The sequence below is a fragment of the Cervus canadensis genome, chromosome 8 (genome assembly GCF_019320065.1).
Source record: "Cervus canadensis isolate Bull #8, Minnesota chromosome 8, ASM1932006v1, whole genome shotgun sequence".
Lineage (NCBI taxonomy): Eukaryota > Metazoa > Chordata > Mammalia > Artiodactyla > Cervidae > Cervus > Cervus canadensis.
The window spans coordinates 84,375,761-84,519,939 of NC_057393.1; the positions used below are offsets into that span (position 1 = coordinate 84,375,761).

General features: G+C 41.2%; 2 protein-coding genes, 1 non-coding gene and 1 pseudogene across 5 annotated transcripts in view; 1 reads left to right on the top strand and 3 right to left on the bottom strand.

Annotated features, from left to right (window-relative positions):
• Positions 1–11,065: 11,065 nt before the first annotated feature.
• Positions 11,066–12,247, bottom strand: LOC122446759 (annotated as a pseudogene).
• Positions 12,248–19,101: 6,854 nt separating this feature from the next.
• On the top strand, positions 19,102–83,902 carry ERO1B (endoplasmic reticulum oxidoreductase 1 beta). 3 transcript variants are annotated; one of them, XM_043477030.1, is made up of 18 exons: positions 19,102–19,425; positions 31,209–31,328; positions 39,152–39,235; positions 44,891–44,932; positions 46,302–46,384; positions 57,339–57,412; positions 62,423–62,543; positions 62,688–62,734; positions 65,462–65,473; positions 67,119–67,145; positions 70,430–70,522; positions 70,631–70,877; positions 71,656–71,725; positions 74,500–74,586; positions 75,567–75,700; positions 80,887–80,943; positions 82,509–82,577; positions 83,564–83,902. In XM_043477030.1, exons 1-17 carry the CDS (start codon positions 19,324–19,326, stop codon positions 82,549–82,551), a joined length of 1,443 nt encoding a protein of 480 aa, XP_043332965.1. In that variant the 5' UTR covers positions 19,102–19,323; the 3' UTR covers positions 82,552–82,577; positions 83,564–83,902. The 3 variants fall into 3 exon arrangements, with proteins under 3 accessions (XP_043332965.1, XP_043332964.1, XP_043332966.1); XM_043477029.1 differs by having other exon boundaries at positions 82,509–83,902; XM_043477031.1 differs by lacking the exon at positions 82,509–82,577.
• On the bottom strand, positions 78,272–78,407 carry LOC122446928. Its single transcript, XR_006271070.1, has one exon. It is a non-coding gene; the product is annotated as a small nucleolar RNA SNORA51 (small nucleolar RNA).
• A 6,498-nt stretch (positions 83,903–90,400) lies between the features above and the next one.
• Positions 90,401–144,179, bottom strand: part of GPR137B (G protein-coupled receptor 137B) — a 55,490-nt gene continuing 1,711 nt past the window's right edge. Inside the window, 6 exon segments of the mRNA XM_043477032.1 lie at positions 90,401–94,307; positions 95,848–95,972; positions 108,458–108,586; positions 112,053–112,202; positions 115,419–115,641; positions 120,651–120,700. Coding sequence (XP_043332967.1) covers positions 94,193–94,307; positions 95,848–95,972; positions 108,458–108,586; positions 112,053–112,202; positions 115,419–115,641; positions 120,651–120,700 — 792 coding nt within the window. The 3' untranslated portion in view covers positions 90,401–94,192.

The window sequence follows — 144,179 nt, forward strand, 5'->3', positions numbered from 1 at the left end:
AAATTGAAGATTTGTTGTTGTTGTTGTTGTTTTTCAGTTGCTCAGTTGTGTCTGACTCTTTGTGACCCCATGGACTGCAGCACACCAGACTTCTCAGTCCTCCACTTTCTCCCAGAGTTTGCTCAAATTCATGTCCACTGAGTCTGTGATGCCATCCAATCATTTCATCCTCTGTCACCCTCTTCTTCTCCTGCCTTCAATCTTTCTCAGCATCAGGGTCTTTTCCAATGAGCATCTCTTCGCATCAGGTGGCCAGAGTATTGGAGCTTCAGCTTCAGCCTCGGTCCTTCCAATGAATACTCAGGGTTGATTTCCTTTAGGATTGACTGGTTTGATCTCCTTGCAGTCCAAAGGACTCTGAAGAGTCTTCTCCAGCACCGCAATTCAAAAGCATCAATTCTTCAGTGCTCAGCCTTCTTTATGGTCCAACTCTCAGATCTGTACGTGTGAAGGTCTGTGGCAACCCTGCATCCAGCGAGTCTGTCAGTGCCACTTTTTCCAACATTAATTGCTCACTTTATGTTTCTGTGTCAAATTTTGGTAATTCTTGCAATACTTCAAACTTGTTATGCTGATCTGTGATCAATAATCTTTGATGTTACTACTATGACTTGCTCAGATGGCTAGCATTATTTAGCAATATGATATTTTAAAATTAAGTTTTATACATTGTTGTTTTTTAGATATAAAGCTATTGAACACTTAGGAGACTACAGTGTAGTGTAAACATACTCTTTTCTACACTGGGAAACCAAAAAAAAATTGTGTGACTTCCTTTATTGCAATATTCATTTTATTGTGGTCTTCTGAAAATGGACTTATAATATCTCTGGGGTATGCTTACAGTTTGACTCCTCAGAGGTCTAAATCTGTTATTTATTGTTTCTGCTGACTTTTACTAAACTGGTGATTCCTGTGTGCCTGGTTATTTTTTTCAAAACTGTGAGTTTACATTTGACTGTGGTTAACCTGTGGGAATTCATAATGCCTAAACCGGAGTTTTTCCCTTCCAATAGAGGATTTTGACTTTGTTTCTAAAAGGAACAGACAATGGTATCAGCATGAGATCATTTTAGCCTGACTTGAGGGTCTTGGCTACATGGGGAGCCTTAAACTGGACTATTTCATCATGCCAAGGGTTATAGGCTTAATCTAATAATCACAGTAACACTGTCTACAGTTGCCTTGGAGAAAGAACAAATTTCCTTTGTTTTCTGTTCATCAATCAGCTTTCAACTCACTAGTCCTTTTAATATCTTCTTATTCCTTGGTTCCTAGCCTATTTGTTGAAATAACTTCTTTACAGTATAAAGCATAGAACTGCTTCCCCTTCCTCACGGGATAGGACCTTGTTTTGTTTTGATCATATCAGAGCTCTCCAAGCTTGGATTAAGAGAGGCTACTTAATGTTTCCTCTGGAGAAGGGAGGAGGACTCACAAGGAGATGGAGCACTGAGGAAAGATTAATCCAGGCCCTGAAAGTAGATGCACGGAATAGGGTACACAGATAGGAAAACCTCAAAGAGAAATTGATACCAATCGGGGTTCTTGGCCTCCTTAATCAATAGAAATTGATAAGAGTCCAGACAAGAAATTCAGGCAAGGCTTTACTGAGGCTCCTGCTGCAGTAGTGGGGAATAAAAACAAGTAACAGATTCCATTACTCGCTCCCCCATGGGAGTGAGCTGGTTACTTTTATGCAGCGAGGGAAGGGGTGTGTTCAGGGGTTGGGCTGGAGGGGTGGTTTAGGTGGTTTGCTCACCCCTTTGGTGGTGGTGTGTGCAGTGGGGCATGCGCAGTACCCTGCTTTTGCTTCCAGCTCCTTAGATGTGGCAGTGGGGTTTTTGGTATCTTTGTATCTTCTTATCCATAATTTGCCCCACTGTACAGGCAGTTTTTATTCCCTTATAGTTTCTTTTATTTTTGTTGCTTGAGGAGATGTTTGGCCAGGTACAAGCACTGCAGCAAAGGACCCCAGGTCCCAGCCTGCCTCAAAACCTCAAAGTGGAACACTGGTATAATTTGTTGTTGTTGTTCAGTCACTAAGTCATGTCTGACTCTTTGCGACCCCATGGACTGCAGCATGCCAGGCTTCATGTCCCTCACTATCTCCCAGAGTTTGCTCAAACTCATACCTATTGAATCGGTGATGCCATCCAACCATCCCATCCTCTGTCACTCCCTTCTCCTGCCTTCAGTCTTTCCTAGAATCAGGGTCTTTTCCCAATGAGTCTGCTCTTCGCATTAGTTGGCCGGAGTACTGGAGTTTCAGCATCAGTTCTTCCAAAGAGTATTCAAGGTTGATTTCCTTTAGGATTAACTAGTTTGATCTTGCTGTCCAAGGGAGTATAATCACTCCACTGATTATGACTGAATTTCTGGTAAACCTCTTTATAAGCCAAAAAGAAGGTTTGAGAGAAAGATGTAGTGGTGAAGCATTTACAGTGCCCATTCCTGGGAGGAGCTCCTGTCCTCCATAAAGTAAAACCACAGGAGGTTGTTTTTTGTTGCTGTTCTTTGTTTGTTTGTTTTGTTTCTGCCACGCCACATGACTTGCAGTATCTTAGTTCCCCTCCCAGGGATTGAACGCAGGCAACCCAGGCCACAGCAGTGGAAGCACTGAATCCTAACCGCTGGACCACCAGGGAATTTCTGTGTTGATGTTTCTGTTGATGTGCCAAACATGAGAGGGAAATTAAGCCAAGGATAATCACTAATGATATTTGATCTTTTGTTTCAGATGTCTGTTTATTCTGAAAAGCATGCATATAAGAATCAAAATGAAAATCCTATCCCAGACTACAAACACAGCTTGAAAGAATTCGGAGAGATTGACACCCTAGCCATCTCTGGGGATACTGACTCATTGGACATAAGAGACAGCTATTTGACAAGCCTATTTAAAGATTGTTGAAATATACTGGGGCTTATATAATACAGATACTCTTTAGCTATTTATTTATTCTGTTGCAATGATTCCTACTAATGTCAACTCCTCCTAGGTGTTGTCAATTGCTATCTACACAACATGTTTTAGTTCTACAAAGTCAGAAAAACTACAATATCTGTGCCACTTGATACTTTTATTGAGGAACTTGGCTATCCTTTCTCTCTTATAACTCCTTCCCCCCTCCAAGTCAACAGTGTTGAAGAGTTTTGTTGAATCCTGTTTATGAGAGTAACAGCAGACATCAACACAGTCCTTATCCCAGGCTTAATAGGATGAATGGGGATTCAGCAGTGATCAAGTCAAGCACGATCCTTCCTTATTCTCACTGATCTTAAAGTTGTCTCTTCGTTTTTGAAAATCCCACTTTTTTTCTTATTTAACCTCTTTTGTGGTGCTCAAAGTAAAAATGGTTGCCCCAACCTTACCATAAAGTACTCACTGCCTTTGGGAAATCAGACTGAACTTTAACTAAGGAGTGGCAGAACTCCCCGTGCTTCCTTTCCAACTGGGCTTTTTCTGCCTTCACGTATCTGTATGTCCACCAGATGAACCTCTATTCTGAGAGAACCCAAAGAAGTACAGTAGGGAGTCACTAGTCATTTGTTGGATAACAAATGATACAACTTTGGGTTACTTATATTGTGATTCTACATTTTGCCTCTTGACTCTGAACCAACAATAGTGTAGAGAACTTTCCCTCAATGTCTTCTGGTACTTGGAGAACCAGAAAAATCATTCATGGGTTACTTTCACTATTTGTCTTGGTACACCGATTTAGTTGTGCTAAAGAGAAACCTAGACAAACAAGCTATGACAAGCCTAGACAGCGTATGAAAAAGCAGAGACATCACTTGCCAACAAAGTGATGTCTCTGTGACTAAAGTGCCCTATAGTCAAAGCTATGGCTTTTCCAGTAGTCATGTATGGATGTGAGAGTTGGACCATAAAGAAGGCTGAGCACTGAAGAATTGATACTTTCAAATCATGTTGCTGGAGAAGACTCTTGAGAGTCCCTTGACAACAGGGAAATCAAACCAGTCAATCCTAAAGGAAATCAACCCTGAATATTCACTGGAAGGACTGATGCTGAAGCTGAAGTTCCAATACTTTGCCCACCGAAGAACTGACTCATTGCAAAAGACCCTGATGTTGGGAAAGATTGAGTGTAGGAGAAGAAGAGGATGATAGAGGATGTCAATGAACATGAATCTGAGCAAACTCCGGCAGTTGTGAAGGACAGGGAAGCCTGGAGTGCTGCAGTCCATGGGGTCCATGGGGTCGCAAAGAGATACGACTTGGCTAGTGACTGAACAACAACAAAACAGAAAACATAATCTTATCCTTAGCCAGGGCAATTGTATCAATATTACCCTAACTGCTCACAAGGTTTCTTTTGTTAACTGAGGATTGTAGGATTTCTAACTGCATCCTGGATTAGAAAGTATTTGACCACAAGTCTAAACTATTATTCATTCATTCAACAAATGGTTATTGAGTGACTACTCTGGCTGTAGAAGATATAACAGAGGACAAATAAAGCAAATATTCCTACTCCTATGGAACTTACATTTGATCTGAAAAGAAAGGAAAGAAGCAAGATAAGTAAAACACTAATTTAAAGTAATGTTAAGGAGAAAATAAAACAGAGGAAAGAGAGAAACACCAGGGAAAGGGGGATTACAATTCTTGATATGAAAAGCTCACCAAGGAATTGTATTTTGAGTGCAGATCTGGAGAAGGTGAAGGAGTGAGCTATGTAAATATTTGGAGGGGAATATGCCAGGCAGAGAAGAGCAGGTGCAAAGGCCCTTGTGAAAGCTTGCTCACTATGTCTGAAGAACAGCAAGGAGGCAAATCTGGCTGAAGATGAATGAGCCAAGGAGAATGTAAATAGAGGTAAAGTTAGAGAAAAATGGGGCAGATTACATAGGGCCTCATAAGTCACTGTGAAAACTTGGGCTTTTATGAGAAGTGAAAAGGGAGCCACTAACGGTTATAAGGAGGAATGACATGATTGATGTATGCTTTAACATGAGTGCTACTATTTTGTTGAACTAAAATTTAAAGAGGGGCAAGGAGGGACTTCCCTGGTGGTCCAGTGGCTAAGACTTCACACTCTCAATGCAGGGGGCCAGAGTTCAATCCCTGGTCAGGGACCTAGATTCCATATGCTGCAACTAAGAGTTTGAATGCCAACTAACAATCCCAAATGCCAAAAAAAAAAAAAAAAAAACCCATGTGCTGCAGCTAAGACCCAGCACAGTCAAATAAATAATTTTTTTTTTAAAGGAGCAAGGAAAGAAGTAGGAAGAACTGAGGAAGATGTTGCAGTATTCCGTATGAGAAATGATGGTGACTTGAACTCGAGGGGTAGTAGTGGAAATGGTACCAAGTGATCGAATTCTGGATGTATTTTGAAGAGAGAGCCAGTAAGATTTACTTGTTGGATCAGATTGGGGCGAGAGAGAAAGGGAAGACAATAAAACACCAAGGATTTTGGCCTGAGTAACAGGAAGAAAGGAGTTGCCATTTACTGAGATGAGGATGATGGCAAGGACGATAGAGCAGGGATGCTTGTCAGATATCAAAGCAAATGTGCCGAGTAGGCAGGGGAATGTGAGTCTGGAACTGAATGCAGAGGTCTGGGCTGGAGACTGAAATTTGGGAGTCACTGTCATATGATGGCATATAAAGTGACCAGAGGAGGGACTTCCCTGGTGGTTCAGTGGCTAAGATTCCTTGCTTCCAATGCAAAGCATCCAGGTCCAATCCCTGGTCAGGGAACTAGCTCCTGCATGCCACTACGAAAGATCCTACGTGCTGCAATTAAGACCTGGTGCAGCCAAATAAAGTTAATTAATTAATTTTAAAAAGTCTAACCAGGGAGCTGGGAGTTGGTGTTCTGTGTATGACTAAAGAGTCGGACACGACTGAGCAACTGAACTGAACTGAAGCCAATCAAGTTTCCGCAAGGTTCTGAAGATTTAGGATTCTGTGCTGCACAGGAGATGAATGATCCTGCCTGCTGTGATTAAGACTCAGAACAGCCAAATAAATAAATATGTATTTTTAAAAAAATTTTTTAATAAATTTATTAAAAAATAAAGTGACCTCCATGGAAGTGAAAATAAATAAAACAGCATATTCAGAGGTCATGGAGATGAGGAGGAACCAGCAAAGGAGACAGGGGACAAAAACCAGCAGTGTGGTGTTCTGGAAGTGAAGAACGTGTTTCTAGGGGAGAGTGATTAACTGGGCCAAACACTGCTTTAGGTCACGGAAATGAGAACTGAGATGTGACCTCTGGATACAGCAATCTAGAGGCCTGTGGTGAGCTCTGATAAGAGCAGCTGGTGGAAGAGTGAGGACAAAAACTTAATGGGTTCAGGTCAATGAGGAAACAGGATGAGCAAAATTGGACACAGGCGAATGTAGAGAATTAGTTCATGGAGTGTCCTGTAAAAAGAAAGGCATGGCAGAAGCAGGGTCAAGAAAGGGTTCTTAAAGGATGGGTATCAAAAAAAAGGATGGTGCAATGATACTTTGTTCTGTTTTGTTTTGTTTTGTTTTTTTACTGTACCTCTTGGCATGTGGGGTCTTAGTACCCTGAGCAGGGATCAAAACCATGCCCTCTGCAGTGGAAGCATGAAATCTTAACTGCTGGATGACCAAGGTAGTCCCCGACAACATGTCTTTATATATTGATGAATAAGTCTGTAGAGTGGCAAGGTGGCACCAGGAAAGAGAAGAGAGAATTTATTAGAGCAATGCTTTTAAATTGACAAAAGGAATAGGGCTAGTGTGTAAGGGGAGGGGTGGGCAATGAAGAAAGGCAGATGCAGGCCGGGTAGATGTTGCAAGAGACATGACTAATTTGGTTTCTATACACTTTTTACAAATGAAATAAAACTTTTGGTTAATCTACTTATACATAATGATAGTGATGGCTGACATATTCACTTTGGGATGACCAGATTATCTTTGTTTTTTTTTTAAGATTTTTTTTATGTAGACCATTTTTAAAGTCTTTATTGAATTTGTTACAACATTGCTTCTGTTTTATGTTTTAGTTTTTTTGTTGGAGAAGCATGTGTGATCTTAGCTCCCTGACCAGGGATTGAACATATACAGCACCCCCTTCTTCATTGGAAAGTGAAGTCTTAACCTCTGGACCACCAGGGAAACCCCAAGAAGATTATCTTTAAAATTTGAAAAGTATACATGTTGCTAATGCTATTGCCATCAACACTGGGAGCAATGTTACAGTAATATTCCAAGACAGTCTGGTGATCTTCCTCCCAAATTGTTCTTCCTGGATATGCCTCTCTGGTGGTTTTAAAGCGTTTCCTTAATAATCAACTCTACTAAAATAACCCCACAATAATTAGCTCCCTTCATCTAAACACCAGCTATTTTTTAGTTTGGATCTTTGAGTCATAAAGTTTTTCTTTTTTTTTTCCTCAAAGTAGCCTACATTCTTGTTTCCTAAGCTTGATTATAGGTAGTCTAGTCCATTTCAAATATTGGTAAAATACAGCTGCTGACTGCTCCATTCAGTTAATTTTCAATTTATAGCTACTTTCCAGTTCAAACGATTAAAGGTAGGAACATGAGATAATGGGTCATTTACTAGGTTGTTGATACTGATGCTCATACTGAAAATGGGAAGGGATCATTCTAGAATGCTTAAAATATGTAAGAAAAAGACTTTTTGTTGGTTGGTTGATAAAAGGCTTGGCATAGCTCTCTGTTCTTTCGGTGAGATCACAAAAGTCAGGATTGAAAAACCTCTTAAGGATCACCTGGCCCAATCATTCATTTGATGCTTCAACTCCCCTGTAACATCTCTGCTAAGTGTGTCCACACTTTCCTTAGCTCTAATGCCAGGAAAGTGACTACTTTACTCCTCTACATCATAGAAATTTACATACAAGAACACATATGAAGGTTTCTATTTAATGATGATGAATTGTATGAAAGTTTTCAGGACAGTCAAGAGATTTGTCAGTTGCTACACAAAGGATTATAAATCAGAATTCTGGTTTTACATAGATACAAGTGGGGACATGCAGGTGGAAATGCAGGCATAAGTAATTTGTACAGCAGGCTGAGATGCTGAGAGTCCTAAGGTAATTCTGGTCTGAAGCACTAGTCACTTCACAGTTGAGGGCAGAGGATGATGTGGGAAGTCTGAGCTGTAGGCTGATCTCCCAAAGCTATCCTGTGTCTGAATTTTCTTCCTTAAACTTGACAGCATGGCTGACAGCTTTCTTGTCTTTGATTTAGCTCAAGGTACCTGGTTTGCTGCAAGATTTAAAATCCCCCCTTCCTGGTTCATCATTTTGGTCAGAAGATTTAGTTCATAATCATTAATGTTTGATAAGATAACTGGACAAAACTATGCATCCTTTTTCCTCTTAAATACACATAATACAGACAGGGTGAAGTCATTTCAGGTTAATGAAGTTGATGTTTTATTTTTGCTTTAATCAATGTTGTTAGCATTAATTCCAGCTGAAATAATGTTTTCCATTTTTTATATAAACCTCAGGATAGTAAGTTTACTAAAAAATTATTTCACTGGGGAGAGAGGGATGAATAGGTGGAGCACAGAGAATTTTAAGGGCAATGGGACTCTTCTGTGTGTGCGTGCTCAGTTATTTCAGCTGTGTCCAACTCTCTGAGACCCTACGGACTGTAGCTCACCAGGCTCCTCTGTTCACGGGATTCTCCAGGCAAGAATACTGGGATGGGTTGCCATGCCCTCCTCCAGGTGATCCTCCTGACCCAGGTATTGAACCCACGTCTCCTGCATTGCAGGCAGATTCTTTACCGCTGAGCCACCAGGGAAGTCCCGGAACACTTCTGTATGATACGCTAATGATGTCAATGTACACTTATTGAAACTACATTATATATGTAGAACACAAAGAGTGAACCCTAATATAAACTGTGGACTTCGGGCAATAATAATGTGTCTGTATTGGTTCACTGATTGTAACACAGGTACCTCTGTGTTGGGGGATGTTGACAGAAAGGGAGGCTGTCCTTGTAGGGGGCAGGGGTATAAGGTAAGGGGTATTTTCTGCTCAGTTTTGCTGTAAACCCAAAACAGTTTGAAAAATAAATTCTATCAAAAAATGGTTTCACAAAGCCTTCAGGTAGAAACACCAGGTTTTGAAGAAGCACAATTACTCATTTCCAAAATGTTCTTTTGTTGTTAGAAAATTTGGAGTCATTTAAAATAAATTGTTACCAATGGCAATAAAAAACTATAGTGAAAGCATTTACTTCTTTGTTAAATTATTTTGTACAGTGAAGAACCAGTCTTATTTAGTTGTATGATAAACTTAGGGGTGTCTGAAAAAAAGCACCATAGATGAGGAGCATTAGATTTTCAGAATTTTTTTTAAGGCAGAACCTGAATCCTGGGCAGAAAGATTCTCTCAAATAATTGAAAAGTAATCTCTGGGATAACTGGATATTTTCTCTGGGTCTTCTGATGGTTTTATAACCTGGTGGCAACTTCAGACTAGTGAAAATAGGTAGCATTTTCTAAGAAATAGTCAGTTGATTTTATTGTACAGCATGATGGAAAGTGAACCTCTGGAGTCATAGAAGAAAGGAGAGGCATAAATGACCTGTTTCATTCTTGGGAGCTGGGAGAACCCCTGAAATGTAGTTTAGTATGATGCCTCATCCTGCCTCCATGGGTGTCTAAGACAATTGTCGCAAACAATAAGAATTCCACTGGGATTCCAATCCTAAGAGGTATTAGGTGAGGGGCACTTAGAGTGCCTTGTAGAGTATGTGTTATGCTCGTCTTTTTCCCAGAAAAGTGCATGGAGTTTTTTGTTTAATTAAAAAGGAAAAAAAAATTTTTTTCAAATTTTTTGGTCGCGTTGAGTCTTTGCTGCTGTGCATGGGCTTTCTCTAGTTGCGGCAAGCAGGAGCCACTCTCTAGTTGCAGTGCTTGGGCTTCTCATTGTGGTGGCTTCTCGTTGCAGAGCACGTGCTTAGTTGTCCAGCTGCCCCACACCATATGGAATCTTCCAGAAGTAGGGATGGAACTCATCCCCTGCATTGGCAAGTGGACTCCAACTACTAAACCATCAGGGAGTCTTTTTTTTTAAGGCACCAAAATTTTTATTAACCCACTTTCTTGCTCAATTTTATCATTATAAACCAAATGAATCTCTTTTTGACCCAGAGTTGTGACGGGAATTATCAAATTACAATGTGCTTTTAAGTTTCTCTGGCTCCTCTGAGCCTCTGGCTGTCACTTTTCTTGTCCTCTCTCGCTTAACAGTACATTCCAACCCCTGAAAATAGGGACTAAAACTACCAGTCTCTTTGCTCTGAGGTTTAAGAGAATGCCAAGCACTAAGCCAGGCTCTCAGGAGCATTCAAACTCCAACAGTTCCTCCCCACCCTTTGACAAATCCCCTTCTTCCCTGTCATGGGCTGAGGAACCAATGAACTTGTCATCAAGAACATGGGTCTAAAGTCCACAGGCCAAGCGAGGGCCTGGATGGTAAAGTGCATGGGCATGGTGCCTACCACTGCCAACTTCCCGCCTAAGGAAGGACTAACTAAGTGAGCAGTTCAAAAACCCCTGAGCTCAAGGCTCTTTCCCTGTGGGTAACATCTATATACCTCCATCATGACCAGGGCTTGAGGGAGGACTTTTCAATTCCCCCTCCACATTTGGGACAGCATGAGGAATGCAGCAGAGGCCAAAGACTGAGTGACTAGCCCTAGGGAGTTGGGGTGGGGGGGACATTACTGAACCAATTTCAAAGGTGGTGGCATTTTTGCTCTTGGGGAGGAGAGGTAGGGAGCTTCCCAGGTGGCATGTGGTAAAGACTCCACATGCCAATGCAGGAGATGCCAGAGATGTGGGTTTCATCCCTGGGTGGGGAAGATCCCTTGGAAGAGGAAATGGCAATCCACTCCAGTATTCTGGCCTGGAAAATCCTGTGGACAGAGGAGTCTGGAGGGCTACAGCCCACAGGGTCGCAAAGAGTCAGATGGGACTAAGAGACTGAGCTGCTTGCAGGAGAGGTGGGACCCAGGAAAGGACAGCAACTGGCAAGCAAAGGGCAGGCTTGGTTCTTAGTGGTCAGGCTGGAAGGGGCCATCATGGGACATGCCCAGGTACTGGGCCTGCTTCTCAGTCAGCTTGGTCATTTTCACATTCAGCTTGCCCAGGGGGGCTTTAGCCACTGCTTTATCCAGGTTCTTGGGCAGGAAATAGATCTCCACAGGGTGCTTATCTGGGTGGGTCCACAGCTCAATCTTCACCAGCACCTGGTTGGTGAAGGAGTCACTCATCATGAAGCTGGGGTGCGCCATGGTGCAGCTGGCCCTTGGCCAGCCCGATGATCAGTGCCCATTCTTCAAGTCCACCTTGGGCTTGATGTTTGCCTTCTCCACAGCATTCTCATTTAGGCACCTGATATCACTCTCCATGTTAAAGCATCTGATTTACACACAGTGGCATCATCTCTCATCTGTTCAAAGTGTGGATTGATGGACGATGTTGATACAGCCCATAGTGGTGACAAAATGCTGCCCTCCTGATGGGTCTCATCCATGGTGGTCACCTCACACCCCTCCACGGCAGCCTAAAGTGCATTGATGGAGTCCATCTCCCCTATGATGAATCGGGCCCCGAAATCCCTTAGGGCCTAGGCACAGCCCTTGCCCTTGTTGCCACAGCCCACTACCACCGCCATCTTACCTGCATTCCTCACGTCAGGAGTCACTGACATTGACAGCAGGCACCTTCAGGATCCCATTGATCATCCTTTTATACAGGTTGTGGACCCCCGTTGTGGTCTCTTCAGAGATGCCTCAGATGTCAGACCGGAGCTGCAGGTACTTGGTATGGTTGCAGTTGGTGAGGTCAGCACCATTGTCCAGCATCATGTTCAAGGGCACATCCCTGAAGCACAGCGTCTGCTGGATGCACCACAGATACCCCTCATCCATGTCACTCTTCCGGGCATGGTATGCCAGCCTTGGCAATGGCAGCTGTTGCGTGGTCCTGGGTGGAGAAGATATTGCAGCTGGACCACTGCACCTCACCACCCAGACCGACGTGGGTCTCACTGAGGACAGCTGTCTCCACGGTCAGGTGCAGACGGACAGCAACATGGCCCCCTTCAGTGACTTGGAGGCGGAGGACATCTCCTGCATGTGTATCAGGCGTGGCATCTCATTCTCCGTGAGGCCCAGGGCTTTGCGTCCCCAGGCAACCAGGCTGAAGTCAGTGGCTTTGTAAAGCAGCTTGTTGGACAGGCTGGCAGCATTTCTGTTTCTGCAAGAAGTGGTGAATGCCGGCAAAGGGGGCTGGGCCTCAGTCTGGGAATAAGAGCTGGCAGGGCAGCACCGTGCAGGGTGAGAACAGAATTTTTTAGGTAACATTCTAAATGTTGGTCATCTTGCTCAAGTGGTTGTCTTGCTGGTCGTCTTGCTCAAGTGGAAGGGGATACTTGAATGTGTATATATGAGAGAATATAAAAAATAAACAAGCTACAAGGATATATTGTACAGCACAGGGGATATAGCCAATGTCTTATGATAACTTTAAATGGAGTGTAATTTATTTAAAAAATGGAATCACTATGTTTTATACCCAAAACCAATAATCAACTATACATCATTAAAAAAAAAAAAACAAACAAAGAGTTCCCTGGCAGTTCAGTGGTTAGGACTCTGAGTTCATACTGCTAGGGCATAGGTTCAATCCCTGGTTGAGGAACTAAGATCCTATATGCAATGCATGGCGTGACAAAGAAAGCAAACAAACAAACAGAAAAGTTCCTAAATAGAACAAAGGAAATAATACACAATGGAATCCAGCAAGTATGTGATTCTGTTAAGGCCAAATGGAATCTAAATCTGAGTCAGGATGTTGGCCAATAGGTGAGAATGATGGAATTCAGGTTCTTGCTCAACTGAGACTGGACAATCAAAACCAGACTCTACTGGGGGAAGGGGTTGTGGAAGGGAGACAGTAGGGTAGGAAGGCTGGCGAGAGGAAGTGGGAATGTGACCACTGGAGAAGCAGCAGGACAAAGATGAAGCAGCTGACTGAACTCCATATATAATATATGCTTGATTGGACTCAGGTAAAAGCACTGAATTTGAAGAAACTAAACTTCTTGAGGTTCCCTATTACTGGGGGTACAGATTGACAGGAGGAAAGAACTCAGTCATTGCTGACATAGAAACACCTCCAGCAGGCACTGAATGACCACCTGGAACCATCTCTGCTATCCCCTGTCTGCAGTCACTGTCTCCGTGACTTTGGTACCCTATTCTATTCCCTGGGGTGTTCATTTCTACGTTATGCAAGCATTCTTTCGTGGTCGTGTGCCCTGGTCCCTTTGTGGAGTGGATTGGAATAGGAGAGTGGATAGAAGACAGACAGTGTGCAGGAAGTGAGTAAGGACTTTGTGATTATACAGTCTTTTAAATTCTAGAAATTAGAGTGGGGGGGGATAAAATCAGCAGAATCATGACTCTAGTTTTTCTATTTACATTTAATAGGAGTTTCCCTGATCACATAATATATGAACTTCTAGAATAATACCATAAAATGTTTGTTATATAAAAGAAAGTTTTATCCAAACTACGTATATCACTATGTAAACTCCTTTAGAAATGGAAACAATTCTGACTCAAGTTTATCAGCTTTAATGCTGTTAAGTGAAAATACGTAAGTGTCACAGCTGAATAAATATTCAAGAAAAACAATGAATGCTTTAGGTAGGCAACGAATAACAAGCCATGGGCCAGCCAAGTTCTGTTTTTAGTACTTTTCATCTCTATTGTGAATTGAAAAGGGGAAGAAATGCCCTCAGTAAAATTCAGAAATCCTATCATCAAGCAAAAATTCTCTTTATTGCTAAGTTACAGGTAGAAATTCACTTTTAAAAATGCTGTGGCCAGTTGTTAACACAGAATTACCATCTACAAATACAGTTCTTTAAACACAACAGATTGTCATTACTCAGCAGGTTCATTAATCACAATTCAGCTTGCTATCAGGAGTGAAAATTACTGGTGTTATTAAATTTCCACCCCATTACCTTGACTTTTATTTAGAAACATTAATCAGCAATCTCCTCCTTCATTAGAAGTCACAAGTTAACCAAGCCAAAAAAAAAAAAAAAAAGTCATCAAAGAAGCACACCTTGATGATATCTTGGAAATATAAATACTTAATGCAATTTGACTAATTCACAAAGTCTCTTAAGCATTACAGTAATCTACTCTAGACAATTCTCAAGCCTTTGCTTCAACTGTTACCTATGGACATTTCAAAAAGTGCTTGAGAAAAAAACAGAACTCTTGACATAGTAGATTTCTAGTAATTGGTCTCAACCAGTCCTCTGACAATTACTCCTTCAGTTGTCTTTGTTTTTTTGCTAGTCCCCCAATACCCTCTGTTAAAAGAAGTATAATTCACTGCCTTAAAGAAAAGCTGCAGGTTTCATCTTAGTGCCTTCACCAGAAATGTTCTGGTCTAAGGAAGACACTTCCCATCTGTCCACAGGAAAAGTTCTGGGTACCATACCCAGAACTGGTTCTCAGATAGACGTCCTCCAAGATAAATTAAGATCCTAACTGATATTAACCAATCAACAAATGTTTACCAATTACTGCTCATAGGAAGAGATAGCCGTTAAAGAGAACAAAGAAGCTCGAGTCCTCCACAGCTTTACCCTCTAGATGTCTATAGTATATGTATTCACAGGACAAGCTAATACAGAACAGCAGATTGTTGGTGCTAAATGAATGTGCTAGGTAGGAACTATCAGAATGAATGTCTGAATGTCTCACTCCTGACTACAGACATGAGAAAATTTGGTCATCCTCTCAGAGCAGGAGTGAGATATGCAGTGAAAAGTAGGGGAGGGAAATCAAAGGGTCCAGAGAGGCGTATTTGAAAGCAAAGCGAAATCTGCAATAAATATGGGGTTGGCCCAAAATTTCATTTGGGTTTTCCCATAAGAAGCTATGGAAAAGCTTGAACTAACAGTTTGACCAACCCAATATAAATATATTTTTGTGTATGTTGTAAATGTGACAAATTTCAAGTATAAATATTAATCTTGACTTCGCACATTTTGACAGTAATCATTCAAAATGCTGAAGCACACTCAGGTCATCCATGGCTGATTGCTTGGTTACATGAAGAACCATGGGAAACACAGTCATGACTGACCCTAGTAGGATCACCATCGACATGACGATTGTACCTCCAGGTTAACTGCCTCAATAATCTGTCCTAGCCAAATCAATTGTAAATTGCCATTATTTGAAATGAGAGAGTTGTACTGACTGACACTTCTCAGATTAATAGATCTGGGAGGTCTGGAAATATTTTCATTTGAGAAATGTGGTCAATTTTTCTACACCTTCAGTTCAGTTCAGTTCAGTCGATCAGTCATGTCCGACTTTGCGACCCCATTAACTGCAGCACGCCAGGCCTCCCTGTCCATCACCAACTCCCAGAGTTTACCCAAACCCATGTCCATTTAGTTGGTGATGCCATCCAACCATCTCATCCACTGTCATCCCCTTCTCCTCCTGCCCTCAATCTTTCCCAGCATCAGGGTCTTTTCAAATGAGTCAGCTCTTCGCATCAGGTGGCCAAAGTATTGGAGTTTCAGCTTCAACATCAGTCCTTCCAACGAACACCCAGGACTGATCTCCTTTAGGATGGACTGGTTGGATCTCCTGCAGTCCAAGGGACTCTCAAGAGTCTTCAACACCACAGTTCAAAAGCATCAATTCTTTGGCACTCAGCCCTCTTTATAGTCCAACTCTCACATCCATACATGACCACTGGAAAACCATAGCCTTGACCAGACGGACCTTTGTTGGCAAAGTAATGTCTCTGCTTTTTAATATGCTGTCTAGGTTAGTCATGACTTTCCTTCCAAGGAGTAAGCGTCTTTTAACTTCATGGCTGCAATCACCATCTGCAGTGATCTTGGAGCCCTAAAAAAACAAAGTCAGCCACTGTTTCCATTGTTTCTCCATCTATTTGCCATGAAGTGATGGGACTGGATGCCATGATCTGAATGTTGAGCTTTAAGCCAACTTTTTCACTCTCCTCTTTCACTTTCATCAAAAGGCTCTTCAGTTCTTCTTCACTTTCGCTTCAGGTAATTAGGGTCATCTAATCCAGATGGTGTTAATAGATAAAAAATTACAAAAAGTACAGAAGGCATTTGTTGTTATTGCTGGTGTTCAGTCACTAAGTCCTGTCTGACTCTTGGTGACAGAAGGCATATTGTTGCTATTTTGGGGCTACCAGTGTCCTGAGGTGTGTTTTTTTGGTATTCTAAGCTCAGGATGTCGGGGGTAATTTAATGAATGTGTGAATACATGCCGAGGTTTAAGGGAAAAAAAGTATGTGCAAAGGGAGTAGCTGAATAAATCCATGACTTTCTGAAAGGGACAACAGTCGGTTTTGTCTGACCAGCATCTTTTTCCCCTTCCATTAATGATTGAAGGCAGTAACACTTACTCTTCATCTGTGTTATCACCTTGTGCTCATCCCACATAGTACTGTACAGTTATCAATCAAATAGCTTGTTCCCTCTCCCCGAGGTAAACTCTAGAAGAAATCTGAATTTTGCTAGGAGGGACAAAGACTAAAATGACTGGAGTTGCTCAATCCAATGTCAGTGTCCTAGAAAAGACTCTACTTGAAGTCTCTGAATGCTGTCCTGATGGACTTTCCTTTCCTGAGGTATGAGCAGCAAAATCTTTCTGCATACTAAAAACTATTCCACACTTTTAAAATTTGCTGAAATTTAATTTTTTTTTTTAAAGCTAGAGCTGATTTTTGTGACTTACAACCAAAGGGAATTAGTGCATTCACTTTACCTCTGTTACAACTTCCAAGCATATCAAGTAAAAACTATTTTTGCTTTTAAGCCAGGGATGAACTAGACATGTTTGGAGGCAGGAGAAAAAGGTGTTGAAGAAAAGGACAGCAGGGCTGACTTCTGGGCATGTGACCTGTGTGTTAATGTTCTGCTGTCATTGTCTTGAAACTCTTACTATTTTTTTTGAGCCAGGACCTTGCATTGTCATTTTGCATTGCTGCTGCTGCTGCTGCTGCTGCTAAGCCACTTCAGTTGTGTCCGACTCTGTGCGACCCCACAGACAGCAGACCACCAGGCTCCACCGTCCCTGGGATTCTCCAGGCGAGAACACGAGTTGGTTGTCATTTCCTTCTCCAATGCATGAAAGTGAAAAGTGAAAGTGAAGTCGCTCAGTTGTGTCCGACTCTTAGCGACCCCACGGACTGCAGCCCACCAGGCCCCTCCGTCCATGGGATTTTCCAGGCAAGAATACTGGAGTGGGTTGCCATTGCCTTCTCCATCATTTTGCACTAGGCCCAGCCAATTATGAAAGTGCTTCATTTGATATAAAGCACTATGTGAAGGCTGATTAATGCCCCCCCAGAGATGCTCACACCCTAATCCCCAGGTCCTGTTAAGTATGTTATCCTATGCGGCAAAAAGGACTTTGCAAATGTGATTATGTTAAGGATTTTGAGTTGGGAAGATTATTTTGGACTATCTGGTGGGCCCAAAGTAATTGCAAGGGTCCTTTACAAGACAGAGGCATAGAATTAGGGTTAGAGAGGGAAAGCATGTGACAACAGAAACAGAGGGAGTGAAATCCGACTGCGCGATGCATGGTTATGAGCTGAGGAATGTAGGTGGCCTCTTTGGTGTTACTCAGTCACTCAGTCGTGTCCGGTTCCTTGAGACCTGTGGGCTTCAGCATGCCAGGCTTCCCTGTCCTTCACTGTTTCCCGGAGTTTGCTCACTCATGTCCATTGAGTCAATGATACCATCCAACCATCTCGTTCTCTGTCTCCCCCCTTCTTCTCCTGCCCTCAATCTTTCCCAGTATTAGGGTCTTTCCCAGTGAGTTGGCTCTTTGAAAAAGCTGGCCAAAGACTGGAACTTCAGTTTCGGCATCAGTCCTTCCAATGAAAAGGCAAGGTAACATATTTTCCCCTAGAGAAAGCCTCTAGAAAAAATGTAGCCCTGCTGATCTTAATTGAACTCCTGATCTCCAGAACTGTAAGATGATAAATTTGTTCTAAGTCACTAAATCTGTGGTAATTTGTTATAAAAGTGACGGGAAACCTACACACTACAAGATTACTACAAGGTCACCTTAAGGTGATGCCTTACTAGTTTACCAGAAATCAAGACTATTAATAAAACTAATAGCAGCTATTTATTGAACATTTCTTTTGTCCTAGGACCATACTAAGCCCTTTATGTATGAAATCTTATGCAATCCTAGAACAATGTTTGAAGTGAGTATGCGTGTATTTAGAGACAGACAAACGGAGGTTCAGAGAGGTTAAGCACTTGTCTAAAGTCACACAATCAACTAGAATGTTTAGAGGTGGGAGCTGAACCCAGTTATCACTCCCAAATTTTCTGTTCAACCCCATTGCCAGATTTTATATAAACGTGGGTTTGTTCCCATCCTTTAACGTGCATTATGTTTGTATGTGTCAACACAGGGGTCGGCGCTTGACCAGTCAGAGGACGACATCCACATCTGGGGCGTGTAAGATGGAGGAGCCCAAGCCAACTCCGCAAGTCTCAGGGGGCTCATCTAGGCACCGGCGATAGATCGGAGGCTACAGAAAAGTGGATGAGCCAAAGAAAGCGCCAGACACTGAACGTCGAAGAGCCCTTGTTTCTCGTTTGCCTGGATCCTGGGCGAATCCTGTAGCCTCGGGGCGGTGCGGGTATCAGGGGACAACGACTGGGGGAAGGGCCCCCGCCGGGTATCCAGTAGCAACTGCCAGGCGAGGGGGCGCGGGCGGTGTTCCGCGGGAAGAGTGGGCGTTCCTCTCCACCCGTCCGCACCGCCTCTTGTTTTGAAGGCCCGCGTGGTCCCGCGTCATTGGCCGCCGTGGAGCCCAGGCTTCGGGGAGGCGGAGCGGTCCCGCAGCGATAGCTCTCCAGTTACCCCCTCCGCCGGCCCCGCCTTCCGGCCGCCGGCGCCCACCGGGCCGCGCTGGACCACAATTCCCACAAGGCCTCGCGCTCAGAGGGGGCGTGGCCGGGCGCAGGGGAAGCCGGGGGCGGGGCCGCCTGGGGGATGAAGTGGGGGCGCTCGGCTCTTCAACCTCACTCACAGCTGCCGGGCGCCGGGGAGAGCGTCCTCCGCCCCTGGACCGGCGTGCTGACCTCTGACCCTGGAGTCTCTCGGCCGCCGGGAACAGTCCCCTTGGGTCGTCGCCCCGGCCGCCCACCGTTTCCCGGCCCCGAGGGGCCCGGCCGGCCGCGGCGGGGGGAGAGGTCAGCATGAGCCCGGGAGTCCCGCGGGCCGGCGCAGGGCAGGGGGCGGCGGCCGCGGTGCAGCTTCTCGTCACCCTGAGCTTCCTTCCGAGCGTCGTCGAGGCCCAGGTGAGCCGGAGTGATGGCGGCGCGGGGACCCCCGGCCGAACGCCGGCGGTGGAGGCGGCGACCGGGCCGCGATTGAGGCTCAGGCGGGCCGGGGCTGGAGCCCCGAGAGGTTTCTGTCGAGCGGAAAAGCCGGGGGTCTGAAGCCCCGATCATCGAGCCCAGGAAACGCCTGCGAGCCGCTTGCGGTGTGAGGGGTGGCGACACGGGGTGATGGCAGGAAAAAGAGGAAGATGGTGACGGTCCCCTGAGGTGTTTTCGGTTTTATCTTTCTGATGTTTCAGCGGCTCCGAGTGTGGCGGGAGATGGGACGGGGATGAAAATCTCTGCGTCTGTTCTGGGACGAGAGCACACAGAGAAATGGGGACGCTCTCCCCGCGGGGAACTCAGGGGATGGGGGGCAGGTGGGGGGTGGGTGACAGACCCAGCGGCCCTGCAGAAGCCAAGTGGATCGCGAGGGGTACAAGTCTGAACTTCCTTTTCTTTTGGACTAGAGAGTCCCTCGCCTCTCTTACTCAGGACCGTTGTATTTTTACCCAGGCTGTACTCCGTCTGCTGAGTGGCATCGCCAGGTGAGCTCAGGTACGAGAGGGGGGTTCGTGTCTGACCTTGTGGCTCCCTCAGCAGTGAGTGATGACCGATAAATTAGAGTTTGGGGGTTCTTTGTGAGGCGTAGCTTACAGAAGGGTTCTCAATATGCTAGAAACCAGAGTTAGCTTCCCAGGGTCTTTTGCCTTAATAAAAGCTTCTTTTTTAATACAGTAGAATTTGAATAAGCTTCTGCCAGGTGCTGTCTAGTGTGCACCTGCTGCAGAGTGGCAAAACTGCTAAGAGCTAAAAAAAAACAAAAACAAAAACAAGAAAAGGTATCTCAGGTGGCCGGGTGATGACTGGAGACATGGTTTGAAGCAATTATTGCTGATGGTTAAGTCAAATTGAAGGTAACTATGACGGTAACAGAACAAACATGTTTTTCTGACTATATTCAGACACTTTTTTTTCATGACCCTATGGTGTTCTGAACTCCAGAATGCCTGAATACTCAGTTTCTGTCCCTGTATGAATATTTCCTAAATGAGTAATAAAAATAAAAGGGGCAGACTTTTAGTTTGGGAGGGCGCGATGTTAAAAATGCAGATTCTCTGGGCCCACTACCAGCTTTTCTGATTTAGTGGATCTGGATGTGATCCAGGAATCAGCATTTTAAACCAGGCCTGCAAGTAACTAATGTAGTTATCCTTTTAGCTATCTTACAACACCGCTTGGAAACACTTGAAATAGATAATGGCACTCTACCAGACTTACAAAAAGTATGTTTTCTAAATTGTCTTTGATAAAATTACTTTCTAGTTATTACTGGGCTATTTCTTTTTGAATAGAATTTACATTTAGATATTTTTCTAAAATTTGTTTTTTTTTTCTCATTTTCTTTTTAGATAGTATATTTTAATTGGATACTCTCTCACCAATTTAGAAGCTTCATTTTAGGTTCCTGTCACAAATTATGTGTATTAATGTTTTATAATTGCATGTGTACTTTAAATGTTATTATATCCAAATGAATATATATGATTTAAATTTCATTATGTCCAAATGAATATATGTAGTTCAACAGTTAAGGATTTGTGCATATTCAAGGTAGGATGTGCCAAAGAGGCCTCAAAATTGAATACATACGGTTTTTGTTTCCGGTGGTACTTTCTCATATAGTGTTCAATCATATTTTATAATCTGTAACATGTTTAAAAATACATTGTCTCATTTCATTTGACACATCTTTCCCACAGTGAGGTAACTGACATTCAAAGAGCTTACATGATTAATATCGCACATGTTAAGTAAGTGCAGGAGAGTATCTTTCCGGTCTATACCGTTGCATCTCAGTATGCTTGCTTCTTTGTGGTATAGAAATAAAGTAGAGGGAGACCCAGGAAAATAAAAAGGTAGAACTAAGCCAGTTCTTTCTCTTCTCCTTCATTCACTAACTTGGAAGAAAACCAGTAAAAAATAAAGAAAAGAATTAATTTTTTGAAGAATACTTCTGTTCACAAGTAGGCATTTGTACAACATATACCCCATGTTCTTGTAAATGAAATGCAAGTGTGCTTTGTACTGTATTTGAATGAACTTTTTGGCCAACCTTGAGTATGATGAAACACTAGAAACTTAAATAGTAGTGCATACAAATGATGTAACAAGTTAATCTTCCCATAAAGAAGTAACTTCGGATCGATTTTAAATTTTTTCTAAATGCATTTCTGAGCTGGCATGGAATCAAGGAATATATGAAGCCTCCCCCAACCCCCAAAATGGAAAGCCAGAACTTTAAGACTCAGTGCTGCTTCAGTGCCATTACCCTGACGACTTCCCCTGAACTCTGAAGACCTTGAGCTTCTACTCTGACAAACTGCATGGAGTGGTGTAAACAAGAAATAAAACCCGCGTCTGCCCAAACAGAGGGAAGTGAAAGGGGCCCTCACTGTAAGCTTGGACTCCCAAGAGCTAAATCTTAAATATAAGGAGAAGTGAAATCCACCACAAGTAAGGGGAAAATGAACAGACTTGTTAGGGGAAGGGGTGAGGGGGAAGCTGCCTTGATAATTTGTAACCATGAGCTGCCCTTATACAGGTCAAATTCATGCTACCTGTGCTGGGAAAACCTTCAAGTGGAAAATTTAATTTATAGCAATCTCAGGTTGGTGTGCCTGGAAAATCCCATGAATGGAGGAGCCTGGTAGACTGCAGTCCATGGGGTTGCTAAGAGTCGGACACGACTGAGTGACTTCACTTTCACTTTTCACTTTCATGCATTGGAGAAGGAAATGGCAACCCACTCCAGTGTTCTTGCCTGGAGAATCCCAGGGGTAGAGGAGCCTGGTGGGCTGCCGTCTATGGGGTCGCACAAAGTCAGACACAACTGAAGCGACTTAGCAGCCCCAGCAGCAGGTTGGTGTGCTCTGAATTTACAGGTGAAAACAAATATCCATCCTCTCTGGATGGCTTCTCTGGTGGCTCAGTGGTAAAGAATCCGCCTGCCAATACAGGAGATTTAGGAGACATGGGTATGTCATCCCTGGGACAGGAAGATCCCCTGGAGAAGGAAATGGCCACACTCCAGTATTCTGATCTGGGAAATTCCATGAGCGAGGAACCTGGTGGTCTACAGTCCATGGGATTGCAAAAGAGTCAGACATAACTTAGTGAGTAAACTATCACTATCACCATCTCCTCTGGAGAAATTCATTGTCTACCCAAGCCTTAAAGAATTTTGGAAGATAGAGTGTCAAAAAAAATAAGCTAATAGTAAAAATCAGAGAATACACAAAGGCAACATGAATGAGATATTTAGAAATATAGATTATAGAAATAGGTCTATAATAAGTGTAGATTTTTTTCAAATAATCAGGTATTATTTAAAATCACCATGTTTAAATGGGGCTTCCCTGGTGGCTCAGACAGTAAAGAATCTGCCTGTAATGAGGGAGACCTGGGTTCAATCCCTAGGTCAGGAAGATCCCCTGGATAAGGGAACAGTTATCCACTCAAGTATTTTTTCCTAGAGAATTCCATGGACAGAAGAGTGGTGGGCTATAGTCTAGTTCAGTTCAGTCACTCAGTTGTGTCTGACTCTTTGCCACCCCATGGACTGCAGCACACCAGGCTTCCCTGTCCATCACCAACTTCCAGAGTGTGCTTTAACTCTAATCAGTGATGCCATCCAACCTTCTCATCTTCTGTCGTCCCCTTCTCCTATTGCCTTCGATCTTTCCCAGCATCAGGGCCTTTTCCAATGAGTCAGTTCTTTGTATCAGGTAGCCAAAGTATTGGAGTTTCAGCTTTAGCATCAGTTCTTCCAATGAACATTCAGGACTGACTTCCTTTAGAATTGACTGGCTGGATCTCCTTGCAGCCCAAGGGACTCTCAAGAATCTTCTCCAACACCACAGTTGAAAAGCATCAATTCTTCAGCACTCAGCTTTCTTTATAGTCCAACTGTCACATCCATACATGACTACTGGAAAAACCATAGCTTTGACTAGACTTACTTTTGTCAGCAAAGTAATGTGTCGCTTTTTAATATGCTATCTATGTTGGTCATAGCTTTTCTTCCAAGGAGCAAGCGTTTTTTAATTTCATGGCTGCAGTCACCATCTGCAGTGATTTTGGAGCTCAGAAAAATAAAGTCTGTCCCTGTTTGCATTGTTTGCCCATCTATTTGCCATGAAGTGATGGGACCAGATGCCATGATCTTAGTTTTCTGAATGTTGAGTTTTAAGCCAACTTTTTCACTCTCCTCTTTCACTTTCATCAAGAGGCTCTTTTGTTCATCTTCTCACATCGAGTTCTTCTTCACTTTGTGCCATAAAGGTGGTGTCATCTGCATATCTGAAGTTATTGATATTTCTCCCGGCGTTTGTAATTCCAGCTTGTGCTTCATCCAGCTCAGCATTCCATGGGGTCACAAAGAGTCAGACAGGAGTGAGCAACTAACACTTTCACATGTTTAAATATAAAGACTTAAAAGTATGAAAAAGAACAAGAAATTTTAAAGAATGACCCCAAAGTTTAAAACATAATGAAATAGAAGTTTTAGAAATCAAATTAACAACTCGATGGATGAAGTGGTTGATTATATCAGCAGAAAAAAATGATTATTGAATTGAAGAATCATTTTATGTCCTTTTTTTCCTACTTAATCTCCCAATACCTCCTTTTCCATCCTAACTCTTAGCTTCATACTTTTCTAAATTGGAATAATCAGAATAATCCACATCTCTCCACCTACTAGTCTCTGACCCACATATTTTGACTTCTGTAGATTATCATAGATAAACTGTTTGTACTCTTATCAGAGACCAATCCCTCCACTTGGATTTTGGTCCCATTCCTTCTTTCCAATTCAAGGACATGGCTCCAGAAAATTTTCCCTTTCTCTTCTGGTTCATTGATCTTTTTTTTTTTTAACCTTCTCTAATGGACTGTTGTTGTTGCTAAGTCATGTCTGACTCTCTTTGTGATCCCGTGGGCTATAGCCCACCGGGCTCTTCTGTCCATGGGATTTCTCAGGCAAGAATACTGGAGTGGATTGCCGTTTCCTTCTCCAGGGGATCTTCCCAATTCATGTATCAAACCTGAGTCTCCTGTATTGGCAGGTGGATTCTTTACCACTGAGCCTGTTACTGTCATCATAAAACATGCTGTTAATTCTACTATTTTAAAGTTCTCTCTTGACCCACCAATCTATTATGACTCCGCTTAGTTTTTATCTTTCCTATAGAAAAACCCCTCAAAAGAGTTTTCTTTACCTTTCCTATTCTGATCATTCACCGCATTTCAGTCTGACTTTTGCCTCTACCACTTTTCCAAAATGGCTCTTGTCACAATCACTAATGTCTTTCTTGCTGCTAAAGCCAATTTTTTGCTAAAGCTAAGATTTAAAAACTATTTGCAGACTTTTTTCATAGCTCATCACTCACTGTCTTTGACATACTTTTGTTTTGTTTTGTTTTTACTTCCAAGATAGTATATTTTTCTGATTTCTTTCCTTTCTACAGGCCAGTCTTTCTTAGAATTCCTTGCATTTCATCCTCTGCCCCGACTCCTAATTGTTTGAACCTCAAGGTTCAAATCTTATACTCTCTCTTCTCTCCACCTTGGCCATCTCATTTAGTGTCTTGGCTTTAAATACCATCTATATGGTATTTAGTATCTATATCTCAGAATCTCCAGAGTAGGATTCTCAGCTCTAGATCCATACATCTAACTACTTTTTCAGTGTTTCCACTTGGATAGTTAATAGGTATCACAAATTTGACGTATCAAGAACTAAATTCCTGACTTTTTCCCCCTCAAATCTGTTCTTCTCACTGTCTCCTCCCCGTTAAACATATGCTGTAGCTGCACTGACCTTGCTCTCCCTCAAAGCTGGCAGATATGCTCTTGCTTTGAGTCCCTTGGACCTGCAGTTTCCTCTGCATAGCTAACACACTTCTCATGTATTCAGATGATTCACTCGCTCACTTTCTTAGGTTTCTGCTTAAGTGTCACCTTACCTGCCAGTGTCCACTTACCTAAATTGTCACCTTCCATGATCATACAACATGAAAGAGAAACCCTTCATCCTCACCTCGTACTTCTCCATATTCCTTTAGCCTCTGCTTTAAAACTTTTCGGTGGTTTCCTGTGTAACCCAGTGTGGCATAATACAAAAACATGCTTGCTGTTTGTCCCCTGTTGTTGGCACAGAGCTCCTAAAGCCTTGGAATTTCCTGAGAAATAGGAATGCTCCTGTCAGTCATACCTGAGTTTATGCTGTTGAGGTGACTCAGGTGGGAACCCCTAGAGAGCTTAAGGTTCATGATCCTGGTCCAAAAAGGCCAAGTGCTTAGAGGATTAGAACTTTTGTCCCTACCCACTGACCTCTAGGTTTGGGAGAGGATGAGGTAGCTTGAGCTCTGTAAAAACTCTTAAGAGAGTTTTTGATGAGTTTTGATGAGCTCCCAGATTGGTGAACACATAGACTTACTGGGAGGGTAGCTCAGAGGCATGGAAGTTTTGCACGCGCACCCCAATACCTATCCTGTGCATCTCCTCCTTTTGTCTGTTTTTGAGTTGGACCCTTTGCATAAACACAAAGTGTTTTCCTGAGTTCTGTAAGTCATTCTAGCAAATTATCAAACCTGAGAAGGAAGTTGTGGGAACCCCTTTTTATAGCCAGTCAGTACAGGTGACCCAAGGCTTGAAACTGGCATCTATAGTGGGAGCAGTCCTATGTGACTGAACCCTTAGTCTGTGGATTCTACTCCAATTCTAGATAATATCAAAAATTGAATTGGGCACCCAGTTGATGCTGGAGAGTTGGAGAGTTGGCTGGTGTGGGAAAACATTTGACTCAGAAAAGCCAAAGTTTTAATAATAGGTCCCTAATTCTCCTTTTGTTGTGGTTTAGTCGCTAAGTCATGTCCGACTCTTTGCAACTCCATGGACTTCCCAACACAGATATTGAACCTGCGTCTCCTGCTGGGAAGGTGAATTCTTTACCAATGAGCCACCTGGGAAGACCCAATTCTCCTTTTCCCTACTAGATAATCTTCCTTGTTGTTTCCTGTTGTTTTGCGGTGGCATTGGGCCTTACTGCATCAGGGCCTTTGCATTTAGTATTCTCAATGCCTGGAATTCTTTTCACCCTCCCCCTTCAAAAAAAAAAAAAGGCTTGATTTGCTCCTTCCCCACTTTAACTTTTGCTGAAACTTCAGTGAGACCTTCTGTACCTGTCTCTCTTCAAAAATGAGTGGTCCCAATTTTTTTTTTCTAAATACCAAAATTTATTATTTTTTTTTATTTTTTTTCCCAATTTTGTGACATCTGTCTCAATTTTCTAGTTTTCATCCATATTGCTTTATTATCATCCGACAGACTCTATACTTTGCTGATGCATTTTTTCCTCTCCCATGAGAATGTTAACACCTGAAGGAAAGAGATTTTTGTCGTTTTCTTTTCTTTCTTCTAATATTACATCCCCAGTACTTAGGACAGTGCAGGGCTTATGTTAGGCTCTCAATAAATACATTGGGTAAATGAATGGAAAATAAGTGCAAATAAATTATTCAGAATGAAGCTCAGAAAGGTAACAGGATAGTAAATGCTATAGAGAGCTTAAGAAACATGAAGAATAAAATAAGAAGGTCTAGTATGATGAGTTCCAGAGGTTAAAATAGAATAGGGAAAAAGCAATATTGATTACTACATTGAAAAAGACAACCCAGTAGAAAAATGAAAAAAAGATATGAGCAGAAATTTTGCACAAGCAGAAAGACAAGTGTTTTATAAAACATTAGAACTTTGTACCTCATTAGTGCAAAAAAAAAAAAAATCAGATATCCTTTACAATCTGTATTCATGAACTTGGGTTTGTTGTTGTTTTGTTCTGTTTAGACTACACATGAAAGTGAGATCATATGGTATTTATCTTTCTCTGACTTATTTCACTTAGCACAATGTCCTCAAGTTTCATCCATGTTGCAAATGGCCAGATTTTTTTTTCCCATTACTGGGTGTATTGTGTATATATCCCACATCTTCTTTATTCATCCTTCAATTGATACTTAGGTCACTTCCATACTTGGTTATTGTACATAATACTGCAATGAGCATGGGGCTACATATATCTTTAAGTTAGTATATTTGTTTTCTTCAGGTGAATACCAAAAAGTGAAATTGCTGGATTTTGTGGTAGTTCTATTTTAAAGTTTTTCTGTAACCACCATACTCTTCTCCATAGTGGGTGCACCAATTTACAGTCCACCAACAGTGCACAAGGGTTTTCTTTTCTCTACATCCTCACCAACACTTGTTACTCTGGTCTTTTTGATAATAGCCATTCTAACAGGTGTGACATGATATCTCATTATAGATTTGATTTTCACTTCCTTGATGTTGGTGATATTGAGCACCTTTTTGTGTACTTGTTGGCCATTCATATGTCTTATTTGGAAAGATATTTAGATCCTTAAATAAAAATATTTTCCCATTTAAAAATATTTTTATTTATTCATTTATTTTTGGCTGTGCTGAGTCTTCACTGCTGCACAGGCTTTTCTCTAGCTGCAGTGCCTGGGCTTCTCATTGCGGTGACTTTTCTTGCTGAAGGGCTCTAGGGCTTTCGGTTTCGTTCAGTAGTTGTGGTGCAGGGGCCTCGTTGCTCCTTGGCATGTGGGATCTTCCCAGATTGGGGTTGAACCAGTGCCTCCTGCATTGGCAGGTGAATTCTTTACCACTGAGTCACCAGGGAAGCCTCCTCTGCTCATTTTTTAATCAGATTGTTTTTTGCTATTGAGTTGTGTGAGTTCTTTATATATTTTGGATATTAACCCCTTATTAGATATGATTTGCACATATTTTCTTCAATTCCATAGGTTGTCTTATCATTTTGTTAGTGGTTTTGCTTTGCTTTACAGAAGCTTTTTAATTTGACATAGTCCTACTTGTTTATTTTTACTTTTGTTACATTTTAATTTTGATATCAAATCCAGAAAGTCATCACCAAGACTGATGTCAAGGAACTTAAAATCTGTATTTTCTTCCAATAGTTTTATGGTATCAGGTCTTATTATGTTCAAGTCTTTGATCCGTTTGAGTTAATTTCAAATGTGTATGCTGTAAGGCAGTGGTCCAGTTTCATTCATTTGCATGTGGCTGTCTGTCTGGTTTCTTCAAGATTGTTTGTTGAAAAGACTGTCCTTTCCCCATTATATATTCTTGGCTCTGTTGTCAAATATTAATTGACCATATATTCATGGGCTTCTTTCTGGGCTTTTTATTCTGTTTTGTTCTTCTGTGTTTGTTTTTCCGCCAGTATCATACTGTTTTGATGACTATAGGTTTGTAATCTAGTTTGAAATTGGGGCACATGATGCCTCCATCTTTGTTCTTTTTCATGATTGCTTTGACTATTCTAGGTCTTTTATGGTTCCATACAAATCTTTAGGACTGTTCTATTCTGTAAAAATGCTGTTGGAATTTTGACAGGGATGTATTGAGTCTTTATCCTGCTTAGAGTACTAAGGACATTTTAAAAATATTTTTCTAATCCATGAGAATGGAATAGCCTTCCATTTATTCAACATTTTCCATCAATATATTACAGTTCATAGGCATTTCACCACTTGGTTATTTTTTCCCTTTGGTATTATCTTATTCTTTTCAATGTAATTGATTGTAAATGAATTATTTTTTAATTTCTTTGTCTGAAAGTTTGTTATTAGTGTATGGAATATATATGAAAATATATATTTTCATATATTGATTTTGTGTCCTGGAACTTGCTGAATGTTTTAGTTCTAACTGTTTCAGTGAATGAAGTCTTTAGGATTTTCTGTACATATCATCTGCAAATAGTGAGAGTTTTCTTCTTGCTTTCCAGTTTGGATGCCTTTTATTTTTTTTTTTTCCTATCTAATTTTAAAAAACTTGGTTATACACAAAGTTTTTGTCTTAATAGTAGTCTTTAGGGGTTAGAAATAAGTACATGGTAATTTTGTATACCTTACTCCAACCGCTACCACAAATAATATGTTTGTAAATGCTGCAGTTTACTAACTAAAAGTCAACAATTTAAGAAAAATTTGTAAAGTATTTTTAAAGCCTAAAAAGCTTTTTGGTATGTATTTTGTTTCCTTTTTCCCCCTATTATTATTTAGGGGCCTAGAGTGTAAATGGGACACATTTACACTCCCAGGGAAACAGCATGAGACAGAAACAACTAGAAAGTTTCCATTTTTTAAATCATTCTTTGCATATATTACTCCTGTGGATCACATGCATAACCTTTAACAGGCTGAATCCCATTTTTATTTTTAAATTTTAGTTTTAATTGCTATAATTGTTCATGCAATTGTGAGAAATAATACATAAAAATGTCATTTACCCTTTATCCAGTTTTTCCCCGGTGGTAACATTTTGTAAGTGCTTCCCAGGTGGCACAGTGGTAAAGAATCTGCCTGCTGATGCAGGAGATGCAAGATATGTGGGTTTGATCCCTGGGTCAGGAAGATCCCCTGGAGTAGAAAATGGCACCCTACTCCAATATTCTTGTCTAGGAAATCCAAAAAGGAAATCACCAGAGGAGCCTGGTGGGCTATGGTCCATGGGGTCACAAAAAGCCAGACATGACATACACACATTTTGTAAACATATAGTGTAATATTATAAATAGAGCATTGACATTGATGTAATCATGTATGTTCATTTCACTTGTTTCATTTGTATATCTGTGGATTAGTTCTATACATTTATATCACATGGTATGAGTTTGTGTGTCCACCACTGCAGTCAAGATACTGAAAAATGTCATCACTGCATGGATCCTTTCTGCCTCTTTATAGCCACACCTGTCTCCTTGCTTCCCCACTCCAACTCCCATCCCCTACTCCAGTCCCTAAGTGCTGGCAACCAGTTATCTGTTTTTCATTTCTAAAATTTTGTCATTTCAAAAATGTTATATAAATGAAATCTTGTAGTATCTCATCTTTTGGGTTTGTCTTTTTTTTCACTTAGCATAATTCCATAAAGATTCATCCAAGTTGTGCATGTTAATGAGTACCATTTTTAAATTTAGCCAAAGAATGTTTTGTGGAATTTTTCAACTCTGAATTCATTTTGTAAATATCAATTTCTCTTCTTTGATTACTTTGAGTAGTCGTAAAGATCATTTATTTTAAAGTACAATAGACTTGGGACTAAGTCTTATGTCTACTTTGGAAAAAATTATTTTAACCTTGCTAAACCTTAATTTCCTTTTATGTAAAGTGAGAAGAATAGTGCCATTTCATAAGGTATTTAAAGGGTAAATGTGTTAACATATGTAGTGCTCTTAGCATCATGAATGTCATAAAAGGGTTCCATAAATTAGAATCTAAAAGGAAGATAGAGTTACTGCAGCAGTATTACTACAGCCTGTGATTTCCAGGTTAATCTCGGAAGTGGTTGCCTTAGTATTCCAGTGACTGGATTCTGTATATGTTTAGACAAGGGTGAGAGTATTCAATACCATTCTTTTTGACCACTGAACAAGAATGTTTATTTCTTCAGAATGGGTATATATAATCCTTCTGTTGCTTTTTATTTAAGTGACCATTGTAAAAAGTGACAGCTTTAAATGTTATGTATCTTAATCAGCAGATACTAAGTTGAAGGCATAATTTATCTTATTACATAATAGTACAGATTTTCTAAGGTTGAAACATTAATTTACATCTTTTCTATTATATATGTGTTTTTTTCCCTAGGTCACCGGAGTCTTGGATGACTGCTTGTGTGACATTGATAGCATCGATAACTTCAACACCTTCAAAATCTTCCCCAAAATAAAAAAGCTGCAAGAACGAGACTATTTTCGTTATTACAAGGTATGGTATAACTTTTGATTCCATCGGTACTGAAGATTTTTCTATAGCTTTCTACAGATGTGACTTTTATGACTCGGGAAAATCCTTTTCTATTCTTCTCAGCACTCTGTGTATATCCATTATCACTGGACTGTATGAACTCTTGTAGTGAAAGCTTTTTAGTCTTTTTGAACATTACGAATCTGAACTCCCTTCCTGTGTTTGGAGAATTTCTCGTTGGTCAGTTTGGATTTTCAGGCGCAAAGACCCATTCCTCTGTAGACATTGAAAATACCTGAGACTTATTTTGTCAGCCTCCCTTGTGAGTTAGGTTTTGTCATCTAGACACACTTACCCAGGCTTTAAGTTGTGCTGTTGGCAGTGTTGTGTGCTGTCAGTGTTAGAGGTGCAGTTCAGTTCAGTCGCTGAGCCGTGTCCGACTCTTTGCTACCCCATGAACCACAGCACACCAGGCCTCCCTGTCCATCACCAACTCCTGGAGTTTACCCAAACTCATGTCCATTGAGTCGGTGATGCCTTCCAACCATCTCATCCTCTGTCGTCCCCTTCTCCTTCCACCTTCAATCTTTCCCAGCATCAGGGTCTTTTCAAAAGAGTCAGCTCTTCACATCAGGTGGCCAAAGTATTGGCGTTTCAGCTTCAACATCAGTCCTTCGAATAAACACCCAGGACTGATCTCCTTTAGGATGGATTGGTTGGATCTCCTTGCAGTCCAAGGGACTCTCAAGAGTCTTCTCCAGCACCACAGTTCAAAAGCATCAATTCTTCGGCACTCAGCTTTCTTTATAGTTCAACTCTCACGTGCAAAGTCCCAACAAATGTCTTTGTTGGGCAGCTCACTGGAGGAGTGATAGAACAGCTGAGGACATAAGCAGAACAGCACTGTAGTAAGACTGCAGCATTGGTTCTTAAGTCTGAGGGCCCACTCTCGACCTTCACAGAATAACCAGTGGTAGTTTACAGGCAGTAGCAATAACACAGCTTCAAAAGAACAACAGTTTAAAAGCCGCTGTTATACTTTTTTGCCTCTACTCTTGCTCTCAGTATTCATTTGGTTTTATACTTTCTTTGATTTTCATTTTTAGTTTATTTTTAAAATTGAGCATGATTTTTTAAATCCTGTTTCTGTATAGGTTATCTTAGTCTTTTAAATAACTTTGAGGGTTAAAAAATATACTGTGTGTGAAGTTTTAAGTTGTACAGAAAGATACCGAAGTAGAGACCTAAAGATTTGGGAACCCGTCCCCTTTTCCCATCAGCACCAAGAATATACAAAAAAGTGGATATATCTCCTCAATACAAAACCCTTTAAAGATGCAGATCCCATAAACTTATTTCAAAAAGAAATCTATGCCTAAGCAAACTATTCTAATATTTTAGACATTTTTCATACAAACAACACAGGTTAGAATACCTTTTTCTAATTCCTAGTCCAAAATTTATGTCTGTCTGCATTTGTAACTGCTTTCTCTTGCTTCCTTTCTATTACTAGGCTTACCCATATGAAACTGTTGCTTTTAGAAGTTGGAAAGGTTGACTATTGCCTGTTTCATATGGTTCAGTCTGACACAATGAAGGAAGAGTTCCTTCTATCAAAGATCATCCCTTCACGGAATGTCCAGATCACATGTCCATTCAAAATGTCGTGGCCTCATTCTCCCACCCCTCCCTTTTTGGAACTGTTTCTTCTGTTTCTGTATCTTCACCCATCTGGTCAATAATAAGCACTCAAATATTCAAATACATGGATGAATATCTCATTTAATCGTTCGTTACACTGAAATCCTGTTAGGTCAACATCATCCACATTTTCCAAAAAAGAAACAGTGGTTTACATATCCTAAGGTAGCGTACTTTTGTTGGCTTACAAACAAAACAGAAGTTTTATTAAGAAATGTGAGGCAGCTCACAAAATTGAAAGATAAGCTAAAGAAGTATATTTCAGATGAGACAAAAATTATAGCAGGGATTAATGGCCATTCTCTTTGTGATACCAAAATTTTGAATTAAATTAACCATTGCCCTATGTTTTTATATTATACAAGAGTCAGACTTCTGGGAGGAAAGGTCTAAATTGGTCTTGGTAGGGTTACATAGCCTTACCCCTTGACCAAAAGACAATTTGGTTAATAGTCCTATTTGTATTTGCATATTTGCAAATTGTTTCTCAAAGGAAAATTAGATACATGTTACAGAAGGAGGAAAAATGAAAGTCAAGTAGGCAGAAATAACAGTGTGCTTGGATAGCCAACATACAGTTCATCCTTATGCATGGGATTTTAAAAATGTTCCAACCAACATATTGAAATTACTCTGAATGTAACCACAGTGTATTCATACCCTCTCCTAGAGGAGAGTAATGCAATGATCTAGTTAATCCGTTAGCTTCAAGTCTAAGATATTTGGGTGCTATCTACTCTTCGAATTCTGTCAACATATGAATTTAAAAAAAAGAGGAAAGCTAAGAGAAAAGGTTAATTTTAAACACACATACAAAAATAAATAAATAAGTAAAATAAACACACATACATAGTTTTGATTCATCTAGCAAGGAAATACAAGTAGAAGTAAGAGCCTAACCTCTGACAACTGATCAGTTGGCTGCTGTAGCTGGTATTTATATTTTCTGTCTTCTACTGTCCATTCCATTCTTTTATTTACCAAATATTTATCAAATTACTTTGTAGCAAGCAAAGTGTATTCTAGGTGCTGTGGATAAAGTGAATAAAACAAAGCCTCCAAACTTATGAAACTTTTTATTACGATTAGACAGACCTTGAACAAGTAGGAAATAAAATATAATTTCCTGTGATAATGTAAATATTATGGAGGAAAATAAAGCAAAGTAAAAGAAATAATAGGGGTGGGGAAGGTAGATAGCCCAGTTTTACAGAAGGTGGTCAGGAAAGGAAGGTATTTTTGGCTGCACCATTGGAGCAAAGACCTACCTAAGGTGAAAGAGTAAACCATGACAAGATCTGGAGAAAGAAGATTTTGGGGAAGGGGAGTAGAACTACAGGTATAAAGGCGTAGGGTGTTTGAAGACCAGTATAGCTGGAGGAAAGTGAATGAGAGGGAGAATTGGAGAGGTAGTTAGGGGCCTGATTTAAAAAGAAAAAAGTTAGGCAATTCCCTTGGTGGTGCAGTAGTAGAGATTCCGTGCTCTCACTGCCAAGGGCATGGGTTTAATCCCTCATCAGTAACTAAGATCCCACATGCCGCACGGTGTGGCCAAAAAATAAAATAAAACTATGCTTTCATCTAAGCATTTAAATCAAAATTTGAGAATTAAACAATGACTTTTAAAAAACTGGAGGGCCGTATTATCGCATAAAGTGTGATAAGAAGCTATTGGAGGAATTTGTGCAAAAGAGACAATAAGGGTGGGAGACAGGAAATGGAGAAGTGATTTCTGAGGCTATTGCAGTAGTTCAGATGAAAGGTGATGTGGATGTAGAATAAGGTGGTAGAGTTGGAAGAGGTGAAAAATGATCCAGTTGGTGTCATATGTAAAAGGTAACACAGCACTTTTTTGATGGATTGAATGCAAGGTGTGACAGTAACAGTGAAATCAAAGATGATTTCATGTCTAAGTTTTGCATGTGTTACCAAAAAAATATATCATGACCAAGTGGATTTTATTCCAGGAATGTAAAGATGAGACTTTTAGGTCTTCAACAAGATTCAGTACACATTCTGACTTTTAAAAATGATGAAAGACAAGAGGAATGATAGCCAGTGGTTAAGAGGGGCCAGAGAAACATAAAAGCACATTGTAACTTGATGGTTCCCATCATAACTCTGGGTCAAAAAGAGGTTAATTTGGTTTATAATGTTAAAAGAGCAAGAAGGTGGGTTAATAAAAATTTTGGTGCCTAAAAGAAAAAAAAAAAAAGGATAAGGAAGTATCCATAATTCTTTCTGGAGAAGGAAATGGCAACCCACTCCAGTGCTCTTGCCTGGAGGATTCCATGGACAGAGGAGCCTGGAGGGCTACAGTCCATGGGATTGCAAAGAGTTGGACGCGACTGTGCGACTGACTTTCACTTTGACTTTTCATAATTCTTTACCCTGATAATTTCAGTCGTAAATCAGCATTGGCAGCATCTTACTTGTGGGGAGACACTAGAATTCTCCCTTAAATCAGGAACCATGCTGAAAAGGCACCTCCTGTTTCCTTTAATACTGGACCCTGAAATGAAATAGCACGTGTGTGTGTGTGTTGTGCTTAGTTACTCAGCCTTGTCCGACTCTTTGTGACGCCATGGACTGTAGCCCGCCAGGCTCCTCTGTCCATGGGATTCTCCAGGCAAGAATACTGGAGTGGGTTACCATGCCGTATTCCAGTAGATGTTGAAATAGCACCTACTATTTCATTTAATATCGGACCATATTGGCCAATAGGGTTGAACACGAAAAAACAACTAGAGACAAAATTCTTAAAAGGATAAATAAAGCCATGTCCATGTATAAATGACAAAAGTAGACCTAGAAAACTCTAAATAATACATTGCACACAAATAATAAAAAATACATTAAGACAGCAGGTTGTAAATTTAATATTGAAAAATCAATATCTTCATAAATACGAGCAATGTTAGAAGATATAATGGAGAAGAAATCCCCATTTACATTAGCAAAAAAGATAAAATATACAGGAATAAATCAATCAAGAAATGCATTTATTATTTCTAAAAGAAGAAAGCTTCAAAACACTTCTTCAAGACACAGAAGTAGGCTCAAACAAATGGGCAGATGTCTTTTGTAGCATAAAGATGTTACCTCTCCCCTATGTTGTGGTTCAGTCCTTAAATTGTGCCTGACTTTTCACAACCCCATGAACTGTAACCCAGCAGGCTTCTCTGTCTCTGAAGCAACAATACTGGAGTGGATTGCCATTTCCTTCTCCAGGGGATCTTCCTGACCCAGGCATCAATCCTGTGTCTCCTGTGTCTCTTGCATTGGCAGGCAGATTCTTTACCACTGAGCCACTTGGGAAGCCCCAGAGTTAATATATAAATTTAATGTGATCCCCCCAAATAGCAGTAGTTTATTTTTCTGGAGCCGGACAAGTTGTCACAGGTTAAGTTCCTGGGAAGCTGACTCTGAGACTGTGTTTAGCGTCCAGGAGGTTAATTAGGGGCAGCTCTTGGAACCAACAATGTAGAGAAGGAAAAGGAAGGGAGACGTCAGGACTGGGCAAAGGGGGAAATAAAGCTGTGACCTCAGGTGACACTTTGGGGGGAGTTCTTAATTTTTTGAATGTATTTAATTTTGGCTGTGCTGGGTCTTCATTGCTGTGAGGGCTTTTCTCTAGTTGCAGTGAGTGGGGGCTACTCCCCAGTTGCAGTGCTCAGGCTTCTCCTTGTGGTGGCTTCTCTTGTTGCTCTTCTCTGGAGCTTGGGCTTCAGTAGTTGTGGCTTATGGACTCAGTAGTTTCAGCTCCTGAGCTCTAGCGCTCGGGCTTAATAGTTGTGGCACACCAGCCTAGTTGCTCTGAGGCATGTGGGATCTTCCCAGACCAGGGACCAAACTTGTGTCTCCTGCATTAGCAGGTGGGTCCTTGACCACTGAGTCACCAGGGAAGCCCCTAGTGGGGAGTTCTTAAGATAGTACAACCCCCAGAGCTGTCCCCACTTCAGGGGGATGTCTAGCCTTATATTTCCTTACACCAGTCATTGGATGTAGTGACATTGGGCAAAGCGGCTCTCGGTAGCCAAGGTTGGCTGCCTGCGACATTTCCAGGCCTGGGGTAGAGGCCCTTTCTTCCTGAAGGGTACCCTGAGCAGCCTGTTACAGTGTGTGCACAGCCTACGCCTTGCATTTTGTATTAGTTATCTATCACTGTGTAACAGATTAGCCTAAAATGTAGCAACGTAAAACAGCAAACTGAGAAAGTACCATTGGAGCAACCCTCAAGGGAATGAGAAAGCAAGCCTTCTGGCTACCTAAGGAACAAGCGTCAAGGCTCAGGGACCATGGTGTGCTTCATGTATCTGAGGAACAGCAGGAGGAGGCCAGTGCGCAAGGGGCAGGCAGCTAGGGAATCAGCCTGTGGGAGGGGCTCTCAGCCACTGAATTGGACTTGGATTTTGACCTGACCTGATTTTCAGAGGTATCTGTGTGGGGTGAGAGAAGAGTTAGGGTGATCCAGGATTTTGGTCTGAAGAACTAGAATAATGGAGTTGGTATTTACTGAGATGGCAAGAATTACTACAGGGCAGAGCACAGTTTGGGGTGTCTTAGTACATTTGAGATGCCTGTGCCTGTCCTGTGGAGGTGTCAGGGAGGAGCTAGATTTACAAGCCAGCAGCTCAGGGGCACCTGCAGTTTCCAAGGGTGCCAGCTGATCTGGGTATGGCTTACCTCACCTCACATTTATTTTATTGAGGTGTCTATTATGTGTTGTAGATACTGGGGTAAAATAATGAACCAGGTAAAATCCCTGTCCTTACAGTGAGGGGTTCAGACAATAAGTAGATAATTTTCAGGTAGTGATAAATGCTATAATGATACAGTGTGTAGGGTGCATACTGGACACTACTTTAGAGAGTCTGGTCAGAAAGGTCTCTCTGCAGAGGTGATCTTTGAGAGAACCCTGAAGGAGGTGAGGGGATTGAGCCATAAAAGATCTGGAGGAGCCACTGAAAAGGCCCTGAGACAGGGAGGAACTTGGTGTGTTCCCAGCCAGAAGGCCATTGCACCTGGAGGTCTGTGGGAGGAGACAGGTCAGAGAGGTGGTAGGAGGCCAGGCGAATGAGGGCCTGTGGGTTTACTCTAAAGGTGATGGGAAGCTGTGGGACGGTTTTGAGCAGGCCTTGGTATGCTCTGAATTGTGTTTCAAAGAGCTGATTGTAGCTACTGTGTTAGAGACTAGATAGCAGTAGATGCAGGAAGACTTGCAGTAGTCAGGACAGGGCTAGGTGGTGACAGAAGAGATGGTGAAAAGTGAACAATGAATTGTTTTCAGGGGATAAAGAAAAGGGCAGAAATAAGAATAAAGCTTTGAGTTTTGGCTTGAGCAATCCACATGGAGGTCCTATTGAATTAGTGCCTTCCCGTTAAGTTTAGAATATGAAAACCAGAGTTTGTCCCTGCTGACATGTCCTGCATAGTCTTGCCTATCTCTCCCTCATTCCCTGACACTCCCTGCCTTCCCCTCTAAAAGTCAGTGAAACTAAGTCAGCTTCTCAATTCCCAGAACTGTCCCCAGTCCTGTTACCTTTCCATACACACATTTCCACTAACTAAGACACCACCTCCTCAGATGCCTCCAGCCACCAGCCCTGATATTTTCCATCACAGAACTCTGGATTTTCCTTTGTAGTACTTGCCAGAATTTGTAATTAAGTAAACACTCAAATAGGTGATTCCTGGTTCCCCCAGGAGACTATAAGCTGCAGGGAGGGTGTGCTTTTTCTGCCTCTGGAGCCTACACAAGCCTGGTGCAGAGTGGGTGCTCAGTGCACGTCTATTAGGGGAGTGGGTGCCTGGGAGAACCTGGCCAGTGGGTGATGGTAAGGAGATGGGAGACATTATAGAGTGGTCCTATAATGCTTTCCAGGTTCTTCAGATGAGCAGTATGCTTGGACTTCATTCCTTTTTGAAGTGTCAGAGGACTAATAGCATTTATTTATAAAAATTTATATTAGACCTTGGATGTCTGAAAAACTTGAGTGGTTTTACCTTCTGAACTGCACAAATGCCACAGGGTGGGATGCTTTTCCTTCACCACCAGGTCCCTGGTGCCCAGCACAGTGACACTTAGCACTGTAAGACTGTGACACATGTTGGACTGATGCTCATTCATTCTTTCTCTCAAGGTTAACCTGAAGCGACCGTGTCCTTTCTGGGCAGAAGATGGCCATTGTTCAATAAAAGACTGTCATGTGGAGCCTTGCCCTGAGGTAAAATAAATTTTTTAAAAATCAAGAAAAGAAATGCTTTGTCTTGGGCTTTTAGATAAGCATGAACTCTACATTTCAGGCTTATGTCAAAGCGTTTGGACTTGGCATCAGATTCACATGCCCTCAGCTTTCTTCTTTTTAACCAGGTTATGGAAGATTTAGTTTGTACTTGCCACCAAAATGCGTTTGAAGACACTCATGTATCCAGTGATGTTGGTGACTAGATGTAGAACTAGAGTCTGATTCTAAAATGGAGGCCTATTCTAGGACAGGATCTACAGTTGACTGTTATTTCATGCTTTATTAAATCTGCATCTTGTTTCACGGGCAAAGAAAATGCTGCTGCTAAGTCACTTCAGTCGTGTCCAACCCTGTGCGACCCCATAGATGGCAGCGCACCAGGCTCCCCTCTCCCTGGGATTCTCCAGGCAAGAACGCTGGAGTGGGTTGCCACTTCCTTCTCCAATGTGTGAAAGTGAAAAGTGAAAGTGAAGTCGCTCAGTCGTGTCCGACTCTTAGGGACCCCATGGACTGCAGCCTACCAGGCTCCTCCGTCCATGGAATTTTCCAGGCAAGAGTACTGGAGTGGGGTGCCATTGCCTTCTCCAAGAAAATGCTACTGGACCTTAAATTTCAAATTTAGAGTAGGAATTAGAGTGCAAAAAGTTGGGAAATTGAAAGCTTGGAATTAGGTCTTCACTTGGTCTTGTTACACTGGGAGGAAAAAGGGCTGTACTTATTAGTAGGGGAATGCTACAGTTCAGACTTTAATTTTTGACATCTAGCATTATTAATTATATTCCTCTTTGACAGTTTCTTGCTGGGAAAATCCCATGGACAGAGGAGCCTGGTGGGCTACAGTCCATAGGGGTCGCAAATAGTCGGACGCGACTGAGTGACTTCACTCTCACTTTTGACAGTAATTAGTTATAAGCTGTATTTTCATTTTACTTTTTTTGTTCTATTACCTAAAATCAGTTAGTCTAGTTTTTGCCTTACAAACAGGAAGAAACATCTGAACCAATGTCCTTTCTAAAGGGAAAATTTCTTTTAAAAATTATTTACGTTTTCCTTTAAGAATAAAATGTTTTAACTCTTCAGTTTGAAATAATTTCAGACCTACAGAAAAGTTGCAAGAATAGTACAAACAATTCCCATATACTTTTTATCCATATTTCCCCAAATGTTAAATGTTGACCAAGTTTCCTTTCTTCTATCTATATGTATATATTAATATTATTATTTTTTGAACCATTTAGATATGTTACCAACATGATCTTTTATCCTTAAATACTTCAGTGTGTATTTCTTAAAAAACAAGATTATTAACCACAGTGTAATTAACAAAATCAGGAAATTAATATTTATGTAATACTAATGTCTATAGCTGTGATTCACGGGGTCGCAAAGAGTCGGACATGACTGAGCGACTGAACTGAACTGAACTGAACGTCTATAGACTTTAATCACAGATCACCAGCTGACTTAATCATGTGCTTTTACAGAAATAGCAACAATAACAGCTAAGTTTCTGACCCAGAATCATACCTTGCATTTGGATGTCATATCTCTTTAATCTTCTTTAATCTGGAATAGTCCTTCAGTGTTCCTTTCTCTTTTGTTGTCTCTTTAACAAACCCCTTCCCTCCCTCCTTTCCTTTTTCCCTTCCTCCTTTCCTTAAAATACACCAGTTATTTTGAGACTACCTCTTATTTTGGTTTTTTCTGGCCTTTTCTCATGATTGCATTCAGGTCATGCACTTTGGACAGTACAGCATAGAAGGGATGTTGTGTCCTTCTCAGTGTCCTGTTGGGAGGCACATTACATCATCATGATTACGTGATTGGGCTTGTATGCTGTATTTCTTCATGGTAAACTGGGAAACATTTTTTGAAACTATGAAAACATCCAGTTTTTTTATTGTATTTTTACCATCGTGGTTTTAGCATCCACTCATGATTCTTGCCTGAATTATTTATATGATGATTGTCCGATAGTGATTTTTCTGATTCCATTTCTTCTACATTAGTTGACATTCTACTGCATAAAGAACTTTTCCTTTATTTATTGTATGTTTATGTCAATATGAACTTGAATTATTATTTTAATATCATTACTATCATTATGGTTTTTAATAACAGCTTTATTCAGACATAATTCACCTACCGTAGAATTCACTCATTCTAAAGTACACAATTCAGTGAGTTTTAGTATATTACAGAATTGCACAACAGTCATCACTGTCTAGTTGTAATACATTTCACTACCCCAGAAAGAAACCACTATCCATGAGCAGTCATTCCCTGTTTCCTACTCTCTCCTGCTGGAAACCACTAATCCATTCTGTCTCTATGAATTTGCTTATTATGGACACTTCATGTAAATAAAATCATACCGTATGTGATCATTTGTGACTGGTTTCTTTTGCTTAGCATAATGTTTTGAAGGTCCATCCATGCTATAGTGTGTATCAGTACTTCATCCCATTGCTGAGTAATATTCCATTGTATGGGTATACCTCATCTTGTTTATTTATTAGTTGATGGACATTTGGATTGTTTCCACTTTTTGGCTACTATGAATAATGAATAAATATCCAGGCACAGATATTTGTGTGTACATATGTTTTTCAGTTCCCTTAAGTATACTTTGGAGTGAAAGTGCTAGATCATGTAGTAACTTTAACTCTTGAGGAATTGCCAAACTGTTAACGATTATGGCTGCATCATTTTACATGGACTCTAGCAATGTGTGATGGTTCCAGTTTCTATGCATACTTGTCAACACTTATTGCTGTCTTATCTTTTTTTTTTTCGGCATGGGCTTTCTCTAGTTGCGGCAAGTGGGGGCTATTCTTCATTGTGGTGCACGGGCTTGGAAGCCATGACTTCTCTTGTTATGGAGCACAGGCTCTAGGTGTGTGGGCTTCAGTAGTTTCGGCACACAGGCTCAGTAGTTGTGGCCTGTGGACTTAGTTGTTCTGCAGCATGTGGAAGCATGTGGAATCTTCCCAGACCAGGAATTGAACCCATGTCTGCTGCATTGGCAGGCAGATTGCTATCCACTGTGCCACCAGGGAAGTTCTCTGTATTATGTTTTATTTTAGCCGTCCTTACAAATGGCATCTCATTTTGCTTTTGATTTGCATTTCCCTGATATCAGGCAACTTTGCAGTGCTTATTAGCCATTTGTATGTATTCATCAAAAGCATGTCTGTTCAAATATGTTGCCCATTTTTAAATTGAGTTGCTGTTTTATTGCTGAGCTGTAAGAGTTACTTTGCACAGTACATGTTTCTAAGTTGTTTTTATGTTAAAATATCAGTTTCTTTTTGTCTACAGTGGCTTATCCTCTGTAGTCTTAGATTTCTTTTTTTTTTAACTTTTTATTTTGTACTGGGGTATAGCCAATTAACAATGGTGTGATAGTTGCAGGTGAACGGTGAAGAGACTCACCATGCATATACATGTATCCATTCTCTTTCAAACACGCCTTCCATCCAGGCTGCCACGTAACACTGAACAGAGTTCCATGTGCTGTACAGTAGGTCCTTGGTTATCCGTTCTAAATACAGCAGTGTGTACATGTCCAGCCCAAACTCCCTGTCTCTTCCCTCTGCCCTGCCCCCATAAGTTCCTTCTCTTAAGTCTGTGAGTCTATCTATTTTGTAAGTTCATTTGTATCACTTTCTTTAGATTCCACATATAAAGGATGTCATACAGTATTTCTCCTCCTCTGTCTTGTAGTCTTAAATTTCTAACAAAAATAAGTGAAAGTGTTTATTTGCATGTAAATCCCCAACATAAGAAATCTAACACAAGTATTTAAAAATTTGTCTCTTCCCTTCCCAATGCCATCTTCTTTCATTTCTTTCTGGAGATAAAAACTATCCCTTTATGTTGGTTCTTTTAACTAATGTGAGGATGTTTGTATTTCTCTCTCTTTGGGGGAGAATTTAGTAGGCATTTCATATTGAACCCGAACTTGTCATGATATGGAGTTGCAATTTGCATTCTATAATTTGAAGTCTAATTTAATCATGAGGCTCAGTTAATTTTGTAATTTGCCTACTGCTTCATATTGTTAGTGGCAATGGCGAGGTTTATTTCATGTTTGATTTTAGTTATTAGCTTTACATTTGTCATTGCATTCCCTTTTGTGATTTTTATGTTATACATGACTATCATCTGTGGTGCCTATCCCAATATTTCTCAATAGCCTGTATTAAGATTCACTTAAGTCACAAGTTACTGCATTTAGCATCAAACCTTTTAAAAAGCTGCAAGTACACTTTTATTTTAGCATATTATGTGAGTAGAAGACAACAGTGAGAGGGCACTTTTGATAAGTATTTCATACTTTAAATTCAGGGTCTGATAACTGTAACTGTTATATTTGGCTTGAGTTTTATAGTTTTCTCTCTTCTGCCCTCTGTTAGTGGTGCTAGAAGACACTGAAATTATAAAAATGTTGGCAGCAAGTAATGTTTTACTACATGATCTCTTTGTTCATTGGGGAAAAATTTTTTATCATTATTGTTACTTACATTCTTCAGCCTGACAGAAAAATATTTATTCTGAAAATTTGATTAAGTTTTATCTATGAAACATGAAAAAGTTTTAATAGGTAATTTGCTATTAATTTGTTAATCCATAGATTCAGATGTTGGAAATCAGTCCCCTGGTATGATCCGAGGATCAACCCGAGACTGTCTGCTTTCAGATATGATTTTTGTTTAAGATTGTGCTTGATAAACCAGTTGTAATGATTCATAGATTTATTTATGCTTGAAATGAATTATTGGTTTTACAGAAAAGATAGACCTATATACAGTTCTTAACACTGATGCAGTTCTTACATTGGTAAACCTTTAGGTTAATCATGAACCAAAGAGCTTACTCTTTAAAAAAAAATTATTGAAGTGTGGTTGATTTTGTTGTTTAGACATTACATCATGTTCACAATGTTGATAATTTCTGCTGTATAGCAAAGTTACTCAGTTATACATATAATACTTTTTTATATTTTTTCCCATTTTGTTTTTTCACAGGATGCTGAATTTAGTTCCCTATGCTATACAGTAGGGCCTTGTTGTTTATCCATCCTACATACAGTAGTTTTTATCTCCTAACCCCAAACTGCCAATCCTTCCCTCCCCCACACCCTCCCCCTTGCCAACCACAGTTCTGTCAAAGAACTTACTCTTGCTTTTTAGTATTAATTCAAAATTATCTAAACTTTAAATGTCAACTTTGAGCAAAACTTTTAATTGAACATAATAAATTTCAAATAATTTTGAATTTTTAAGAAGTTTCTGTGGAAAGAAAGTTTATGGAAAAAGTGATTTTGCTAGGGTCTTTTTGAACCTAAAAATTATATAAACTATTATTTACTGCGTTGAGAGTTATTAGAGCTGATTATGACAACCTTTGTCTTTCAGTTTTCTGTACTATGATTTACAAGCCTGTACATTGGGGTAGTTCTTTACCTTTCATCTCAAGAGGTAGTATGAAAATAGAATTTGAATGAATGTATATTTTCTCCTTGTGGACTAAAACAGTTTTTGAATTAGGATAATGGCATTCATAATCTGTGAAAAAAATCTCAAGAAATAGAAGGATCATTTTCTAAATTTTTATTGTTGTTCTTTTAAGAGTAAAATTCCAGTTGGAATTAAAGCTGGGAATTCTAATAAGGTAAGTCACTTTTCTTCATTAAATATTTCTGCTTTACATAGTGAAACTTGCCCCCTACTGGTTGATGTGGTTGCAAAAGAGAACCATGATATGGTTAGCTGAGAACAGACACATTTTTGCCTGAAAATCCCAAATCCCTAATTTTGTAGCAAGTCATGAGGTGTAATATATTCTTACAATTAAATTATATAGCATCTTTTGAAATACTTTAGTTCTGTTTTTAGAACTTCTAGAAGAACTATAAAACATAACTACAGTGTCAGTTTACCTAATCAGCAGGTGTTTTATCAGGCATGTGTTTTTACTCTTCTTTTTCAACAAGATAATCATACCCTCTCTCTGCTTCCTAATGCATTTGCTCTCCATTTTGTTCTTATACTCTCTATCATTTGCAGTCTTTTGTGCTCACCCTTTTTTATGTATTTTTGTTTCAGATCTAAAATAAATAGTATAAAGATAATTGAAATCCCTTCTGAACTCTGTCCCAAGTCCCATTATATAATAATATTTCCTCCCTCCTTAGAGCTAGTCACTTTGCTGAAGTTGTCGTGTATCCTTCTGTGATACTTTTTATGATGTATTACACACGTATCTACAAGTAAGATATAGAGCTTTTACTTGAAATTTTTGAAACTTTAAAATAAATTTATATTTTGTGTTTCTTCAAGTTAAAAACATTCTTTACTTAATAGTTTTACTCAGTATTGACTTTTAACATTTTGTCTCTGCTGATATATGTAGATTTTGTTAATTTTAGTAGCTGTAAAATACTCAGTTGTATAGATATTTGTATAATTGTGTGACTAGCCATTCCTCTGTTGATAGACATTTCAATTGTTTTCAGGTTTTTGCTATTACAAACAATGACGCACTGGCATCTTTGTCTTTCGTCGAATTGTGCACATATGTAAGAGTTTCTTTAGGTCTATATTTAGAAGTAAGATTGCTGGGCCAAAGGGTATGCATATCTCAACATTATGAGAGAGTACCAAATAATTTTCTAGAGTGATTCTTGTTTTTAAATGTTGCTCTGGATGTAGATGCAGCTGTAGGACTGCTGGCTCAAGGATTTATTCATATTTGCAGCTCTACATAAATGTTGTTACTTTCCCAAGAGGGTCTTCTCAGTTCACATCATCACCAACATACCAATGCAAACTGCTATATTTTTAATGTCTTTGCTTACTTATTAGGTGGAAATTTGTGACATATTTTCATTTGTATTTCTTCTGTATGTTAGGGATTTTGATGATAAGATGTATCTATATTTAGTATATATTATCATTGACAAATTGACTCTTCTGCCAATGGAAAATGAAATAAAGATAATAATAATCACTAAACTTACTTATTATGAACTTCCTTTCAGTATTCAAAAGTGGCAAATAATACCAAAGAATTAGAAGACTGTGAGCAAGCTAGTAAACTGGGAGCAATTAACAGCACATTAAGGTAAATTTATTTTAGTAGTGTTAAGAAAATATTCTCTTGTTTAATTTATTTGCATTAGAAATCTTTTATTTTTCTTGTGATTTTGATTAAATACTAGTTTCAACTAATTTTTAAAAGGAAGAAGTTACTCTTTATCCTACATTCCATGATAGCTTTCCTTCTTCTTGTTTAATTTGTTCTTAAATTTCTGTCATCAATAATGACTATATTGTCATCAATAATGACAATAATGACTATTAAAAAAGACTATTAAAAAAGGCAGTTTATCAGCTAACAGGGTTTATGGGTCATTCTTTATGATTATTATAGGAAAAGAAACTTGAATATCTAAGTTTTTTTAAAATAGCAATTCATTGCAGGAAGGGGAGGGTGAGATGATTTAAGAGAGTAGCACTGAAACATATGTATTACCATATATAAAATAGATAGACAGTGGGGATTTGCTATATTCCTAAAGCCAGTGCTCTCTGACAACCTGGAGGGTTGGGATGGGGAGGGAGGTCTAGGAGGGAGGGACATACGTATACCTGTGACTGATTCATGTTGATGTGTGGCAGAAATCATCACAATATTATAATTATCCTTCAATTAAAAGTAAAAATGGTAATTCAATCTATATGTTGCATTTTGACTATTAAAGGTTTCTATTAACATAACTGTTACAATTCATAATTTTTTTTTCTGTTGACTTTTCTTTATTTGCTCTAAGTACAAACCTGCTTTTGAAGGCCAACATAAATAATTTGCAAGTGGTCTCAGATAATGCAGTATAAAATGACTGAGCAGTATTATAGAAATTATTTTTCTTGTTTAGATATGTAGTTGTGTACTATAAATGTTAAAGACTTAATAAAGTTAGCAGTTTTATGTATCTGATTTACTGATGAAAATTCTAATGTAGAAAAGTAGAAATGATGGTATAATAAACACCCATATATCCACTACTCCAAATGAATTAAGTGTTAATGTTGTCTACTATGTTTTTGAGAAGAATGTCAAAGACAAATTTGAAATTCCACATGTTTCTTTCTCAGTACCTGTTTTCTTCCCTTTTTTCTCAGAAGTAAATGAATTTGGTGTATATGTAGTCCATATTTTTGTTTTTAGTTTTTAATATAAACTATATGTAGATACATAGATGTAGTTTGTGTAGAAGATTTTATTTTTCCTTTATGTAAATTATGTGTTAAATAACATTCTGAAACTTTCTTTTTACACTGCACATTTTGCTTTCTAGATATATCCATGTTAAAACTCAGAGATTTGCCTCTTTCTCTTAGCTCATGAATGGTTTTCATCATATAAAGTGAAAGTGAAAGTCACTCAGTCATGTCTAACTCTTTGGGACCCCCGGGACTATCTACAGTCCATAGAATTCTCTAGGCCAGGATACTGGAGTGGGTAGCCTATCCCTTCTCCAGTGGATCTTCCTGACCTAGGAATCAAACTGGGGTCCCCTGCATTGCAGGTGGATGCTTTACCAACCGAGGGAAAGCTGTCAGGGAAGCCCAATGTTCATCAGTGGGCAATAGACAAGTAAAATATGGTATTCCCCTACTGATGAACATTTTTTACTTTTACAAATTGTTGCTATTACAAATTTTTTACTTTTACAAATTATGCCACTTTGATCATCCTTGATAATTTTTTTAATATACACCAGAAGTGAAATTGTTGAATCTTAGGACTGCCCTCTTACAACTGCTCTTTTTTTTTTTAAATGTTTCTTGGCATATAGTTGCTTAGCTGTTCTTGATATTGCCTAATGGCTTTCTAAAATACTTATGTGGCTGTGTGTTGCCTCCAACACCAAGAACTTGTTTTGTTGTCCACATCTTTGACAAAAATTGATAATGTTTAACTGTGAAATAGTATCTCATTTCTCATTTTTGTTTAATTTATATTTTTTTGATTACCAGTGAGTTTGGGCATTTTTTCCCTCTGTTTATTGGGCATTTGAGTTTCTTATTCATTCAACAAATGAATGCCAGGCACTATCCTAGGGATATAGCAGTGTACATGAGAAACAGATTCCTGCCCATGTACAGCTTATAACAAGTAAAGTCAATGAGAAGTAAGTCAAATGATGATGAGTGCCAGGGAGAAAATAATGCAGGGAAGACTGAGAGAGGGCTTGGAGTGAAGGTGCTTGGAGTGAAGGTGCTTGCACTGTTTTAAATTGGTGGTCCAGTGGTTAAGAGTCTGCCTTCCAATACAGGGAGCCCACTTTTGATCCCTGGTCAGGAAACTAAGATCCCACATGCCTCGAGGTGCAGCAGTAGATAAATAAATAGTCCAAGAAGACCAGAGTGATAGCAGACAAAGTGCTCTTGAAGGCATGAGTCATGATAATATGGCTGCAGGGGAGGGGGTGGTGGTGTTGGGGTTGGTGGGTGGGGGAGATGAGTACTCCAGGCATGCATAATGGTTAGTAAAAGGCCCTGAGGTTGGAGTGTTCCTTGACTTCTTGAGGAATCACATGGCCAGTGTGGCTAGAGTACAGTGAACAAGAACAAAATAGAAGAAGATAAGATCAAAAGGGGCTGGGGGAGGAGTGGCCAAGGGCAGGGTAGGGTGGAGATCTCATAGAGTCTTGAAGACACTTAACTATGAATATTGATTTCAAACTGAGTGGAATGAAAAATTACTGGAGGATTTTGAGAGAGTGGGTTTGGCGGAGCCAGGTTTTTGGAGGCCTGGTTGTATAGTTATAGTAGTATCCTGCTAAGACATGATGGTGGTTTAGTTTAGACTGGAGTGATAGCAGTAGAATCCCCAGGGAATTTGGAGAGTAGTGGGATTTGATTCAGTTCAGTCAGTTCAGGCGCTCAGTCCATGTCTGACTCTTTGCCACCCCACAGACTGCAGCACAAGACTCCTTGTCCATCACCAACTCCCGGAGTTTACTCAACCTCATGTCCATTGAGCCGGTCATGCCATCCAACCATCTCATCTTCTGTCATCCCCTTCTCCTCCCGCCTTTAATCTTTCCCAGCATCAGGGTCTCTTCAAATGAATCAGTTCTTCGCATCAGGTGGCCAAAGTATTGGAGTTTCAGCTTCAATATCAGTCCTTCAATGAATATCCAGGACTGATTTCCTTTACGATGGACTGGTTGAATCTCCTTGCAGTCCAAGGGACTCTCCAAGAGTCTTCTCCAACACCACAGTTCAAAAACATTAATTCTTCAGCTCTCAGCTTTCTTTATAGTCCAACTCTCACGTCCATATATGACTACTGGAAAAACCATAGCCTTGACTAGATGGACCTTTGTTGGCAAAGTAGTATCTCTGCTTTTTAATATGCTGTCTATGTTGGTCATAACTTTCCTTCCAAGGAGCAAGAGTCGTTTAATTTCATGGCTGCAGTCACCATCTGCAGTGATTTTGGAGTCCCCAAAAATAAAGTCTGCCACTTTTTCTATTGTTTCCCCATCTATTTGCCATGAAGTGATGGGACCAGATGCCATGATCTTTTCTGAATGTTGAGCTTTAAGTCAACTTTTTCACTTTCCTCTTTCACTTTCCTCAAAAGGCTCTTTAGTTCTTTGCTTTCTACCATAAGGGTGGTGTCATCTGCGTATTTGAGGTTATTGATATTTCTCCCAGGATTCTTGATTACAGCTTGTGCTTCATCCAGCCCAGCGTTTCTCATCATGTACTCTGCATATAAGTTAAATAAGCAGGGTGACAATATACAGCCTTGACCTACTCCTTTTCCTATTTGAAACCAGTCTATTGTTCTATGTCCAATTCTAACTGTTGCTTCCTGACCTGCATACTGATTTCTCAGGAGGCAGGTCAGGTGGTCTGGTATTCCTGTCTCTTTCAGAATTGTCCACAGTTTGTTGTGATCCACACAGTCAAAGGCTTTGGCATAGTCAATAAAGCAGAAGTAGATATTTTTCTGGAACTCTCTTGCTTTTTCGATGATCCAGCGGATGTTGGCAATTTGATCTCTGGTTCCTCTGCCTTTCCTAAAACCAGCTTGAACATCTGGAAGTTCACGGTTCACGAACTGTTGAAGCCTGGCTTGGAGAATTTTGAGTATTCCTTTACTAGGTTGTGACATGAGTGCAATTGTGCGGTAGTTTGAGCATTCTTTGGCATTGCCTTTCTTTGGGATTGGAATGAAAACTGATGTTTTCCAGTCCTGTGACTCCTGCTGAGTTTTCCAAATTTGCTGGCATATTGAGTGTAGCAAAGGGATTTGATTACAGAACTTAATACAGGACTGGGGGAACAGACTCTTGGAGGGCACAAACAAAACCTTGTGTGCACCTGAACCCAGGAGAAAGCAGTGGCTCCACCAGAGACTGACCCAGACTTGCCTATGAGTGTCCAGGAGTCTCTGGTGGAGGTGTGGGTTGGTGGGAGCCTGCTACAGGGTCAGGGGCACTGAGTGTGGCACTGCATTCCTGGGACCGCACGCATGGGACCTTTTGAAGGAGGTCACCATTATCCTCATTACCTCCACCATAGTTTGGTCCCAGGTCAAACAAGAGGGAGGGAACACAGCCCCGCCCATCAACAGATAATTGGATTAAAGATTTACTGAGCATGACCCATCAGCAGAAAAAGACCCAGTTTACCCCATAGTCAGTCTCTCCCATCAGGAAGCTTCCATAAGCCTCTTATCCTTATCCATCAGAGGGCAGACAGAATAAAAACCACAAATCACAGAAAACTAATCAAACTGATCACATAGACCATAATCTGTCTAACTCAGTGAAACTATGAGCCATGATGTGTAGGACTACCCAAGAGAGATGGGTCATCATGGAGAGGTCTCACAAAACGTGGTCCACTGGAGAAGGCAGTGGCAAACCACTTCAGTATTCTTGCCTTGAGAACCCCATGAACAGTATGAAAAGGCAAAAAGATATGACACTGAAAGATGAACTCCCCAGGTCGGTAGGTGCCCAGTATACTACTGGAGAAGAGTGGAGAAATAACACCAGGAAGAATGAAGGGATGGAGCCAAAGCGAAAACAATGCCCAGTTGTGGATGTCACAGGTGATGGAAGTCAAGTCCGATGCTGTAAGGAACAATACTGCGTAGGAACCTGGAATGTTAGGTCCATGAATCAAGGTAAATTGAAAGTGGTCAAACAGGAGATGGCAAGAGTGAACATTGACATTTTAGGAATTAGTGAACTAAAATGGACTGGAATGGGTGAATTTAACTCAGATGATCATTATACCTACTTCTGTGGGCAACAATCCCTTAGAAGAAATGGAGTAGCCATCATAGTCAACAAGAGAGTCCAAAGTGCAGTACTTGGGTGCAATCTCAAAAATGACAGAATGATCTCTGTTTGTTTCCAAGGCAAGCCATTCAATATCATAGTAATCCAAGTCTCTGCCTCAACCACTAATGCTGAAGAAGCTGAAGTTGAACAGTTCTATAAAGACTTACAAGACCTTCTAGAACTAACACCCAAAAAAGATGTCCTTTTCATTATAGGGGACTGGAGTGCAAAAGTAGGAAATCAAGAAATACCTGGAGTAACAGGCAAGTTTGACCTTTAAGTACAAAATGAAGCAGGGCAAATGCTAACAGAATTTTGCCAAGAGAACGCACTGGTCATAGCAAACACCCTCTTCCAACAACACAAGAGAAGAGTACACATGGACATCACCAGAGGGTCAATACCGAAATCAGATTGATTATATTCTTCACAGCCAAAGATGGAGAAGCTCTATATAGTCAGCAAAAATGAGACCAGGCATTGACTGTGGCTCAGATCATGAACTTCTTATTGCCAAATTCAGACTGAAATTGAAGAAAGTAGGGAAAACCACTAGACCATTCAGGTATGACTTAAATCAGATCCCTTCCGATTATACAGTGGAAGAGACAAATAGATTCAAGGGATTAGATCTGATAGACAGAGTGCCTGAAGAACTATGGACAGAGGTTCATGACACTGTATCGGAAGCAGGGGTCAAGACCATCCCCAAGAAAAAGAAATGCAAAAAGGCAAAATGGTTGTCTGAGGAGGCCTTACAAATAGCTGAGAAAAGAAGAGAAGCAAAAGGCAAAGGAGGAAAGAAAAGGTATACCCATGTGAAAGCAGAGTTCCAAAGAATAGCGTGAAGAGATAAGAAAGCCTTCCTCAATGATCAGTGCAAAGAGATAGAGGAAAGCAATAGAATGGGAAAGACTAGAGATCTCTTCAAGAAAATTGTGATACCAAGGGAACATTTCATGCAAAGATGGACTCAATAAAGGACAGAAATGGTATGGACCTAACAGAAGCAGAAGATATTAAGAAGAGGTGGCAAGAATACACAGAAGAAGTATTCAAAAAAGATCTTAATGACCCAGATAAGCACAGTGGTGTGATCACTCACCTAGAGCCAGACATCCTGGAATGTGAAGTCAAGTGGGCCTCAGGAAGCATCACTATGAACAAAGCTAGTGGAAGTGATGTAATTCTAGTTGAGCTATTTCAAACCCTAAAAGATGATGCTGTTAAAGTGCTGCACTCAGTATGCCAGCAAGTTTGGAAAACTCAGCAGTGGCCGCAGGACTGGAAAAGGTCAGTTTTCATTCCAATCCCAAAGGAAAGGCGGCAGTGCCAAAGAACGTTCAAACTACCGCACAATTGCACTCATCTCACACGCTAGCAAAGTAATGCTCAAAATTCTACAAGCGAAGCTTCAACAATACATGCACTGAGAACTTCCAGATGTTCAAGCTGGGTTTAGAAAAGGCAGAGGAACCAGGGATCAACTTGCCAACATCCGTTGCATCATCAAAAAAACAAAAGAGTTCCAGGAAAACATATTTCAGCTTTATAGACTACACCAAAGCCTTTGACTGTGTGGATCACAACAAACTCTGGAGAATTCTTCAAGAGATGGGACTACCAGACCACTTGACCTGCCTCCTGAGAAATCTGTTTGCAGGTCAGGAAGCAACAGTTAGAACTGGACATGGAACAACAGACTGGTTCCAAATAGGAAAAGGAGTACGTCAAGGTTGTACATTGTCACCCTGCTTATTTAACTTATATGCAGAGTATATCATGCAAAATGCCAGGCTGGATGAAGCCCAAGCTGGAATCTGATTGCCATGAGAAATATCAATAACCTCAGATATGCAGATGATAGCACCCTTACGGCAGAAAGCGAAGAAGAAGAGCCTCCCGATGAAAGTGAAAGAGGAGAGTGAAAAGTTGGCTTAAAGCTCAACATTCAGAAAAGATCATGGCATCTGGTCCCATCACTTCATGGCAGATAGGTGGGGAAATAATGGAAACAGTGACAGACTTTATTTTTGGGGACTCCAAAATCACTGCAGATGGTGACTGCAGCCATGAAAATAAAAGATGCTTGCTCCTTGGGAAAAAAGATATGACCAACCTAGGCAGCATATTAAAAAGCAGAGACATTACTTTGCCAACAAAGGTCCTTCTAGTGAAAGCTATGGTTTTTCCAGTAGTATGTATAGATGTGAGAGTTGGACTATGGTAACTGCAGCCATGAAATTAAAAGACACTTGCTCCTTGGAGGAAATGCTATGATAAACCTAGACAGCATATTAAAAAGTAGGGGCATTACTTCACCGATGAAAGTCTGTATACTCAAAGCTGTGGTTTTTCCAGTAGTCATGTATGGATGTGAGAGTTGGACTATAAAGAAAGCTGAGCACTGAAGAATTGATGCTTTTGAACTGTGGAGTTGGAGAAGACTCTTGAGAGTCCCTTGGACTACAAAGAGATCCAACCAGTCCATCCTAAAGGAGATCAGTCCTGAATATTCACTGGGGGGACTGATGCTGAAGCTGAAACTCCAATACTCTAGCCACCTAATGTGAAGAACTGACTCATTGGAAAAGACCCTGATGCTGGGAAAGATTGAAGGTGGGAGGAGAAGGGGACAACAGAGGATGAAATGGTTGGATGGCATCACTGACTCTGTGGTCATGAGTTTGAGTAAGCTCTGGGAGTTGGTGATGGACAGGAACCCTGGCATGCTGCAGTCCATGGGGTTGCAAATAGTCTGACACGACTGAGCAAGTGACCTGACCTGATAGCAGTGGAAACATTGAGAGGTGGTCAGATTCAGAGTAGATTTTGAAGGTAGAGCTGATAGTATTTGCTGAAGGATTGAATGTAGTATATGAAAACAGATAGGAGCTGTGAATAATTACAAGATTTGGAACTGAGAAAATGAAGCTGCATTTGCTGCACTGCAGACATCTACAAAGGAAGCAAGTTTGATGGGAAATTTTAGTTCGACCTTGTACTAGTTAAGTTTGAACTGCCTATGGAGATGTCAAGCAGGCAGATATACAAGTCTCAATTTCAGGGGAGAGGTCTGGACTGGAGAGAAAATGTGGGAGTGATTCAGTGACTATGTGATATTTAAAAACCATAAACCTGAGTGAGATTACCAAGGAGAAATTATAAATAGACAAGTGATCCAGGGACTGGGCCTTAAGTAATCATAAGATTTTTGAGGTAAATGACCTGTTCATATTCCTTGCTATTTTTCTCTCCTCTGGGGAAAGGGTACATTTCTAAATTAATTTGTAGACACTCTTCATATAATCTGATAATATTTCTTTGTTGGTTATATGGGATGTTAGGGCTTGTCTTTTGATTTCACTTACAGATTTTTGTTGTTGAACCATAGTTATTAATTTTTTTAACTTTTAAGTTTAGCACACATATAATAAAGTATACAAGCCTAAGTATAAAAGTCAATTTAATTTTACAGAGTGGACCAACTCCATTAGCCACCATCCAGAACAAGATACTTGCACCCAGGAGATCACCTTATGTACTTTCATAGCCATTATCACTTTCCAGAGTTAACCATGATTTTGAGTTATATTAGCAAAGATTAGTTTTGCCAACTTATATAAGTAGAATAATACAGTGTATCTTCTTTTGTATCTGGCTTATTTTATGCAACATTATGTTGAATAATATGCTGGATGTTTTGGCCATTTCACAAAACATTTAGGTAGCTATTTGGTCGTACATTTGTATGCATTCCTGTGGAGAAGTATACCTACAGGAAATTGTTTAGTCACTGAGTCGTGTCCAATCCTTTTGTGACCCCACGGACTATAGCTTGCCAGGCTTCCCTGTCCATGGCATTTCCCAGGCAAGAATACTGGAGTAGATTGCCATTTCCTTCCACAGAGGAATCTTTGAACCTGCATTGCCTGCATTGGCAGGCAGATTTTTTTTTACCACTGAGCCACCAGGGAATTAAGAACTGCCAGGTGGTTTTCCAAAATGACTGTACCAAAATATATTGCTGCTAGTAGTACTGTACAGGAATTCTTCATCCCATAACTTCTTTGACTACCAGTAGTGCTTTATAGAAGTGTAATTGACATACAATACACTATACCTATTCAAAATGTACAATGTGATGTTTTGACAAGTGTACACTCACAAAAATCAGCACAAGCAAGATAATTATACCTACACTCCCCAAAGTCTTCTCATGCCCCTGTGTAATCCCTCCATCCCATCCCTTCCTGCCCATTTCCCACTTTAAAGATGACTACTTTAACTCACAGCAGCATCTTGATACGAAGCCCTAGGTTAAGCCCAAGAAATTCTTCTGTAAGTACTGTGGCATTGATCTTCAAGCTGACTTTTTAGAAAAGCTGGACTAGATGGTCTCTAAATTTCCTTCCAACTCATTTTGAAACCAAACTGGGCCAGCTCTATTAGCATTAGATTAGCATTCCATACCTTTTCTGCTACCATGGCTTTAAGGAAGGGTTAGATGAAACAATTAGCAAACCTCGTCAAATAAAGGTCCTAAAAGTTCCTCTAAGTTAGTCATATTGCTAATAAGAAAATAGGCATTTATATCAAAATTGCTTTGTTCCTTACTATTTTCAGGAGAAGACTTATCTGATTAAACATGACTATAGTTATCATTTTAGTTGTAACTGGAACTTAGGCATTTTTGTTTTATGGCATCATATATTTCAACTGAGTCACTTATGGTATAAATTTTTTTATTAACTTTTATTTAATTATATATTCCCATAGGAGAAAATTCCATGGTAAATTAAATTGGAGATTTTTATTGGTAAGGTGGTTGTAGTGCAGACAGCCTTATATACGTCATACATTGGTTACGCTATGCAGCAGCTTCTCAAATGCAAAATAAATTATTGGCTATGACAGTACCACATTTAGGAATACCTGATTTATACTTAGTACATAATTTTTTTGTCTTTTTTTTTTCTTTTTGTGTAGTGAGTAAAGAAGGGTAATAATACTTCTTTTATATATGCTGCCACTGTGTATTTAAGATAGAGAAGATCTGAATATCTATTAAAGGAAATATAGGCCAGGGTTTATTTTGAGTGTAGTTGTTCCTTTATCAGTTCTCATGGACAGAAATCTTGTCATAGATTTTGTTAAATGTGAGGTAATGTGTAAAATGAATAATACAGTGTGATAAAAGTGACATTGATGTTACTAAGGGGTGTTGGATGGAAGATCCTAGAAATGCATTTTTTTTTCAGTATTTTTGAATATAATATAAGTACAGAAGCAATTTAAATTAAAAGAATCTTGAAAGTTAATTTAATTCCTACTTAGGAAAAAATAATACATGTTTACCTCATTTCTAAGTCAACTGAAAAGACCAGCTTGAGTTTTGTATTTAATTGAATCTTGTATGTATTTGTAAATTAGTTTTCTGGTCTAAGTAATCATCATTGAACTAGGCCTAAAATAGTTTTAATATAGTTAAAAAGTAAAAATCACTCATGGAAATTAATATCTCTGTCTTTTATATCACTTGTTTTAATCATTGCTTCATGTGACCACTAACTGAATTTGTAATGCCATCTAATTAATGAAGAAGTGATCTCAGATTATCTATTTTTAATACACTAGAATACAGTGTCAAACTTCTCAACTCCAAATTTAATCCTTTTTCTCTTTTATTCCTCCTTCCCCTAGTAATCAAAGCAAAGAAGCTTTCATTGACTGGGCAAGATATGATGATTCACAGGATCACTTTTGTGAACTTGATGGTAATAAAATAAACTATTGTAATTACATTATTTTAACTTTATCCCTTTTAAGATACTCAAATCAGTGAAAATACAGTCAAAGTTATAGCTTTAATACACAGGATGTTGTATGTGGATCTTACTATAGTATTTATTAAGAACTGGTATTCCAGGCCTTGTACTAAGTGCCTTAAATTCATCATTTCTTAGCTTTACGACTACACTGATAGGTGTGTATTATTTTATATCTGAGGAAACTGAGTCTCAAAAAGACTAAAACTTGCCCAAGATCACACAGTAGCAAGAGCTGAGTCAGGATTCAATCCTAGATCTCATTCCTACACATGTCTTCTTTCCATTATGACACCCCCATCTCCTATGGACCTTTAATTCAAGCCACTTAGTTGTAGGTCTGCAACCATATTATAGAAATGTTCACAATGAAATTAGTTGGAAGTCTCAACAAACTAACATAAAGACACCTTCCAATATTGGAGAGGACTCTAACTTGATCCCCACAGCCCTGTTTGGAATGGAATAAAGCCAGGCCGTCACGGTTCAATAGTAACTACCATTTCTTTCAGCAGAAGATAATTGATGTGTCTCCAGATCTTTTGTCTACAGGAGAATACTCCCAATAATTGTGTTGCGTAGGCTTAGCACAATTCATTCGGCTTCTCTTTACCTTTTACCTTGGTATTGTTATATTTTTTTCAGTGGAAAAGGATTTGAGGTTCAAGCATGCATAATTAACAGGCAGCAGAAGTTCTTCTGAATTTTTAAAGCATCTAAAGTGGTCCACTTTCTAAACATTTTTAAAAGATTCATATGTAGAATTGTGCTGTTAATACAGTCTGTAATGGGATACTTACAGGGCACTTCTCCAGTATTATAGTAAATTGAGGAGACACTGGGAGAGGAAGTGTTATTACCACAGTTTATATGGTTTCAGCAAGGAAATTGTTAAGAAATCTGAACAGTTTTTTGGATATAGTGATAGTTAAATTCATAAAATATCCCTGTTGTGATATTTAGAATTGGCAAAGGTTTCATCAAAGCAAGTCACTATACCTGGGTAAGCACTCACATGGCTACCTACATAAAATCATCTTTAAAAAATTTTAGGATTACATAATTAAAATAACTGGTAGTTTTTATAGTTTGTGTAGGTCTTAAACATGTGAAACCATGCTACTAGTTGGATTACCACTTCTTCTGGGTAGTAATATTCATGTGTGTCCCAAAGATTTTTTCACCTACAATTAAAAAAAAATACCATCAGAGTAGCTTTGGTGTCATTGTTATTTCAATAATCTAAATCATTAGATTAAAGCAAAAAATCTAAAGAATGTTCACCCCAGTGTATTGGAATATAGCCAAACACCCCTGTTATCTGCTGATTTGTTTCTGGCTTTGTTCTTATTTGAAAGGAAGACGATCCGTATAGATCAAATAGTAGGTTTTTAAATAATTAAGTGGTTTAAGGTAGGCTGCTCTCCCTACCCCTCTCTATTTTTTTATTTTTTTGTTATTGTTTTTATGCGTGAGTTGCTGCTTCCTTTGCCTCAGTCTCTGCTCAGATGTCACTTCTTTAGAGAAGCTGCTGTCATAAAAGAGCAACCACTTTCCCTCTGTCTCTGCATTGCTGCCTGCTCTCAGAGCACTAAGAACTATGTGTGAGACGTTAGTTAACTGTTTATTGTCTGTCTTCAGCTAGACTGTGAGCCACTTGAGGGCAAGGACTTTGTCTTTTTGTTCATAACTGTGTCCCTAGTGTCTAGAACACTGCCTGGCTATGGTTCATTTCCAATAAATATCTGTTGATTGGAGTAGTTGGTTCATATGGTAGTAGTAGTTACTCAATCATGTCCGACTCTTTGTGAACCCACACACTGTAGCTCACCAGGCTCCTCTGTCCATGGGATTCTCCAGGCAAGCATACTGGAGTGAATTGCCATTCCCTTTTCTAGAGGATGTTCCCAACCCAGGGATCAAACCCAGATCTCCTGCATTGCAGGCAGATTCTTTACCTTTTGAACCACAGGGGAGTCCTAGTTGGTTCATAAATAGCCAAAATAATGTGATAGATTTTTACTTTTTTAATTTTCCCCTTTCAACAGATTCATTGATATGTTAAAAATACCGCTTGAAACAGGAGTTTCTAAATCTGGCTGTATATCAAAATTACTTGGGTGCTTTATAAACTATAGTTTCTCCTTGACTGAGGAAATTATGTTTTAATAGTAAATCGCAGTTTGGGGTAGCTTTAGAGATAGAAGATTGTGGGCTCAGTCCTGAGTCTGTAACCTAATATTTTTGATCTGTGCCCATAAGCAAAAAGCCTGCATAATTAAGTTGGCCTGTGCAACCATTACGTTTTAAGAGATACATGGGTCAGGAGGGCTAGAGAATGCAATGTAGCCTCAGAACACTAATACTAAATTAGAGCAGTGAAAGGAAAGTTCAATCGGATAAAAGGTGTACTTGAGGAGGAAGAAGAAATATTAGTTCAAGTTGACAAATTTACAGAATTAGGTATTTTGACTGAACAGAAATTCTTTGAATCCTTAGGTAATTGTTAGAATAGTCAGAAAGAAGGGATAGCTTTGGAGCAGGTTTGTAGAGGGAAGAAGAAGACAAAACTTTCTGAGGGGAGGGTTTATTAGGGATCTAAGAGAACTGTCTGAATGAAAATAGTCGTACAAATGAAAAGAAATTCTAGTTTAGGAACAAATTCATTAACATCATGTCACAGGTGACCCCAGGAGTAAGAATGGGTGTGTTTTGTAGGGGACCTCAACCTGTGTATGCTTTTTCCCACATATGTTCTTCATTCTGGATGTCATGAAATTCTTGTCAGTATAGGTCAGGAGTTGACAAACTTTTTCTTTTGTAAATGGGCAGATAGTAAATATTTTAGATAAACCATAAATATTATATATATTAGATAGACCATAATTTACATGGCCTCGGTTGTAACTGCTCAAGTCTGTCATAATAGTGTGAAAGCAGTACATAGGCAAATGAACAAGACTTGTGTTCCCATAGAACTTTCTTTACAAAAATACTTAGCAGACCAGACTTGTCTTGTGGACCATAGTTTGCTAACCCTTTCTATAGGTTAACAAAACCCACCTTTTTCATGATTTGAAAAAGTATTAAATTTTTTAAAACAACTTTTGGTTGAATTAAAGGAATACACATTAAGAACATGAAGAATGTAAGTTTTACTTAATTTTAAAACCTGTATAATTGATTTTGCTCATGTGACTTTCTACTCCCTTGAAGTATACTTTAAATCCATATACTTTAATATCTGAATCCAAGGATTTTTTTCTTTCCTGTTTAGTTGGTTTAATTGGGTGAAAAGGGTGATATTAATCCAATCTGCACATTCATAGATGATTCTACATAAGTGTAGGCTTATATCTGTGCACACATGTACTTTATACAGATGGAATATATATGAGTATATATTTATGATATTAGTATTTAAGTTCGTATACATAACTCAGTTTTGTAAGGTGAACTAAGAAAGGCTCAAAGAAATTTAAAATAATTAACAGAAATTAGTTATTATAAAGCTTTTAAAATTTTACTATAAAAGTAAAATTCATTAACTTAATTATTTAAATTTTAATTTGTTAATTAAAAATTTAAAATTAATTAAATTAAAATTAAAAATTTAAAATTAGTCTTAAGTCTTGATTAAGAAATGTCCTTAGACAGTTTCTGTTCTTCCATTTACAAATAAACTGTTTTCTATGCCTTAATTTACATAGTGGAGTATCTGTATAATGTTAGTGCTAGAAATAGAACCAGTATTCTTTAAAAATCATGTTTCCATCATCTGTGAGATACCACTCATTTACTAATGGGAAGTTGAAATTATCTTTGTATTCTTCCTACATCATGAAAGTACCAGGTAGTTCTCAGAAGACATGTGTCAGGATGCTCTTTTTTTTCCCTTGAGATTTGTGGATAATCTTAATCTATGGTCATTGAATGGCCAGTGGATATTTTTGACTGACAGGTAATGAAACTAAGAGGGACTATATTTTAATGACCATATTTGGTCTTGTTTCAAGTCAGGTGACTATATATTAATGTCATTGATTAATACCATGACACCAAAAAGTAGGAAGCATATAAATAAAAGAATACATCTGTGCCAACATACATAGCACTTCAGCCTATAAGTATTATCAGAATAGATTTGTGAAGCATAGTCATTATAATTTTTATATAGGTAAGAAAACCTATACTTCCCTTTTCTACCCAAAATATGAACCTCAATAATTAAGATGATTTTTCCTTTTATCTCTCTCAAAATATTGTCCAAATAGTGGAGATCTAGTAAATACTCATTTGGGTTTCAACATGGAAAGTCATTATTTAATTTTAAATGTGCTAATAAGTTCTTGAAGTTGTGCCTACTAACCAATATGTTAACCAGTTAATATGTTAAATAATATATTAACATTGCTAAAAATAAATTTGTAACTTTTTTTTTACTAGAACATGGTGTAACTCTGAATGATCAAATTTGAATCTCAAAGTTATTGTACCATTTACTTTCTAAGTCCAAGCAGAGAGTAACAGAGAGATCTTTTAAAATATAATATGTACTAACATGTCTCAAGTATGTGTTTAGGTGGCTGTATACATGGAGGGGGCAAACACATGAAATATTAAAACAGGTTATGATTTGGTTAGGTCTTTTCAGTCTTGGTGGTTTAAACTTAAGAAGTAATTAATGCCTCTAATTAAGGTAAGGGATGTTATATTACTTAAAAGATCACTGAGCATCCAAAAGAAAGGGAGAAGTTATTTTTTCTCTCTTAAGCTCAAGTTATTATAAATCCTGGGTACAGGACAGTCACAAGCGTGCTAACCACTCTGCCCTGTAACTTGGAGATGACTTGAAAGGGCAGTCTTTCTCTAACTTTCGTGTAGCCCTGCTTGCTTTGTAAGGTAAGCTTTGCATAGGTGATGACATATAGATGGCTTTATGAATTGTTTCTTGTCCAGATGAGCGGTCTCCAGCTGCCCAATATGTAGACCTGCTGCTGAATCCCGAGCGTTACACCGGCTATAAAGGGTCTTCTGCGTGGAGAGTGTGGAACAGCATCTATGAAGAGAACTGTTTCAAGTACCTGGGGGCGGGGGGTGGGGGGTGGGGAGGAGGATTGACTAGAGGGGAGGTGGGAGAAAGGGAATATTTGTTTCCTTTGGAAAAAATTACATCGAAATGTCAAACCACTTTACGTCTGAATTTTGTACTTTTCTTTTTCAGGCCTCGATCTGTTTATCGTCCTTTAAATCCTCTGGCACCCAGCCGAGGTGGGTGTCTCATACATTTTCATGTTTTTGGATATTGTTTACAAAATATCTTTGTAACTATATATTGAGAAAATTTTCAGCTATTTTGTATATTTGCTCATTTGAATGATTAAAAGAGTAAGCTTAGTTCATAGTTGTATCAAGATTTCCACATGTTTTGTATAATTACTATCCTTTATTGACTGCTTGATATGTGCCAGGCCCTAAACTGGGAGTTTTATATAAAATAAATTAGAAATATGAATAATCCATATATATTAGAGGTTCTGGGGAACTCCTGAAAATCTGGATGTCCAGGCCTTATCCCATACCAGTTGTCAGAATCTGTGGAATCAGGATCCAGGTGTTGGTGATTTTAAAGCTTTCTAGATGCTTCTAGTATGCAGCCAGGTTTGAGAACCAGTGGCTCCTCCTGTGCTTTTCAGACTTTAGTGTGCATACAGATCACCTTGGAGCCTTGTGAGATACCAGGTTCTGATTCTGTAGGTCTTGGGTGAGGCTCCCAAGTGATGCCCACGTGCTGATCTGTGCACAGCACTCTGAGTCAGAAGGATGTAGAGAAGTACCAGAAAGTTAGGTTGCCACTTGCCACGTCAGGCTGTTGAGCACAGAAAATGTGCTTCTGTGAAACTAAATTTCCCATTTTATGTAATTTAGTTCATTTAAATTAAAACACTAAAGCAGTATAAAATATTTTTGCCCTTAACCAGAATCTTATTGTTTTGGTAGAACCACTTTAACTCTTGCATCACAAAGCGAATTGTTGATGTACTTAATGCATGTATACCATTTACTTTTCAAAATGTGGATATGAGAAAACATTACATCTTTATTAGAAAAATATTTTAATCACATACATGGCTGGTATTATAGTCCTATGCGGCAGCTTTATCGTACACAGTTGGAGGTTGTTCAATGTAAAATTATTAGACATATCTTCAATCTGTTCTCAGTGAGGACCCAAACCCTGGGAGCAGCCCTGTGATTGATATTCGAATGCTTTCTTTAGACCAGGATTGATTTAGGAACTTGAATTTCCTGGTCTAGATTCATCTTTTTAGGCATTTCTCAAAACCAGAGAGATTTGGGAAGGTGGAATGAATGGACTGCTCTCAGATGTGCCCTCTGTCACAGGGTGGCATATAGTCTTCCCAAATTCATTCTGAAACTGCCTGGACAAGGTAATTGGAGTATGAAGACAATATGGATGGCTTCCTCCCCTTTCTCTCTTTTTACTACTTTTACTTCATAGCTTTTCTATTTTCAACTTAAATGTTTTTATTATGTAAGATTTTATGAAAATTGAAAATACAAAAATAACGTAAAGTAAAAAGAGGACACCCCCCCCATTCCTACCTGCCTCCACACTTTTTCTCTTCCATAGTACAGTTTGGAAGGTATCCTTCCAGACCTTTTCTATAATAACTTACTCTTTAAAAATGTTTATTTATTTATTTATTTTATTTTTGGCTGTGCGGGCTTTTCTGTAGTTGCAGCAAGCAGGGGCTACTCTCTGGCTGTGGTGCTTGGGTCTCTCTTGTGGCAGAGCACAGGCTCTAGGGTGCTGGGGCTCAGTAGTTGTGTTCCGAGGGCTCGGTAGCTGTGGCTCCCGGGCTTTAGAGCACAGGCCCAGCAGTTGTGGCGCACAGGCTTCGTTGCTCCATGGCATGTGGAGTCTCCCCAGATCAGGGATCAAACCCATGTCTCCTGCACTGGCAGGCAGATTTTTTACCACTGAGCCACCAAGGAAGACCATATGATCACTTGTAAAGCAGAAAGTACAATTGTTCATTTAATAAAAGCATCAAATCCTAAGAAACACTTCACTTCCATATTATGATAAACTAAGACTTGAAACTGTAGAAGAGATGAGGAGAGGAAGGGAAGTGCTCAGAAAAGAAGATAGAGGGAGGAAAGAGGAGTAGAAAAGAGAAAACAAGTGTAGAAGAGGGAGACAAAAGATTGGGTAAGGGAGAGAATGGGTTCCAGGTGATGGTGGTACCCTAGGAAGTAATGAAACAGCTCTTGCTAATGCTGTTGATGAGCTTTCTTCACTCAAACTGAATTGTTGATGAACAGCTGTTTAATATTCTTAACTATGTTTCTTCCACGCTATTCCTGAGCTATAACAGCTGGGTTTCTACAACTAGCTTTTGAACAGTTTTTGTGCAACAGAACTTTTTTTCAAAAATAAATCTTATGTCAGAATTCCACATGTAAAGCCAATAAAGGCAGGGCTGCTGTGGAGCCCGATAGTCCATCTTTCTGGCCTCTTCCCCATGTCTGGGCAGTCCCACAGCACCTGCAAGGATGCTTTCATTGACAACAGTTTGGGAAGGGCTTTTATTCAGATGATTGTGTGCTGAGGAGCAGTAATTTAAGAAAGAAAAGTGCTCCAGTCTGAAAACACATGTTCAGAAAGAGTTGTGTGCATAACAATTAAAGGAGTAACTTTGTATATTTGTTAATTATTGAAACTAGTGGTTTTTATGATTACTTGCTCTCTGATATATTTATTGCGTAAAACATATATGAAAATCTTGTGCTGTTTCGCTTTTATTCTTATTAAGTCTTATTTGTAGGATAACTACAAGCCAACCAAAGTTAATGGTATGATTAATAGTTTAACACACAGTAAGTTTTAATCGCATATTAAAATAAATTGGATTGGAATCTGAACTGTGGAAGACATTTTCTGATAGCCTATCTATTTATTTTATCTTTCAGGAGAAGATGATGGTGAGTTAAAACTCTCATTTTATGTTTGCTTCAAGTGTAGAAGAAATGTCTTTAATGATCAAAATTTGATTTTTTCCTGTTTTTAATTCAAAGGTATTTATCCTATTTTTTTTCAGAAAATAACTACCAATCAATGGTGACCCAAAAAATGAGAGGTTTTTTTAGTATATATAATTCAAAGTTACCCTATGTTAAAAACAGTATAACAACCATTCTACTTACATGTTTAGTATAGAAACAGGATCACATTCCAAGTTCCCCTATTTTTTGGTTATTGTGATCTATTTGAATATGTTCTAAAGAAATGGAGGGAAATTAAAATAGTTTTATCAGATATTTGTCTTGTGATTTCTTTATATTCTTGATTTTGTAATTTATAACCTCAGTCATCATTATTACACTTAATCTGATGAATGATAATTTGTCAACAGTAGGTTATTCCAGATTTCTAAATGAAAATCAGTTATAACATGCCCCAAAACAGCCAAAATAATTATTTCATTTACTTAGCTGTGTTCAGGAGCACCATGATGAGCATTGTACACATTGTACAGGATGGAAAGATGTATAAAACATATATTTTCTCTAGGAGCTAAAAATATGTACAGTAGTAATGATAAGCACTATTCATAAGAGAGGATAAAGAATTATTACATACATAGTACAGACAGTAAGTGATGTAGTAGTTTGTTCAGAGGTGGAATAGATCCTATCTCACTTGGAATATTACTGGGAAAGGTGGCATTTGAGATGGACAAATAATGGACCGATTTAAGCTAGTAGAATTGGATAGTATGTTCTACTTGAATGACAGCATGGACCAAGGAGTTGAAAAAGCAAAAACCAAGGCATGTTTTGGGAGACCCTGTTAGCAGTTGGAAAGACTTCACATAGGGTAGTTTAAATTAGAAAGATGAGTAGAGGACAGATTGTTGAGGACCTTGGAAGCTAGACTTTTGCTATTAACTGTTGGGGCTTTCTGAATAAATGAGTGAGATAATGAATGATCCTTTGTAAGGGTATCATCTAAGTAAGAGCATGTTGAATGAATGAATCTCTAGGGAAAATATTTGTGTTGTTGCAAAGGGTGAAGACTCAGGAGACAAAGTAATTCCCCACCATCTTAATTTATCCCCTATACTCCTTGCTCAGCCATCTGTGTGCTGAGTTTTCATCTTCATGCTTTGCTTTTCACAATTGAAATAAGGATAAGTAACTTGGGAAGTATATTAACTATTTTTATCCGTATTGACTGCCATTTTTCTTTTCACTCAGAACAATAGTGGGCTAGGATTAGTTCTTTTAGCATGGTACACATAGTAAGGCCCCTTCATATTCTGGTCATTAACTTTTCTGAAGAATTATCTTGAAAACTAGAGAACTTTTTTTATTATCCCTTGAAACTTGGTATTTTTAGATAATTAAGGAAGTATATGTAGCTTTACTGGTTCAGAAAAAATAGGATAATTAGTAATTTGATTTTTGTATTAATTATAATTCACTTTTTTTCTGGAAGTTTTGAACAGTGCTATGGTTGTTATCATCAAAGGCAAACTTAAGATTGTTTCTCTTCAATCTTATGGATATTTAAGCCTTTAAGTAAATATGTATATATAATTTTGATTGTTTTTGCTTTGTTTTTTAGGAGAATCATTCTACACATGGCTAGAAGGTAACCTAATGTCTACATTTTAAACATATTGGCATCTTACAAAAAGATATATTTAGTATATATTTGTAAGTTTCAAGATTCATTACCTAGACAACTAATCTTGACAGTGTTTGAAAGAAAATAACATGTTTTATGTTATTGTAGTTTAGGATAAAATTATTTGAAAATGTTGAGGATATTGGTCAGCTAAAAACCAGTGTTATGAAAATACACAGGGCAGATATGGTCATCACATTTTCATAACTGGTTTCCAGTCTTATTTCCATTCTGTATGTAATACTCATCCAAACGACTTTTCTAGGAAGCATTATGCAAGTCTGGTTTGTTAAGTAGAGACATTCATTTTGAAAGAAAGTGGATTTTTTTGTATATGAAATTAAGGGAAGATGAATTTGAATTCAGAAGATTTTAAACATGTTTAAACATACAGTCTAAACTGTCTAACTAAAGCATAAAGTAATATAGATCCCAATATACTAGATTCTTATGTGTGTTAGTCATGTTATATTATGAATGGGATTTCTCTTTTTTAAATGAATTATTTTCGATGTGCAAATACTGCTAGGAATTACACTGACAAATGGCCAATGTGGGAAAAGATGCTTAGCTTTGTTTAATTAGCTTTATTCTAAAAGTACAATTGCAAAAAATAGCATTTAGTTCAAAAGAGGTGGGTAATGGAGGATAAGAATGAAATTTATGGGCAGTGTCAAATTCTAGAATATATACTATACACCCCAGAATCTCCTAGTATCCTATTGATGGGAGTCATTGATCCATGGTTCAGTGAGCACTCCCATTTGTAGGCAACTGACTCAGTTTCTCTGAGATTCAGGCTGCTGATCTGGGGCACGAGAGTGGCAGTAGCCATCCAGCTTACCTACACTGTGAGTGTAGGTGATGCCTGTGAAAATTGCTTTGAGAATCACTAAACAATGTACAAATGCCAAATCATAGTACTACAGTAAATCTAGTCCTTTTGTGAGAAAAAAATTATATATTGTTGTCCTATAGTTTGGTTGGTGAAAATGAATTTGAATGAAATTAAGTCCAGAAGAAAAAGAGGAGAACCACTTTCTAAAGTCAGCAGTTGGATTTGCTAGGCATTGGCCTGGCAGCAGACTGCAGGCGGGGGTCAGCTCTCCAGCACTTTCCTGCTAAGAGTATTGTATGTCTTCTTGGTGCATTCACTTGGCACATCTTTTATTGTTAAGATTTTTCTTGAAGTTGCCTAATTTTCAGTTTATGGAAGTTTAGATTTTTCTTCCTTCCTTCCCACTTACCACCCATCCCTGTTTTAGGTAAGGAGCTTTGTGGACTTTGCAAATTTGAATTGCCTCCTAGTTTTTCATGTTCTCATTTTTAGGCATATGAATTTTCATGAGCTTTGCTTTGCTTATTTTCCATTCTCTTATCTTTAGATATTTTACTGCTTAGGTTGAAAGGAAGAAAAAGTGAACCTCAAATCTGATCATTTTGCCTCTTGATAACAGATTTGATTTGAAGTTTTACTACAGGAGAATTTAGTACCTAATGTTTTATCAGTTATTCACATTGTTTATATCCCTTGTTACCATAAACTTGGCCATATGCTTTTTTTTTAAGAGGTAAATGCTGCATTTAATTTTTATTTATTGTGAGGAAACCACAAAATAGAATTTAATTTCTACCTTTATCCATGGGGCTTCCCAGGTGGCGCTAGTGGTAAAGAACTGCATGCCATTGCAGGAGACGTAAGAGACGCAGGTTCGATCCCTAGGTCAGGAAGATCCCCTGCAGGAGGGCATGTCAACCCACTCCAGTATTCTTAGCTGGAGAATCCTGTGGACAGAGGAGCCTGGTGGGTTACAGTCCATAGGGTCGCAAAGAGTTGGACACAACTGAAGTGACTTAGCATGCACACACACTCTATCCATGAGATGAGATGAGAATATTCTAGGAAGAATTCTGAATTAGGGAATGAAATCTCAAAATAATTATTTTTTCCTATTAGAAGCTACTTGCTTCAGAGCCATCTGTTGTAGAACACAAAGGGAAAGTAAGTTGAAGATCTAAAAGATCCTAAAAAGATGCAAAGTAAGCCACATACATACTCTTAATGTCTTAAAAAGCCTTCAGCATATAAATGAGATTATTTCTTAGTTTTCAATGTTGGAGCCCATTTTTCCCCATGGCGGGGGGCGGGGGAAGCAAAAAAGACAAAAACAAACTCTGTTGAGTGGTAGAAAAGGGAAAAAGCTCATTGTTCTGGAGCTGATGGATTCTTAAAGACTAATTTTTGCATTTTTACTTTAAAAATTTTCTATAAAGAATATTTTCTAAAAATATTGTTCCTTTTTTATTGTGGAAAATACAGTATAAAATTTACTTTCTTGGGCATTTCAAATTTTACTTAATAGCATTAAGTACATTCATAATATGTATTACTCTTATAATAAGAGAAAATATTTTTAAATGGAGGCAGGGGTAGGATAGGATGACGAAATCATCTTGACCTCTGTTTTGAGCAAAAGCCTATGGGGCTTAAGAAGGCTACATAAGATAAACTTCCATCACAGTCCTAAACTCCATCTTGATGTGGTTTTATTCACATAGTAAATAGCACACATTTTTTTATTGGCTGGATGTCTGTCTTCTAGGTCTGGGCTCCTGAGAAGCAGAACACATAGTTAAGTAGAGAAATCCAGGACAAAGGATTAATAAGACACAGTAAAGAATCTAGAAGAAGGGGAATTCCCTGGTGGTCCATTGGTTAGGATTCCCCGCTTTCACTGCTGAGGGCCTGGCTTCAATAATAATAATAATAATCTAGAAGAAGGAGAGAATTCAGTTTCAGTCTCTACTTCCTCCACTATCAAGTATGTTCAAATAAGACATCTGTAGGGAAGGGAAAAGGAGAAACAGCTATTGTTAAGCCGAAGCAGTGACTTTATGTCTGCTTTAGTTTAGCCTAAACCACAAAGTATCTGTGCTATTGCCTTCTGGGTAACATGTGGACTTTAACCAAGTGCATCTGCTCGAGTGTTTGGATCTTCAGAAGTCCAGACATTTGTATCTTATTCTGCATTAAGTTATCATATTCAGTTACCTCCATGCTGAAGTCAAAATCTTATTTTATCTGCTAGTGAGAGAATCTCAAACTAATTATTTTATATTGTTCCTTGATTTATTTTTAATGTCCTTGAATATTAACTTTAAAAATAAGCCTGCCTACCGAATCCTCTTGATTCAGTATTTCTGTTATCTAAATGGAATAATTTCTTTTTCAATATTTTTCTGACTAGGTTTGTGTCTGGAGAAAAGAGTCTTCTATAAGCTTATATCGGGACTTCATGCTAGTATTAATTTACATCTGTGTGCAAATTATCTTTTGGAAGGTAATCACATTTTTTCTATTAGTATAAAAATTGTTGGGGAAAAGAATATATTCTCTAGAGAAAAAAAAATCTTATTTATTAAAAGTACATAATATATTTCTTTTTTAGAAACCTGGGGTAAACCTAGCTGGGGACCTAACATGAAAGAATTTAAACGCCGATTCGACCCTGTGGAGACCAAGGGAGAAGGCCCAAGAAGGCTAAAGAATCTGTACTTCCTATATTTAATTGAGCTTCGAGCTTTATCAAAAGTGGCCCCATACTTTGAGCGCTCAATTGTCGACCTTTACACTGGAAATGTGCAAGAAGATGCTGACACAAAAACCCTTCTACTGAATATCTTTCAAGATACAAAGTAAGACTTGAATTATCAGTGATCTGAAACTCTCCACTCTGTAATTGAATGAGGTAGTTCTTGAAATACAACAAAAACTGACTCCTGAAAGCTGGTTAGGAACAGGGAGAATTAGAACCGAGAAAGACAGTGTTCCATTGGATGGCAGCGTTTTAAAATTTTTTTCTCAATATGTTGACCGAAAAGTTTTATTGCATAAACTTTCACACTTGAGAATAGGCTGTATTTTTAAATATTAACTTTAAATTTTATGTAGTGCCAAAATTTAATGTTATTTTAGTGTTCTTTCTACCAGTTTTGTTTTCTTTCAGTTGCTATTTAAATTCATCGTAATATGTGTTAGCATAAGGATAGATTACCTAAGAGAACATTAGCTTTACATTCTACAGTTTAACCTTAAAAAAAATATCCTGGGTCTATGAAATTGCAGTTTACTAATTGTTAAAATGAGCATGGAGGAAAGTTGGGTTAAGAAATGCTTAAGGTAAATTGTGCATTAAATTTTTTGAAATGCTAACAGAATGTTTTACATTTTTCACATAAATTGTTATTAATTTTTTTAGGTTATTTTTGTCATATAATTTCTTCAAAACCTTACAGTCTTACAAATTACAAAGCCCTCTTTTATTGAATAGTTATATGTAAACTGTTGCCACCTTCTCATGTTACCAAACCTTACACATGAGTAAATTATGAATTTTAAATATTTTTAGGGATAGAAAATTCTACCAGAACTTGAATTTTTCATCTGTAACTTATAATATTTTCCTTTCATCAGGTCCTTTCCCATGCACTTTGATGAGAAATCCATGTTTGCAGGTGACAAAAAGGGGGCCAAGTCGTTAAAGGTAAAAAGTTCTTGATTGGTGGACACAGTGGAGAGCAGCTGACTGGTTGTGTTTTAATTTTTTTTCTCTAAACTTCCTTTCCCAGTTCTCAATCTGGTTGGTCTGATTGGATTTTACTGTAAATGATACAAAAAACTCTTCTCAATTCCTTTTTTCTCTCTAGTTTGCCCCCCTGCTTAGTGAATCTTCAGTTGTAACTCTAATGACACCTTTCTAATTGTCTTTTTAAAAGACATTATTTTGAGAGGAAGTTTTCTTTCTTTTCTTTCTTGTTGTTTTGATGCATCTTAAAAGCAGTCACACACTGTTAGCCACTTCGAAGATAGTAATAGCATATTTTCAAAAGTTTATTTTATGAACTATTAGTTTTTCAAACTATTATGTTTTTGTACTTATGGATTAACATATAAGGCAAAAATTATCTGTTGACTTGGTATATCAGAAAGAGACTATATTTTAGGAATATTATGAAACTTCACATTAGGAGCACTTCATTTTCATTTGCTTACAGCAGAGGGCCCCAGTCTCCCAGATCTAATACTTGATGATCTGAGGTGGAGCTGATGAAATAAAGTGCACAATAAATGTAATGTGTTTGAATCATCCTGAAACCATCCCCCCTCCCTGTGCATGGAAAAATTGTCTTCCATGAAATCGGTCCCTAGTGCCTAAAAGGCTAGGGACCACTGGCTTATAGTAACTAAGGAATACATTATACCTTTACAGTTTGATTCCTGGAGAAGGAAATGGCAACCCACTCCAGTATTCTTGCTTGGAAAATCCCATGGATGAAGAAGCCCAGTAAACTACAGTCCATGGGGTCGCAAAGAGTTGGACACGACTGAGCAACTTCACTTTGCAGTTTGATAAAAGTATTTGAAATGGACTGGCAAATAGTCTTCTACTATAGCACTATAATTTTTTATATGCAATTCTGAAATCCAAAAGCTCCAACCACTGGAACATTTTTCTTATGTTTGGTGCAAATTAATTTGTTAGCAAAACCTAACCTGAACTGATGTAAAGATAGTTATAGAAAGTGAAAGTGAAGTCACTCAGTCGTGTCCAACTCTTTGTGACCCCATGGACTGTAGCCTGCCAGGTTCCTCTGTCCATGGAATTTTCCAGGCAAGAATATTGGAGTGGGTTGCCATTTCCTTCTCCAGGAGATCTTCCCAACCCAGGGATTGAACCTGGGTCTCCCGCATTGTAGGCAGATGCTTTACCATCTGAGCCACCAAGGAAGTCTAACCTGAACTGATGTAAAGATAGTTACAGTGTTTTTTAAAAAAATTCTGCTTTGTGTGACTATTATTACATTTTGCTACAAAAACAATCATATACTTGATTATAAGGGGTTGCCATATACTCCATTGGGGTGTTTCATAATAAACAGTGTTGTGTACTTTATTTCTAAAATCTGAAAAATTCTGAATTCTGAAACATACTTGGCCCCAGGATATTTTAGATGTAGACATGCTACAAGAATGAATAAATTAGTCAGAGTTGCTTGGTATTTCTGAAATGAAGTAGTTTAGCCACACTGTATTTTAGTTTTAGAAGGTTGTTTTGATTTATGGTTGTTTTAGAGGTATATTAATATTATGGTATTTAACATAATGTTAATTCATTTTTTAATGCTTCCTACTTTATAAGTGTTTATATAAATTTTATACTTTTGATCAAGACAACTATAATTATGTATCTTTTTTTATAGACGAGGAAGGTAAGATTGAGACCTGACTAAAGTTTCACAACTAGCTTTTAAAGTGTAAAATGCTGGAAATTTGATTTGCTACTTTTCAAAGGTATATAAAGGAGAATTTAAATCCATTTTCCATCTGCTCCAAAGCATGAGAATTCTATGAGAGCACAAAGGAGTTTTTGGAATGTTTCTGTTGTCTTTCTTTTGGCCAAGCTACAGATTCCTCCCAAACACTTTGGGCAGTGGGGCTGGGCTTTTGATGGGCCAGAGTTTTCAGGTGACTCACTCCAGCTCTTTGCAATGAAACGTTTGCCTCAGTACAATAAAATGATGTTTATTTTCTACATTTGCCCAATGAAAAGGATTAGGAAACTTTCTCTTAGTTAGTGTTGTCCTCAGAGAAGCTGAGACTGACCTTAGTGTCACAGAAACCTGTGCACAGATCACAGGCAGAAGAGTTACCTAATTGTGTGGGAAACTAATACAGCACCTTTCAAGGATCCAGTAAGTGAGCATCCCTGCAGAAGCAGCCTTAGCGAATGTGGGGGACTGCGAGACCACACACCGTGGTCATCCATGCTGACAGAGCATGTGCACAAACATGGGGTAGCCCTAAGGAGAGACATGGGAACTGATCATTGTTCCAGGACTAGCTTCTGATTTACACTTACACAAAGCAGTGCATCCAAAATAAATAAAAGATAATGTAGATATGTATTTGCCACTGGTTGTATGCAGATATCAAATGGAAGCAGCAGTTAAGCTCCTTCAAAGTAAAAACCATGCATGATTTACTCTTGTGTCCCCCACAGTGAACATGTTGGTGCCTTGCATGGAGTAGCCTCTCATTAAAAAATTGGTTGAATTAATATGTGGAGTGAATTTTATAAAATGCTATTAATGTTAGCTATTTCATATGCATGCTATGCTGTACAACTACAGATGATTTTCTTCATTGTTGAAAAATACAACTCATTCATTAATTAGCTTCAAAATGTTTTTAGAATTCAGACAAGTGCAGTTTAATTTTTAATGTCTAATTAGAATGAAAATATTTTCTGCACATTAGGAGGAATTCCGGTTACATTTCAAGAATATCTCCCGTATAATGGACTGCGTGGGATGTGACAAATGCAGATTATGGGGGAAGTTACAGGTTTGTGTGTTGTTTTCTGTTCTGAAACTATTACTAACCTTAAATTTCTGCACTGAGAAGTTGACAGCTTTTGTTAAAATGTCTTCGTTGTTCATTGAATTAGAGATCCAAAGTGTGGTTTTGCTATTTTATTTATGAAAAAAATTAGTGTGTCATATGTATGTGTATACGGTTGTTTTTTCTGTTATTCTGGGTTAATGATTTTGGTTTTATTGTATCTGTTTCTGTTGGTACAATATCAGATTTCATTCTGAAGTTGGGTGATTATAAATAGATTGTACTGGTATTTTACATACCTGTTTAGAAGGTAAAATATAATTGTATAAAAAACTTAATTATCAAATTTTAATCACTGACTTGGTATTAGTGATCAGAAGGAGGTCCCCATATCACAAAATAGGGAAGCCTGCACAGCAGGGCCATCTCCCTGTGTATTTCAGTGTGAAAAGGCTTGTGTGATATTTTCTGTCGTCTTTTTACAAAGATGATAGTAAGTCATAGAAAATCAGGAGATGGAATATTTTTTAATGGTGACTACACTGAAATCAGACTTTTCTTTTTCTCTAGTGCTAATAATTGAGAAATTATTAAGTGTAGGTATCACTAAGAACTTATAATGATTTCTAGGTTTTGAATTGCTAGGGGCTAGAAAAAATGCTTTCAAGGTTACATATTGAACACTTCTAATCCTAATGTGATATTTTCTTGGTTAAAAAAATGGCTTTTTAGTAATTTGGAATAGTATGATATGTATCCAAAAGGTGTGAAACTTTTCAGGTTTCCTTAACAGCTTCAATAAATTTATCATATGCATAATCTGTGAGAAGTAGAAACTATGTTTTGCATAGCTGAATATTTTGGTGAAAAGTTCAGTTCATTTGAATTTCCTACCTTCTCATCACAATGACAGAATGTTTCTTTAAACTTTTATAGCAATTATTATGTGAATTTAATTGCAAGTTTATCACTATTTTCTTTAGACTCAGGGTTTAGGAACTGCCCTGAAGATATTATTCTCTGAAAAAGAAATCCAAAAGCTTCCAGAGAACAGCCCATCTAAAGGCTTCCAACTCACTCGACAGGAAATAGTTGCTCTCTTAAATGCTTTTGGAAGGTGAGAACTCTTCTCATCGGCTTCCCTGGTGGCTCAAATGGTAAAGAATCCTCCTGCAATGCAGGAAACCTGCATTCGATCCCTGGGTCAGGGAGATTCCCTGGAGAAGGAAATGGCAATCCACTCCAGTATTCTTGCCTGGAAATTTGATGGACTGTAGCCTGGTAGGCTACAGTCCGTGGGTTGCAAGAGACAGACATGACTTAGTGACTAAACAACAACACCACACGACAACAACTCCATTTATAGTTACTATAAAATGTTGGCTGTATTCCTGTGTGGTACAATGTATCCTTGTAGTTTATTTTATGTATAGTAGTTTGTACCTTTAACTTGTTACCCCTGTATTATCCCTTTCCCTTTCCTCTCCCCCACTGGTCACCACTAGTTCTCTGTAGCTGTGAATCTTCTTCTTTAAATATATTTAAATCTAAATAAAATTAAATTGAGAAAGAACCAGATATCAACTTCCGCAGAATGTCTCTCAATCTCATAAGGAATATTCACAAATGCAGCCCTTCCAGCTTCAGTTCTCTAGCACAGTTCAGTTCAGTCGCTCAGTCGTGTCTGACTCTTTGCGACCCCATGAACTGCAGTAGCCAGGCTTCCCTGTCCATCACCAACTCCCGGAGCTTACTCAAACTCACGTCCATTGAGTCAGTGATGCCATCCAACCATCTCATCCTCTGTCATCCCCTTCTCCTCTCACCTTCAATCCTTCCAGCATCAGGGTCTTTTCCAGTGAGTCAGTTCTTCACATCAGCTGGCCAAAGTATTGGAGTTTCAGCTTCAGCATCAGTCCTTCCAATGAATATTCAGGATTGATCTCCTTTAGGATTGACTGGTTTGATCTCCTTGCAGTCCAAGGGACTCTCAAGAGTCTTCTCCAACACCACGATTCAAAAGCATCAATTCTTTGGCGCTCAGCTTTCTTTATTGTTCAACTCTCACATCCACACATGACTATTGGAAAAGCCATAGCTTTGACTAGAAGGACCTTTATCGACAAAGTAATGTCTCTGGCTTTTTAATGTGCTGTCTAGGTTGGTCATAGCTTTTCTTCCAAGGAGCAAGCGTCTTTTAATTTCCTGGCTCCAGTCACCATCTGCAGGGATTTTGGAGCCCCCCCAAAATAAAGTCTGTCACTGTTTCCATTGTGTCCCTGTCTATTTGCCATGAAGTGATGGGACTGGATGCCATGATCTTTGTTTTCTGAATGTTGAGTTTTAGGCCAGCTTTTTCATTCTCCTCTTTCTCTTTCATCAAGAGGCTCTTTAGTTCTTTTTCACTTTCAGCCATAAAGGTGGTGTCATCTGAGTATCTGAGGTTATTGATATTTCTCCCTACAATCTTGATTCCAGCCTGTGCTTCATCCAGCCCAGCATTTCTTATGAAGTACTCTGCATATAAGTTAAATAAGCAGGGTGACAATATACAGCCTTGACGTACTCCTTTTCCTATTTGGAATCAGCCTGTTGTTCCATGTCCAGTTCTAACTGTTGCTTCTTAACCTGCATACAGGTTTCTCAGGAGGCAGGTTAGGTGGTCTGGTATTCCCATCTCTTTAAGAATTTTCCACAGAGGCTGTTTTACCTTTTATTGTTCTCTACAGAGTACTGGGCTCAGAGTTAGATATTAGCATTCTGGAATCCTGGCCCTGCCATTTACTGGCAGCATGAGCTCAGGTACATCATTCCTTTCTTCCAGTTTGTTTCCTTTCTCTGTACCATGAAGATAAGTAAAAATCTTTCCCATGGAGTTAACATGAAGATAAAATGAGGTTCCATGTGACACTTTTAAAATAATTACAAGATGCTCTCTGAAGTCCATGGCAGTAGGGGTGGTGGTGATGGTGATTTACAAACATCACTGGATGTTCAGTGCTCCAGTATGTTCAGTACTTAAAAGTCTGTCTCATTTTTTTATGACTAGAGTAGATGTGAGAAACCTTTCTTTTCTTAAGGGTTATGATACTCAGGGTGGGATGGTTACACAAATAAGGGACAACCTAATTTAGTCACCCTTATCCTCCCAGGGAAAACAAATCACAGCCATCTGCTTTTTAAAGCTCTTTTAAAATATTAATCTTTCTCTACCCTTAATTATTAAAGAATTCATGGTCATTATATAAAATTTAGAAAAACATGTGAAAGTATAATTTAGTAAATAAATGTAAAAATCATCCATATGCCTACCACTTAGGACTATTTCAACATTTGTTGTATTTTTAATGTGTATTTTCTCACTACTTACACATTTTGTATACTTTCTTATCCTTCTTTACTTGGCATTATGTTGTGATCATTTCCCAATATTATTTTTTCATAAGCATTATTTTTTTCCTTAGGGTATACTTGATATATATAGCATTATATTATCTTCAGGTGTGTAACATAATGATTCGGTATTGGTATATGTTGCTAAATGATCACCACAATAAGCCTACTTAATATCCATCACCATACATAATTACAGAATTTTTTTCTTATGATGAGAACTTCTGAGATTTACTCTTTTAGCAATTTTCAAATACATAAACACTGTTTTTATTTTATTTTTTTTTTCTTTCCTCCATGTCTCCCCATTCACAATACAGACCAGGTAAAGGGCCTGCCTGGGCTGAGGTGTATATGGGGTGGATTTACTCTGCCTCTTCTTTCTATACAGTCAGTGTAAGAACACAGCCTGTGGTAAGCATCGGGAGGCCAACACTGTTTTTAATATAGGCCAATATTCTGTTACATGGACATACCAAAATTTAGCCATTCTTTTTTCTCTTCATCAAGTTTTATTGTTTCCTTCATATGTATTCTATACATTGCTTATTTTTTTCCTTTAAAAATATTATAGTTACTCTTAATAATTGTTAATCAGATCTGTTTATTGTATCTTCCACCTGATTTATCAGTTCATTTATATAGGAAATGATTTTGGCTGCACTAACCACACAATTACTGTGTTATACTTTGGGGAGTTTGTGCACTCGTTCTCAAATGAACTGGGAGTTTTCTTGGTCTAACAACCTGTGTAATACAGTTCTACCTCAGCTAGGGCACCCAGTGCAGCATTGCTCTGTCCATGATGCTAGTGGGCAGAGACATACAGTGAGCGCCGTTTTTGGTTCTGGCCACAGAATGCTGGGAAATGTGTTTTCTTTATCTTGAATACTCTGCAAATGTCTTTCCTACACTAGCAGCCAATTTTTGATAGTGTCAACATTTCTATCAAATGGTTTATTTTCCTGGGTACAAATAGAAAAGGTATTAATAACCTGTTGAGTCTTACAGCACATTTTAGTCTCCCTCTGAAAGTACCAGTGAAGCAGCAGATCGATGCAGCCATGCTGTGTCTGTCTGAGAATAGTAACAGGGAGTGTGGGCGCTCTCTCCCTGTGTCTTAACGTGTGAGCTCCCGGATGCATCTTCACGGAGACTCAGGTCCCACACGGTGCTACTGAGTCTGTACTCTCCTGGTGAAATGTTAGCTTGTATAAAACCTTGAGTTTTCTGATACTCTCCATTTTTTTTTATCTAAAGCAGACTTTGAGCATACTTTTTTCAACTGCTGCTCTTTACCGAGCTCTCTCCCCTTTAGTTAAGGGCCTTGGTCTCTACCGTATCTTCATATGTATTTTGATAGTTTTTTTTTCTTAATGGGTACTTTGAGGTACAGAATATGATTTTACACATTTATTTTGCTTAATAATATTTTCTCCTTATAAACACTTTCACTTCTCTACTATTCTGAAGATTTGAGTAAGAATTCATTTTCTGTTCATCTACAGCTTGTAAGAGTATAAAGAAAATGTTTTTGAGACCATAGAGAACATAGATTTTTTTGAGAGGCCGTATGGTCCTGGGATCTGATGAGCTGGTTAGAATCCTACCCACTAGTTGAGTGACCCTGAGAAAATTACTTGATTTATTTAAGCCTCAGCGTTCCTAAATGGGCGTCCCAGGTGGTAATAGTGGTAAAGAACCTGCCTGCCAATGCAGGAGACCTAAGAGACGCGGGTTCAATCCCTGGGTTGGGAAGATCCCCTGGAGGAGGGCATGGCAACTCACTCCAGTGTTCTTGCCTGGAGAATCCCTTGGACAGAAGAGCCTGGTGGGCTATGATCCATAGGGTCGCAAAGAGTACGACACAATGGAAGCAACTTAGCATGCACAGTGTTCTTAAAATGTAAAATCAGGATAATTTTATCTACTTTGTAGAGATTTTTGTTTTGTTTACAATTAATGAGATTACATGTGTGAAGGGCTCAGAACATTGCCTACCATACCTTAAGCTCTCAATATAAGAAAAGTTATTACTTATTATGTACTTAAAGGCGGTCAAAAATAAATAAAAATAAAGGCTCAGTACTGTTCTATATCATCTTAAGTTACAGAAAGAAAAACGTTAGATTTCTATTGTGTAAACCTGAATTGTACATAAGGATAATTGAGATTATAGAATTTCTTTTTTAATGATTCGCATTTCAGAGTTTTACTTCTGAGTTTGGGCTTAGAAGTATTTTAGTCATTCAGCCAGCCAGCCAGTAATTATTTATTGAGCACTATAAATATGGGTCCCTGGAGAAGGAAATGGCAACCCACTCCAGTATTCTTTGCCTGGGAAATGCCATGGACAGAGGAGCCTGGTGGGCTACAGTTATGGGATCGAAAAGTTGGATACGAATAAGTGACTAACAACAACAAATAAATACGGGTGGCCTGAGGGCATAGGGATTCAACAGTAGACAGATAAATAGAATCTGTACCTTTGTGTTAAAACAGATCAGTGTTTGTGTTAAAACAAATCCATGTTTGGGGAGCAATAAGAAAGAATTGGATATTTACAGAGGAGTGTGCAAAATGAATTTTTAAGGCCAAATGTAAAGGATTTGGGATTCTTTATTATAATGAATTATCATATCACTGTTCCCATCATTGATCTAGAATTTGTTGCTAATAGGAAGTAACTTTGCCCCTTCTAAATCAAAAGTAACAAACTACAGCTCTGTTTTGCCAGTTTTTAATAATTATAGCATATGCTTTAAAAAATGGAAGCTTCATTGTTCAGTGTTGTTTACATTATTTTATTTTCAATTTGATTTCAAATTATAGTCCATATGACAGCATCAATAATATGAAATGTCTACACATCATATTAGCTGTACTAATATGCTTTTTTTTCTCTTGTAGGCTTTCTACAAGTATAAGAGAGTTACAGAATTTCAAAGTTTTATTACAACACAGTAGGTAATAGAGGCTTTTATATGTCTAATTAGAGACATAAAGTGACTGTGTGAAGCCTTTTTAGTCTTGGACATTTCAGCAAAAGAAGACTAATCAGACTTCAAGAATTCTGAGCTCTTAAAGAGAAAATTCAAATGTTCACTTGAATATTTATGCTTCTTAATAGATTATCAACTAGAGATATTTATAAGTGAAGTATATACTTTTAAGACATGTAAGTTATACTAATTCTGTGTTTAATTCCATGTGTTACCATCTGTTGAATATATTCTGAACAGCAGAATATTCACAAAGAATTGGCTTTGTGTTTATTCTGTCCTTTATTTCCAGTAGTCAGACTTAAAAATGTCTATGTCTCCGTCCAAGTAACACTGTTAACGGTCTGTTACAGAAAAGGAGCGCTAGAGAGCACATGATGCTTAGGGCCGGTATCAGTAACAAAAACTTGTCAATGGTTTTTAACTGTATTCAGCCTTGCCTAGCTTGGTATGTCACCATCTATCACATGGGAGTGTCTGAGTGACAAATGACCCTTTCAGTGTATAATTACTGTAGTTACTTAAGAATTCCCAAGACTTCAACTTCAGTTTCACTGGTTTTAAGATTTTTACTTGCTGTCGTTGTTGCTGTTCTGTTTTGGTCTAAAGGTGAATAAATACTTTCAGCAAAGGTGAGTAAGTACTGTCCCCTGTGCTACCCATCCAGACTTCCTGTGCCTGCAGGGGGCTGGCTCAAGAGGGTTCTTTACTGAGAACCTAGAAAACAGTTTCTGTTGGTTTTGTGTCTCTTTGCCCCTACTCCAACTTTAGAAATTTTTGTTTAAGAAAACAAAAATGGCATAAATACTTAAGTTTCCATATTGATAAAATTTGAATGGGATTATATGGATTTATAACACCAGTTGGAAACATATACACAAAACTTACTATTTTAAAGTAAGCATTTTTAAAGGATTTTATTTTTGAATACAGTCTATGCAATCCTCTCTCAACCTGATTTTCTTTGGTATTTAAATAATTAGTTCATACTTCTGTAAGCTTCCTTTTTCTCTACCTTTTTTTAGTTCTTTGTATATAAATGAACTTGCAACTTGTACCAACAGATGACTTTATAAGTCCTAAACTGTCATTTTCTAAACCTGGGATTTAAATATCTTTAATATTTAAAATATTGATTATTGTTGAAGGTGTTACTGTATATATAATGTGATTAATTTGAAAGGTTGCATCTGTGTAGAAGTAATGCGGGTATCAGTCTTTTATGAAGTAAATAAGTGCTCTTAAATCCACATCTTATCCTGCCAAAGTCTGAAATGTCTTCATTGATGGTTTAGTGGCATATTTTAAATTGTACTTAGTTGGTTCATCCCCCCTTTAAAAATATGTAGCTATCCCTTGGAGGGATATGGTTGGGGGGGAGTAAGAGCTCACTAGTTATTTCCTTACCCAATTTCTAACCCTTGTAGACCTGGAGTTTTCATGTTGTTGACGGTGGTGGTGGTATATTTTTGTTGAATAAAACAGACTGATTTGGTTGGAGCCTCCTCCACTTTTTCTTTTCATTTTTAGGGATACAAGTACTGTCTGGTGGGAAAGGGGGACCTTACGGTAAATTCGTCTAAAAAGTTGAATATCTAGGTAATCTTGCTGGTAGATTAATAAGAATTATTCTTAGTGTTTTTCAAAGTCTAGGAAATGTGAATGTTTTGCACTTTGTTTATTATTACTGTAAGTTTAAAAATCTTTTTGGAAAAAAAAAATCTTTTTGGTAGTGTTACTTCACCATTCTCCCAGTTAAAGATAAAGGCTGTTATTTAAGTTCTATTTCCTGGAAAAAATCTTTGGTCATTTCCATTTGTTTTCTTTACTGTGATTTGTTTCAAGCTTAGTTAAAATTGTGTCTTAGAGTGAGTTCTAGGAATTAAAAAATCTAGTTAGGGTAAAAAATTCTTTTAAAGGTTTTAACAAATCTTTCACTATCAAGAAAATAGACAAATGAAGTAGTCTTAAGCTGAAATCTATTTGATTAACTTTACCATAAATGAGACTGTGGGGGGGAACCTACATTTTTGTGTATGTGTGTATTTCTTAAATGAATGTGATAGAAATCTCTGTTTTGTGAGCCTGGTGATGTTTTATGATCCCTGTGATACAAACTCTTTTCCAACTCCTCCTTTTTATTGTGAAGTGATATTAGAGTACTGACTGCATTGTGACATGCTTGGCTGGCAATACCTCTTGGCATTTTGTCTTTATCTCATCACCTAGTTTAAAAATCCAGCACTTGATAATATAACTTGACAGAAATGATTGTACCAGCTGATAAAGTAATGAAAATGAAGAGAAGGAACATATTCCTTCCTTCAATAGCATGAGTTTTTTTTCCCCTTAAGTGACATCTGTGTAAATTAGAAATACTCTGTATTAAAACTGATAAATGTTTCTCTTGTGTTGATTCTTAGATTATGAGGAGGATCAGACAGAATATTAGAATGGTTTTTTACAGTTTTGAAATTTGATAAGTCAAATGTTTTATTTTGACACTTTAACGTTGTGAATTGTTCAATACTTGTAATCTCTGTATGTCTATGAAACACTGTGCCATATTCTCCAACTTTACCTAGGTGCCACTGTATATAAGCAAGGACAGCTATTTTGATCTCCATCAGCATTGCCTTCATCTGGAAATTTGGGAACAGTTCACAGTAAACCTCCTAGCAGTTTTGCAAACTGAAGTACCTGCAGAAACCATAGCTATTCACCAAAATACACAGACTGGGTGCATGGTATCATGGAAATTATTTGGTAAAACAAAAACAACACAGACACATACCAGGTTTATGTGTATTATATTTGAAGTAACATCTACAGGTGCAGCTTTGATTTTGAACAGAATTCCAAATGATTTGCTGTTGTACCCACAAGATTATAGAAAATGTGAATTAAAGTAAATGTTTCTGCAATCTTCTTATCCTGTTTTTTTTAAACCCCTTTTAAATGTTTCCTTTTATGAGATGAAAATTTGGTTATAATTGGTAGCAAAGTAGTCTGTGGTTGTTTCCTTTTTAAAATCATAATTGCAAGCATTGGCAGCCACTGTTGAAGGGCTTTGCGTGGGTTTATCTTCTCAGGAGCCCTAGCAGGTAGGTACAATTACTTCTCTGTTTTTAAATCAGAAAACCGAGGAGAAGAGAGGCTAAGTAATTTGTCTACAGTCACATTCTAGGTTGTGGGACTAGAACTTGAAACTAGAAAGTCTTACTCTGGTGCCTCTGTTCAGAATGTGGTATATTTGTGTTATTTTAGAAACTGGCTTATTACCAATCAACTAAAACTTAGGGCGCTTTTAGTATCTTTTGACTTGTACTGAATCTCATAAAGCTTTTTAAATATATTTTAATTTTTTGAATAACTAATACATTCACATAGTTCAAAACCCCCAAAATATAAAAAGCTATACAGTGGAATGTCTTCTTTCTGTCTTTGGCCCGACTTTCCATACTGCACAGCCTTCCCCCGCCCTTACCACAAGTAACCTCTGTTCTTGGTTTCTTGTATTTCCATCTATACATTTTTAAGGCATATACAAACAAACACAAATGGAAAGTCTCATTTTTTCCCTCACTTTTACCCAAAGAGTGGTGGTATATACATACTGTTTGCTTTTTTTCACTTAGTTTTTCTTGGCAGTCTTCCCATGTCAATAGATAACTTAATCACTCTTCCTTTTTTAAGGTAACTGCTTAGTATTCTATTGTATGAATGTACAAGGCTTCCCTCATAGCTCAGCTGGTAAAGAATCCGCCTGCAATGCAGGAGACCCAGTTGGATTCCTGGGTTGGGAAGATCTGCTGGAGAAGGGATAGGCTACCCACTCCAATATTCTTGGGCTTCCCTTGTGGCTCAGCTGGTAAAGAATCCGCCTGCAATGCGGGAGACCTGGGTTCAATCCCTGGGTTGGGAAGCTCCCATGGAGAAGGGAAAGGCTACCTACCCACTCCAGTATTCTGGCCTGGAGAATTCCATGGACTATATGGTCCATGGGGTCCCAAAGAGTTGGACACGACTGAGCGACTTTCACACTTCACACACTTCACACTTCACAAATGAATGTACAATTGTTTAGTTAGCCAGTCTTCTATTAATGGGTATTTAGATTGTTTCCAGACATTCTATATATGTCATTTTACACATATGTAAATATGTACTTGTAGTCTAAATTCTTGCAAATGGAATTTTTAGGTCAAAGACCATGTGCATTTATAATTGTGAAAGATATTAGTATATGCCCTCCACAGGAGATGGTTACCAGATGACACTCATGCAATTTCAAGTAATGCCTGCTTGCGTACAACCTGACCAACATGAGTATTATTAAAATGTTGGATTTTTGCTATCCTGATAAGATGCAAAATTATGTATCAGTGTGTTTTAGTTTTTTCCTTATCACAGGTAAGGCTTACTACCTTTCATTTGTTTAAGGTTTATTGTTTATCTGTATAATTTCCTTTTGTGTTTGTATCTTTTCCCCATTTTTCTACTGCACTATTGATCTTACCAATTTCTAGAAGTGTTTTATTTGTCAGGGATATTAATCCTCTGGGGGCTTCCCAAGTGGCTCAGTGGTAAAGAATCCACCTGCCAATGCAAGGAGATGTGAGTTTAATCCCTGGGTCAGGGTTAATCTCCATTCCCTGGAGAAGGAAATGGCAACCCATTTCAGTATTCTTTCCTGGGAAATCTCATGGACAGAGGAGTCTGGTGGGCTACAGTCCATGGGGTCGCAAAGAGTTGAACATTACTGAGCATGCCCACCCCTGTTAATCCTCTGTCTACAATAAGCTGTACACTTTTCCCCCCCAATTTTTTGTCTATCTTCTGACTTTGCTTATGGTGGTTTTGTCATGGAATTTTTAAAAATTTTTATGCAGTTTATTTTTTTTTTTTAGTGACTTCTGGACTTTGATAGTTAAGAATGCCTTGTTCACAGCAATAGTTCATCTATATGTTCTTCTAGAACATTCATGGTTTTATTTTTTTTAGATCTAAATTTTGATTCCTTGGAGTGTATCCTAGTATAAAGTGCAAATTAAGTATCCAACCTATTTTTCTCCCAGATGATTACCCAGTTATGCCAGTACCATTCATCTTTTCCTCACTAATTTGAGATGCTATGTGTAATCATATCTAAAATTCTAGGTTCTCTATTCCATTGGTCTGTTATTCCTATACCTGTTCCACACTGTTTTAATTACTCAGGGCCTAGGTTTTAATAGCTATTGCATTCGTCCCCGTCTACCCCCACACCCCTTTAAAATAATTTTTTAAACCTGTTCTTATTCCATTAATGCTTCAAAGAAAAAAAAATCCTTTAACATATGAATGATGCTAAAACTCTGCCCACCTCAAGTGTTTGGAGGGTTGCACTTTTTTTTTTTCTTTTTTATTAGTTGGAGGCTAATTACTTCACAACATTTCAGTGGGTTTTGTCATACATTGATATGAATCAGCCATAGAGTTACACGTATTCCCATCCCGATCCCCCCTCCCACCTCCCTCTCCACCCGATCCCTCTGGGTCTTCCCAGTGCACCAGGCCCAAGCACTTGTCTCATGCATCCCACCTGGGCTGGTGATCTGTTTCACCATAGATAATATACATGCTGTTCTTTCGCAACATCCCACCCTCACCTTCTCCCACAGAGTTCAAAAGTCTGTTCTGTACTTCTGTGTCTCTTTTTCTGTTTTGCATATAGGGTTATCGTTACCATCTTTCTAAATTCCATATATATGTGTTAGTATGCTGTAATGTTCTTTATCTTTCTGGCTTACTTCACTCTGTATAATGGGCTCCAGTTTCATCCATCTCATTAGAACTGATTCAAATGAATTCTTTTAACGGCTGAGTAATATTCCATGGTGTATATGTACCACAGCTTCCTTATCCATTTCATCTGCTGATGGGCATCTAGGTTGCTTCCATGTCCTGGCTATTATAAACAGTGCTGCGATGAACATTGGGGTGCACGTGTCTCTTTCAGATCTGGTTTCCTCAGTGTGTATGCCCAGAAGTGGGATTGCTGGGTCATATGGCAGTTCTATTTCCAGTTTTTAAGAAATCTCCACACTGTTCTCCATAGTGGCTGTACTAGTTTGCATTCCCACCAACAGTGTAAGAGGGTTCCCTTTTCTCCACAGCCTCTCCAGCATTTATTGCTTGTAGACTTTTGGATAGCAGCCATCCTGACTGGTGTGTAATGGTACCTCATTGTGGTTTTGATTTGCATTTCTCTGATAATGAGTGATGTTGAGCATCTTTTCATGTGTTTGTTAGCCATCTGTATGTCTTCTTTGGAGAAATGTCTGTTTAGTTCTTTGGCCCATTTTTTGATTGGGTCATTTATTTTTCTGGAATTGAGCTTCAGGAGTTGCTTATATATTTTTGAGATTAATCCTTTGTCTGTTTCTTCATTTGCTATTATTTTCTCCCAATCTGAGGGCTGTCTTTTCACCTTACTTATAGTTTCCTTTGTAGTGCAAAAGCTTTTAAGTTTCATTAGGTCCCATTTGTTTAGTTTTGCTTTTATTTCCAATATTCTGGGAGGTGGGTCATAGAGGATCTTGCTGTGATTTCTGTCAGAGAGTGTTTTGCCTATGTTCTCCTCTAGGAGTTTTATAGTTTCTGGCCTTACATTTAGATCTTTAATCCATTTTGAGTTTATTTTTGTGTATGGTGTTATAAAGTGTTCTAGTTTCATTCTTTTACAAGTGTTTGACCAGTTTTCCCAGCACCACTTGTTAAAGAGGTTGTCTTTTTTCCACTGTATATCCTTGCCTCCTTTGTCAAAGATAAGGTGTCCATGAGGGTTGCACTTTTAACCACAATATGTCACTGTCCTTTTTATACTTCACTTGATAAAAAATCTATTTTTTACTATGTGCTGTGTTAATCACATCAGTATTCTATTTGTCAGTGCCCAAACAGGTAAGGACAAAGAGACAGAACATGCAGTTGAGACTCAGCTTCTAAGAATGATTTCAGAATGATCTTTGTATACAATCCTTACTTGGTTTTTTATTCCATTATGGATTCTTTGTACAAAAGTTAGATATCTGTCAAAGATTCATGAAAAAACAGGGAGGGGCCCTTAAATGAGTATTAAACTTATAAAATCTATATGCAGTGGATAAAAATGCAAGTGTAAGAAGTCACCTTGAAAAAACCCCAATAACTTGTCAGAATAATAGGATCTGAGTATTCGCTCGCTCTTCTAGGAGCTGGACATATAGCAGTGAACAAAACAAATAGCCCTGCCTTCAGGTAACTTAAGAATACTGTAACCTCACTGGGTTATATCTAATTTATAATAAGAATACACCCAAAGAAAGAATACAGTTGACCCTTGAACAATATGGGTTGGAACTGCATGAGTCCACTTGGAAACACGTGGGTTTTCTTCAATATATACATAGGTGTGGTTGGCTGAATCTACAAATTTGGAACTACAGATACAGAGAGCTGATTATAAAGTTACACATGGATTTGACTCCGTGGGGCTCAGCCCCCACTAACCTTCGTAATGTTCAGTAATCAACTGTATTTTAATAGAAGAGGAATAGGTAACATAGAAACTTGTCTAGTGGAGAAGGTACCCTCCATGCCCAAATCACTGCAGACAGTGACTGCTGCCATGAAATTAAAAGGCTGGCTCCTTGGAAGAAAAGCTATGACAAACAGCATATTAAAAAGCAGAGACATCACTTTGCTGACAGAGGTTTGTATAGACAAAGCTGTGGTTCTTCCAGTAGTCATATATGAATGTGAGACTTGGACCATAAAGATGGCTGAGTGCTGAAGAATTGATGCTTTCTAATTGTGCTAGAGAAGACTCTGGAGAACCCCTTGGACAGCAAGGAGATCAAACCAGTTGTTCCTAAAGGAAATCACCCTTGAATATTCACTGGAAGGACTGATGCTGAAGCTGAAGTTCCAATACTTTGGTCACCTGATGCGAGGAGCAGACTTATTAGAAAAGACCCTGATGCTGGAGGGCAGGAGGAGAAGGGGGCACCAGAGGATGAGATGGTTGGATGGCATTACCGACTCAGTAGACATGAATCTGAGCAAACTCCAGGAGATAGTGAAGGACAGGGAAGCCTGGTGTGCTGCAGTCCATGGGGTCACAAAGAGTCGGACATGATTGAGCGACTGAACAACTGTGTGAATGAATCTTAGTGTCTGCTTGAAAGTGCCATCAATTTGTCACAGATTAATTAAAATCAATTAAAACAATCTACCTACCACCCCTTGGCCAGGGCAGAGTCAGCATTCACCACGCATCATTCTAATATTTAAGTTTTCCATGCTGATTTCCTTCACAGACCATATCTCCAAATGGTTAAGTGTTCTGTTCTTTTTGACAGGTTTTCAGTCTGCAGGCCTGAAGCCCAGACTCTGGGCTAGTGAATGCACCGAGGGATATATAGTGGCATAAACTGAAAGGTGCTGGTAAAGCAGCACCTGTTTATGCTAAATGTACCCCGTATATACTTCAATTAATCCTTTCAAGGGTACTTATGACTGCAAAGAGACAGGACGGACTGTTGTAGCTTAGCAAGGTTCGTGGGAAATAGAGGGTCAGAGTGAAGAAGGGTCAGAGTGACAGGAATCAGTGGAGAAAGAGGCAGATTTTGGAGGTCATACAGGCTAAAAAGAAACAGGTCACAAATCTAGCTGAAAAGATCAGGCCACTCATCTGAAGTCTGGAGTGGGCTTTTAAAGTTCAGAGAGAGAATCTGTTCTACAGATGGAAGAGTCTAATATTCTGCATGGCAGGGCAGCCTCTGACCTGTCAAAAGAACATATCAGAATTGGAGAATAAAGAAGGAACGCTGGCAAGGAAAACAGAGGGGAGATCCAGCCACAGGTCAAGGGACAGAGGGAAGGAACCCAGGTTTAGAGAAACCAGGCAGATAGCATTAGGAGCTCTTGAGTCAATGGGCTTGCAACTAAGGACTCTGGCTGCCAGGTCATCAAGGAGGGGTTTCAGTCTCAGAACCCCACTCGGAATGAGCCCACAGAAGTAGTGCCCAGGCCCTGGGAGGACCTGGGTGACAGGAATGGGGAATGCACACAGTTATCTAGGTTGGGGGCACATGGACGACATTACCTAATGTTAAGGTATTTTGACCCTTTGATGCAAGGGCTCTTATGTGCCTGCTTAGGGGCAAGAGCAGGGTTAATGTAAGGACTATGCTGACTGGACCCATAAATACCAAGCCCAGGGTTTAGCACATAGTAAGTGTCAATTCCACTTCCTTACCCTCACTGTCCCTTAAAAAAATGTTAAATGTTTCCTCACTTTAATCAGTTTGTTTGTAGTCTGAGAATTCCACTATTTAGCTTGATCATTTCCAAAAGTTCCTCCATCTGTACTATGAAAAGTCTTAAGTAATATTACGCACAGTTAACAATGCTTTTAATTAACAAAATTCTCACCTATATGGGATAAAAATTAGAAATACATATTAGATGTGTCTTTGATCAGCCTTATGCTGGTCTATATTTTATCATGCAGTAATCGAAAGCAAAGCAAATTAAAAAAAAAAGTTTCTTGGAAATCTTGACAGCTTCAAATATTTAGACCCATTTAGTTCTAATACAAGTTCATCTTTATTGTCAAAAAGTAAAAGCAATATTTTTGTAATACTTAACTACGTAAATGTAAATGAGAACCTTTTTCTCAGAGTACTTATCATGCACTAGGATTTCCTAATTCTTACTCCTTTCCTCTTAAATAGGGGTTAATTGTTCAAGGCCAACAAAGAGCAGTTCTTTTGGATTTTGGTAGAGAGAAAATTTGGGGATATATTAGCAAGCGTGACTGATGTAAGCAGCTAAACACAATAGCCAGCATAGTTATTAACACTGCCTAACATATTCAAGAAAGAACTGGCATAGCTAAATGTGACTGATGTGTGTATATTGTCAGAATCAAAACTTAGAGTTCACAGTTGTGTGTGAACACACTAGATGTTTTAATCATCAGCTCAATTAAATGGGTTCACTGTAGAAAGGGAAAAAAGCCAATGAAAGATATCTACAGGCAGACCTCATTTTACTGTGCTTCATGTTACTGCCCTGCAGATACTGCATTTTCTACAAATTGAACGTCTGAGGCAACCCTATGTGGCTCAAGTCTTCCGATGCCATTTTTCCAACAGCATTGGTGTCTCTGTCACACTTTGGTAATTCTCACAATATTTCAAATATTTTTCATTATTATTGTCATTGTAACATGTGGTCAGTGATCTTTGTTACTATATCTTGCTGAAGATTCAGATCATGGTTAACATTTTTTAGCAGTAAAATATTTTTTAATTAAGGTATGTGCGTTGTTTTTTATATAATGCTACTGTGCACTTAAAAGTATAAATGTAACTTTAAAAAAAATATAGACCATTGTTATTTATTGAATTTGTTACAATATCGCTTCAGTTTTTTATGTTTTGGTTTTTTGGCTACTCAGCATGTGGAGTCTTATCTCCCCGACCAGGGAATGAACCCTCACCCACTGCAGTGGCAAAGCCCTAACCACTGGACTGCCAAGGAAAATCCCTAATTTTTTATGCACTGGGAAACCAAATTTGTGATTCATTTTTTTGCAGTATTTTGCTTTACTGCAGTGGTTTGGAACCACACCTGCAATCTGCAAGGTCTGTCTGTACACAAACCAGTTGGCATTCTTTAGACAGTTAACTCCATAATTAATCCTATTGTGTATATTTCCAGTGGATGCACAAGAATATTCATATGCAGCCTTTTAGTGTTGAATCAGACTTAGCTAAATGACGGTACAAAATTTTTGGTGATATGGCCTCTACCCCATTCTTAAACTTTCACATTATGGGTGGGGAGGGGATAATTTCATCACATTGCCTTAAAACAAGAGGATGTTTGGGTATTTTAGAACCAATAATCTCCATTTCTTGTCTTCTCATGACCTTTAGTATTTCACCTAGGAGTAGGGCTGTTAGTGTACTTGGCAGCACAAGTAAATAGAAATTTAAGGGAAACTTAATTTTCCTTTCTATACCATACGTGCAACATTTCAGAGTAAAAGTGATCATTTACTATGAGAGAGAGTTTGTTACAATCACAGTTTTTTATATTCTAGATGTGTTTACAATTGTACTTTAGCATTACTTTTGAAAGGGAAGAGAAAAATAGGCACTTAGGACATTTTTATCTTTTCCAATAAAAATAATAGTTCAAATAATACTAGCAGCTTAATCATAAAAACAGACTATCAGTTAATGCTGAGTATTTCAATCTTCCTGCCAATAACAACAGAATAATAAAATATTTGTATGTCATAGGATGAATATAGGACTTGTATGATTTTAGTAATGTTTTAAAAAATATTATCTACCCTTCAATGACCTAATACTGAAGAACTGCACTACTTCTTGAAAGCATGACTTAGAGGATTTTTAAGCGTTTTCTGAGTCTTCATTTAAATTCTAAGTATCATTAACAAAAATAGTATGAGAAGTAGGGTGTTCTTAAAGCTATTTAGAATAACAGCTTATAATATTTTAAGGCAACCTGAATTATCAGTGCAAATTTTGCTTCACTGTAGAGTTTTCCCTGGCAGTAATTATTTTAAATATGTGACCCAAATTCTTCCACATATTGGAAAGCTTTCAAAGAAGTTGTTGTGTGATTATGCAGGGTGAAGGTATCCCATACACAAGAAAAACCCTATTGTGACCCACTGAAAACTCGAAATTCTGATTTTAAATACCATCAGAGTAAGAGAAACAGACTTGATCCCTATGAAGTCAATGCCCAGAGATAAGTTATTTCTGAAGGTCAAACTGGGAAGTAAGATATCAGAAATGGGTTTCTCCATGAGGACGGAACTTACTAAGTTCCTTTTCACCTGCCCCTCCCTCTCCCAAAATATGGTACTTTCTCTTTGGTAATAATACTTCCTCAGTACCTTAACCCCCCGACACAACCATGTACAGCCTTTTATTATAGGCAGTTTTATACCTGCAGGCTATATATATATATATATAGTCTTGGAGATCTTTAGAATGGCACTTATGGTTGGGGAACTATTTTTATGACCTGTGCTTCACTTAGATGACAACTTACAAGTAGTGGTCTGGAACATGCCCTTTTCCATGACTTAAGAGGCAGGCTTCATGCTATAGAATATTGCAATGCTACTATTAATACCTTTTTAAACATGCAGCTTCCAGTAGGCTGCTTTCAGAGCTATTTAAAAAGAAAGGGTATAATTTTAATATGGTTGGAAACTAAAATAAAACTGTTAGAATTCCACATAGACATTCTGGCTCAAAGATGCAGGGATATCTGTTATTCATCCCCTCTTAAGAACTTCTTTGTTCAGTCACAAATGTTCAGTAAGGTGGAAAAGGTGCAGTCTTACATTTTGAGGTAATGGCTATTAGATTCACTGGGCTGACAAACTATGCAAAAATCTCTGAATACAGAAGAGGAGGTTTAATAGTGTAAGTCAATTCTATCCATGTTTTTAACATTATCAACTTATCATTGAAGTGTGTACCTCAGCACCCTGTTGAAAGGATTAAATTTTGGCAAAATTTAGGAGATTCTTTGAGGAACCAACCATCTGTGCTTTTCACACTGTAAGGAACCAACTACCTACTGTGTAGTCTGCTGACATTCTGCTGCATTATAAATTTCAACACTTGAGTTGCAATTGGCTTCCTAGATGTCAACTATACTTAGAGTCTAACAGAATCTTAGTGACCTGACGAGGTAAGGGTCTGAGGAATACTTTAGTCCAAAAGCCTTTAAAAAAAAAAAAAAACAAAACCATCAGACTATATACTGTATACTTTTAAAGTGAATTATGCATAAAAGTCTGTGCAAACTATGACATATATTGCAATAATATTCTCAAAAAATCCTAGAATATTTTAGCATTAAGTTATATAAAATACATCTTTATAAAAGTACAGAATTTTTTAAAGTTTAAATTATACTCACGGAATAGGCAGCCAGGCTCACTTTTTAGTACTAAAATAAGATTTTATCAATCTAAATTATTGCTTAGTCCTATGGAGCCATCAGAAACCTATAACAAATTCAAGTCCTATTTCTTAAGGAATCATGCCCTAAAAATTCAGCTGTCATTAAGTTAGTCCTTCTGAAACATTTCGACTGAGGCATATCTTCCATAAAACTGTTAACTGACGCTACCCATGGCTTGGTTTGTCAGGATCCAGAATTGAGTCTGGTTGTAAAGTTCCTACTTGTGCCAGGAAGCTGTTCGCTGTTTGTTGTCCCCAGTCGTAGTAGTCTGGAGCAAAACTTGAAAAGGAAAAGAGAGATTTCAATGACTTGAAACATTATGCTGACTGTTGATGACAGGCCTATTTTAGGTCGACAGAAGTGGGCTTCTTATAGATAATCCTAAAGCTTTTCAAGGTAGTTTCTTGAAGCTAGTTTTCCCACACCAGTGCTAGCTATGCACAGTGGCTAGAATACCTCCCACAAAAGTCACCTCAACTCTTCAGAGCCTGGAAGAGTAGTGTTACTGATATACATAGTAATACCAATCACTATGTATATCACAATGCTTTAGCCACAAACTGTATCTGAATCCTAATGGAGAGTCTAACTCACTACCAGTGTGTTTTTGGACAAATAACTTCTGTGCCTCAATGTTAATCTCTGTTAGGATGGGAGTAATATTAGGAACTAACTTGTTGGGCTTTTGTGAGTTAAACTTTTAGAACTGTAAAACTTTTAGAACATACAGTATCATAATATACAGTCACCACTCAGTCATGCACATTGAATTATTGGTGTTCTATTACCGTTTTCCCCTATGTAATGGAAAGGTCTGGCAGGTAAGGGGTTAGGGCTGCTCCAGCAGATACAGGGGGACATAAATAGGGAGCCGGCACTGCAAGGGGGTGACTGGATAAGAGGACAGTTTTAGGGAAGAGAGTTAGGACACCTTTGACTTCAGGAAGTCCTTCTAGTTCTCCCTTCCTTATCTGTGTTCTTTAGACCTTCTGACCGGATGGATGGTTCTGCTCTTTTTCCCTAATGCCATCTTTTCCTCTATCTGACCAGGATGTCTGCACTCCCTGATCCACTGAGAGAGCAAGGTATTCTCCCAGCTTTTCCTGAATTCTCCTGTGCCTACAGTAAGGGCTCGTTTCAGACTTCTTATGAGGTTTTCTAAGGATTTTACTGTTGGTAATAAAGAGCAGAAAAGCAAGCATATCCTCTATCATTTTACCCCAGGAGGAAAAGAATTTACCTTAAAATGTTAATGACAGGTCTTTAAATTCACAAAGGATTACATAAGACTGGCTTTCACTGCAAAAAACCCCACTCGGCCTGAAGCTGTCCTTTCATAGGAACAGCCAGCAGAGAGAGGAGAGAGGAGCTTGGCAAGCATGAGGTCAACGCTTTCTGCTCCTCTCTCCCCTGCTGGCCTTAAAGCCCCAGAGTGAAAGAGGGCACAGGAGCACTGGGCCGTGGAGTGTGGCTGAAATGTCCCTGGGCTGGGGCGGGGGAGCAGGAGGGAGAGCAGGGGGCAGAGAAGAGAACCCAGGAGCTACCCCACCTCCTGTTTGCAGACCGTGACCACAACCATGACCTTGGCAGACGGTAAAGCACATGGTCGCTGGAGGGAGGGTCTCGACTCTGGCTGCAGTTAGTCTCACCACTCAGGTGTTTCCCCTCCTTTTTCTGTCTGCCTCACCTCCCAGCTCCAGGGTTTTAAGCAGACATTCTGCGTCACCCCCCACCCACCTCTTAGTCTGAATCTATCTCATTGGCTGGGCCCTCAGCCCCCTAGCCATGCCCCCCCAGTAGGAACTAGGTAGGGTCTTACCTTCCCTGAAGTCCCTGAGGGGCAATGTTCCAGGCAAGGTCATCATCACTGTCATACCTTCGAGGGTTGTCAAAGAAGTAAGATCTGGGGCCAAATCCATGGCTGGGGACCATTCCAGGGTTTGTCTGGAGGGACAGTTTAATTGTTCAGTGTACTTTCAGTCACTGTGCCTTGCACAAGGCAAAGATAAATGACATCGCTTTCTTGCAGGAGACTAAAGATGCTGTATTCAGCTGAGTGCACACACCTGTTCAGCTGGAGTGTTCACTTCAGTTGCTTTTATATTGAAGAGGATTAACTTTTTCTCTTATCGGTATGGACAAAATCTCGCAGAGTTCTGCTTGAAGCAGTGAATTGTTGTTGTGTTACTCACTTGGTCATGTCTGACTCTTTGTGACCCCATGGACTGTAGCCCACCAGGCTCCTCTGTCCATGGGATTTCCCAGGCAAGAATATTAGAGTGGGATGCCATTTCCTTCTCCGTGGGATCTTCCCGACCCAGCGTCGAACCTGGGTCTCCTGCATCACAGGCAGATTCTTTACAGCCTAAGCCATCAGGGAAGCCCCACAGCAAAGAATTATCACTGTGTGTAATCTCTCACAGAAAAACTAGACAATACCCCAATCAGCCAAACTAGACAGTCCCAAATAAGATCTAAATCTGTATAATCATGTGGGCATTCACAGCAATGAATTAAAATAATGAAATGACGAAATTTTAAGAGTTTCTTAGCCAGTTTATACAATGTGCCTCTCCTGTTTCTGTCCCCAAGCTGAGTTTACCGCGTAAGAAAATCACAGTTACCCACAGGGCGCTGGTTCTAGGACCCCACACAGATACCCAAATCCAAGGGTGCTGAGATCCCTTTTATAAAATTATATAGTACAGTCAGCCCTCAGTCTACGCGGCCTCCACATCTGTGGATTCAACCTGGCCTTTGTTTGGCATCTTTGTCCATATCACTAGTGGGCCATTTAAAAGTTAACCAACAGAGTTTGAAAAAAGGTTATTATGGGATGGGTATCTATATGTGAATTTCTGCTTTTCTAAGGCTAATCTAGCCAAACACAGGAAGCAAAGCAGAACTTATACAAGGTGGAACACCTTCAACTTTACTGTTTGTAGCAGTTCAAGAATATCTATACATAGAATGAAGTTGAACGCTTACAGCACACACGCATACAAAAAGTAACTCAAAATGTATCAAAGACCTAAACATAAGAGTAAAAACTATAAAATTCTAAGAAGAAAATATAGGGGCAAATCTTCATGACCTGGCAAAGAATTTTTAGATATGTCACCAAAAACAAGCAACAAACCAAAAAACATAATCTGGATTTCATCAAAATTAAGTGTTTTTGCTTCAAAAGATACCATCAAAAATGTGAAAAGACAGCCACACAGAGAGAAATTATTTGCAAGTGATGTATCTTACAGGAGTATCTAAAATATATAAGAACTCTTACAATTCAATAGTAAAACTACAACACAATAGGAAAAAGTCAACTCAATGCAGGGAGCTCAAATCAGGTGCTCTGTGACAACCTAGAAGGGTGGGAGATGGGAGGGAGTTCAAGAGGGAGGGGACATATGTATACCTATGGCTGATTCATGTTGATGAATAGTAGGAACCAACCCAATATTGTAAAGCAATTATCCTCCAATTTAAAAAAATGTTTAAGTGGGCAAAGGATCTAAACAGCCACTTTTCCAAGGAAGTTATACAAATGGCCAAATAAATACATTAAAAAAAATACTTGACATCTGTAGTCATCAGTGAAATGCAAATTAAAAGACAAAATGAGATACCTATCACGGTGTCCAGAATCAAAAAGCCAGATAACGACAAGCACTGGGGAGGATGTGGAGGAAACTTCACTATTGGGAATAAAAACTCTCTGGCAGTTTTTCAAAAAGTTAAACCTAGAATACCAAATGACCCAAGCAATTGTACTGCTAGATCCATACTGAAGAGACATGAAGACCTATGTTCAAACAGAAACTTGTAATGAATATTTATAGCAGCATTATTCATAACAGTCAAGAGATGGAAACGACCCAAATGTGCATCAGTGGATGGATAAACAAGATGTGGCATATCTGCACAACGAAATACTGGCCATAAAAAGGAATGAGGTACTAATACATACTACGGTGTGGATGGACCTTGAAAACACTCTGCCAAGCGGAAGAACCAGTGACAGAAAGTGGCATGTTATATGATCCCATTCTTATCAAAGTCCAGAATAGGGAAATCTGTAGACACAGAATGGAGATCAGTAGTTGCTTGGGGACAGGGGGATGGGGCATGGTAGATAAAGGGTATGACGTTTCTTTCTGAGGTGATAAAAAATGTTCTAAAAATGGTGGTGATAATTGCACATACCTGAATATATCAAAAACCATTTAATTACACACATGAAATGGGTAAACAGTTTGTTGTATGGAAATTATATCTTAAAGCTGTTTAAAATATGTGTATTTAAAATACGTGTGTATATATATACACACACACATATAAAATGGAGATTCTCAAACTTTACAGTGCATTCAAATCACTTGGGGTGCTTATTAAATTATTTAAAATGTAGATTCCCAGAGCCTACCCTGAGAGATTCTCAACTGAGTCCAGGACATGGCCTAAGCATCAATACTTTGACCAAGCAAGCACCCCTTGGGGTTCTGATGTGGATCCAAAGAACCACACCTCTACTACACTGTTACACTGGCTCCAGTGATGTCAAGTATAGAGGCTTGGTTATACCCATTGTATTCTGGATACAAATGGTAGAGAACATTTTTTAAAAACACCCCACCTGCAGGATGTGCTCTTTTAAAAGTCAATGAGTATTAGTTAAATTACAAGTTTCTCCCCAAAAGAATATCTTACTTTTTTGTCAAATTACAGAAGTTACAGATTGTTATTCAGTTGCTGAGTCATATCCAACTCTTTGTGACCCCATGGACTGCAGCACTCCAGGCTTCCCTGTCCTTCACTATCTCCTGGAGTTTGCTCAAACTCATGTCCATTGACTGAGTGATGCCATCCAACCATCTTATCCTCTATCGCCTCCTTCTCCTCTTGCCCTCGATCTTTCCCAGCATCAGGGTCAAAGTTACAGATAGTAATAGGACTATTACTGAGTCATTAGGAATTTAGTTTCTTCTCCAAACCTTATTATGCTGAGGAAAGCCACAGTGCAGGACAGAATTAAAATCATGGACCTGACTTCCCTTTCAAGATGGTGGCATAGAAGGACCTGTGCGCATCACCTCCTGCGAAAGCACCAAAACTGCAACTAGCTGTTGAACAACCATTGATAGCAGGATGCCAGAATCCACCAATAAAAGATACCCCACATCCAAAGATGACGAAGCCACAGCAAGATGGTAGGAGGGGTGCAATCACAATGAAAAAATCCCATACCCGCCAGGTGGGTGACCCACAGACTGGAGAAGAATAATACCAAAGAAGTTCTCACACTGTTGTGAAGATTCTAAACGCCATATCAGGCTTCCCAGCCTGGGGATCCAACATAGGGACTAGGAATCCCCAGGGAACCTGGCCTTGAGGGTCAGCAGGATTTGATAATAGGACTTCCAGAGGACTGGGGGAAATAGAGACTCCAGTCTTGGAGGGCACAAACAAAACTGCGTGCACCAAGACCCAGAGGAAATGAGCAGCGACCCCACAGGAGACTGGACCAAAATCCCTGCTAGTACTAGAGGGCCTCCTGTGAGGGCATGGGCTGGCAGGGGTGTACCACCGGGATGGGGGGCACTGGACGGTCCCCGTTGGCATAAACCCTCTTGGAGTTTGCCACTAACCACACCATAGAGGTTAGACCCCAGGACTGGGTCGCCTCAGGCCAAACAACTACCAGGGAGGGAGTGCAACCCCACCCATCATCAGATAATTGGATTAAAGCTTTACTGAGCAAGACTTAGTTTTTCCCAGTTCCTCCCATCAAGAAGCTTACACAAGCCTCTTAGCCTCATCCATCAGAGGGCAGACAGAAGAAGCAAGAAGAAACACAGTCCCACAGCAGCTAAAACAAAAACCATAGTACAGAAAGTTAATCATGATGAAAAAGCAGAAAGTTATGTCCCAGATGAAAGGACAAGATAAAACCCCAGAAAAACAACTAAATAAAGTGGAGATAGGCAACCTTCCAGAAAAAAATTCAGGATAATGACAGGGAAGATGATGCAGGATCTCGGGAAAAGAATAGAGGCAAAGATTGAGAAGATATAAGAAATGTTTACCTAAGACCTACAAGAACTAAAGAACTAACAAACAGAGATGAATAATACACTAGAAGGAATCAATAGCAGAATAAATGAGGCAGAAGAACTGATAAATGACCTGGAGGACAGAACACAGCCACAGAACTGAATATAGAAAAAAGAATGAAAAGAAGACAGTCTAAGAGACCTCTGGGACAACATTAAATGCATCAACATTCTCACTATAGGGGTCCCAGAAGAAGGAGAGAGAGAGACAGGACATGAGAAAATATTGGAAGAGATAATAGCTGAAAAATTCCTGAACATGGGAAAGTCCAGGAAGTACAGAGAGTCCCAGGCAGAATAAACCCAAGGAGGAACACACCAAGACACACAGTAATCAAACTGACAAAATTAAAGGCAGAGATAAAATATTAAAAGCAACAAGGGAAAAACAACAAATAACATACAACGGAACTCCCATCAGGCTATCAGCTGATTTCTCAAGAGAAACTCTCCAAGCCAGAAGAGAATGGCACGACATATTTAAAGTGATGAAGGGGAAGAACCAACAACTAAGAATACTCTACCCAGCAAGACTCTCCTTCAGATTTGAAGGAGAAATCAAAAGCTTTCCAGACAAGCAAAAGTTAAGAGAATTCAGCATCACCAAACCAGTTTTACAACAAATGCCAAAGGAACTTCTCTAGGCAAGAAACACAAGAGAAGGTCTTTTACCTACAGAAAATAAACCCAAAACAATTAAGAAAATGGTAGTAGGATCATACATATCGATAATTACCTTAAATGTAAATGGATTAAACGCACCAACCAAAAGACATAGACTGGTTGGGTGGATGAAAACGTGCATGTATGCACTTCCATTTACCACATCACTCTACCTGATGCCCCCAAATTGTACATAATTATTTTATATTTTTAAGTTAGTCATGTTCCCATTATGGCTTGCAATTATAATTATCTTTTATTTTTTGTCTGGCTATTGACTGTGAAAACTGATAAACATCTTTTACTATTGTGATTATGTGACTATTACTCACTTAATACCATTGTATCATGATTGGTCAACAGAAAAATAAAAGAACTCTGTCACCAAAACTAGGATCTAATAGAAAAACCTATAATCATTTTTTAAAATCCAGATGCATATAAGAATTATCTTGAATTTTTTTGAAAAATACAAATGCTCAGTCATTGCTTTTTTTCTCCAGAGCTCCAGATGTGTTTCTAATGAACAGTCATGCTTAAAAACATCTGGACTACATGATGATCTTCTACTTTTATCTAGTTTGTTTCACTTTTTCTATTTCATATTCAGTGCCCCCATTTCATTTAGTTTATGTTCTCCAATTTCTCCATCTCTCTTTTTTTAATATTCTTTCTCAAGCCTTTATCAGGTATAGTAGAAAAGCTTTTGTATACATAAATATAAATATGTATAATATATATATTTTGGAAAACTTATGAATTTTTGCCTAACTTAAAAAACTATGACATTTTGATTCCACTTGTTTGACTTAGTATAAATAGAATGCTAGATTTCTAACTAAAAAAATAGATAAGCAGCAAAGGTTTAATGTATAGCATAGGGAACTATAGTCAATATCTTGTAATAATCTATGATGGAAAATAATTTAAAAAATAACACGTGTACTTGTATAACCGTATCGCCTTGCTGAGCACCTGAAACACTGTAAATCAACTATACTTAATAAACACATATATTAAAAAAAAATCATGGACCTGGGAACCAGGATGCCTCAGTTTGAATTGGCGCTCTGTCCCCTACCAGCCATGACTCTGGGCCTCAGTTTCCTCATCTCAAAATGAGTATTATATTCATCTAGTTTACAGAGCTATTGTGAGAATTAAAGAATTTAGTATATTTAAAATGCTTAGAACGAGGCCTAGCACATATAAGTGCTACACAGTTGTTAGCTATTTTTACCAAATACTGTATGTAATAATGCTTTTAACCCTGGCGGTCTTGCCCAGGGGTATTTTATGAACACCAGGGCTTCACCAAGCCAAACCTGACACTCAGATTTACCTGCTAATGAGAATTACTTCATGACTACAATATAAAAAAATGGGAAGGGCTTCCTATTTATGATTTTACATTGTTCATGCTGAATTCACTCTCGGGATTAATCAGGAGATAATGTCCTTTAGGGAATAAAGAATCATTTTCACTCATTAACACGCTACTGCAGATGAGCCCAACAACTGCTGGAGGTTCCTGGGATGCTTTCAAGGATCAACAAGGTCATACCTATTTGCATAATTAGCATATTAAGAAGCTATTTACCTTTTCTATTGTGTTGACACTGGTACCAGTGATGCAAAAGCTGTAGTTAGCAAAAAAAAAAGCACGTTTCAAAGCAGTGACACCAACTGTTCTAGCAGTTACTGTGCTCCTCACCACCACACAGTCACAGTTTAAAGAACATTCACTTAACAAAGCAGAAAAAACTGGCCACTGTAATTTTATTACCAGAAAAAGAACTTGTACAACTCTGAGCTATATTTATTTTTTTCACGCAACATGACGGCTTCATGACAACCCTGGTTTTTCAGCTGTGGACATTTGGCAGACACCCTCTCAAAAATGAATGAACTGAGCTGTAAATTCAAGGAAAACATGTGACTATTTGTTTTCACTGATCAAATTTCACCTTTTAAGCAAACAAAGCTTTGGAAACCTTGTATTCTCCACCGTGAGGATGACAGGTTCCCAATATTTGATTTTTCTGATGATCAGTGGTGAGATTAATGAATGAGATGTTTTTCTTATATTGTATAATGGAAATATAACTTTTGAAAGATATGCATAACTCAATAAACCAAAATTTTCCAAGTGACCAATACATGACATGACAAAACCATGCATGGGTATAAAGATCCATTCAAAGTGCAAGGTAGACGGGGAGGAGAGAAGATGGCGGAGGAATAGGACAGGGAGATCACTTTCTCCCCCACAAATTCATCAAAAGATCATTTGAACGCTGAGCAAATATCAAAGTGCAGGGTAAACCAACAGATGTTAACATAGAAAACAACATGAAAAGTTCACTGATACAGTTTTAGATTCCAAATTGCAGCTAAGGAATCTTAAGAAACCATACCTCATTGAGTTTGAGTGTATATTAAAAAATACTCACATTTATATTAAAATGTGAGACTTGATTTTCTTCATATACTTCAAAACAGCATTTCACAACAGAAGCAGATAGGAGAATCCAGCTGTCTTCTATTAAGCTAGACATTAAAAAGAGTCACAAAATTTAAACAATGAAGAAGAACTAAAGAACCTCTTGATGAAAGTGAAAGAGGCGAGTGGAAAAGTTGGCTTAAAGCTCAACATTTAGAAAACTGAGATCATGGCATCTGGTCCCATCACTTCATGGGAAATAGATGGGGAAACAGTGGAAATAGTGGCTGACTTTATTTTTTTGGGCTCCAAGATCACTGCAGATATGATTGCAGCCATGAAATTAAAAGATGCTTACTCCTTGGGAGGAAAGTTATGACCAATCTAGACAGCAGATTAAAAAGCAGAGACATTACTTTGCCAACAAAGGTCCGTCTAGTCAAGGCTGTGGTTTTTCCAGTAGTCATGTATGGATGTGAGAGTTGGACTATAAAGAAAGCTGAGCACCAAAGAACTGATGCCTTTGAACTGTGGTGTTGGAGAAGACTCTTGAGAGTCCCTTGGTCTGCAAGGAGATCCAACCAGTCCATCCTAAAGAGATCAGTCCTGGGTGTTCATTGAAAGGACTGATGTTGAAGCTGAAACTCCAACTTTGGCTACCTGATGCAAAGAGCTGACTCATTTGAAAAGACCTGGATGCTGGGAGAGACTGAGGGCAGGAGGAGAGGGGGACAACAGAGGATGAGATGGTTGGAAGGCATCACTGACTCAATGGACATGAGTCTGAGTGAACTCTGGGAGTTGTTGATGGACAGGGAGGCCTGGCGTGCTGTGGTCCATGGGGTCATAGAGTCGGACACAACTGAGTGGCTGAACTGAACTGAACTCTTCTCACTAATTTGTTTTGGAGAATATAGTTCTTTTTCATAAAAAAAATTATGGTAACACATTATGGGTTTATTTATAATTAATTAACAAATATTTTTAAAAATTACACATATACACAGCTCCAAACTAGCTTGTTGGTGTACTCAATAACTTATCGATGCGACCCCAAATAGCCAAAGCAATCTTGAACAAAAGGAACAAAGCTGGAGTAGGCATCATGCCCCCTGATTTCAAACTATTTTACAAAGCTATAGTAATCAAAACAGTATGGTATTGGCATAGAAACAAGACACATAGATCAACAGAACAGTATAGAGAGCCCAGAAAGAAACCTATGAATATACGGTCAACTAATTTACCACAAAGCAGTCAAGAAGAGGCACTAAGGAAAGAACAGTCTCTTCAATGAATGGTGCTGGGAAAACTGGACTATAATCTTACATCATACACAAAAATTAACTCCAAATGGATGGAAGACTTGCATGTAAGACCTGAAGCCATAAAACTAGAAAAAAGGATTGGCAGTAAGTTCCTCGACATTCATCTTGATGATGATTTTGGGGTCTAACTCCAAAAGCAAAGGAAACAAAATAAAAAATAAACAAGTGGGACTACATCAAACTAAACAGGTTCTGCACAGCAAAGGAAAACCATTAACAAAATGAAAAGGCAACCTACCAAATGGGAGACAATATCTGCAAGTCCTAGACCAGATAAGGAGTTGATATACAAAATATGTAAAGAACTCATACAACTCAATAGGAAAAACAAATGGTACCACTGCACTCCTGTCAGAATAGCTACTATCAAAAGGAAAAGTGTTAATGAGGATGCAGAGAAAAGGGAATCATTGTGTATTGTTGGTGAGAATATAAATTAATGCAATCACTATAGAGGTTCCTCAAAAAATTAAAAACAGAACTACCACATAATCCAGCAGTTCCTCTTTTGCATACTTATCTGAAGAAAATGAAAATATTAATTCAAAAGGATATACACATCCCCATGTTCACTGAAGCATTATTTATAACAGCCAAGATATGGAGACAAACCAAATGTCCACCAATGCATGAATGGATAAAGAAACTGATATGCACGCAAACAAAATATTCAGTCATAAAAAGAATGAAACCTCCTGATAAACCACAATGGCAAAGAATATGACAGAGAATACATATATGGATAACTGAGTCACTTCTCTGTACAGCAGAAATTAATACAACACTGGAAATCAACTATACTACAATACATTTTTTTTTAAAGAATGAAATCTCACTATTTGCAAAAATATGGTTGAACCTTGAGGGCACTATGTTAAGTGAAATAAGTCAACTAGAAAAAGGTAAAAGATAAATAGCATATCATCTCACTTATATAGGGAATCTAAAAACAAACACCAAGCTCACAGATACAGAGAACAGATTGGTGGCTGCCTGAGATAGGAAGGAGGTGGGCGAAATGGGTGAAAGGGGTCAAAAGATACAAACTTCCAGTTATAAAAATGAATGAGTCATGAGGATTCACATACAGCATGGTGACGATAGTTAATACTGTACTGCATATTTGAAAGTAGCTGAAAGAGTAGATCTTCGAAGTTCCTATCACATACACAAAAATTTGTAGACTATGTGTGGTAATACATTAGTTGGACCTATTGTGGTGATCATCTTGCAATATATATAAATGTCAAATCATTACACTGTATACCTAGAACTACTAAATCAATTATACCTCAATAAACAAATAACAACTAATAATGTATCAGTGTAAAGTATCCTGAGGCCAAAAAGTTTGGGAACCACTGCTCTAGATAATACCCTAAACAGTAGATATATTCAAACACAAGAGCCAAGTAACCCCATATACACATAGGGTGTATTAAGGCTGCACACGTCCCTGGATAATGCGACCTGAGAGGACAGATGAACTACCCATTTTATTCTGTCTTCATTTAACTCATTATTTACCATGGAATTTTGCAGAAACTAATGCCTGTGGCTGGCGATTTTTATTTTGGCCAGCCAAAAAGTAATTCTGCTATTTCACTAACACTTTGTGGGTTGTTATGTTCAGTGATTGCACCTGTCACACCTGTAAAGTCTCCTCCGGCACCGTGAGCTTCATTTTCCCTTTCCATATCAGAACCAATCACTTAGGCTTTCTGTCTTCTTTTGGGCTAATATTCACAATGTCTGAATCAGAACTGTATTTTGCAGAACTATCATCTTTGGAGACACTAGTATACAGGTCACTCAGATAATCAGAGAAAGGATCTGCATAAAATTCACCAGAAAATTCTTCATTCAAAATTTCGAGATGCATCATTTTGAAAATTTTACAGTAATAAATTTGCATTTATAATATACACAGGGTTGGAACAAAAATCTAATGGAGCAAAATGTGAATGATAATGACAATCATAAGCTATAGAAGGAACCCTTGATTAATTTTAAGCTCTAACAACTTGGCACAGTGATGTCAACTGTACCACTCTCTAAAAACATGTTGTCTCTGGTCAGTAATGTTTGGGTAACAAAAGACATATTAATGCATCTCCAGTCAATAATGTGTTAATAAAATAGTACTTTGAATGACAGTCTTTCACTCCTTAGGACTCAGATGTCCACTCTCTCCTTCAGACTGCCTTGGATTTTGGGAGTATAGTTGCTAAGCCTCTGACATACTAGGAAGTGGTGAGAAGGCTATGGAAAGCCAAGGAGAAGCATAGAGAACAGCGGGATTTTTGTTAAGAGGCTCCTCCCAGAAAACTTCAACTTCTTCAGAAAAGGAAGAAAAATAATGCACTGGACTCTAGCCTAGAGTCCAATGCCCACTCTCCACATGTTTCTCTGCTACCAATGCAAAACAATTTGAGTCTGACTTTACAGAAGCTGTCAGGTGTTTCCAATGTCAGGAAAAGTCAGCGGGGGCATAGAATTGCTGTTCTGAAGCTAAAAATGGCAAAAGGAGAGGAAACTGACCCTCAGATCTGGAAAATGGTGCCCACTGCCACTCTATCTTCAGGGGCTCATGGGTCAGGCTGCAGTTCTCCACCAACCACCCCATTCCAGTCTTTTATTTTATTTTTTTCCTATTCCTGGCTCATCCAGAGATGAATAAGAAATAGAAAACGCAAGTTGGTCATGAAAACCAATGCTTTCCTTGCCACCCACACTGTGCTCACGTTGACCAAAAACCATCACTCTACTTTTCTGTCTGCTTCCCTGGTGGCTCAGACAGTAAAGAATCTGCCTGCAATGCATGAGACCCGGGTTCGATCCCTGGGTTGGAAGATCCCCTGGAGAAGGGAATGGCAACCCACTCCAGTATTCTTGCCTGGAGAATCGGATGGACAGAGGAGCCTGGCGGGCTATAGTCCATTGGGTCGCAAAGAGTCGGACACGACCAAGCGAGTCACACACACACACACATTTTCTGTGGGCTTCACAGATCACTGTTCTACCACTAGTTCCTCTGGGTGGAACAGTTCATGGAGCAAAACTTCCACGGGCTCCCTCACACTACCAGGTTTTGCATTTTCTGCCCCACTCCCATAAGGACATTTATATGAAGCTGGTTGACCAGAAATGTGACTGAGTTCGGGGAGTGATTTAAGCATTCTTCACAATAAAGCTGTATTCCCTACCACCCCCTCCCCTAATCACCATCCAGCTCAACACAGGGGTGAAGAGCTGAATTACCATTCTCTATTTTCCTTGGCTAAAATAAAAGCTTCTATATTTGGTTCATAGCAAGTCAAGGCACAAATACTAGTGAGGCAGCTATTTCATTAGAAAAAAGTTAATCACTATCTCTAGGATTCAAGATGCAATTTTTTTTTTTTTGGTAAAATTAAACTGAAAAACAAATTTCCCTCAAAAGATAATGAATGGAAAAAAGTCTCAATTAAACAAAGGAACTTTTCATATTAGAATAAGATGGAAGAAGATATCAAAAATCTAAGAAAAAATTCCAACTGTAGGCTTTGTCATTAGAATTAGGAGATGTTTTCTGCAAAGAATCCACCTGCAATGCAGGAGATCCCAGTTCAATTCCTGGGTCAGGAAGATCTGCTGGTGAAGGGATAGGCTACCCACTCCAGTATTCTTGAGCTTCTCTTGTGGCTCAGCTGGTGAAGAATCAGGAGACCTGCGTTTGATCCCTACGTTGGGAATATCCTTGGGAGAAGGGAAAGGCTACCCACTCCAGCATTCTGGCCTGGAGAATTCCATGGACTGTATAGTCCATAGCGTCGCAAAGAGTCAGACACAACTGAGCGACTTTCACACTCACTTTCTGCAAATACAAAGTGGTTTACTTACAAGGTCCTTTGTAGAATTTCTGACTCGGAAGAAGTAGACTACTAAGGTGGTAGGTAAGAGTTCCCACACAAAGAGGACCACTCCAAACACTATGTATCCAGCATCTCCCAGCTGATTCTTCAAATCTGCCTATTGAAAAGAGAGGGAAAAAATGGAGAGTCACCAGACTGAGGACAGAATAAGTTTGATTCAGTTCTAGTATGACAGAGACTAAATCTAATACAGTGTAATTTCTTCCCCCTAAAACACGCATGTTGAAATCAGGTACTGTTAATACTACTGTGCCAGACCTTGGTGGTGGGATGAGGGGTGGCGGGGTGGGGGGGGGCAGTTATTTAAACCATAGTGGATAGATAATTTTAAAAATGTTTTATTTAGTTTTTGACTGCTGGGTCTTCATTAATGCATGGGCTTTTCTCTAGCCATGGTGAGTGGGGGCTACTCTCTAGCTATGGCGCTCAGGTTTCTCACTGCAGTGGGTTCTCTTGTAGAGCGGAGGCTCTAGGGCTTGCAGGCTCAGTAGTTGTGGCACACACACTTAGTTGCCCCTTGGCAGGGTGGGTCTTTTGGGACCAGGGATTGAACCCACGTCCCCTGCATTAGCAGGCAGATTCTTAACCACTGGACCACCAGGGAAGTCCCAGGATAGACAATTATCTTCTTCGAAATACTCAAAGACAGTAACTGCCAATCTCTGATGCTTCATTCCTTCACCCTCCAGGAATCTTCCTTACATCCAAATAAAGTCTCTATGCTGACTTTTCTTCAACAACTGAATAATGATAATGTCCTGCTGCCTTCTCCCAATTCGTTTTTAAAATCATTTTTTGGCTGCACTGTGTGTCATGCGGGATCCTAGTTCCCCAGCCAGGAATCAAACCTGTGCCCCTTGCATTAGAAACATGGAATTCTAACTACTAGACCACCAAGGAAGTCCCTCTCCCAATTCTTTTATTAATATTTATTTATTTATTTGGCTGCACCAGGTCTTAGGTGCAGCATGTGAGATCTATCTAGTTCCCTCACCAGGGATCGAACCCAGGCACCCTGCATTGGGAATGCAGTTTTAGCCACTGGACCATGAGGGAAGTCCCCCACCTCCCAGTTCTCAAGAGCAGCATATCACAATAATAAGCCTTAGTCTCATCTTTGGAATAAACGTGTCAGTTTTTAAATTTCTCTTCACATTAACCACATACTATTATTTACATTTTAAAGCCTACAGCAGGTTAGACTGTCTAGAAAAGCCTCCCAGTCCAGGATGCTGGCCTCCTGGACCAGTGAGACAGTTGAGCAGATGGGGTGTAGCAGTGCTCTTCTCTCTGAAGGGCAGAGGGATGGTGTGTGAGGCTACTTCTGGGAAAGTCTATCAGAAAGGCCGGCATTTCAAAGGAAGACAGAAACGTCATCAAACCATAAAGGGGCAATCCCCTAAACGGAATCCTCTTACCTTCTCTACCATATTATGTTTAAAGTATATGCATACACGCTAAGTCGCTTCAGTCTTGTCTGACTCTTTGTGGCCTCATGAACTTGTACCCTGCCAGGCTCCTCTGTCCATGGGATTCTCCAGGCAAGAATATTGGAGTGGGTTTGCCATGCCCTTCTCCAGGGGATCTTCCTGACCCAGAGATGGAACCCAGGTCTCCTGCATTGGCAGGCAGGTTCTTTACCACTAGCACTGCCTGGGAAGCCTTCAAGTACAGTACCCAAAACCAACCTCATTCCTCTTCAGAAAGATGACTCAAACTCTGCACTGAAACTCCACCCACATGTCTCAAAAGTGTGTTGTGTGTGCTTCTACCATTCTACACAAATAACCTGCAACTTGGGGCCATCTGCTTGCTCCTAGATTATTCTGGCTGCAACACATAGATCTAGATATCTATAAACAAACAGCCACCCAAAACAACAGAATTGTGTTGTTTGTGATAAAAATTTGTGATATTTTAAATTCACTGTAATTATAAGCTCTTACTTGAAAGAAGCATTGAAATAAGTATCTTGTTAAAACCAAATCCTTGTCGTTTAACGGGGAGAGAGTCTCAGATTGGGAAGATGAGGATGTTCTGGAGATGGATGGTGGTGATGGTTGCATGACACAGTGAATGTACTTTAATGCCACTGGACTGTGCACTTAGAAATGATTAAAGTAGTCAATTGTACCTACATGTTACCATGATCAAAATCCTCTGTGTATCATGAATAAGTCTCTAATTTATCACTGTTGAATGTTTAGATTTTTATGTATTTATTTCTCACAACAGGGCACAGCTCCACCAGTGCCCTGCCCACCTTCCTGCCATCCTACATTTGTGCTGTTGGTTTGATTGGTAGTGATTATTATTGTTGTGGTTTGACTCCAGTCTAATGCTTTGTACGAGCCTCTTACAGATTTCATCTTGCCCTCAGCTGCTGTTGTTTTTTGGTAGAATATGTCTGTCTGTCTATTTAAGCTGCACCGTGTGGGATTTTAGTTCCCTGATCAGGGATGGAACCCGAGTCCCCTGCACTGGGAGGGTGAAGGCTTAACCACTGAACCAACAGGGAAGTCCCTGCCATCAGTTTTAACTTATCACAGTCATTTTCTTCTTTCCTCCAGAGTGTTAATTCAAGGTTTGACCACTGTTGGGATTTTAGAGGTGGATTTGTCTATCGTTGGATATTCAGTGTTTACCCAGGAAAATCTCAGGAGCATTTGCAATTCAACCCAGTAAACTCCTACTACAGAAGCTTCTATTTCTTTGCCATAATGGCTTCCCTGTGCGGCTCTTTTCTTCAGTGGACATAAACTCCTACATGGAAGGATGGGTCTGTTCATTTTTGTGTCTCTGGCACGTTGTCCAGGGCTGAAGACAAAGAAATGATACTTTTCAAACTAGAGAACACTGATTAATTCTCATTCTTTTTTTTCCTTCTCTTTCTGTTTGGCCGTACCATGCAGCATGTGGAATCTTAATTCCCCAAGCAGGGACTGAACCCATGACCCCTGCAGTGGAAGCACCGAGTCTTAACCACTGAACAGCCTGGGAATTCCCCTCTCAGTCGTTTACATTTTGAGCTTTTGCGAACATGGATGCCATACTATATTTCATTACCTTTGTTCATTTGTTTATGAATTTCTAGAATACATTATAAAAAAAGTAAGAGTTTCATACTGAGATGTAAAATGGGCTCTTTCTAACCCCTTAATATCCTTGGTCACTTTTGTCTACATTTCTTTCGCTTACTGCTCCATTAAAAAAAAAAAAATTCATTGTTTTATGTGTTTTCTAACCTGAATACAATTCATTTTTATCTTTGCAAATTTCACCCTTTAATTACATTTATATAAAAACACTTAAAAATTTTAAGTACTGCTTGACAAAATCCCCAGAATGTAGCAAGGAGAAGTGTGTCTGTTTTCTAATTTTCTCAGAAGATGTGTGAGCTGGAATAAGGCAGGTACTATGATCCCGTTTGACAGGTGAGGATGTAGACACCACCCAGTTAAGTGACTCCCAAGGTCACCCAGCTCTTTAGCAGCAGGAGCAAGGCGCTGACACCTCTCTGCCACAAGGCATGCTGCCAAGGCAAGGATCCAGTGCCCACTGACCTGGTCTGACACATTGTACCAGTCGTAATCAAAGGAATGGACATTCTTGCTCTGAGAGAACGACAGGATGAACAGGTTGTAGCAGGCCCGAGAGGTGTAGAGCAGGATGACAGTCACGCCGATGGCGGTCACCTGGCACACGGAGGAGCCCTGGAAAAGCCGGAACCGTGAACGGGGTCCCCAATCCGGGCCCAAGACCACAGCCCCCTCCCAAGCATGGCCTGTGTTCAGAATGGCTAAACCCTCCCAGCTTCTCTTCCACTCCCAGACTTTCAACCCAACTGCAAGCCTCCCCTCACTACACACCCACCCTAAAACTTCCAATTCTCTTCAGAGAGATGCTTCAAAACCTGAAAACATGAACTATTTGCCTAAGACCTAGGCTTGGAAGAGCAAGACAGTCAGATGACCTATTTGGTTAAATCTCTAAGTGCCGCTGCTCAGCTCCAAGGATGCTCTGAGCTTATGAGCTCAGGGCCTGCCCCCTGGCTTGGAGACAACAAAACCACCTCAGAGGGATGGCAGTCTGGGGACAGTGGAGCTGTGGACAGTGGCTCTGGGTGAGGAGCATGTCTTCAAGACCCAACTATCCTAGGCTGGGAAGGCTGGAGTCCCAGTGTGATTCAGAGCTTGGGAGTGCGTGAAAATTGGTCATCTGTGCCCCCACTAATGAAGCTATCAGTGTCCAAAGTTAGCTAAATGAGCTCTAACTAGAAACAGTTGTTGTCATTTAGTCACTAAGTCATGTCCCGCTCTTCTGCAGCCCCGTGGACTGTAGTCCACCAGGCTCCTCTGTGCTTGGGATTTCTCAGGCACGAATACTGGAGTGGGTTGCTGTTTCCTTCTTCAGAGGATCGTCCTGACCCTGGGATCAAACCTGTGTCTCCCACACTGGCATGTGGATTCTTTACCACTGAGCCACCAGGGAAGCCCTGGTGCTCAAAACAGTTAACCAAAAAACTAAAATTCATTTTTGAGTTTTGCACTTGGAAGTCACTAACTAAATCTAAGCTATTATTTTATTTTGCCAGTGGTAGTCTATCAGATTGTCTGCACAGAGGTGATCTAAATCTGACAATCTAAAATGTGACCTCTCCTATTAAAACCACAGTTCTGTTTTGTTTTGGCCGCACTACAAGGCATGCAGCATCTTAACTCCCTGACCAGGAATCGAACGTGAGCCCTCTGCACTGGAAGCATGGAGTCTTAACCACTGGATCACCAGGGAAGTCCCCATAATTCTGTTTTCAAAAAGCCTTGAATAGACCTTATACAGGAGACAGTGTAAATAATAAAGTTAAGGCAAAGTCAAGTATAAAATTTGTCAACATTTATCAATGAAAAAAGGACCCTGCCACACTAACTTTTCAGATTTTGCAAAAGCTCAGGCAAATCACAGGCTACCTTGATGAAGAAGGCTTTGTAATTCTGAAGTTAGAGGCACAGATTTTAACCTCCTGATGGCTGCTGAAGACCAAGTATCCTAAGACGCAGAGCTGCTCAGGTCTTCAGACCAGCAACATTACAACCACATGGGTTCCCTGGCAAGGGTTAGGGTACCACAGAATTTCAGAAGCAGAGGAGCTATGAAATCACTCAACCACCTTACATGTGAGAAAACCAAGGCTCAGTGGGCAACGTGCTGGTGGGGCCAGGGGCCCATGGCCAAGTGAGAGCCCAGAGCATGCGCTCTCAACTCTACACATCACCAGGCTCCTAATGAGGGGGAACTGGGGACCAGGCTGGTGAGGGGCACTTCAGAACCACCGCACCAGGCAGCACATCTGCCCCTGTCTGTAACTCTGGGGGAAGAAAGGAGAAAACAGGGACTCCAGGGCTGGGGGCACAGCAGTCAAACCAGAGAATGTGAGGGACTGCCCTCTCAGGGTGCGGTCAGGCCACTCAAGGGGACTGTTCTACTGGTCTCTGCACATGCCCTGCCCGACCAGCGCCTGCTTCTCCTACACCCATTCACATGACTGACCTTCCTATGGACTTGTCCCCAGGCCCAGCTGGTGACTGTTCTTATCAAAGTGGTGGCGAGTGTCATGCCCCTCTGCTGTTTTCCCTGGTAACTGACAAGCCCATGCGTGCTCAGTCGCTTCAGTCATGTCTGACTCTTCGTGACCCCATGGACTGCAGCCTGCCAGGCTCCTCTGTCCATAGGATACTCCAGACAAGAATACTGGAGTGGGTTGCCATGCCCTCCTCCAGGGCATCTTCCCAATCCAGGGATCAAACCAGTGTCCCAAGCATCTCCTGCATTGCAGACATATTCTTTACCATTGAGCCACGGATCACACCTGACATCAATTCCCTCTGCAACTGCTCATCCTCCTTCCCCACCCCCAACATTGGCGCAAAGCCCGCCAGCACATCCTGCTGCCGTCCACTGCACATGTGGAATGTTGCTCCATGACACTGCTTCAGACGTGTAAGATCCCCGATCCATTAAGCCATGGCTGACTCCAGGCTCTTTCCTCAGTACTGAAACTGGGCATGACCTGGCCTTGCAGGCCTATGGGGTGCGGCCCAACACACGGTCTGTCCAACTCCATCTCTGAACCGTCACCATGAGAGGCCTGCTGTCCTGAACCCCAGGAGCAGCTCCCCCTGTTAAGGGGGACCCTCTCAGGGGCACAGTCAAGGCAGGGGTGCTCCTGGATCTGAGTGTCTGCACGACGACCTGGTGGTAAAGAGGACAGACCCCAGAGCCTAGAGCCAGGCTGCTGCAGCCACACCATGGCTCTGAATCTCCTGGCTTGTGTAACCGAGGCCGAGCCTCTGACATCCCGTGCCTTCGTTTCCCTAGGTAGGTGGCACCTATTCCCCCTGAATTTTGAAGGTTACAGTCCTAGCTACATGCAGAGTGCTTATAAAAGGGCTAGGAACAAAGGGAATACAAGCTGTGTGTTTCTAACAATATTAGTGGCATAGACAATGCCAGGGGTCCTCTAAACTCTCATCTAAGCCTCTGTATCCAGAAACCAGAGATTTACCTCTCTGCCTGGAACTCCGCACACTCCAGTAAACCTCGAGCCACCACGAGTCAATTCTTCTCACAGAGTTCAATGAACTACACGGCTCTGTGTCTTGGCAACCACACCACAGCTAATCATTTGCAAGAGGTCAGGTGGGAGAGGCATTGGTTGATTTCTGTTTTCTCTTGCAAACCAGGGAACTTCTTTTGGTGGAGGTGAGCCTCACTGCACAGTATGTGGGATCTTAGTTCCCCAACAAAGGATAGAACCTGTGCCCCCTGCATTAGGAGTGCCAAATCATAACCAATGGACTACCAGGGAAATCCCAGAAAACTCTTTTGAGAATAAGTCTAATGGTCGGATCTCAACCACGTGTCCGCCTTACCTTAGACTCCAAGTAAATGTTGGCCAAGGACATCTTGGAGATTTTGTAGAGGCAGATGGACAGGGAGACGGCACACAGCACAAAGAGCGTGTCGTTGATGGCCACGCGCACGGACACGATCACCTTCCTCTCCCAGGTGCCCGTCTTCACCAGCACCGCACAGGTTAAATTCACCAACAGGAAAACAAGGCTGATGAAGAGCGAGGCCAGGTAGAGGGGTAACCTGGGAAGGAAGAGAGAGAGGCTGAAGGCAGCCTTCCCAACAAGCTTCCTGTACATTCTAAATCAATCCCCAAGGAAACTGTGGATTTTTGAGGTTTTTTTGTTTGTTCGGTTTTTGGTTAAATGCTAGAAGCAGAACATGCCAAAGTTAACACTTAAGAGCTCGGAGTTTGGGGTTGGATAGATGCAAACTATTCCATTTAGAATGGATAAACAACAAGGTCCTACTGCATAGCACAGGGAACTCTACCGAAAATCATGTGATAAATCTTAATGGAAAAGAACATAAAAAAAGAACGTATATATGTGTATAACTGAGCCACTCGGCTGTACACTAGAGACTGGCACAACACTGTAAATCAACATTTATGCTGCAATGAAAAAAAGGGTTCGGACTTTGGAGGGTCCCCAGATTTAAACGACAAATCAACTACAAGCAGTGCCCTCGCGGAGGTCCTCTACCTGGGCCCCGCTTCCCCACTCCCCGGAGGCTGTGAGGGTCAGAGGGGCTGTGTGGACGTGGGCTGATGCATGCGCCACTCACAAGGATGGCAGAGCAGGGCCGGGCTCCGAGGCAGGGATGGGATTCGGGGGGAGCACCAGCCATTCTGCATACCGAGAGCCTGGGCAAGGTGGCCCTGGGTGAGCCCTGGTGTCACCATCAGAAAACAGCCCAAATGACGCCGACCTTGCCGGCAGCTTCTGAGGATTAGGCGAGATAACGTTTTAAAAGGGTTTTAGCCCCCAAAATCATCACTTCTGGGCAGCACCCCCTCTGCATGGGAACACTCACTAGTACTAAAACTATCCCCAAGCTTTTGGGCACCAGGGACCAATTTTGTGGAAGACAATTTTTCCATGGACCAGGGTGCGGGATGGTTTCGGGATGATTCAAGCACATTTTATTTATTGTGCACTTTATTTCTTATTATTACATCAGTTCCACCTCAGATCATCAGGCATTATTAGATCCTGGAGGCTGGGACCCCTGCACTAGCCTCGGGGCAGTGGTGGTGGCCATTTTTAACTTGCAGTTTCTCAGAGCTGCATGCTGCCTACGTGACCTGTGCAAGGTCTAGGGAGACACTTCTCACATTTACCAACATGGAAATCAGTTCAAGTTTCTCTCTAGGAATGTCCACATTGTGTTTACTTCAGGTAGGTATCACTCAAGCAGCAAATATTGGTTTGGCTCAAGAACAGACCATTTAGGTACTGATGAACCTATTTGCAGGGCAGGAATAGAGACCAGGCTTGTGGACACAGCAGGGGATGGGAGAGGGTGGGAGGAATTGAGAAAATAGCATTAAATGTATGTATTAACATATGTCAAACAGATAGCCAGTGGGAAGTTGCTACATAGTACAGGGAGCTCACCCAGTGCTCTGTGATAACCGAGAGGTGTGGGATGGGATGGGGAGATGGAGGGAGGTCAAGAGGGAAGGGATGTATGTATACTTATGACTGATTCACATGTTGTATGGCAGAAACCAACACAACATTGTAAAGCAATCATCATTTAAAAATAAAAATATATTTTTTTAAAAAAGTCATATTCTACACTATTTTTTTAAACTTAACAAAACAGACCATTTAAGTTGAATATGTCTGCATCTGCCCAAAGGGTTGCTGAGGCAAGGGGAGAGAATGGACATCGGGCATTAGCACAGCATGTAGCTCATGGTAAATTAGCCACAAAACCTTAAATTATGAAGGTTTTCATTAGCTCTCTACACATTCCCATAGTGATGGAGGGAATCAGGGATGTAGAGAGAGACAGAGGCAGGACCAACTGGGAGTCACCAAAAATCTGCAATCTGCTTCCTCAAAACCCCTATTTCTTATTGTTCTATTATTGTCTGCTGTGCTGTGAAGAATACAATTTGGAAACATCTAGAACCTCTGGAATCAGCCCTCTGTTCTTGACCCCTTGCTGGTGTGGATGCACACGTTCTATCCATGTGACGGCAATGAACCTCCAGAAAGAAGCATAATATGGACATTCAGCTTTTCCAAAGGACTCCTCCTGGGCGTTGTTTTAAATGCTATGCTAAGTCCTGTCCAACCCTTTGTGACCCCGTGGACTGTAGCGTGCCAGGCTCCTCTGACCATGGGATTCGCAGAATACTGGAGTGGGTTGCCATGCCCTCCTGCAGGGTAGCTTCTGGACCCAGGAATTGAACCTGTGTCTCTTACAAGACATCTCCTGCACTGGCAGGTGGGTTCTTTACCACTAGCGCCACCTGGGAAGCCCAAAAGTCTTTACTGAATTTGTTACAATATTGCTTCTGCATTATGTTTGGTTTTTTCAAAACAAGGCTTGTGGGATCTCAGCTCCCTGACCAGGGATTGAACCTGCACCGCCTGAATAGGAAGGTAAAGTCTTAACCACTACGGTGAATATACATTCCTACTCCTCTTTCTTCACTGTGAAAACTCTATGGGACAGTACTGGGAACAGAGAAAGCAAAAGACAACCAGACCCCGCTTACCACCCACACTGCTGCAGTGTGGCCCCCGGCCACCCACTGAGCTTCTGCGCCCCCTCCTCACCTCAACTGCTCTGCTTGCGTCTGCTGGGTGTGACCCTGAGAGCAAGGGCCAGAGATGCGACCCCAGGCAAGTCCTCGGCCACTCAGGGCTGCTGTGCCCTCACATCTGTAACACAGAGCTGACCCTTCCTCTCCTGCCTCCAAGAGCTGCCGTGAGAACTCAAGAGACCCTGTGCTTCTCCTCCGATGTCACCCAGGGAGGAGTGAGGAGTCATCCTCACCCTCAAGAGCAACTTCTAGAAAAAGATGTCACCTCCTGCCTCATTACCTCCTCTGCAGGTACCCCCTGCTGGCCCCGCCTCCTCCCACCATCTTCTCCCTGACCTCAAAGTGTGACCCCTGCTCCATCCTTCCCCCATCTGAGCCTGTCTCTGGAGGCCCCTGTCCCTCTTCCTCCTCTTCGTCCCCCAGAGTGACAGTGTCCGTGTCTCTCTGCCCTGCATCCTCTTCCTCGGGAAATAGATTCCCTCCTCCAGCCTCTGCTACCGCTCTTGTTCAACTAAGTTCCAAAGCTCTTGTCTCGAACCACTGCCTCTGCCCAAATCAACTCACATTCCAAACAGCCTCCTTTGAAGCCCACATCCAAGCTCAATTCTTAATGTTCCCCCTCCTACCTCTCCCCAAGTTTTCCTATCATAACAATCATAACTCGGTATCTGCAAGGGACACCTTTCAGGCCCCCATAGCCAACACTGAAGCCCAGAGATACTCAACTCCCTTACAGAGAATGCTGCAGTTCACGTCATATAAGGCATACCGGGCCCTCCCACCCTCTGTATCCACAGGTGTGGAATCCTCGGATACAGAATCCTTTACAGGACGGACTGTAAAGCATTGTTACTTTAAACTGACCTTCTCAGAATCAACAGTCTGGCAGAAACATGAACTGAACTTCTCAAAATGCACTGAAGGGACAAAGAGGACAGACTGTGGTTGTAAGAGGAAGGGAAGGATTGGGAGTCTGGGATTAGCAGACCCAGCCTAACATATACAGGAAGGATAAACACCAAGGTCCTACTATAGAGCACAGGGAATTATATTCAATATCTTGTGATAAAGCATAGAAAAGGACATGCAAAAGAAGTCATTCTGCCGTATGGCAGAAATTAACACAACGTTATAAATCAGCTATACTTCGCTCATTTTTTTTAAACAGTGAAGGGAGACAGCAAGATCAGATGAAAAACAAAAACACAGCAGACAAGTCTCATCACTTGTGTCTTGGCCTGAGAACACTGTCACCTACCTTCCTGAACTTCAGCTTCCTCGGATACAAGAGGGGGATCAGAATACACACTTTGAGAACTTTAAATAAACAGTCTTTGTGAATTTAAGATGATACCTGTTTAAATGGTGGCTCAGGCAGTAAAGAATCTGCCTGTAATGCAGGAGACTGGGTTCGATCCCTGAGTTGGGAAGATCCCCTGGAGAAGGAAATGGCTACCCACTCCAGTATTCTACCCACTCCAGTATTCTTGCCTAGAGAAGCCCATGGACAGAGGAGCCTGGCAGGCTACAGTCTACGGGGTTGCAAAGAGTCAGACCTGACTGAGTGACTAACCCTTTCCCTTTCAACGTGTTTAAATAAAATATAATAGGAATATAGTTTTACATATTTGTAAAGTAATAAAATAATTAAAATTTCACTTTGACTCAAGAAGGTAAGAGGCCAAAGTCTGCTTCCCAGAAGTGTGCCTGGACAGTCGAGCTCTCCTGGGCAGAGACCTGAGACACCCTGACTAACGTGGCGACTGTCTCATGCCTTCTTGACACCTTGTCTCCCTTCCCCTTCTGGCCGAGGCTGGCCATTCAAGCCACGGGGAAGTCAACAGGTCTCTTTGAAAACCGGGGGCAAGTAACAGATGCTGCCCACAGGAAAATATGCAAGTCCACCTCGTGCAATAAATTCAGCCTATGATTTCAGGCCTCCTCTGGTCCAGATTATGAGCCTCTCTTACTCAGCCCTGCCCAGATCTCAGCGCACCTGCAGCCAGAGGGTGGGGAGGGGGTCGCCTGGCTACACAGACATCTTCAGGGAGCCCCTCTTCCTTCTGCTGAGGCCCGTTCCATCCCAAGTGCCTCCAAAAGGTTTAAACACCATGTGCACGGCTTACTTCCCTTTCTGCTCCCTGGTAGGAAGGAAACCAGACTCTCATTTCTTTTTTTACTTTTGGCAGTTCCACGTGGCATGTTGGATCTTAGTCCCCCAACAGGGATTCAACCCGAGTCTTCCATTGGAAGCGCCAAACCTTAATCACCGGACCACCAGGAAGTCCCTTCTAGACTTTTGTTTCTAATCAAGGCCAATATGCTGCAAGGCCTGTTAAGTGGTGGCCCAGTGACAAGTGAACTTGACCCCTGGCAAGCAGGCATGTCACAGAGGAGTGATGTGTAAAAATCCTGGCTGGAAATACGGTTATCTGCAGCCACAAAGAGAATTGCCTCAGGGGGTACTTACCGGTATTTGAGTAATTCTGGAGAATATTTTGACTTGGCTTTAAAAATCACCTGAAATGACAAAAAGAAAAAAACAAACAATATACTTGTACTGACAAACTAACATCATTGCTTGGAACTTCTCTCTCCCTTCATGCCCAGGTGCCGGGTCACTGTCTCTAAAACGGAAATGTCTATTTTGTAATAAAGTTCGTGAAGCTAAACATTTTCTAGGTTGTGCCTAATTTTTTTAAAAAATTGTAATTAATTTACTTTTATTGAAGGATAATTGCTCTACAATACAGAGTTGGTCTCTGCCAAACATCAACATGAATCGCCTGTAGGTGTACTTATGTCCCCCACTTGCACCTCCCTCCCCCTGCCCTCCCCTTCCCACCCCTCTAGGTTGTTACAGAGCCCAGGGTTGAGTCTCCTGAGCCATACAGCATTTTGTCGCTCACACTGTGATGCACTTGGGATCCTAGTTCCCCTACCAGGGGAATCTGTACCCTCTGCAGTGGAAGCATGGAGTCTTAACCACTGAACCACCAGAGAAGTCCTCAGTCAGTCAGTTCAGTTCAGTCCCTCAGTCGTGTCTGACTCTCTGCAACCCCATGGACTGCAGCACACCAGGCTTCCCTGTCCATCACCAACTCCTGGAGCTTGCTCAAACTCATGTCCATCGAGTTGGTGATGTCACCCAACCATCTCATCCTCTGTCGTCCCCTTCTCCTCCTGCCTTCAGTCTTTCCCAGTAACAGGGTCTTTTCCAATGAGTCAGTTCTTCGCATCAGTGGTCCAAGTATTGGAGTTTCAGCTTCAGCATCAGTCCCTCCAATGAATATTCTGGACTGATCTCCTTTAGGACAGACTGGTTTGATCTCCTTGCTGTCCAAGGGACTCTCAAGAGTCTTCTCCAACACCACAGTTCAAAGGCATCAGTTCTTTGGTGCTCAGCTTTCTTTATAGTCCAACTCTCACATCCATACATGACTACTGGAAAAAACACAGCTTTGACTAGACAGACCTTTGTCAGCAAAGTAATGTCTCTACTTTTTAGCATGCTGTTTAGGTTGGTCATAGCTTTTCTTTCAAGGAGCAAGCACCTTTTAATTTCATGGCTGCCATCACCATCTACAGTGATTTTGGAGCCCAAGAAAATAAAGTCTGTCACTGTTTCCATTGTTTCCCCATCTATTTGCCATGAAGTGATGGGACTGGATGCCATGATCTTAGTTTTTTTAATCTTGCACTGTTAAGAAAGTTCTAGGACTCACAACAGATTTCCCAACCTGGGGATCTGGCAAAGTGACTAGGATCCCCCAGGGAAGTCCTCAAGCTTTGCCTAAATTTTAATTTAAATTAAATTTTAAAAGGAAAAGTATTAAAAAATGGTTAAATTTTTTTTTTTAAAGTATTACTGGTCTACCACTGCCTAGTACCAGCTCTTATTTTAAGATTTGCATTTGAGCCCATACTTCCCCCAGAGACAAACAACTCACTCTCACACTTTATTAGGATTTTCATTGGTACCAAAAGAATGTGGTTTCAATGTATGTGTCCATCGACTCAGGCCTTAAAATTGGCAGCCCACTGGACTATAGGAGTGTCAAACTCAATTGTTATCTATGGATGAAACATTGCTTGTGGGAATTTCTCCAGATTTTCAGAGCCTACACAATTGTTAATGTGCTCCACCCAGGGGGCAGAGGCTGGCCTGGCAGAGCCTGTGGCGGGCGAGAAAGTGAAGGGGAGACAGAATGCAGGTGTCAGCCCAGGCCCCAGCCCCACCAGACACGTGGCTCTGCCCGTGGTGTGCGCGAGGGAGCCTGAGGCGGTCACCGGTCGGGGTCCGGCTGGGGGTGAGGAGGGGCAGCAGGACACCTGCTCACACATTTGCTCTCCTGACCCCTGGTGTTTGGGGGGCGGGGTGGGAGCAGGACAAGAAGAAGGAAAGGAAGGGCATGGGAAAGTGAGGGTATTCGTTCAGAGATGCTCGTGCTGCGGACGGAGGGGACCAGATGGCCTGCCTCCAGGCACCCCCTCTCCACGGAGCTCCTAACACAGGCCCTGGTCCCCACCTTGCCTCGTGCTGGCCCTGAGGGCTGCCGTGACCCTCTGGGAACCCACTGTCCCCCGTTGGGCCCGCCTTCCTGGCCCCACCCCTCCTCACTAATCTGCTGCCACCACATGCAGTCCGGATCCTCAGTCCGCAGGGCCCCTGGTACTTCCCTAGAGATCTGCTCAGTGCCTCCACTTCCAAGCACCTGTATAAGGGGGAGAAATCATACCTGATGGTGAGGAGCGAAGGACAAGAGGAAAACAGGATGGGGAGTGAGGGCATGGTCCTGGCAACAGGGGAGGAGGAGACAGGCAGCTCTAGGATGCAGTGGGGGGTGGGCGGTGGTCACAGGGGTTTGATGCTGTCATCCTTCTGTCTGAGGAGCAAGCAGTGAGAATCAGCTTGCTAGAGGGGTATGTGAACGTAATCTAGGGGAAGACTTCACTGGATCCAAATGCCTGGTGGTGTGTCTGGGGGTGCAGCCAGATGTCACAAGGGGCAGCAAGCCTCCAGGTGACTCTAAGGGCCAATTCCCACAACCCATGTGCAATAGAAGCAGCCAATCCCCTTGGAATCTTTTTAGAGACACTCTTCTGAGGACCGTCAGTAGTAATTCTCCAACTTACATGCATATAGGAACTGCCCAGAAAACTTGCTAAAGATGCACATCCCAGGGCCCCACTTTCAGAGATGCCAAGCCAGTGGGCCTGCACTGGGGCCCAGGAATCTGCATTTTAATACAGTGTCCACCTCGAGTAATTCAGATTTGCCTAGCCCAAGGACTGCGTGTGTGCGTTCATTCGCTCAGTCATGTCCTACTCTTTGCGACCCCATGGACTATAGCTTACCAGGGTCCTCTGACCATGGAATTTTCCAGGTAAGAATACTGGAGTGGGTTGCCATTTCCTTCTCCAGGGGATCTTCCCAACCCAGGGATGGAAACTGAGTCTCTTGCCTGCATTGGCAGGTAGATTCTTTACCACAGTCCACCTGGAAAGCCCAGCCCAAGGACTACCTCTTAGGAAATATTAAAGAGATTCAATTGCCTGACCTAATATCCTTTTCTTACTTTTAAAGATAACCAAATATCAAATAGGTTTTTTTGTGTGTTTTTTTAAACCACCTACAGTTTATTGCTTAGAATGCCCTCTCCCCATCTGGCCAGCAGAAATCCTATGCATCTTTATTTTTTTTGCTGCCTGACATGTGGGATCTTAGTTTCCTGACCAGAGATCGAACCTGAGCCCCCTGCAGCAGAAGCACAGAGTCTTAACCACTGGCCCACCAGGGAAATCCTTGACCCAATATTCTTAAACAGCTTTGTGATCATTCATTTCAAACACACTGAAATAGGTGATCACAGTAATTAGGTGACACCAAGAGTCCAGGTAGGAATGCCAAGCACGGAGATCAGGAGACGTTCCGAGTCCATGGGCAGGACCCCCTCCCCAAGCCTCAAACTTACCCTAAAGTGCCACCAATCATGGGTGGGACCCTCTCCCCAAGCCTCAAACTTACCCTAAAGTGCCACCAATCATGGGTGGGACCCCCTCCCCAAGCCTCAAACTTACACTAATGTGCCACCAATCAAGAACTCTAATCTGCAGAATCCACATCTGGGGGAGAAGGGACTGCAGATATTCCTATAGACTCTCCAATAAGCAAATCCACACCTCACTTTTTAAAACACATTTCAGAGTGTCACAGGGGAGCATTCCAGACGTACAGAAGAATCATTTTGTTTCTGACATGAGTTTTATCTCTGTCCTAAATCCTTTTTGGAAGGAGGTTCACATCGTAAATAAAGTGCCCAGCGATAACACAGAGAGATGACGTGAGTACACCGCCCTTGCGTCAAACAGGCCCCTAGCTCAGCTTTCTCTGACAAGCTCCCATGGGATTTTAGGAAAGTCACATCACCTCTGGTATTTCTCTTCAGTCCATAAAGAGAAATGTTATAAAAACAACCTCTCGTAGGAAAAAGGCATAGATTAGTAAGTGACTACAAAATAAAATCCTGACCCATGCAACATATAACAATGTTCTCAGAAAAACGCTATTAGCACTTTTACATAGTACTTGAGGATCTTGCTTTTAAATAATCAAGAGAATTCTTCACAGATATCAGGGTGAGGAGATGAAACTACAGCATTTTAAAACCACTTTTAAAAATTGAAGTATATCTAATTTACAAATTTCCTGTTAGTTTCAGGTGTACAACAAAGTGATTCAGTTATTCACACACATATGTCACTGTCTAGGTTTGTCATAGCTTTTCTTCCAATGAGCAGGCATGTTTTAATTGCATGGCTGCAGTCACCATCCACACACACACACACACACACACACACACACACACACATACATATATATTCTTTTTCAGATTCTTTTCCATTACAGGTATCACAAGATTGTGAACACAGTTCCCTGTGCTATACAGTAGGTCCTTATTGTTTACCTATTTTATACATAGTAGTTGTATCTGTTAATCCCTGCTAATGCCTAATTTATCCCCATCTCTTCAGTAACCATAAATTTGCTTTCTATGCCTGTGAGTCTATTCTGTTTTGAAAATAAGTGAAATTGTGTCTTTTTTTTTTTTAGATTACATATAAGTGATGTCATATGATATTGAAACTACAGTATCTTTTTAAAGGGTCTGAACTTACCAAGGAAATACACAAATAATGTTTTAATACACTTTGGGGGTGCTTACTCAGTGGCAGGTAACTCAGCTGACTCATACCAGGGCCACTGCCGGGCTCCTGAGAACCACCCACAGGTGGTTCTATGCTATGGACTCAGCTCTGTGCAAAGTGCTGTTGGGGATGAAAGAAAAATTTGACCCATTCTGCCTTCAACAGGCTTATGGTCCTCCTGGCGAGGCAAGACCTGGACAGGGCAAAGGACAAGAGGAGATGTAACCCAGGAAGGCTGTGGACTCAGGTGGTCGGCGCACAGGAGGCTGATCTGCAGGTCAGAGGCTCAGCCTTGTGGTGGGCACAGTGGCTCATTCTGCTCATCTCACAGAGACGGCTCCTGGTCCCACCAGGATGGCACAAGGGCACGTGTGGATCAGAGTCAAGTCACGGCCCAGCGGTTGCCCAGCTCCCTGCCACCACTTGCCCAGTACTGGGTCTTGGGGGCAAAACCAGCTGAGTCCTCCCAACCGAAAGCATAGCCCACCTGCACACCATCCTCCTCTATAAACAGAACAAAAGCCATTTGTTTACTTCCCACAGCTGGATGGGGCATGACCTGAAAGACAGTCAGGCATGGGAGGACAGCCTGGACCCCAGAGGCTCCTTCCTGGAACACGGCAAAGGGTTCCCAGCCATGACCATCAGATATCTGGGCCGGGGCTCAAACTTTATAAACCATCACATGCTTTGCCCCCACAATTCTCCTTTCAAGAAATGACTCTGAGGTTGGGCTTCTCAAGGTGCACCTACAGAACTGGGAAATCACAAGGGTGACTAGAAAAACAGGTCATATTAGGAAACAAATTTAGACCCTGCTAGGCTACCCAGCTTTTCACTGCAGGAATTCCCAGAGCCTTTAAAAGGCTTTGCTCTACATTGTAAACCTTCAAGGGAAATGCACAGTATGCAGCAGTTTTCCAAAGATATCTGGCCACTGAAGATGTGCCTAGAGAGTGTTCCAGGAAACAGAGTTTGGGAAACATTGCCTTTAAGGCACTAAACCTGGGTAGAATGTTCACTGCAGCCTTAATAATTGCAATCATCATCACCACTATCGCCACAACAGACAGGAAACAATGATAACTTTAAACCACACTCAGCCTTCAACCCCATGAACACAGGCACCAACCAACCAAGGCAGTGGGCACGAGGGGCCCCCAGGTCAAGCGTTCTTCTGCAAAAGGGACCCAGCGCCCCACCTTGTAAAAAGATGGGGGAACCCCACAACTCATACCCTCTTAAAATCCACACCCCTGCCTGAAGGAGAAACGTCATTACCGGGTAAGGGCACCATCTGATACACAGTATTAATAAACTGTTTGACCCTCTTGAAGCTAAAAGCAAAGGTGACAGATAATGACCTCAAAATAAAAGCCTCTGCCGTGATTTGTAAAAGCTCTGTCCACTCTTTGTAGTTTGTGACAATTACTGGTGACCCCTGAACAACAAAGGAATTAGGAGCACCCACCGTCCACCCAGGTGAAAATCTGAGTAGAATTCATCATGGGCCCTCAGTGTAAAGACAGCTTCTATGTATCTATGGATTCAATCAACAGGAGATGGTGTAGTTCTGTAGTATCTACTGCAGAAAAAAATCCACATCAAAGCGGACCCGTGCTGTTCAAGAAGCAAATGTTTATGTCTTGGGACTTGCCTGGTAGTCCTGTGATTAAAACCGTGCACTTCCATTGCAGGGGGCACGGGTTTGATCCCTGCTCAGGGAACTAAGATCTCACATGCTGTGCAGCACAGCTAAAAAATTAATTATTAAAAACTTTAATTAAAAAATGTTTATGTCTTGAATTCAACTGGGCCTTTTCAAGCTGTACTTAAAAAATTAAAAACTCTGCCCTGCCCTTCAAGTTAACCCTTAAACCTAAGTTCCTTAAAGCTGTATTTAAATTCCTGGCATTTGAAACTCACATAGTATATATTTAACTTTTGCCCTCATTAAATAAAGTACATAAATGTCTGGACAAAGTTTTTAAAAAAGAAAATCCAAACTCTCCTACTCATCCCTCCCCTCTTCCTGTCTATGCTCCAGGGAATTTCATTAAAGACTGATTAGTGCTCAGAAGTAGAGCTAACCCTCCTGGGCTGACTCCAGCTCTCTTATCGGGCTGCCCATCTCCTAGAGTCTGCGCTGGCTCCTGCTGACCTCCGCAGGAACTGGCTAGGAAGGGGACAGGGTTCCTGAGGGAGGGGGCAGATAAGGATGAACTATTCCTCCATATTTTACAGCTACTGCTACTGACAATGTGAGCTCAGGCTGCTCCCTGTAAAACCAGACCCACATAATGGGAGGGTAGGATGACAGGGACCATCAGAAGGTCTGGGGAACAAGTGAGACCAGATAAAAACTCCAATTCTCCCCACACTCAGATTGGTGGTATTTGTGGTAGATCAACTGACACTGAGCACCAAATCTGAGATTAACAATTAAGAAAAGACAGAAAGGCTGGTCCCTGACCTCGACAAACTCACAACCAGAGACAGACATGGTGTGAGGAGGTATAAGGAGACGTAAGAAGATGTGAGGAAGTGTGAGGTGATGTGAGGAAACCTGAGGAAATGTGAGGAGGTGAGAGGAGACATGAGAAGTTGTAAGGAGATTTGAGGAGGTGAGAGGAGACATGAAGAGGTGTAAGGAGACCTGAAGAGGTATAAGGAGGCGTGAAGACTTGGGAAGAGGTAGGAGATGTGTGGAGGTGAAAGGTGTGCGGCGATTCGAGGTGGTGTGAGGAGACATGAGGAGGTGTGAGGAGGTATGAAGAGATGTGTGGAGGTGTGGGGTGTGAGATGATGTGAGGAGACATGAAGAGGTGTGAGGAGATGTGTGGAGGTGTGGGGTGTGAGGTGGTGTGAGGAGACATGAGGAAGTGTGAGGAGACGTGAAGAGGTGTGAGGAGACATGAAGAGGTATATGGAGATGTGTGGAGGCACGGGGTGTGAGATGATGTGAGGTGGTTCGAGGAGACATGAAGAGGTGTGAGGAGACATGAGGAGGTGTGAGGAGACATGAGGAGGTGTGAGGAGATGTGTGGAAGTGTGGGATGTCAGATGATGTGAGGAGGTGTGAGGAGACATGAGGAGGTGTGAGGAGATGTGTGGAAGTGTGGGATGTCAGATGATGTGAGGAGGTGTGAGGAGACATGAGGAGGTATGAGATGTGTGGAAGTGTGGGGTGTCAGATGATGTGGGGTAGTGTGGGGAGACATGAAGAGGTATGAGGAGACGTGAGAAAGTATGAGGAGATGTGTGGAGGTGTGAGGTGATGTGAGGAGGTATGAAGAGACATGAGGAGGTACGAGGTGATGTGAGGAGGTGTGAAGTATGAGAAAGTGAGATTATGGGGAGATGAGGCTGTCTGAGGGGAACCTGGACTCCCTGGGATGGGTCAGGGGGGCAGCAGGCTAGGCTGGGATGCGAGTCCAGGTGAGGAAGAGGAAGGAGGCAGCAGCCTGAAGTCAGTTAAGACAGGTGCATGCCCCTGGTAAGAGATCACAGAAGGTTTTCAGTAGAATCGACACAATCACAAATCAGAGCTGTGCTTCAAGGTCGGGGGTGGGGGTGGAAGGGGACCAGAGTCAAAGGACCAGACTAGCGGTTCAGAGAGAAGTTTGTGAAAACAGAGGTGGGTGTTTATATGGAAATCGAAGACGGAATGTAGTCGAGGGGATGCCTGGGTCTGGGGGCTTGGGGAGAAATGGGGTGACTGCCAAGGGTTCCAGGATTTCTTCTGAGGGTGACAAAAAGTGTTATGAACTTTTATGAAACAAAACAGACTCAAAGACATAGAGAACAGACTTGGGGTTGCCAAGGGGGATGGGGTGGAAGGGATGGATTGGGAGTTTGGGGTTAGCAGGTACAAACTATTACATTTAGAATGGATAAACAAGATTCTGCTGTATAGACAGGGAACTACATTCAACATCCTGGAATAAACCATAATGGAAATGAATACAAAAGAGTGTATGTATGTGTGTGTGTGTGTATATATATATATGTACATGAGTGTGTGTGTGCATAACTGAGTCACTTTGCTGTACAGCAGAAATCAACACAACTTTGTAAATCAACAATACTTCAACTTTTTTTAACTGTTCTGAAACCAATGGTGGTGATGGCTGTTCAAGTCTGTGAACATTCAACTTTAAATGGGGAACTGTATAGAGTGTGAATTTGTCTCAATCAACATAAAGTAGCAGAAAGGCAAGAAAGAGGCAGGCAGCAGAGGGGTGGGGGAGCAGCACATGGGTGGGTAAATGGGGAGAAGGAAACCCGGGTGCAGGACCATCAGGGTGTTGGATGCAGCCCACAAGAGGGACAGGATAACTGCAGAGAGCTGGGCCTGGCTCTGGCAGATGGGAACATGCCTGCAGGAGGAAGTGGGGAATGCTGGATGGAAGGAGGCAGGAGGAAGTGGGAGTGGGGAGTCTATTCTAGAGCGTCAGCTACTCTTTAAAAATGTCTTTGTGAAATGAAAGAGAGATTATTCAAGGGCACTAGGACCAGGTTTAAGATCAGCAGTACAGCCCCGGGATTACAGAGCAGAGGGAGGGAGAGGCGGGAGGCTGGGATGCAGAGGACAGAGAGGAGCTGAGGAGCAGTTTCCATGGAAACGCCCATCCTGTGGTGGGAATAATGCATCTTCCTCTCACGGATGCCTGTTGGTCTCAGCATCATTTCCACAGCCTTTAAAAGTCCTACTTATAACAGATGCCCATGACAGGAAAGTCAAGTGACATTCTGAAGATTTAATTCAGGTTTGGGGAAGCAGAAAGATCACCCCCAAGTTGGCCTGAAGGAGGCTAGGGTGGGTGGGGGACAGCACACCTCTGTTCCCAGCCACCCCCCACTCTCCTTTCTCCCCCACCAGCCCCTCAACCAGATGCAGGCTCTGTGCCCTCTTGGCAACCTCAGGCCCTTCCCATCACCTCTCAGATGACGCAGGAGGGCCCAGAGAGCCACAGCCTATGACGTACTCTCCTGACAGAAGCACAAAGGTTCCAGAAGCAGCCGCTGCCCTGGGCCTCCCTCCCCTCATAAATTACAGCCCCTGTCCGCCTCACTGATTCTATTCCCAGCCTTTGAAGTCCTGCCTGCCTGCCTTTTCCTCCTACCAACCCCAGCTGGCCTTTGCTGCTTCACAGTAATTTCTCCTCAGGTCATACTGGCTGTTTTCTGGCAGGAAGGTCTGAGGCTCTTTCCTGTGGGGATGACAAGGTCCCTTGTGCATTAAGCGAAACTAAACAAAAGTAACCTCTTCTGTCCCCAGAGGCAGAGGCTGTGATGGCTCAATGAAGCACTATACCTCCAGACCTGTACGTGATTCACAATTTCTCTAGGTAGCCACTTTGCTTTACAAAGTCCAGCCCCCGCCCCCCTCCCCAAGGCACGGCCCATGTCAACAGAGTTTCCATTTCGGTGCCACCACCTCCTGAAGGGCTGTCCCCTTAGAAGCAAACAGGCAGGTGAGCACTTTGCAACCTTCCCACCCTGAACAGGCTTCAGACCCCAGGCCCAGGCTGGACTCTTGGTCCTACATCTGTGATCCTACCAGGGGGCTAAGGCCCCTGGAGACTCTCAGAGCAACTGAGAGGGTCTGCAATCCTATGTGCACCAAACACAGACCCGTGTCTAAACCAATCTCTGCCACCCCCATACTACTGTTAACTGTATGTATGCAAATTCGTTTGAAAATGTTACACATTTATGGTAGGTTTAAACTTTACTATAAACCATGTCACCTACACAAAGAAATAACCTAACCAAAACTCTTGAACCAACCATGAAGTTCAGTTCCTTTGACACTGTTCTGCTTGCTCCAGGGCATTTTCTTTTATTTACTTTTTAAAAGATTTTATTTTGATGTAGACCATTTTTTAAATCTTTATTGAATTTGTTACAATACTGCATCTGTTTTATGTTTTTGGTGTTTTTTGGCCATGAGGCATGTGGGATCTTGGCTCCCCAACCAGGGATTGAACCCACACTCCCTACATTGGAAGGTGAAGTCTTAACCTGGAAACTGGGTTTCCAGAGAAGTCCTGAATTTTATTTCTAATTAAAAAAGAAAACACACCATTGAAGCCCCCAGCATCTCTCTCCTTGGCTCTGATCCCACAGAACAGAGAGAATGTCCACCTGACTCGGGTGTTCTGAGGGCCAGCAGGCTCCTACTTTTAAGAGGATAAATAATACATAGTCCGGTCTTGCATGGTGTCTCACTTAGAATCAATGCTTTCCATCCCCTTCTGCAACTTGTCTGTTCACCTGTCATGAGGAGTTTGCAATGTATCGATGCCGAAACACGTGGTTCTCCTTCACGTGTTCTCACTAAGGGCGGTATCCCACTGTCTGTAGGTCACAGATGTGTGTCCATTTCAGCAGAGAGACATCTAAGGATTGTTAAGAGTGTGGGACTTCCCTGGTAACTCCAGCGGTTAGGACTCAGCTCACAGACAGGGCCCAGGTTTGATCCCTGGTCAGGGAACTAAGATCCTGCAATCCATGCAGGATATATTTAGATATACATAAAACTTAAAAGGGGCTTCCCTGGTGGCTCAGATGGTAAAGAATCCACCTTCAACGTGGGAGACCCAGGTTTGACCCCGGGGTCAGGTAGCTACCCTGGAGAAGGAAATGGCGGCCCACTCCAGTATCCTTGCCTGGAAAATTCCATGGACAGAGGAGCCTGACAGACCATAGTCGACGGGGTCACCATGACAAAGAGTCAGATATGACTGAGTGACTAAGCAAACACACACACCAAAAAAAAAAAAAAATGTTAAAAAAGTGTGGACTCTGGACCTGGTTTCCCTGGGCTTGAATCCTGGCTCTACCAGGGATCAGCTGTGTGACTTTAGAAAAGTTACCTAACCTCTCTGTGCTTCAAGAGCCTCATCTGTAAAATGAAACAAATAACACTGCCCATCTCATAGGTTTCTCTGAGGGTGAGGAGAACTCACACAGAGCACTCACCTCTCAGATACCTTCTCAGTGTTTACGTGCGTGGCCTCTGCTGTTCTGATTATTATTAGTTCCGGCTTTTGCTCTCAAACCACGAGTCTAAGCGCACAACTACCAAACTGTGATCATAAATGCTCTCTTGACCATAAAAGGCATTTTCATACTCAAAGAGGCTGGGAACCACTGACACATTCACCATGTGTGCGCGTGATCCCTCTGCGCTGCCCACTTCCTGATATATTGGGGAAATTATGCAAAGCCTGAGGCCCCGGGCTCCCTGGCTGACAGTCATTAGTCTGTGTTTCCACATGCTGAGCATCCTCCTTCACCACAGCAGGGTGGCTCAACCTGCATTTTGTTCTTTTCTGGAACCTGCTGAATCCAAATGTAGTTGTCTCCCTTTCTGTAGCAATCCCTGAAGAGCAAGACGGGTCCAGCATTTCAGGTCTCTTCTCTGAGACCACAAGGGCCGGGGTGACGTCTCTACGTCTGCGGACACTGGCCATGTGTTTAAAGCCATAAGATATATGAAATAGACAACCACCAGAGACCTATGACATAGCAGAGGGAACTCTACTCAGTATTCTGTAATAGCCTAAATGGGAAAAGAATTTGAAAAAGAGTAGATATATGTAAAATGGAATCAGTTTGCTGTAAACCTGAAACACATTTTTTAATTAATTCATTTTAATTGGAGAATAATTACTTCATAATATTGTGATGGTTTTTGCCATACATCAACATGAACCAGCCACCGGTATACATATGCCCTCCCCCTATTTCTGAACCCCCCTCCCATCTCCCTCCCCACCCTATCCCTCTGGGTTTTTCCAGAGCACCGGTTTTGAGTGCTTCATGCATCGAACTTGCACTGGTCATCTATTTTACATATAGTAATGTACACGTTTCAATGCTATTCTCTCAAATCATCCCACCTGTGCCTTCTCCCACTGAGTCCAAAAGTCTGCTCTTTATGTCTGTGTCTCCTTTGCTACCCTTCATGTAGGATCGTCGGTACTGTCTTTCTAAATTCTATATATATGTGTTAATATACAGTATTTTTCTTTCTCTTTCTGACTTACTTCACTCTGTATAATGGCATCAGGTTCATCCACCTCATTAGAACTGACTCAAATGCATTCCTTTTTATAGCCAAGTAATATTCCATTGTATATATGTACCACAACTTCCTTATCCATTCATCTGCCAATGGACATCTAGGTTGCTTCCATGTCTTAGCTATTGTAAATAGTGTTACAATGAACACTGGGGTACATGTGTCTCTTTCAATTCTAATTTTCTTGGGGTGTATGCCCAGCGTTGGGATTGCTGGGTCACATGGCAGTTCTAGTCCCAGTTTTTTACGGACTCTCCACACTGTTCTTCATAGTGGCTGTACCAGTTTGCATTCCTACCAACAACTAAAACAAAACTGTAAATCAATAAAATTAAAAAAAAAAATTTTAAGCCATGGAACCCCATGATAGAAAAAGGTGTATGCTGTCCACATCATGACATTCTGGGTGCAGCAGCCAGGAGCCAAGGCATGGTCTGTGTCCCCACCTGGCTGGGTGTGACAGCCCCCAGGGAGCCGACTAGCTCCCAAGGGCAGGTCTTCACCCTGTCACCTCCTGCCTTTGAACTTGGCAAGTGCAGGGCTCAAGGAGCGAGTCCTGCTCACTGCCCAGTCTCAGACTGACCACTGGGACACAGAGCCCCCTTAGGCGAGCTGCTTTCACATGCGAGGGGCTTCTCAGGGGGCTCAGTGGTAAAGACCTCACGTGCCAATGCAGGAGACAGGGGTTTGATCTCTGGGCCGGGAAGATGCCCTGGAGGAGGAAATGGCAACCCACTCCAGTATTCTTCCTGAAGAATCCTGTGGACAGAGGAGCCTGGAGGGCTACAGTCCATGGGGTCACAGACAGTCAGCCACGACTGAGAATGCATGTTTCACATGTGATCTTGGGATCAACAATGACGCTGCCTCTTCTCTGAACCTCAGTAAAGCCCAGAACTCCCTGGGAACATCCTCAGCCTTCATCCGCCCTCCTGAGAGCTTTCCCGCCCAGTCCTGTCCTGTCCAGCTGAGCCAGCACCCGATAGCCCTCCTTAGGTTCATGCACATTTGCACCCTACCCCCAAAGTCAGCCTGGGAGCCCCAAGCAGGCAGGAACTCAGCCTCATACCTAGCCCCCACTTCTCTGAGGGCCCTGTCATAAATGATGAAGGGACGAGGTCTCAGTGGAGAAGGGCATCTCCACCTGACCCCTCCCTTCCTGAAAGCGCCTCTCCTCTAGTTCCCAGTGGTTCAGCCAAGCTCCTCTCTCCTCCAGCCCTGCCCCAGCAGCTCACCAGAGCCTCCCTGTCCCCATCAACTGAACCGTGGCTCCGTCTACCTGCGCAACACCCTCCAGGCAGCCCTGCAAGTTCATGGCTCCACAGTGGCCAAGTCAGGCCCGCAGGCACCACCCATGAGGGCTGGTGACCATCTCAAGGCCTTGAAGGGTACGCTTGTCCAAACAGCCTCAAAGTCACCTAACACAGCACCAAATCTGCCCTTCAGTTGCCCTGCTTTTTCCAGTGGCCTCTCTTGCCACCCGAACATCTGTGTCCAGGTGTGGAGCTGGCCAGACTGCCATGAACTTGCCATTTTTGTTGCTGGTTGCACTTGGCTTACTGCATCTCAGTTCCCCAACCAAGGACTGAACCTGGGCTCTCAGCAGTGAAAACCCTGAGTCCTAACCACTGGACTTCCAGGAATTCCCTAAGCCTGCTTTTCTTCTCGTCCCTGAGAAACTCTCTCTACCTTCCCGGGCCTCAGTGCTTCCCGTAAGATAAGGGGGTCAGAACTAGAGTTCATCACGGTGACTTCTGCTTTTCAAACTGTGACGCAAACTTCTCAAGAGGGCAGCCCCACAGGGACTGGCAGTCTTGCTTCAACTGGGGATGGGCCCAAACTGGTGCGGAGGAGGGAAGGGATGTGGGGCCAGCCACCCCTAGGGCTTCCCCGGGTCCCCTCACTGGTGCGGGTGGAGACGGAACAAGACCCACGAGCCTTCCTGGCACACATCTCCCTCCCTGGACTCATAAATGGGAAGGGCTGTGGCCACGCAAGGTACCATCATGCTTATATGTTTCTGAATTGCTCCTGCCACCATCCCAGCTCACAGTTTACCAGCCAGGGCTCTGCCCATAATTGTTCTAAATGTGCTTAAATACGGTGACGCATCATTGCAGGGTGGGATACATTTCTCCACCCGGAAGCCTACATGCGTTACCAGCCAGCCAGACCCCACGGCTCTAGGAAGAAGGTTCTGGTGTGGCCACAGCAGCCTTGTGCTGTCTCACCACTGGACCCCGATCCTCGAAGCAAATGATGTATAACTACGAAACAGGTTAACAGTGAAGAAGCCTCAAGTGTATTTTTTTTCCTGCAGAAAATAACTTTCTGCCTCAGAAGGAAGGAGAATTCTGAGAATTCTCTTGTCCTTCCTGGGAGCAGGGTGGTATTTATTTTGAACTTTGCATCCCCAGTTAATTCACAAGTTGAAATCCTAACCCCCACGGTGATGGTGTTAGGAGGTGAGGGCTCTGAGCACTGAGGTCACACGAATGGAGCCTTCACAGGTGGGATTTGTGCGCTTATCAAAAGGAACTCAAGGAGCCCCCTCTCTGCTCTCCACCACGTGAGGACATGATGAGAGGTCAGCTGTCCACAGGCAGGAAGAGGCCGTTGCTAGAACCTGACCCTGCTGACACCCCGTCCTTGGACGACTATCAAAAAGTCTACAAACAATAAATGCTGAGAGAGGGTGGAGAAAAGGGAATGCCCCTACACTGCTGCTGGGAATGTAAGTGGGTGCAGCCACTATGGTAAACAGTATGGAGCTTCCTTAAAAACTAAAAACAGAGCTAGCATATGACCCAGCAATCCCATTCCTGGGCATATATCTGGAAAAAAAAAACAATTAAAAAAAGATACACATACCCCATCGCCAAGACATGGAAGTAACCTAAATGTCCATCGACAAATGAATGGATAAAGAAGATGTGGTATGTATATACAATAGAGTACTACTCAATCATAAAAAAGAATGAAATAATGCCATTTGCAGCAACATGGATGGGCCTAGAGATGATCACACTGAGTCAGACAGATAAAGACAAATATATGACATCACTTATATGTGGAATTTAAGTTAAAAAGAGATACAAAAGAACTTATTTACAAAATGGAAACAGACTCACTGATTTAGAAAACAAACTTATGGTTACCCAAGGGGAAAGACTGGGAGGAGAGAGAGAAATTAGTGGAGTTTGGGATTAACATACACATACCACTATAAATAAAACAGGAAACTAACAAGGACCTACTGCATAGCACAGGGAACTCTATTCAACATTCTGTAATAACTTAAATGGGAAAAGAACGTGAAGAAGAATAGATACATGTATATGTGTAACTGAAACACTGTGCTGTAGACCTGAAACTGACATGACATTGTAAATCAGCTGTACTCTGATATAAAATAAAAATTAAAAAAGAAAGCAATGGATTGATGATAAAAAAAAAAAAAAGGAAGAAAAAGAAAAGAAATATCTGGTGTTGAAGCTGCCCCAGTCGGCAGTGTTCCATTGTAGGAGCCAAGCAGATTTAGGGTCAGAGGATGCTCCAGTATCCTGCCCAGAGAACTGCCAGGGGGACCCCCTCCAAGAGAAGGAATGTGCTGACAGAAATTGCTCATGGGAGCGAGACACAGGTCTGCAGCTAGGCTGTCCCCAACTCACTTTGGGACACCAGGCAGGGACACACATGACAGCAACCAGGGCGGAGGGGGACAAACTCACATCCCATCAGAAGCAATAAAGGGGAACTTCTCTGGTGGTCCAGTGGTTAAGACTCTGTGCTTCCAATGCAGGGGCGTGTGGGTTCAAACCCTGGTTGGGGAACCAAGATCCCACATGCCATGTGGCACGGCCAAAAAAATTTGAAAATAAAAATTAAAAAAAGAAGCAAGGAAGGGAACTGAGAACATCCCAACCCAAGTAGGGACAATTCAAGAGGAAGCAACGAGTGCCACCAACCCTGCAAAGAGCAGTGTGTTATGGGAGGGTTGACACCATTCACAGGGGCCCCGAGAGTCAGGGCCAGCCCTCCCACCTTTGCATCCCTGGTGGTGGCCTGGATCCCAGGAAGCTGCCGTGAACAAAGGAGGGTAAAAGGATCTGACTTACACTAATAGTAGCAAGGGGCTTCCCCAGCGCCAGTGCACACGCTGGTTTGATCCCCAGGTTGGGAAGATCCCCTGGAGAAGGACATGGCAACCCACTCCAGGATTCCTGTCTGGGAAACCCCATGGAGAGAGGAGCCTGGCGGGCCACAGTCCACAGGGCTGCAGAAGAGTCAGACATGACTTAGTGACTAAACATGACAACAAGTAGCAAAGCCACCTGTTCTTTGTCAAGCATGTGTCCTGCAGGCAGAATTACAGAGATGATGGAGTGAATCAAGGCCCCAACCTTTCCTCGGAAACATCTCACTCACGGTGTCACCACCGTGAGGACTGTCACTGAGTCACAGGGGCCGCTGGCACCAGAGAGACAGAACTTATGTGGCCTGTTCTCCCCACTCAACGCCAAGTCCCCTGAAGGCGGGAACCACATGTGACCATCACCCGGTCTGCACAGCCTGCAGGGAATAACAGGCCTCAGAAGAATGTGGTAAGTGTCCCTCCAAGGATCAGCACTTAAGTCACCTGTGGAAGATGCTTACGGCAGCATACCATCCAGCCCTGAAAAGCAAGAAGCCAGTGACCCACACTATAAGGCGGATGAACTCTGAAAACATCGTGCTAAGTGAGAGAAGCCAGACACGAAAGGCCACTTGGTGTGTGTTCTGGATGTGAAGTATCCAGAACAGGGGGCCTCCCAGGAGGCGCTAGTGGCAAAGATCCTGCCTGCCAATGCGGGAGACGTAAGAGACTCAGGTTTGACCCCCGATTCAGGAAGATCCCCTGGAGGAGGGCATGGCAACCCACCCCAGGATTCTTGCCTGGAGAATCCCATGGACAGAGAAGCCTGGCGGGCTACAGTCCACGGGGCCACAGAGTCGAACACAACTGAAGCGACTTAGCATGCACGCACGCGTGCACATCCATAGCAGGCGGATGGGGCTGGGGTGAGTGAGAAAAGTGGACTGACTGCTGAATGAGCACAGAGGCTGTTTCTGGAGTGACAAAAACATTCTGGAACTGGACAGAAGTGACCATTGCACAAAAATGGGCCACGCTAAGTCGTACATATTAGAAGGGTTAATTTTACGCACAGGAATGCCACCCCAATCCACTTGTCAAGTGAATGAAACAAATCTCCAAATTCATGTCCGCAGACTGCATGACTCAGGATGGGGGTTCAGGGGCCAGCCAGGCTCCCATTCAGCTCACGCGCCTCCCTGTCCACTGCTGGTCACACACCACCATGGACCGTCACATCACCTGATGGGCAGCGCGACCTCTGGCATCTTTTAGGTCTGGGAAGCCGGGGGAGGGCCTATGAGGCAAGGCATAGGCCAGGGAGCTGATTTCAGCCCATGTAGACATTTACCCTGTGTTTAACACACTATGTAGCTTGATTGGTGGGTCTGTCATTAGAAGGCGGGGAGCGGAGGACATCATAAGACGTCCAGCCCAAGGCCCCTCACCTATGTCTCCCCCGGCTGGGCAGGCGGGGAGAGGACCCTCTCTGGGTGCCGTGGGTGGCATGCGGCTCTGTTTGTGTCTGTCTTCCCCTACAGTCTGCGGCCCCTCAGGGCACAAATCCAGCTGTCTCTGATCCCGGACACCTGCACACAGGTGACTGATGTGTTCGCTGAGGAAACAACACTCTGTAACCAGGAGATGAGAAGCCACAGCCTGTTATGGCTTGTTTCTAAAGTGCCTGAAGGACCTGCCCCCAAAACAGCGAGGCCACACACATTCGACTTGTCCGAAGTTTGTCCCAAGGACCGAGTCCAGCCTGCAATCTGTTATCCTAGGGCCTATGAGCCTAGAACAGCATTTTTTTAAAATCTTTTTAAAGAGATGTCTTAAAAAAAAAATTACACAACAGAGACCATGTGTACCTACAAGGCCTAAAATACTGATGTGGACACCATCACAACTTCCTTTCCTGTGCTTTCCACACCCAAGTTTAAGGAAACGAGCCACTAAGAGTAAAACCACGGGGTCATCTGTCCTCAGAGATTAACAGACTCTAAACTTCAGCCATGGGAGAAATCAAAAGTGAAATATTTACAAGCCGCTGTAGACCTCCAGGGGCGCATACATGCCAGGGATGGTCAGCACTGTGTGCGGAGCCCATCCATCCGGAGAAAATCGACCCGTCAGACCCACAACCAAGAGGCTTCTCTCCTCTCCCTGGAGCTGCAAGACAATCAGAAATCGGGGGATGACAGCGGATTTGGGATCACATACTATGTCGTTCTCAAAAACCTAAGACTGAGGGATGTCATTCAGATGAGGGGCTGTCAATTTCATCAACGCGGCTCTCCGATCATCCTGCCCCTCGGTGCTTCACCCCGCACCTCCGAGCTGATGGCTCTGGGGACGGGAGAATGGGGTATGGCACAGGCCTCCGGTGGGGAGGGCACGTTGGACATGCCAGCACAACCCACCTGAGCAACCAAGAGCCTTAGGATGGTGTTCTCTTTCTGCCCACCTGCTAGTTCCTGCTTGTTTGACCGCGGGAAAGTCAGGAAGGCAAAAGGATGCAGCAAAACCCTACAGGTGTGAGGGTTTGGGGGCCCCAAACTCAGGCTCTCAGTCACGTCCGCCTCTGTGTGTGTGTTTAATCTCTCAGGCATGTCCGACTCTCTGCAACGCTTTGGATCGGAGCCCGCCAGGCTCCTCAGTCCATGAGATTTTCAGGCAAGAATACTGGAGAGGGTTGCCATTTCCTTCTCCAAGGGATCTTCCTGACCCAAGGATCGAACTTGCATCCCCTGTGTCTCCTGCATTGCAGGCGGATTCTTTACCCGCTGAGCCACTGGGGAAGCCCCTCAGATATGCTGAGAGGAGGCTAACTTTTCCCACAAGTGCTGAAGGCGTGAAATTTGGTTCCCCTGATGCTGCTGCCCTAATACACAGAAGCAGCCAAGAGTCAGGGGAGAGAGAACAAAGGGTGAGGGCTTCGAGGAAAGATCCGGGGAGACTGGGCTGTAAAAGTAGAAGGCTGCTTTTTGGGGGTGGGGGATTTTTAGCAGTAAAATTAGGAGTTGACTTCCTGGGGGCTGCTGGTGGTAAATGGTAGACTGACCACTAATAAGGAAAACGTCTCACGAACCTGTGCGTGTGTACACACACATGCCACACACACAGCTCTGGCGGCTGTGAGCCCACTGAGTGGCCACAAGGAGCCGGTGCGGGGGCCAGGAAGCCACAGTGTGGTGCAGACGTGAGGATTCCCTGCGTGTGACTGCGTGGGCCCAGTTCTGAAATAAAGTCCTTGGGACCAACAAACGCCTGCCCTGTGTGTGCCTAAGCTTCTTACTCCTTCATAATCACCAAGAGGCCTAGAAGCTTCCCTCTTCACAACTCCTAGATGAGGGCCTGGCACACAACAGATTCAGTAAATGTTCTTGATGAAATGGACTGCCAAGAACCACAGCGAGATCCACTTAGGCCTGAGGTCACCACCGCCTCCTCCCTTGGCCTGGTGGAGGTAAAGACAGGGTCCCCGGATTAGATTTTCAGATGCCTCCTTGTTTCCTGTCAACAGAGATAAGGACCAGGATGCATTTTAAGGGGCCGGGGGAGGTGGGGGGGGGGGTTGTTGTGTCCAGCAGGCACTCTTCCTGGCTCTGCGTGCCTAGCCGGGGACCCTGGACAAGTCACCAGGATCCTTGAGGCCTCGGTTGGCTGTGTGCAGAATGAAGGTGGGGCTTCTGGACCTCCCAGGCCCGTCAGCTCTTGGGGTCAGGAGCTGCAGCCATGAGGAACCAATGACTTCCAACCTCTTTCCAAGGAAAGGCCCAGTGTCACTGCCATTCGACAAACATGAAAGTTGCAGGTTGGAGGGAAAAGTCATTTCAGTGACACAGTGGGTAATGAAGGGCCGAGCCAGTGCTGGGGCCTGACCTTCAGGACTGCAGTTTGGCCAGAGTCTGGGCTCTGGCTATTAAAAGCTGCAGACAGAGCATCTCAACTGAGGGAGAGGAGAGGATGAGGGATGCAGCGCCAACACACCTCCTTTTACCTGCTCCAACCCGGAGGGCGGGCACTAGGGCCACCCTTGTCCTACAGCAGGTGAGTAATCCAGCTCTGCCCAGAGAGCCCAAGGAGGGCTGGCTCCTTAGGCTCCGGCCCCTGATTCACAGGTCTTTGCAAGCCCACCATGACTCCCTGGTCCACCACAGTCCCAAGCCCTCACCGTGAACTCTAACCTCCACCATGACCCCTAGGATCCCACAATGAGATGCAACACCCATCATGACCCCTAGGCCTACACCATGAGTTCCAACCCCCACCTTGACCCCCAGACTCCCACCATGAGCTCCAACACCCAACATGACCCCAGACTCCCACCATGAATTCCAACCCCCACCATGACCCCTAGACACCCACCATGAGATCTAACCCCCACCATGACTCCCTGGCCCCCAGCAAGAGCCTCAGACACCCACAGGAAAACCCCTGAAACCTCGCACCCACAGTCTTAAGGCATAGCAGGTTCTGACTCCTGCGTCACTGTCCGTTAGTCAAACCACCTCTTTCCCACAGGAGGGTTCTCTTCTTTTCCTTCCTCAAACTGGCCTGTAATGGCAGGAATCTGTCTCAGGGCTCAAGATGAGGCTGTACCAGGGGGAAGCTGAGCCCGCCACACTCCTTCACACCCAGGAACCCCAGGAGTCGGAGGTCCAAGCCCAAAATTCTAAGGGGGGACAACTGGGGGACATACCCACCCAGGTGTCACTGAGCTGCCAGGACCCTCAGACCCAGTTCTACAGACAGACCTGCCTCGCAGGGGACTTCACTGGCCCAGAAGCTGGCGGCCTTGGCCCTGGTGCCTCTATTGTACAGCCTGTGGGCAGAGGACCTACCACACCTCATGCACAGAGACTCCTGTTTACCTCAGGCCTCAGGGTCCTGCCCCTTCTAAGCCCCCTTTAAAAAGCAAATGAGCACTGAGCTAGAAGAACAGATTCTGGAGTAAATGCCTCCACTCCAGCCTCGGCCCTGCAAACTCCTAGAGCAGGAGTCTGCTGGACCCAGCAGGGCCCAGAGCTGGAAACAACTCAGTGCCTGGGGCTTCAAGGAGAGCACAGACACTCGGAGCCAGACACACAGACGCAGGGCCTGCTAACGACTGAACCGGTCCTACCAGGAGCTGGAGAGAGCAATCTCCTGCAGTCTTCGGAACTGAAATATACTCTCCCCTAAATCCCTTGACTTTTATTACTCAGCTGTGTTGGATGTACACTCGGCATCTCCTCAATTGGATGCCAAGCTCCCAGAGGACACAATGTGACATTCAGAGCAGGGTATGCTTTCCCACTGTAAGAGGTTTCAAATACTGTACCATGAAGGATAAGCCTGGCACTCTGATGTCACGGACGTGGCTGTGATTCCTGGCTCTAGGGCTCACTGGCCATGTGACCCTGAGGGAGTCATATATAACCTCCCTGGCCCTTCTCTGAAAATGGGGACATCACCCACCGTTCCTTCAGAGGGTAGTTGGGAAGAATAAATAAGACCGCTCAGAATCGTGCCTAGCACACAGCACAGGATTCTTCATTGTTAGCCACTATCCCCCACCCTCCAAAACTTGATTTACTTGCTCTGAGAGGGGGCTCAGGCCGCAGTAATCCTTAATGCTCCCTGGCCATTCCAGTGGTTGAAGAACCTGACCTAACAGAAGGCATGGGGAAGGGGCAGGGGGAGAGGGATGCTGGAGCTGGGAGTCAAAGGGCGACCCATTTACAGCTCCCTGGAAGGATCAGACTGTTTGCCAGGAAGCCAGGGAACAGCTCGTCTGCCAGGGTGTCTGTGATGCCAGCAGTCGGTACCACCTCCTCCTGCCAGCCACCCTGGAGAGACAAAGAAAACAAGACCTGGGAGTCATCAAGAAGCCAGGGCGGTGGCTTGTGGCCTCTCGGCTTGCGAGGCTGTCGGCCTGGTCACTCTTTCCCTCACTCAGCATTTACTCGCCAACCAGCAGATGGTGCAGAAAATGTGTGGCTCTGCGCCTAATCCAGCTCTGAGGGCAAAATTTGCATGTGACTACCAGACAGCCATGGCCGTGCTCTAAACTGTCCTTTTTTCTTCTCAAAAGGGGACCTGATCACAACATGCAATCAGACCTCTGTCACAGTTCTTGAAGGAACATCAACATACCTGAATCTTCCTGGAATCACCTGCTTTGGATCCAAAAAAAAGAAAAAAGAGTCAGAGTGTCTGTACTGTAGCTGACTGCCTGAACTGGTTTTTGTATTTAAAAGCTGTATTTGGACAGATGGCATACATGACTTGTGGACTGGAAAATATGTTGATACACTGGACGGAGGAGACTGCTTTATCTATAGATCCCTTTTGATAAAATTACAATAGCTACTTATGCTAGTTTTTAGCCAAAAGTGTTGCCTCCAGATTGTCATTCAGGGGCTCCCATTACACCAGAGTAATTCTTATTCTACCTTTTCTTCCTTTTTTTTTTTTTTCTTTTTTCCAACAACAGCATTTTTTTTCAAGATTTTTTTGAATGTGGACCACTTTTGAAGTTTTTATTGAATTTGTTACAATACTGCTTCTGTTTTATGTTT

Bases quoted from the DNA above. Each gene is read 5' to 3' on its own strand.
- ERO1B (XM_043477029.1), top strand. From the start codon at position 19,324: ATGAGCCCGGGAGTCCCGCGGGCCGGCGCAGGGCAGGGGGCGGCGGCC. The intron at 57,413-62,422 runs GTAATAAAATAA...TTTCTTGTCCAG, and splicing joins TCACTTTTGTGAACTTGATG to ATGAGCGGTCTCCAGCTGCC. The intron at 67,146-70,429 runs GTAACCTAATGT...TTTTCTGACTAG, and splicing joins ATTCTACACATGGCTAGAAG to GTTTGTGTCTGGAGAAAAGA.